Source organism: Rana temporaria, chromosome 12 (genome assembly GCF_905171775.1).
Source record: "Rana temporaria chromosome 12, aRanTem1.1, whole genome shotgun sequence".
Lineage (NCBI taxonomy): Eukaryota > Metazoa > Chordata > Amphibia > Anura > Ranidae > Rana > Rana temporaria.
This window is the reverse complement of record NC_053500.1, coordinates 24279880-24401081: the sequence shown is the minus strand read 5'-3', so window position 1 is coordinate 24401081 and position 121202 is coordinate 24279880. Positions and strand designations below refer to the sequence as shown.

The 121202-nt window shown below is 45.3% G+C and overlaps 1 protein-coding gene across 2 annotated transcripts; it reads right to left on the bottom strand.

Annotated features, from left to right (window-relative positions):
* Positions 1-2554: 2554 nt before the first annotated feature.
* On the bottom strand, positions 2555-100190 carry ADA (adenosine deaminase). Of its 2 annotated transcripts, none has more exons than XM_040331454.1 (11): positions 100102-100190; positions 39331-39392; positions 37201-37323; positions 35094-35237; positions 33984-34099; positions 17709-17833; positions 9649-9720; positions 8114-8215; positions 6722-6789; positions 4904-5033; positions 2555-3130 (listed from the first exon to the last, which is right to left on the bottom strand). In XM_040331454.1, exons 1-11 carry the CDS (start codon positions 100135-100137, stop codon positions 3026-3028), a joined length of 1083 nt encoding a protein of 360 aa, XP_040187388.1. In that variant the 5' UTR covers positions 100138-100190; the 3' UTR covers positions 2555-3025. The 2 variants fall into 2 exon arrangements, with proteins under 2 accessions (XP_040187388.1, XP_040187387.1); XM_040331453.1 differs by lacking the exon at positions 100102-100190 and adding an exon at positions 78818-78901.
* Positions 100191-121202: the final 21012 nt, after the last annotated feature.

The following is a 121202-nucleotide window of genomic DNA, read 5'->3' as shown; positions in this document are numbered from 1 at the left end:
AGGATGGTATAACGTGGCTTAACAACCACTTTAAGCTACGGCAATTGGTATTTGCCATGTTGATTGATCGGTTCTGATCAGTGTTAAAACTCACAATCATTGTATCAAATAATCCATGCCTTAAGCCTTGTACACACAATAAGATTGTTGGCAGGGGATCATCTGTTGTCCTGAAATCAGACCGTTGGTACGCTCCTTTGTTGTCCAACAAATGTTGGATGACAGGCTAGTAAAATTTTCGGTGGACAGCGGTTTGTTGTCCGATTTTTGTATGGTCAGTACTAAGGATGAGCTCCGGCGTGTTCGCATTGAACATGTGAGGAGCCCGGCAGGAAGTCGGCACCCGCGCTGCACTAATCACAGCCAGGCAGACATTTCCCGATCTCTACAGCCGAGCATCGGGAAATGTCTGCCTGGCTGTGATTAGCGCAGCGCGGGTGCCGTCTACCTGGCGGGCTCCTCACGTGTTCAATGCGAACACGCCGGAGCTCATCCTTAAGTCAGTACACAAATCTGTTACACAAAAGTACAAACACGCATTCTCGGAATCAATGTTTACCAAACACGAAATTAGCAGAAGGGACCCGAAGGGTGGAGCTCAAGAGCTGAAATTCCTCGTAGTACGTCGCTAGGTTCGCGTTTGTGGCACGACAATTGTGTACAGTTGGTATGCAAGATAAGATCCTGGCACACGCCCTTTTGACAAAAATCAGACGCTCGGTTGGCCAACAGTCGTATCATGTGTACGAGGCTTTGCATTGACTTTTTGTAGCGTTATATCCTCATTGCGGAAGCAGGTCTAAACAAATAGATCTCTTAAAGGGCACCCACACTATGGCTATCAACGCTGCACCGTCCCCTTCTTCACAAAGCAATCAGGTGGCTCTAATGCCAGTTAGTACAGTAGGAACCCCATATTGTGCCATCATCCCTGACGAAGCGGTAAAAGAACAAATGCAGAAATTTTTATTACTGCTTTAAATGGAAAGCTACAGAAATGCTTTTATTTGGACCAATATTCAACAATTTCCAGGCCAAAGCTTTGTGCGTTTCTCTTTTCATCAGGTCAAGCGCCATTAGAAAAGTTCATGCATATTCAGTATAAAACGGAGCAAGCAATAAGGGTTCACCTTGTGCATCGTGCAGTAAATCACCCATACGTTAGCCAATGTTTGTTTATAATTTGGCCAGGCTGAGTCCATTGGTGACATGTCGGCGGTGGCAGGAGGGCCCATGTCATACTGGTAAGCGATCAGAGAAAACACTCAATTGTTCCTATGGCATCTCTGGCAAGGTGTATGTTCCTTTACTGCTGCTCCCTTGCTGGAAGGTGAGATTCACAATGCATGCAGGTGAGTGTTCTGCGTCTCTGTATAGCAATCTTGCTTTGGGGGGGGACTCACCACCAGCAACAGGATTACCAGTGTTATTTGAAAAAGATATGCCTGGAGAATTTTGTTTTGGGGGGGGGAATTAAGCAGATCGCATTTATAACGTGAATGTACATTACTGGTGTGCACGAGTCGCGGTGTCATTGGCTGCATGAGTAACATCTGCAGAGTTATCACCAGTGGCAGGATCACTGGTGTGCCATGGCCCTTTACTCCACACCAGATTGTTTGTAAACTATTTACTTGTCTTGATGAAGAGTAATGGTTCTTTTAGAGCTGGAATTGAAATAGACGAAGATAGCCAAATCAGATGACAACAGACCACCCGTATATTCAGCAATGACAGCGTCCAAGTTTCTAAATTTCTACAGATATATACAAAGATCTGTTCTTATAATGATAAGAGTCTATCATTTATGAAGAGCTTGTCTTTATTGTAAACACTGAATTTAATACTGTATTTAAAGACAAACCTCTCCCATTAGAGGTGATGTGACAAATTAGCACCTTTTTTATGTGAACCAGGATTTGAACTATAAACCTATTATTTCGTTTTGATAGAATGTGGAAGGACTGAACCTCTTATCAATTTTTTTTTTTTTTTGTCTTCATCTGGAAGATTTTACTGTCTACACCAAGGGTCTTCAAACTTTCTAAACAAAGGGCCAGTTTACTGTCCTACAAACTTTAGGGAGGCCAACTGTGACCAACAGAAGTAGAAAATGTCCTGGTGCCAATGGGAGTAAACGGCATCCACTCTTTGGTGTCAGTGGGGATAAATGGTGCTCGTAGGTTGAGGCTGGTGTCAGTGGGGGTGGGGGGGGGTGTCAAGGGCGGGAAATGGTGCCCCCGTAGGTTGAGGTTGGTGTCAGTGGGGGGGGGGGTGCCCCCGTAGGTTGAGGTTGGTGTCGGGGGGGGTGCTGCCCCCGTAGGTTGAGGTTGGTGTCAGTGGGGGGGGGGGGGGAATGGTGCCCCTGTATGTTGAGGATGGTGTCAATGGGGGGGGGGGGGGGGGGGGATGGTCCAAGGGCCACCACACAAGTACGAAAAAGCCCACCGTTGTCAAACTGACCCCTTAGTCAAGAGCCTGGTCAACGGTCTATGGAAAGAGGTAGCTCTTAAATAGGCAGATTTGGCAAAGATAGTATAGAAGACATACCCAGTGAATTATAAATGATCACCTTTAAGAATATCCTGACCTTGTCTGACCCATCTACGAGAAAGCATCAGGTGTGTCTGACAATTGAGTTATGCATATTGATGGTTACGATAAGGCTGTAGTGAAATAGCAAAAAACCTGATTGAAATACATTTGGAGTATATTTAGGAAGACCCGTCTTTCTGAGAGCTCCTCTTCAGTTTAACGTATTCCCACTCGGCGGCCATGTTTTAAGGATATCTGCCATGGCTTGCATTACAGATATCCTTAAGGTTGGATTCACACCTATTCATTTTTAGTGCTTTTTTTGCACTACAGTCCATTTAACATGGTTTACTATGGAACACGTTCTGTAGTGCAAAAAAGCACGAAAAATGAATAGGTGTGAATCCAGCCTAAAAGGGGTCTCTGTGGATAAGAAGATGGCCACGGCTGGGCTAGCCCATTCAGTCTGTGGTGTGATGCGGCATCACCTTCAGAGAGCCGTGGAGAGCACCATGCCATAGGCCTCATGCAGCATGTCCAGGAGCTCCTCCTTCTCTTTCTTCGGTAGGAAGCTGGATCGGGCTGCATTAATATTCTGTGAAATACAAAAATCGGCATGCTTTAGAATTAAAAGTAAATACTACATTTAGTCTATGGGATTTCTTCATTTTTAATAGTCCTTCTGTAAAAGGGATACATTATATATATATATATATATATATATATACATACATACATACATACATACACACACACAGTGGAACCTTGGATTAGGAGCATAATCCTTTCAGGAGAATGCTCGTAATCCAAAGTACTTGCATATCAAAGAGTTTCCCCATTGAAGTCAATGGAAACAAAAATAATTTCTTCTGCATTGACTTCAATGGCATGCAATACCGCATGTGGCCAAGGTGGGGGGGGGGGGCACTGGAGAGCCTCGTAAACGCTGGGAAAGAGCTTGAGAACACCTTGGCTGAACTCAGGAACAGAGTATTTTCCAAATAGCGATGGGGCGCCCCAACCACCTTAGGCCAAACGTGGTATTGCACACCGCTTTGGCTTGAATCCTGCTCGTTTTACGAGACAATACTCGCAAACCGAGTCAGGATTTTTTTTTAAATAAAGCGCTTGTATTGCGAAACATTCGTTAGCTGCTTTACTCGCAACCCAAGGTTCCACTGTATATATATATTTGTGTTCAACACCTCTCATATATTATTCAAAAGGTAATATACACTATGGGTGTTATTTACTAAAGGCAATTCCACTTTTCACGACAAGTGCAAAGTGCAGTCGCTGTAGATCCGAGGGGGACATGCAAGGAAAATAAACAACAGCATTTTAGCGTGCACATGAATGGATGATAAAATCAGCAGAGCTTCCCCTCATTTGAGATCTACCCCGACTGCACTTACAAGTGTACTTGTAGTGCAAAGTGGATTTGCCTTTCATAAATAACACCCTATATGACCAAAATTATTAGGATGTCTGCCTTTACACACACACATAAAGGCATGGGGTAGTAGCGCAGCCTGTGATATATCTAAATGTAAGTCCATAGGAAGTCTTTTGAGCGTCTGACGCCGTCCCGCCCTGTGCTGTGTTCCAGCCCTCTCCTTTGGTCCCCACCTGCGCTTCAACCCTCGGTGTGGATCACGTCCGAGCGCCAAAGATTCCTGCTGGTCAGGACGCAGGCTCCACCTGGACTACTGAGACACTGTTGCTACAGACAGCATGGACGGTGATCGGGTGTTTGTTTGTTTTTTTACGAAATGCTCTTTTCCTGAATGCACAAGTGATCGGCCTTTTCTGCCTCCTCACTTGGAGAGGTGTTTAGAGGCAGGGAAAAAAAGAAAACCGTCACGTGCCCTTAAAAGCTGCATTTTTGAAGCCCAGTTTTGGGCCCTTTCACACGAGGCGGACTCAATCAAGCAGATCCACCTGCTCAGAGGGGCATCTCTCTGCTGAGCAGGCGGATAACAAGTCTGTGTCCGTTCCGCTGATGCAGAGCGGACACGGACACAGCCCTCTGTTCTCTATGGGGCTGTCGGATGGAAATGGACCACCTGTCCGTTTCCATTCAATCCGATCTGCTGGAACGGATCCCCGTCCGTCAATTTTTGCAGACAGGATCGGATCAGATCAGATCAGATCAGATGTCGGCGGGTGTCATTCCTAGAGAGCAGTGATTGGTCCAGTTCGGGTCCGCCTGAAAAACTGTCAGTGTGAAAGGGCTCAAGTATGCTTGTACTTACACTGCTATCAATCTGGAACCAATGCAGCGCCTAGAGCTGACAACACATCCATCACACACCTTATTGGTACACAGAAAAACGTACTTCCCTGGTATCATCCCGTGTACACTTACCACTCGCTTAAACTCTTCCTGTGTGAAGCTCATATGTTTTGTTGCAAGGTTATAATCCACGTCCAGCGTAGATCTAAAGATCAGAGGGTCGTCCGTGTTCAGAGAGTAGTTGGCTTTGTCTTTCTTAAATCTGGGGAAGAGCCAAACCTTGGTTAGCGGACCTGTACAATGTACTTACAAGGGTGGCAAAAATGGCATGCAGTCATTTAGAAATTGGTATAAAGCTATGTAGGCAGGTACCCCAGTATAAACTATGATGCCAGGGCTTGGCACTCTAGTTGTTGTGGAACAGCAAGTCCCATTAGGCATTGTAAGACTGACTCTCTCCCTCCTCCCTCTCCCCCCTGGCACGACCAACCATATCCCTTGTTATCACACGACGGAGAAGAGAGAAGACATAGGAAATGATCACTGTGCTGCTCCTCCCCCCCCCCCCCCCCCCACCTGCAGACCCCGACAACCAACGGCCAGGGTTGTCGGGAAGGGGCCCTTGTCCTCGTCAACATGCCCCCCCCCCCCCTGCCCCAAAGCACCCACCCCCCCCCCCATGTTGAGGGCATGCAGCCTGGTACGGCTCAGGAGGGGGGGGGGGTGCTTGCTCGTCCCCACCCCCTTTCTTGACTGGCCGGGCTGGTGCTCGGATAAGGGTCTGGTATTGATTTGGGGGGGGGGGGGACCCCACGTCGTTCTTTCGGCATAGGTCTTGTATGGATTTTAAGGGGAACCCCTATGTGCCCGGTACGCTCATGAAGGGGAAACCCATGCCGTTTTTTTTTTTTCCTTTAAAAAAAATTGGCGTGGAGTTCCCTTTCATGCACAAGTCTCATACCAAAGTCGGATCTGTTAATACGGAATCCGACTTCAGAAAAAAATAGTGCAGGAACTACTTTACCATTCATATTCACACGACTTTAGTCATTGAAAATCATGGAGAATGACTTATACCACGATTTTGGACGGCAAAATCGTATGACAAGTGTGAGAGAGGACTAAGACTTTCCGATGCGCACACACAGACTGCAATAAAATCTAACAAAGGTTGTAACCCAACCCATTTATTAATAGGAACTTGTACAGATCAGCAGCTTCTTATCAGAACACTCCTGGTCTCATTTATCAAAGTATCTGAAATAAACTTCCAGGGTTGTGGAAGGTTCACAGCAGTGAGCCTGAAAAGCATTGGAGTAGCTGCAAGACAGCCATCTAGACCAGGGGTCTTCAAACTACGGCCCCCCAGTTGTTCAGGAACTACAATTCCCATCATGTCTGTGAATGTCAGAGTTTTACAATGCCTCATGGGATGTGTAGTTCCGCAACAACTGGAGGGCTGTAGTTTGAGGATCCCTGATCTAGACAGTCCTCAAAGTGATTGTAAACCCCCTACATGAAATATGAACAAAGCATATTCTTGTATAGTGTGTGCTTGTCTTAATCCAGAGCACTAATTTCTGTCCACTGCCTCCTTCCTCTGCTATCAGTGTCACTTCTGACCAACTGGTAACTGGAGGGTACAACCTGTGATTGATAGCTTCAGCTTTGTTGCTGTGTAAAGGGAGGAGCTTCCCTCACTGATGCAACCTCAGCTCTCCTCTTTTCAGAGATCTTGTATCAATTCTGCACTGTAAACTGATGTTAGAGAATAATACACCACAGATAAAGGGGTACAACTTATATAGGAGGATAGGTTTCATCTCTACCTATATTGCCAGTGAAGTGACTGGCCTCGGGTGATACATAAAGGGTTTACAGCCACTTTAATTCAGGGCCTTTTAAAATAAGCACACAGGGGGTAATGATATCCTTGAGTATACGACTTACTGTATTACAGGATGTTTGGTAAAATCGGGATCACAAGCACCTGTGAGGTAACTGGACCATGGGCATGTCTGTAACAGAATGACACAATCAGCACACACGTTCTTTATAGATTAGGAAAGACGCAATAAGAAGAAATATTTCTTTGTAAAAAAGGGGTTCCTTGTCTTACATCCATCATATGGAATTCAGCAAGGATAGAAAAGCAAATAGCATCTTTCTGCTCCTTCAACCCACCTTTATGTTAATGTGTATTTCCACTTTGGCAGTTACATTTGGAGAACACCTGTTATAAAATGTTCTTATTCGGCAGCCACTCTATTATCTGCACTGCTCCCCTAATCCATGCGCCCGGCCCCTAATCTACATGCAGGGCGTCGGACGCATGGGTTTCAGTGTTTTGTTTTTCTTATTTGAAGCACAGGATTGAAGCCTGAGGCTCTAATTGACTTCAAAAAGGGGTTGGCACGGGGGACAGAGCACTGCGCCCTAAGCCCACCCAGTTGTGTGACATTGGTGAATTAATATTTGCTAAGGTCTTCCTGCTTCTCCTCCTGGCCAATCTGTCTTAGGACTCCAGACCAATCGGGAGTCAGGACCCACTTCCTGTTTGGCTGGGAGGAGAAACTACTGCCCGCCCCTTCCCTTGGTAAGCTGCAGCAGGTGGAGGGGTAGCTTCCAGGATCCAGCACCAAGGTAAGGACATGAATGGTTACCTCTCTGTCCGGCGGGGGGGTTGCTAGTGAGGCGCTAGCCCACCGTCCGATCCCCACCTCCGGCGTTTATGTGAGTGCGGGGCAGGCTTGTTTGCTTGTGTTCCAGCTCAGTTACATTCTCCATAATATAAAATAAATACAAAAATCCAGTATGGGTGATGGGAAGACCTCATAATGGGCATTACATTTGTGCAGGCCTGGGAACCCCATTCAGAGATCTCACTTATAGTGCCCGAGAGATAAAATAGTGTGTCAGAGGGTGTGAAAAAAATAACACCACCCATACTTATCTATATGGCTGCAGCTGTCCCTGACGAGCTCATAGACCAAGAACCAGTCATCATATGACCATCGATCACTCAAGTTGTCGGTCTTCACTGAGCAAAGAGTAGTGACTCTACAGCCCAGCGCTCCATTGAGTGCTGGTGGAGCAGGAGCAGCTGATCCAGGCTCTCATGATGCACTGAGAGGTTGTGCCAGCCACCAGTCGGGCATCTAGGTAGATCCCAACCTTACAGTTAAAGATAAAAAAAAAATCTTTGGGCATACTTCTCTTTTCTCTACCAAACACTGAAGATTGGTTTTGGGTGGGCTGACCCTTTAAATCTCTTCTAGCTAGTCTGATCTGAAGACTGGACATGCATACAAAGCAGGCTTATATTCGTAGTACACCGCTTACCTCAAAGTGCATGTTACGGTTCAGCAGCTCCCTGTATAAGGTGGGATCTTCAACAGTGTGATATCCATGTCCAATTCTTTCTGCTTTCAGCACATCCACTGCCTGCGATGTTCAAAGACAAATCCACATTGAGAATTATATTCCAAATAAACATAATAAAGAAAGAACTGGCTCTGTCCACAGCATCTAAGCAAGCAGTTGTCTTTTTTTTTTTTTACCAGCCCAGAATACAGAGCAGAAGTCAGTTCTGGCAACAGACCATTGCCGTTCCTGACTTAGAGGCTATACCTCCTTGGCAACAGACCATTGCCGTTCCTGACCTAGAACTTGTACCTCCTTGGTAACAGACCATTGCCATTCCTGACCTAAAGGCTATACCTCCTTGGCAACAGACCATTGCCGTTCCTGACCTAGAGGCTATACTCCTCCTTGGCAACAGACCATTGCCGTTCCTGACCTAGAACTTGTACCTCCTTGGTAACAGACCATTGCCGTTCCTGACCTAGAGGCTATACCTCCTTGGCAACAGACCATTGCTGTTCCTGACCTAGAACTTGTACCTCCTTGGTAACAGACCATTGCCGTTCCTGACCTAGAGGCTATACCTCCTTGGCAACAGACCATTGCTGTTCCTGACCTAGAGGCTATACCTCCTTGCCCTATACACTGTGTCATGTTATTCATTTTTCTGGTTTTAAAAAAAGAAAGAGCTGCAGTGGGAAACAGCTGAAAACATTTCCTGCCTGAAACTCTCCCCTGCAATACCTATGTGAATAAGTCTTTGCCCAGATTTGACAAGCAGTCCACTGTTGTGATGTGGTCAAGGTTTGAAGACCATCTATGAAAACTGAAAAGCATTACATATGACAGTTTTGCTGGAAAATAAAAAAAACTGTTGTGGAGGTTAGCGCTTGAGCTTCTTACAGTATACGCCAATTGTATTTTAAAAAGTTACCGGTATTCTGAACATGTAGACTTCAACAATTTGAAACACGATGAAGACCTGGAACCCACAAGTCTGAACTGTCCCATTTGTACCCAATACCGCCTTGTCCGCTATTACCATTTCCCAGCTCTATATTCCATATTCGCCAACATCCTACATCTTTCACACTGCTCCAGGCGCCAATGTGAATGGAACAGAGCACTGAGAAAACTTTGGAAGATTTGTAGACTATTACGTTTATGAATCAAGAGCACACTTTATGGACATCTCCAGATTTGAAAAACCAAAACGGGGAGCACCAGCCTTTGCGCATTACCTTTATAAATCTTTTTATTGAAGAATTGATTTCTACAATAAAAGGTAATGCGCAAGGCTGGTGCGCCCTCGGTTTCTGTTTTTCCAGTGTTCCTTCCAGATATCCCCAGTCCTTAGAGGGCTGCAAGGCCTTGCTTAGCCGTAAGTTGAAGATCTAAGGTCCACCACTTCCAGTACATCCACCTTGGGTGCAGAAGATGGTTTTGTTTGCGCACACCCCCCAGATTTGATCTGCAACCATTGGCAATTATTTTGGCTTGTGTGATTTTCTCACCTCCTTGACGACACTTGGCGGGCCCACTTCTCCGGCGTGGACTGTTCTGTGTATCCCACATCGTACCGCTTCCTACAAGCAATTCAGTAATCTGGTTAGAAAAATCAGGGCACCAAACACCTACAAACTATCATAGGTGTGCGCAGACTATTGCATTAGGGTGTGCACCTCAAAGCTCTAACACATATGCCTTTGTGACATATTAACCGGCCTCTTCCCCGCTCGTCATCCTGAAACAAGGGGGAGCACACAGAGGGAGCTGGGCAGCAGAAAGAAAAGGAACTGGGACAAGAGGGGTGGCATACATTGGTACCAATTCCTGTATTTTCCTCCCATGGCAGCTGAATATCAGCGAGAGAAGGAGAAGCCTACTTTCAGCTGCTGCAGAAGAAAATGCAGATCAGTTCACTAATTTCCACCCCCGTCGCTTCTCCTGTCCAGGTTCTGGGGGTCGGCAAGTAAGGATCGCAGCTTACCTGCCCATGATTGACGGGTTGCCAACTCCAGGGTTAGGGTGTGCCCAGGCACACGCCTATGCAAACTATACATGTCATTGTAAAGAGGATCTATGCACATGAAATCACGTAATGGGTCATTTAAAGTACATCCGTCATACACATCATGAAGGCAGTCATTTTGGATTACTGGACTGTCAATCCTGACGATTCATTGAGTCAATCGGTGGTCACCCATAAATCATACAACGCTGTGAGAGACTATCAAGCTAGAGAAAGGAGAACCATCTATACACTTTGTGCTCTTACAGTTTAAGTAGCTTCACAGAGGTGGCCGAGTTATAACCTTCCCTTACTCCAAAAAAAAATAAAAGTTTGCTTTTAGTTTTACTAAAAAGCGTTCGTTACCCCCCAACACTTCATATTCCCGATATGTGCCCGTACCTGTCTGAAAAAGTCTCCTGTGCTCTTTGTCCTGCTTCCTTTCTGTGAAATCCCTGGTGTTCCTGCCAGTCCCTCCGCTTTCCTATTAAACGCTGACCACACCAAGCAGGAGAACACACTGTGGTCAGTTCTCTAGCTGTGCTGGGAGCTCAGCCTGCTCTCTTCCAATGATCAGACTTGTTCTGACATGCCCTCCCCTGCACAGCCATTCACTGGGAAGCTCAGTATGCTGTTGCTTTTCCTCCCCACAGTTCTTATGCAGCTGAGAACAGAGGGAATGAGATCATTTAACCACTTCAGCCCCCGAAACAGGGGACACAGAAAAAGATTGACAAAAATCCTAGCTCTTTCCTATGCTATCCATAAGACAATCTGTATGTCAGACTGAAAACAAGGCCAGCTACATAGGAAAGAGGAAGAAAGATTTGGGTGGGGGAGGGGCAGATTGGCATGCTGAGTTATGTAATAAGCAATATGCCTCTGATCTCCATCTGACCTTTGGAACAGCAGTAGTTCCATAAAACCCGCACACTGAATTACTATTTATCTGCGCTGTAAAACTAACTTGTCACCTTTACTATACAGAGGAATTTATTGCCATCAAATAAAACACAAACATAAAAAAAACAGGTTGGAATGTAATCGAGCCACCCTGCATTCTAATAACTATCACTTTTATTTTACTGATGTTTTGGTATAGAAAACGGGTCTGTTGTCTACGAGCAGCCATATTCCCGCTGCTATAGGCTAAAAAAAGAAAAATGACAGCAGGGATTTGATTGGTTGCTGCAGACACTATACCCCAATATAGGTGAGCACATGGTGAACTTCAAAAGACATGTTGTTCCCATTTAAGGTCACTAGGTGGCACTGTTTAATAGGATCAGTATAGCGCCTTACTGACTGCATTTACACCTCTACCAATTAGAGTGTCGCCCCTGAGTCTTTGCCACTGTCCAGCAAAAGAGATCTTACATGATGATTTAAAGCCCAACTCGGTGGAAACCAGGGCACCCGGAGGATAGCCATGCAAGCACGAGGATAACATGCAAACTCCATGCAGATAGGGGATTCAAACCAAAGAACCCAGTGCTGCAAGACAGAAGGGCCAACTACTAAGCCGCAGTGCTGCCCATAATAATAAAGTTAGCTAAAACCCCTCCCAATATACATGTACTAGGCCTGTTTTCTATTCAAATAGTGAATAACTACTAACAGGACCCACACTATATTGTCAAAAGTATTGGGACACCTCTCTTTACACGCACATGAACTTTAACCACTTAAGGACCGGAAGGATTTGCCCCCTTAAAGTGGTTGTAAACCCTTTACAAACCCCTTTAACCTACAGGTAAGCCCTAGATTAAGACTTACCTGTTTTTGCTTAAAATATCTTCTAAACCTCCACGGTTTAGGAGATATTTACTAAAATCAAAGGCGCATGCGCCGTAGACAGCGAGCGGCGCAGGCGCACTGTAGCGTGCCGTTCCTGATTGAGGCCGTGCCGCACGCATGGGAGTGACGTCATCGCGACTCTGACCAATCAGAGCGCCAGAGCCACGATATCCGCAAGATGCCGGCTGCCCGAGTGTTGGAAGAGGATGGCTGCGGGGGTTTCGATCGTAGGTGAGTATTACATAATGAGCTAGTATGCTATGCATACTAGCTCATTATGCCTTTGTCATGCAGGTGGTGTTTTTTTTTTTGTATACCTGGGTTTACTTCCCCTTTAATGACCAGGCCATTTTTTGCGATACGGCACTGCGTTGCTTTAACTGACAATTGCGCGGTCGTGTGACGCTGTTCCCAAACAAAATGTATGTTCTTCTTTACCCCACAATAGAGCTTTTTTTGGTGGCAATTTATCACCTCTGCGGTTATTTTCTGCACCATAAACAAAAAAAAGACAGACAATTTTGGAAATATATATATATATATATATTATATATATATATATACACACACACACACACACACACATATAATCCATTATATATATATATATATATATATATATATATATATATATATATATATACACACACACACATATATATATATATATATATATATATATATATATATATATATATATATATTTGTTTGCTATAATAAAAATCTCCCCAAAAAAATAAAAAAAATATTTCTTCCTCAGTTTAGGCAGATTAATATTCTTTTACATATTTTTGGTAAAAAATTAATAAATAATAATCCCAATAATACATTGATGCTTTGCGTAAAAGTTATAGCGTCTACAAAATAGCGGATAGATTTTTGACATTTTTATAAAAAAAGATTTTTGTTTGCTAGTAATGGTGATGATCAGCAATTTTTGGCGGGATTGCGGCAGACAGATCGGACACTTTTTTTTGGGGACCACTGACAGTTATACAGCGATCAGAGCTAAAAATAGCCACTGATTACTGTATAAATGTCACTGGCAGGAAGGGGTTAGCACTAGGGGGGCGATCAAGTGGTTAAATGCGTGTCCTAGGGAGTGTTTCCAACTGTGGGGGGATGGGACTGCCTGGAGAAGGACACCGATCGTTGTGCATAATTAGTATGAGCAGCAGATCCGTTTCCTCTCTCCTGACAAAATGGAGGAGATCTGACCATTTACATGGACAGATCTCCGTTCTGTCTCTCTCGGCAGCGATCGCTGGTGCCCAGCAGACATCGCGGCCGCAGAGCGCACACACACACACACACACACACACATCGGCTCCATCGTCACACCCCATAGAACTCTTAAAGCGGCTGACATACAGGTACGACAATTCGCCCAGTGGAGTCAACCTGCCACATGTTGTACATGTAAAGACAGGTGTCCCAATACTTTTGACAATATAAGTGTAAGTGCTGGAAAACTTCTGTGCTTGTCCACCTAACTTTACTAGCCTAACCCCTCAGGGTTGGCATAGTGACAAGCAAACAATAGCATTAAATGCACAAACAACCATAAAAATATCCTAGAAAACACCAAAACGGTCATCATTAGAAGAATGCTATTTACTGTATCTCACCTTCCCAGCATGTTTCTATCTCTGCACCAGACAGCTGTTCAAACAAGTAGAGGCAGCGCCAAGCTGCACCAAACATGCCGTCTTGGTTCACATCAAACCTGATCTGCTGCTTTGAAAAAACTGACTATTGTTCTTGGCGTAGGATTAAAAAAAACACACACCACATTAATAGCAAAGGGTTTAAATGTGTGTAGTAAAAGAGTGCTTTAGGAACAGAGCCTAGGACCCAAACATGCTTTTCTTTTCCACCACGGGTAATCATCACAGGACGCCAGCCAGGTCTTGTACATATGGATGAAAGTATCAGGACTTACAAAGCTGCGAAAATTCCTGGAAGTGCGCTTTGGTGGTGCGCCGGCCCCTGCCTGCCAGGACATTAGATATGGGGGGGACAGGACAATTTACAAAATTGGAGGGGAAGGCTGTCTTACACAAAGGGGGGCACCTGACTGCAATTGCTTTTTATCTCCAATTCCTATCAGTGTGGGCAGTATTAAATCCTAAGAAGTGCTAAAATGAATGCCGGCACCTAGGACAAATATTTTAAGTAATACAGTGTCACCCCGGATTGTAAGTAATGCGGTTTACGAGCGTTTCACAATATGAGCATTGTATTTTTTTAAATCCTAGCTCGGTTTGCGAGTGTTGTCTCGCAAAATGAGCAGGATTCAAGCCAAAACGGTGTGCAGTACCGCGTTTGGCCTGAGATGGGGGGGGCGCTGGAGCCGATCGACACCATTCGGAAATACGTCGTTCCCGAGCCTTTCCGAGGTTAGCCGAGCTGTCCTCGGACCTTTCCGTGTGTTCCTGAGGCTCTCCGGCGCCCCCCCACCTCTGGCCACATGCGGTATTACATGCCATTGAAGTGTATGCGGAAACAAATTATTTTAGTTTCCATTGACTTCAATGGGGAAACTCGCTTTGATATGCAAGTATTTCGGATTACGAGCATACTCCTGGAATGGATTATGCTTGTAATCCGAGGTTCCACTGTATAATCATCTGGGAACATTTTAACATCAGGAACTCTGTAAAACTAACTGGATCCCCACCAGCACCATCTGGGTAGGACTGCACCTGTACTTAAAGCGGGAGTTCACCAGCAAAAAAAAATTTAAGATTAGATTGATGCTCATTTTGTCAAGGGGAATCGGCTAGTTTTTTTAAAATCGAAGCAGTACTTATCGTTTTAGAGAGCGATCTTCTCCGCCGCTTCCGGGTATGGTCTTCGGGACTGGGCGTTCCTTCTTGATTGACAGGCTTCCGACGGTCGCATCTATCGCGTCACGAGTAGCCGAAAGAAGCCGAACGTCGGTGCGGCTCTATACGGCGCCTGCGCACCGACGTTTGGCTACTTTCGGAAAATTGTGACGCGATAGATGCGACCATCGGAAGCCTGTCGGAAGCCTGTCAATCAAGAAGGAACACCCAGACCCGAAGACCATACCCGGAAGCGGCGGAGAAGATCGCTCTCTAAAACGGTAAGTACTGCTTCATTTTTAAAAAAACTAGCCGATTCCCCTAGACAAAATGAGCATCAATCTAATCTTAAAAAATTTTTTGCGGGTGAACCTCCACTTTAAGTGGGACAATGGACATCTGCTCACATCACCGCTTCCCTCCCTATACAAGTCCATGGGAATGCAAAAGCAGTTTGAGGCAAACCTGAGGTCCGAAAGAGGTCAACGGCACTAGTCAATGAATTCTGAACCATCTCAGGAGATTCCCAAACTGAAAGACCAGCTAGAGTTACCCATCAAGACACGCCCATTGACACAGACCCTAAAGCAGTTTCATCAGCTTCATATAATCTATTGCAACCACCGTCACCAGCTTTTTTTTAGGGTTTTTGCATGGTATTGAAGCCTCTCAACCTGGCAATCCATGCTGGGTACACATCTTCTCATGGTCCACCAATTGTGGTTTAGTGGGCTGTGCAAGAATATGGGAACACGCTGCTTATTTTTAAAAGATCCAGCCATGACCCAGAGTAAACTGTACAGGTATTGAAATCTTTGGAATACTATATTTTGCGCACCGTTGCCACACCTTGCACTGCCTTAAAGCAAACCACTCACCCATTTTAGACTTGTCAATTAAAGATCATCCCCTAACCCACCTATGACCACCTTCTTCCTGTTCTCCTCTTGCTCCTTCCTCCAGTGCAGCCCTCACAAAACACCTGAGGTTTCAGTTATTGGAGAACACCTGACCTTTTTGCACAGCGGCCAATTGGCAGGCCCAAACGCCGTCACATGACAGAAGGGGCGAGTACGCTCTGTCACCATCCAATACTCAATATATACAAGGTCCCCATCCTTCTCTTGTGTCACCCTCCAATCCGGATTTCCCAAAGCTTAAGCCTCAAGTCACAGAAGTGAAACCAAGATCAGCGGGCCCCGTAGATTAGGATTTTCCTGGACCCGTGTTGAAACTGGGAAATTTACAGTTAAAAATGTAAAATGTCTTGACAGGTTCACTTTAATAAATGATTGAGCCATAGATCAATTTTCTGCCTCCACTACGTGGACCAGCTCCTGTATAATGCCGAAGATCTTCCTGGCTATGGGACGGCGTGCGGTCCACCCGGCGCACCTGGCGAGGCTGGGTCCCCACATTAGGCATATTGGACGGTACCCATCGTCCAACAAGATCGCACCTCCTATTCATTTACGGAGAGAGGGCTATGGAGGCAAGATTTGGCTCATTTGTTTGGGGTGACTCATATATACATTAATCCCAGTATAACATTTGGCTCACCATTGGGGAGACTTACACCCACACCAATCCCAGTGCAATATATACCCATAAGGGGAGTTATTTATTTATTGATCAATTTTGATTCACTGGGCGGAGCTGGCTCACGCAGATGGGCGTGACCCATCTGGAAAGTGTCACCTGGGGCGTGAATACATATAAAGGGGGCAACTAGGAGGGAAGAGCTATTGACCATCTAGGTTCGGAGGAAAAGGGTACGCCCTTGAAACGCGTCAGCCATTTTTGGGGTACCATCTGATCCCCTCAACATCAGGTTCTGTTTGCAGGTGTCAAGGGACACAGTCTGACTAACTGACCAGCCTTTTTACATGCTTGTGAGTAGGGTTGTCCGATTCCGAGTATTTGCGGGAGTACTCGTACTCCCGCAAATACCCCCGATACCGAAATAGAATACTCCCCCCGCCGCTACGCCGCATCCCCGCTTGGTTAATACGGGCGGGGAACATACAGCATTCATTTGAATAGCTGTAGTCTTTCCCGCCGCGCTGCGTATAGACACTCCCCCTTGCTCGGGTGAACTGTCCAATCCCGAGCAAGGGGGAGTGTCTATACGCATCGCGGCGCAAAAGACTACAGCTATTCAAATGAAAGCTGTAATGTTCCCCGCCTGTATTAACCAAGCGGGGATGCGGCGCGGCAGCATGTACGGTAAGGGGGACATGGCTGCATATATGGGGGGGACATGGCTGCATATGGGGGGACATGGCTGCATATGGGGGAGGACATGGCTGCATATGGGGGGAGGACATGGCTGCATATGGGGGGGGAGTACATGGCTGCATATGGGGGGGGGGGGAGTACATGGCTGCATATGGGGGGAGGACATGGCTGCATATGGGGGGAGGACATGGCTGCATATGGGGGGAGGACATGGCTGCATATGGGGGGAGGACATGGCTGCATATGGGGGGAGGACATGGCTGCATATGGGGGGGGGACATGGCTGCATATGGGGGGGACATGGCTGCATATGGGGGGGGGACATGGCTGCATATGGGGACACATTTAAAAAAAAGTATCGATATTCGGTATCGGCGAGTACTTGAAAAAAAAAGTATCGGTACTTGTACTCGGTCCTAAAAAAGTGGTATCGGGACAACCCTACTTGTGAGTATAAATATTGCTTTTAATGAAATATTTTACCATTGGTAATGCACAAGGTCGGTGCGCCCTCCTTTCTTTTCTTTCCAGTTTCAAGAACACCCAGCAGGGCTACAAGACTATAGGCTTTGCCTAAATCTAAAGAGCGGATCACACCACCCGTGTATAGCTAAACACCCAAGCGCAGGAGATTATTATTGTTTTAATGCCAAAGATCACCATTATAATATATGTCAGGCCGTCTGATAGGAGCTCTCACCTCATAGGCCTGCCGATGTCCGGGAGCCGCCTCGCAATTCAGGGATTCATCGCCAGCCAGGTCAATGGCCACAACCGTGTTGTTGTGATATTTCTTACAGAGCTCCACCACTTCCAACGACCAGTCTGTTCATCAGAAAGCAAAAGACGACATTTAGATTATGTATATGCGTTGTCTACACAGTGCCAGATGCGGCACATAAACAGCCTAAACACTGCAAGAAGGAAAAATATCACAGAGGTGCCAACAAAAATGTCTGCCCTAAAGTGTCCATCCATTCAGAACTGGTTATGCTTTTTGAGTTGGATCATTTTACACTTTATCATTTAAAGACTCTGGGCCAGATTCACATAGAATTACGCCGGCGTATCAGCAGATACTCCGACGTAAGTCCGAATCTAAGGCCGTCGTATGTTTAAGTGTATTCTCAAACTGAGATACACTTAAACATGCCCAAGATACGACGGCCAGCGCTGTTGTATCTTGGGGTGCAATATCTACGCTGACCGCTAGGTGGCGCTTCCATTGCGGTCGGCGTAGAATATGCAAATGACTAGTTACGCCGATTCACGAACGTACGATTGCCCATCGTAGTGATTTTACGTCGTTTCCGTAAGAGTTACGCGGCGTAAAGATAAACATGGCCCCTAGGTGGCGTACTCAATGTTAAGTATGGCCGTCGTTCCCGCGTCGCAATTTGAAAATTTTACGCCGTTTGCGTAAGTCGTCCGTGAATGGCGATGGACGCCATTTACGTTAACGACGAAACCAATGACATACTTGCAACGTAATTTCGCACAATGCACGGCGGGAAAATTCGAGACGGAGCATGCGCAGTACGATCGGCGCGGGAACGCACCTAATTTAAATGATCCACGCCCCCTACATGGATCATTTGAATTAGGCGGGCTTGCGCCGGTGGACTTTACGCTACGCCGCCGCAAGTTTACAGGGTGATTTTGGTTCCAATAGTCATACACATTTAAAAAATAAATAAAATAATACATTTATATATGATCAGTTGATATCACAGCTGAGCAGAACTGAACTAGTCCCTTGAAGCGGCAGGAGCTTGGCTAATCAGTTTCCCATAAACTGTGGTCACTGAAGCTGTGCCTACCTCAGCGACCATTTCAGCCATAAAGAACCATTACCAGCACCATGAAGTCCAATTAGCAAAGTTACATGATAAAAAAAAGCAAAATATATAACAAAAAGAAAGAGCCCACAGAGAATGTAGAGCAGGGGTGTTAAACTCAATTTCATTGTGGTCCACATCAGCAGTATGGTTGCCTTTAAAGGGGCGGTTGTATCCGGGGTGCACTACATCCATAGTTTCAGAGTGCGCTATATACAGAGTGCAGAGTTCCGGAGTGCGTTAACATACAGAGCGCAGAGTTCCGGAGTGCGTTACATACAGAGCAGGGAGTGCGTTACATACAAAGTGCAGAGTTCAGGAGTGTGCTACATACAGAGTGCAGAGTTCCAGAGTGCATTACATGCAGAGTGTGTTACATACAGAGTGCAGGGGTGTGCCTTGTACAGAGTGCAGTTCCAGGGGTGCCCTTTGCACAGAGTTCAGGGGTGTGCTACATACAGGGTTCAGGAGTGAATTACGTCCAGAGTGCAGAGTCTGGGGGTGCCCTTTGCACAGAATGCAGAGTTCAGAAGCACACGACATACAGAGTGCAGAGTTTAGGGGTGCGCTATGTACACACTGAACTTCCAGGGGTGCACTATACACAGAGTATGGGGTTTAGGGGTGCCCCACGTGTTTTAGTCCCTAAAACATTTCCATCATCCCCACAGTATGCAGCCAGGAATCCTAAAATCAAAATGTGATTTGCAGTGACTCGTATTAGCATGTTTTAGGTATTTTCAATAAAATCAAAACCCGTCACATGTGTTCCATTATCAACTAGATGATTTGTTTCCAGGATCATCTTGAAGTAATAAACCCAAATATTGTATACAGCTCAGCTTGCCAATCCTAAAATGGCTGGATTAGTTTTCTTTTTTTTAAGTAGTGTACTCCTGAACTGTGCATCCTGTATGTAGTGTACTCCTGAACTGTGCATCCTGTATGTAGTGTACTCCTGAACTGTGCATCCTGTATGTAGTGTACTCCTGAACTGTGCATCCTGTATGTAGTGTACTCCTGAACTGTGCACCCTGTATGTGGTGTACTCCTGAACTGTGCACCCTGTATGTAGTGTACTCCTGAACTGTGCACCCTGTATGTAGTGTACTCCTGAACTGTGCATCCTGTATGTAGTGTACTCCTGAACTGTGCATCCTGTATGTAGTGTACTCCTGAACTGTGCATCCTGTATGTAGTGTACTCCTGAACTGTGCATCCTGTATGTAGTGTACTCCTGAACTGTGCATCCTGTATGTAGTGTACTCCTGAACTGTGCATCCTGTATGTAGTGTACTCCTGAACTGTGCATCCTGTATGTAGTGTACTCCTGAACTGTGCATCCTGTATGTAGTGTACTCCTGAACTGTGCACCCTGTATGTAGTGTACTCCTGAACTGTGCATCCTGTATGTAGTGTACTCCTGAACTGTGCATCCTGTATGTAGTGTACTCCTGAACTGTGCATCCTGTATGTAGTATACTCCTGAGCTGTGCATCCTGTATGCAGTGTACTCCTGAACTGTGCATCCTGTATATAGTGTACTCCTGAACTGTGCATCCTGTATGTAGTGTACTCCTGAACTGTGCATCCTGTATGTAGTATACTCCTGAGCTGTGCATCCTGTATGTAGTGTACTCCTGAACTGTGCATCCTGTATGTAGTGTACTCCTGAACCACGCATCCTGTATATAGTGTACTCCTGAACCACGCATCCTGTATATAGTGTACTCCTGAACCACGCATCCTGTATGTAGTGTACTCCTGAACCGTGCATCCTGTATGTAGTGTACTCCTGAACCACGCATCCTGTATGTAGTGTACTCCTGAACCGTGCATCCTGTATGTAGTGTACTCCTGAACTGTGCATCCTGTATGTAGTGTACTCCTGAACTGTGCATCCTGTATGTAGTGTACTCCTGAACTGTGCATCCTGTATGTAGTGTACTCCTGAACTGTGCATCCTGTATGTAGTGTACTCCTGAACTGTGCATCCTGTATGTAGTGTACTCCTGAACTGTGCATCCTGTATGTAGTGTACTCCTGAACTGTGCATCCTGTATGTAGTGTACTCCTGAACTGTGCATCCTGTATGTAGTGTACTCCTGAACTGTGCATCCTGTATGTAGTGTACTCCTGAACTGTGCATCCTGTATGTAGTGTACTCCTGAACTGTGCATACTGTATGTAGTGTACTCCTGAACTGTGCATCCTGTATGTAGTGTACTCCTGAACTGTGCATCCTGTATGTAGTGTACTCCTGAACTGTGCATCCTGTATGTAGTGTACTCCTGAACTGTGCATCCTGTATGTAGTGTACTCCTGAGCTGTGCATCCTGTATGTAGTGTACTCCTGAGCTGTGCATCCTGTATGTAGTGTACTCTTGAACTGTGCATCCTGTATGTAGTGTACTCCTGAGAAAGAGAGAGAATGGGAGGTTTATCACCTGGCAAGTTTTCTTGATTCAAGGTAAAGCAGTAATAAAACTCAAACATAAAAACGTAATATACTGCAGCTTACCAGGATCACCAGATGAAAATAAAAAGGAAAAAGTCTAAATAAAGAAAATGAATGCTGGCCATTTTAGGATTGGCAAGCTGAGATGTACACAATATTTGGGTTTGTTATCACTTCAAGATGATCCTGGAAACAGTTCATTGACAAATCATCTAGTTGATAATGGAACACATGTGACAAGTTTTGATTTTAATGAAAAGACCTGAAACATGCCAAGACGAGTCACTGCAAATCACGTTTTGGCAATGGGATTCCTGCCTGCATACTGTAGGGATGATGGAAATGTTTTAGGGGCTAAAACAACATCTGTTTTTGACAGCAGTGTGGATGGAAATCCCTCCTGAGGCATAGATGGAATTTTAGGGCCCCCCGTCCTGCAAAATAATTAACTATATAAAGCTATCACAGATGTGTCTGGTGAAGAAAGGATGTTACAATCTACATTTCATGGTGATTTAGAATATATAAAGAACTATAAAAATGAACAATATTGTTACTGTGTGACCGCTGCCGAGTCTGCAAGTGATTTCCCCTCACTTCCTTAGAATGTGACTAGAGGAGCATTGCTGTAAGCTGGACATCCTGGTCCCCTGCTCTTGGATGTATCCTCCAATTATTTCTACAGAGCACGGACTATGGCATGGGGACATCATCAGGGTTAAAAGCAGTCACAAATGACTTTTGAAAGCGTCAACTGTAAACCCAGAACCTGCAAGTGGAATTTTACTGCACAATTGGTACTTGAAAGTCCCTAAAGTCAATTGCGCAGAGCTACCAGAAAAAGGGTGCACCAACACCTGCCAAGACAAGGGTGTATCGATAGTAGACCTTCCCTGGTGTGCCGACAGTTGGCCTGTCAAGACAAGGGCTTACAGACTATGGGCCTGCAAGAAAAAGGTGCACCAACAGTGGGCCTTCCAGGACAAGGGTGTGCCAAGAATGGGCCTGCCAGGAAAAGGGTGTGCCAACAGTGGGCCTGCCAGGACAAGGGTGTGCCAAGAGTGGGTCTGTCAGGGCAAGGGTGGGCCTGCCAGGACAACGGTATGCCAAGAGTGGGTCTGCCAGGACAAGGGTGGGCCTGCCAGGACAAGGATGGGTGTGCCAAGAGTGGGCCTGCCAGGACAAGGGTGTGCCAAGAGTGGGCCTGCCAGGACAAGGGTGGGTCTGTCAGGGCAAGGTTGTGCCAAGAGTCTGCAAGGACAACGGTATGCCAAGAGTGTGTTTGGTCTGCCAGGACAAGGGTGGGTGTGCCAAGAGTGGGCCTGCCAGCACAAGGGTGTGCAAAGAGTTGGCCTGCCAGGACAAGGAGGTGCCGAAAGTGGGCTTGCCAGTAAAGGGATAGGCTGATAGTAAACATGTAAGAACAAGGACATGCAGACAGTGGGCTTGTGAGAAAGAGGGCACTCCAACAAGATAAGCCTGAAAAATAAAGGAGTGCTTCAACAGTGGGCCTGCCTGAAGAAGGGCATGCTGACGATGGGCTTGTGAGAAAATGGGTGCACTGATAGTGGGCGTGCCAAAACAACAAGGGTGCACCGACACTGGCCTTCCACAGCAACGATGCATTGACAGGTTCTGAGAAGAAAGGCATACCGACAGTTGGGCTCCCAGAACATGGATTCATTAACCGAGCATCCTTAATGTAGGAATCTAACTTGTGATTACATTGTCATTTTGAATGGCCAACTGTCAGTGCATACTTGTTTCGGGAGCCCAGCTGGGTCTGTATGCTCTTTCTTTGGAGAACCCAAATTCAAATTCATTCTTGTTGTGACAGCCAAATAGTCAATACATTGTTATTCTGGGGGACCAACAGTGGGGCTCCCAGAGTAAGCATGCATTGACACATGGCCCCTGAAACATGGACACACTAGGTAAACAGACAAGAACATGTCATTACATTTGCGACAGAAAATACATTAAAAAAAAAAAAAAATTGAGAAAAAATAAGAAAAAAGGGACTTTAGAGCACGCAATTATGAGCTCAACAAATATATTAAAAAATGACAAAGCTTTTACTGACATCATAAATATTAAAACTTGTGGGTTATACGAACACAACCAACCACCCAACAATTTCCGTGACTCTTCTCATCAGAATTTGTCTTGGCTCCTTGGGACTCTTTTTGGACCTCTAGTTGGTACCTTTGATGTAAAGCGTATATGTATTTCATCCTTGGCTGTGAGAGTCCATGCACTTTTCTGGCAGCCAGTCCTTATCCCTTGTGAAGCATGGGCCTATATTCAGGGATCATCTGCTAGGAAGGCACACTGCCCATTATATTACTTGCTTTACTTTGTAGAATTATCGCTTAGGAGAGTTTGATATTGATAACAACGCCGTTAAGAAGACAATATCTACAAGTTGAAACGTGTTGGAGTTTACACATGTACTTCTGACACTCCCTTTGGGAGTACCAAAGATGCTTACTCTGCTTTTTATTCTGTATATACACATTTATTGTGTTCATGTAACCTACAAGGTGTTTAATATTTATGATGTCAATAAAAGTTTTGCAATTTTTTTAATAAAACTTTTGTGCTCATAATTGGGTGTTTTAAGGTCCTTTTTATCAAAAAAAGACGGGATTTCAGATTGGAATTTTTTCCGTCTGAAAATTTTGAGAACCAGCTCTCAGATTTTGTTGGCGGAAATTCCGACAGGAAAAGCTCCGATGGAGCATACACACAGTCGGAATTTCCGATGAAAAGGTCACATCGGACTTTTGCTGGTGGAAATTCCGCTTGTGTGTATGGGGCATTACAAATCTCAGGAGAAGAAACCATCAGATCAGTTGGATTCCTTGTGCAAATCACGATTGTCTCTTCTGATAACCCGACTCTATCTTTTTCTCATCCATGGGCATGTACATGAATTTGTTCATATTGGGGAAGTGATTATATGTCTGTGGGCACTCCAGACATCCTCTGACGGATCTCGGGAGTAGAAACAATTGGAAAAGTTGGATTTAGCAGGTAAATTGCTAGGCCCCCGATATCCAACTTTGCCTTTTTCTTCATCCATAGGCACTATCCTGAGTGTGCAAGATTTAATAATTAGAATTGTGGAGTCTTCCCTATGAATACTTTGCATGTCCCAGTTATTAAAACGTCTGTTGCAAGAATCCTGCTCCTCTGATGCCAGCGTGAGTCAGTTGGGTAAGATGTGACTTTTGGCCTCTATACAGATGATAACTGATGGGCAGGTCTTTTGTTTATATACAAGAGTGGGGGGGAGTTGGGAAATTCCTTACTTCTGTAGTTGTCAGGAATAGTTCACTAAGATTAAGGAACAGCCTGGAACCATTTATGAAATGTTTTTTGTGAATTCCTACTCTCACTTAGGATTGATTCTACACCCCCCCCCCTCCTCTTGCGTATGAGATACATATCTAAGCTGCATCTTGTGTTGGGAGTCTCTTAAGTCAGTGGTTCTCATCCTCAGTCCTTAAGTACCCCCAACAGGCCATGTTTTGGGAATGTAAAAATATCAAGCTATGGACTCTAATTTAAGGCACCTGTGCAAGATAAAGAAAAACCTGCAAACATGGCCTGTTGGGGGTACTTAAGAACCAAGGTTGAGAACCACTGTCTTAAAGCGGGAGTTCACCCAATTCCTTTTTTTTTTCTATTTTCCCCTTAGATTCCTGCTCGTTGTGTCTAGGGGAATCGGCTATTTGTTTTAAAATATGATCCGTACTTACCCGTTTTCGAGATGCATCTTCTCCGTCGCTTCCGGGTATCTTCGGGAGCGGGCGTTCCTTCTTGATTGACAGTCTTCCGAGAGGCTTCCGACGGTCGCATCTATCGCGTCACTCGTAGCCGAAAGAAGCCGAACGTCGGTGCGGCTCTATACTGCGCCTGTGCACCGACGTTCGGCTTCTTTCGGAAAATCGTGACGGAAGACTGTCAATCAAGAAGGAACGCCCAGTCCCGCAGCCAATACCCGGAAGCGGCGGAGAAGATGCATCTCGTAAACGGGTAAGTACGGATCATATTTTGAACCAAATAGCCGATTCCCCTAGACAAAACGAGCAGGAATCTAAGGGGGAAATGTGTAAGCTATGGGTGAACCTCCGCTTTAAGTCATCCCAAAAGGCTTGTATGCAGTCAGGAGTTTCATAAATGGTTCCAGGCTGTTCCTTAATCTTGGTGAACTATTCCTGACAACTACAGAAGTAAGGAATTTCCCAACTCCCCCCACTCTTGCATATAAACAAAAGACCTGCCCATCAGTTATCATCTGTACAGAGGCCAAAAGTCACATCTCACCCAACTGACTCACGCTGGCATCAGAGGAGCAGGATAAGCCAGAGAGATTTACACCGAGTAGTGAGTCATCTCTATACATCCTCATGGGATCAGCTGGAACCATCACATACCCACTCCCAAATCTCCAACAGTTTCTGCAGCCAACGCAGTTTCTTGCAACAGACGTTTTAATAACTGGGACATGCACATTATTCATAAGGAAGACTCCACAATTCTAATTAATAAATCTTGCACACTCAGGATAGTGCCTATGGAAGAAGAAAAAGGCAAAGTTGGATATCGGGGGCCACAGCAATTTACCTGCTAAATCCAACTTTTCCAATTGTTTCTACTCCCGAGATCCGTCAGAGGATGTCTGGAGTGCCCACAGACATATAATCACTTCCCCAATATGAACAAAGTCATGTACATGCCCATGGATGAGAAAAAGATAGAGTCAGGTTATCAGAAGAGACAATCGTGATTTGCACAGGGAATCCAACTGATCTGATGGTTTCTTCTCCTGAGATATGTAATGCCCCATACACACAAGCGGAATTTCCACCAGCAAAAGTCTGATGTGAGCTTTTCATCGGAAATTCCGACTGTGTGTATGCTCCATCGGAGCTTTTCCTGTCGGAATTTCCGCCAACAAAAATCTGAGAGCTGGTTCTCAAAATTTTCAGACGGAAAAAATTCCAATCTGAAATTCCGATCGTCTGTAGCAATTCCGACGCGCAAAATTCCGACGCATGCTCAGAAACAATGTGACGCATGCTTGGAAGCTTGAACTTCATTTTCTCGGCTCGTCTTAGTGTTGTACCTCACCGCGTTCTTGACGGTCGAAAGTTCCGAGATTTTGTGTGACCGTGTGTATGCAAGCCAAGCTTGAGCGGAATTCCGTCGGAAAAACCATCCAAGGTTTTTTCGACGGAAAATCCGATCGTGTGTACGCGGCATTAGTTAGACGAGGTCACCTTCAACAATAAATACCCCAGATTCACATGAGTAATAGTGATTTCTAAAACTGCCTCCAAACCTACAAATGACGGGATAACTTTTGCAGTTGTGAAGGCCAATACTGGTCTTCTTCCTCCACATACACAGCTCTATATAGGTTCAGATATGTGAACAATCTCACGGTTATTCCTCAGGTGGTCGTCACAAATATTATGACACAGCATATTGCAACAAAAGACTTGACACTGCCAATTCGACACAGTGAGATAACTTCCACCGGCCTGCCAAGATGCCGTCAGCTCTGTGACAATTTAATACACTGGGATGGCAAATATCCATATTAAACATCTGTCCGGGATTTTACATTTCATTACACAAATCTTAATAATGGAAAATAAATAGAACCTAGTACATTCATACACAAGGCTTAACAAGGCCATATTGCCAATAAGCAAATCGGATTAATACAGCTTATCCTTATAGACAAATACATAAATGCCTAGATTAGTACGTAACTCAATCAATCAACTTATACCAATACGAGTTACAGTATATACAATGAAGTCATTTTTATACGCTTTTAAAGCTAAACCTTGGGATTGTTAAAAACAAAAAAACAACTCTCTCCTTTTAGACCCGGGTCACACAGGGGCGGCACGACTATGGGGGCGACTCGGCAAGGCGATCTCAAGACGACTTGCAAAATGACTTCTGTATTGAAGTCAATGCAAGTCGCCCGAGTCGCAGTCGTACAAGAACCTTTTTTTAAGTCGAAGCGACTTGAGAATGGTTCCATTGAATAGAGCGGAGCGTCACTTGTCAGGCGGCTGAGTCGCCCGACGAGTTGCCCCTGTGTAAACCGGCTCTTAGTGGGACCGATCCCTCCCAACACACACACAGACACAAGGGTCTAGGGGCAGAGGGATAGGCTGTGATATTTACCCGATCACACCTTCCAGCCTTCTCTTCTCTCAGATGCTCAAGGTTGTGGGGAACCCTCTCGGTCTCATGTACATTGCAGGACTAGTGGTCCATCCAAACATAAGGGTCCCCCCTTACATCATCATCCCCATTAGAATCCCCCCTTACATCAAGGTCCCTAGCAGAATCCCCCTTACATCAAGGTCCCCGTCAGAATCCCCCCCTTTACATCAAGGTCCCCATTAGAATCCCCCTTACATCAGGGTCCCCGTCAGAATACCCCCTTACATCAAGGTCCCCGTCAGAATACCCCCTTACATCAGGGTCCCCGTCAGAATACCCCCTTACATCAAGGTCCCCGTCAGAATACCCCCTTACATCAGGGTCCCCGTCATAAGTACACAGAGATACACAACTGATCTTAGTTGCAGGCCAGATAATATCTTGAAGCGGGCCAGATGTGACCTGTGGGCCGTAGTTTGGAGACACCCAACAAATACTTTCTGTGCCAACCATTCAATCTTTTTTTTTTTGACCGACCAAGTCCAGAAAAGGAACTGGATGATACTTTGCGAGTACACCCCTCACATTTTTGTAAATATTTTATTCTATCTTTTCACGTGACAACACTGAAGAAATTACACTTTGCTACAATGTAAAGTAGTGAGTGTACAGCGTGTATAACAGTGTACATTTAGTGTCCCCTCAAAATTACTCAACACACAGCCATTAATGTCTAAACCACTGGCAACAAAAGCGAGTACACCCCTAAGTGAAAATGTCCAAATTGGGCCCAAAGTATCAATATTTTGTGTGGCCACCATTAATTTCCAGCACTGCCTTAACCCTCATGGGCATGGAGGTCACCGGAGCTTCACAGGTTGCCACTGGAGTCCTCTTCCCCTCCTCCATGATGACATCACAGAGCTGGTGGATGTTAGAGACCTTGCGCTCCTCCACCTTCCGTTTGAGGATGCCCCACAGATGATCAATAGGGTTTAGGTCTGGAGACATGATTGGCCAGTCCATCACCTTTACCCTCAGATTCTTTAGCAAGGCAGTGGTCATCTTGGAGGTGTGTTTGGGGTCGTTTTGTTGGAATACTGCCCTGCAGCCCAGTCTCTGAAGGGAGGGGCTCATGCTCTGATTCAGTATGTCACAGTACATGTTGCCATTCATGGTTCCCTCAATGATCTGTAGCTCCCCAGTGCCGGCAGCACTTGTGTAGCACCAGACCATGACACTCCCACCACCATGTTTGACTGTAGGCAAGACACACTTGTCTTTGTATTCCTCACCTGGTTGCTGCCACACACACTTGTCACCATCTGAACCAAACATATTTATCTTGGTCTCATCAGACCACAGGACATGGTTCCAGTAATCCATGTCCTTAGTCTGCTTGTCTTCAGCAAACCGTTTGCGGGCTTTTGCCGCGTACACGCGGTCAGACTTTTGACTGGGCAAAACGCGGTCAGAATTTGACGGAAAAATAGAGAACCTGCTCTCTAAGTCAGTCGGAATTCCGACGGAAAAAGTCTGATGGGGCATACACATGGTCAGAATATCCGTGGAAAAGCTCTCATCTGACGTTTTCCATTGGAAATTCCGACCGTGTGTACGCGCCATTTCTTGTGAATCATCTTTAGAAGAAGAGGCTTCCTTCTGGGACGACAGCCAAGCAGACCAATTTGATGCAGTGTGCATCGTATGGTCTGAGCACTGACAGGCTGACCCCCCACCCCTTCAACCTCTGCAGCAATGCTGGCAGCACTCATACATTTATTTTGCAAAGACAACCTCTGGATAGGACGCTGAGCATGTGACCTCAACTTCTTTGGTCAGCCATGGCGAGGCCTGTTCTGAGTGGAGCATGGTCTTGGCCACCGTGCTGCAGCTCAGTTTCAGGGTCTTGGCAATCTTCCTATAGCCTAGTCCATCTTCATGTAGAGCAACAATTATTATTTTTTTTTGATCCTCAGAGAGTTCTTTGCCATGGAGGTGCCATGCTGAACTTTCCAGTGACCAGTATGAGAGAGTGAGAGCGATAACACAAACTTAACACACCTGCTCCCCATTCACACCTGAGACCTTGTAAAACGAATGAGCCACATGACACCGTAAAGGGAAAATGGTTAATTAGGCCCAATTTGGACATTTTCACTTGTGTTGCCAGCGGTTTAGACATTAATGGCTGTGTGTTGAGTTATTTTGAGGGGACAGCAAATTTACACTGTTATATACAAGCTGTACACTCACTACTTTACATTGTAACAAAGTGTCATTTCTTCAGTGTTGTCACATGAAAAGATAGAATAAAATATAAAAAAAAAAAAAAATGTGAGGGTGTACTTACTTTTGTGAGATACTGTATATTGCGCGGGCAACGACCAACGTGGTCACTTGACTGCATCTATCATCCTAGAAGGAATATCTGCCAGCCTTAAAAGTCAATAAATGGACCGATTTTCAGCATATCAGCTCTAGAATGACCTTCCTGTAACAACGGCCACCAGAACGGTCACGTGGAATCTACCATGACAAAGCACAGCGCTGTTTACATTAGATAAGGGCTCGGAGACCTGCTTCGGTTACCTTGCTCTGGAAGGAAAGTTTTTTTAGGTTAAAGACCGTGTTTACCAACAGCAGAGCACAGTTATGTGAGAAATGTGGAACCATAACCTGCCAAAGTCAACACATAAAATAGAAGGCCTGTGTTTGTATGGCATTCAGGAACCTCACGGATCTACAACCACAACATAAGGTCACAGGTCCCCGCAAACTATGCCAACACACAGTCCCTGTGAATTCCTGTTATTAAACAAAGTCACGACTCTTTACCTTCACGCTGGATAAGGCTACTATTTCAGGAAGCATTTATTTTAAAAAATTCAGAAAAATCTACCTGCAAGCCAATTTTTTTTTACATCATGGCCATATTTTTACAGTTTTCAATACCTTAAAATCGTATCTTCAGGTGCTCCCTCTAGTGGCTATGGTATGTCAGGCAGTGCAATTACATCTCTGCTGAATAAAGCTAAAAACATACTTCTGCGCTTTGGTGTGTTAAAAGAATAAATAATCTTTGGTGCAGTATTTCAGTAAAATGCATCCTTTATATGGATAAATGGTGACACCCATCCAATGTAGAGGGGTAAATGTAGCCGTATTACCATTAAGGTTATATGTCACATTAAATATTTATGTCATTTGGACAGCAAGCAGTAAATGGATAAGGTTATGCGGCCTCCGTGACCCTCTACTGACAGAGCTGTCCAGAGGCATTCATTGAAAGTGGAAAGGTCAGGATGGAACACTCTTCTAAATTAGTAATAGGGCTTGTACACTATTAGCCAGATTCACAAAGAGTTACGCCGGCGTATCAGTAGATACGCCGACGTAACTCGGAATCTAAGCCCGTCGTAATTTTAAGTGTATTCTCAAACTGAGATACACTTAAACCTAGCCTGCGCCGTCGTATCTTAGCTGTCTAGTTCCGCTGGCCGCTAGGGGCGTGAACGCTGATTTACGCCTAGCATGTGTAAATCAGCGAGATACGCCGATTCACAAACGTACGTGCGCCCATCGCAGTAAAGGTACGTCGTTTACGTAAGTTTCAGGCGTAAAGTTAGTCGAACAAAAATAAATAGGTGGCCTAGTCAATGTTAAGTATGGCCATCGTTCCCGCGTCGAAAATTTAAAAATTTACGTCGTTTGCGGATGTCGTCCGTGAATGGGGCTGGACGGAATTTACGTTCACGTCGAAACCAATACGGCCTTGCGGCGTACTTTGGAGCAATGCACACTGGGATATTTTAGGGAGGGCGCATGCGCAGTTCGTTCGGCGCGGGGACGCGCTTCATTTAAATGAAACATGCCCCCTAGCCGCCGAATTTGAATTTCTGCCGGGTGATTTACGCTACGCCGCCGCAACTTTACAGGCAAGTGCTTTGTGAATAAAGCACTTGCCTGAAAAACTTGCGGCAGCGTAACGTAAATGAGATACGTTACGCCCGCACAATTTTGCGCCCATCTACTTGAATCTGGGCCACTATACCTGGGCCTGGCCCCGAATCAATTGCTCTAAACATCAACTTTTAAAAACCATTAACATGCATCAAAGTTTAATCAAATATTTTCTTTGAAAACTTGTAAAAAAAAACTGTAAAATAGTTTTCATTCTGTTAGTTGGGCTAAAGGGCTCAAAGCAAACACACGTTTCCAACCAGGATTACAAGACATATGTAGCATACACCTTACTATCCAAACATACCACAGCAGGAAGAATAATGCTAACCATACACATTAAAGATCCAATTGTACAATCTACTACCAGCTATGCAAGGGGTTGTGTGACTGGATACGATTTAAAAGGCTTCTTCCAGATGTTGCTAGGGGTTCCATGAGCTGTTGTCGATTGACCTTCCATCTAATGGTGCCGGTGTTCTATCAGAATACTGCTACCCATCAGAAAATGCAACCGAAGGGACATTCCGTCACGGCCATCTTGGTAAACCTTCAGTAAATCTACAGCCAGAAGGCGGCAAGCGGACATCTTTTTACACTCACGAAGTCTTGCATTTCATGCTTATTTTTACCATAAACTTTGCTTATATAGTGAAATCCACAGTATTTGGAAGTCTGTGACACCGTTTTGATGTTGAATCTTGTACTGCGGACATGTGCGGATGCACCAAGATGGCCTAGACGGAATGTCACTTTGGTTGCATTTTCTGATGAGTAGCGGTATTCTCATAGAATACCGGCATGGTTCCAAGGCCAATGCCACTTGGCAAAACCAACAGTATGATACCAATGATCTTTTTTTAGCGGTCTTTAAAGGGTGGTATTCTTCCTACCAGGGCCGATCCTAGGGTCACAGGCGCCTGGGTGCAGAAAGATTTCTGGCGCCCAACATGGGCGTCGTCATTTTTCCAACTCCTCCCCTTTACAAATGTTTCTATGGCAATGACTCAACTACAGAGATGCTCCCCCACAAAGTCTTCATTAACCTGGAATCCTTACATGATCTCTTAACAATAAACAAAATACAGGAAGAGAAGCAGAGTACTTTATTGGGACCTGGAAGGGGAGCCTATGTGATGGACACAGAGAGGGCTTCTGGTAAAGAGTCTGTTAGATGTTCGGCGCCCCCACCTCTGCAGGCGCCTGGGTGTAATGCACCCTGCCTAGGATCGGCCCTGCTTCCTACTGACCACCAATGTAAGGGGTATTTTCCCTAATGAACTGGAATTGGGGGGGGGGGGATCCCCCGGAAAATAATTTAAGGTTGCTCTAGTGTAAAAATATTGAGAAAGGCTGGCTTAGATCCTCACAGTACATTGTTTTATAAAATCTAGAGAACATTTTAGAGAGATTGTACACTCGGATTGTATGTTTTCTTTACTAGTCACAATGCAAGACACTTATTAAAAAGCTAAACTGAGTAAAATAATGTCCATTCCAAGCACCAGGAAAAAAAAAATATCCCAGCACTGATGGGTTAAATGCTCGTTAAGTCTAGGGGTAGAGGAATAAGGTTCGATACCTTAAGCTAGGGTTGTCCCGATACTGATACCAGTATCGGTATCGGGACCGATATTGGGCATTTGCAGGAGGACATGGCTGCATATATGGGGGACACGGCTGCATATGTGGGGGGACATGGCTGCATATGTGGGGGACATGGCTGCATTTGGGGACACATTTAAAAAAAAGTATCGGTATTCGGTATCGGCGAGTACTTGAAAAAAAGTATCGGTACTTGTACTCGGTCCTAAAAAAGTGGTATCGGGACAACCCTACCTTAAGCCTCTCTCCAGCAGGCTTCTTCCATCCGTGCGACCAGTCCCCCCAAAGCCTCCTCTGAGATACACAGGCTGGTGGACACATCAAGTACAATACAGGACCAATAGTCCTGCGTTGTATGTGGAGACACGAATGGACATGGACAGTTAAGTGAATGTAAACCCTTACAGACCACTTTTACCTACAGGTAAGCCTAGATTAAGGCTTACCTGTAGGTGCAACAAAAATCTCCTAAACCTACACAGTTTAGGAGATATTTGCAAAATAAACAGCACCGGTGTCTACAGCGCATTTGCGTCGTAGACAACGGAGTAGGCGCACTGAGCGTGCCGTTAGTGAATGGGATCATGCCATTGTTATTCTCGCTTTTGTCAATATTCTCCAAGTCCCTGACCCACAACCAGCATGCAAATAAAGAGATCTGCCTTTACTTGCCACATGCTAGTCCCAGGTCTGAGGCTCAGAAGTCAGAGACAGCCAGATGGAGATCAGCAATGGCGTAGTCTCAGTAAAGGGTCCCTCGACACATTCTATCCCACAATAGGGAGACCAACTCTGATTGGTTGCTTTGGGTTACACAAACTCTTTTTTATATAACACACAAGCTTGTTAATTTGTTATCAGTAACACAAGGTGAGCAAGTCAAAGAGAGCGGCAAGCGGAGGCTGGAATACATTACTTGGCATATGCCGCATGCAGCATAGGATAGACCTGGCTTTGATGTTGAATTTCTTCTCCCCTTCCCGCAGCCCTTGGTTCACGAGGTTCACCACATCGTCAGGTGTGACGTCACCCCTGCGGAGACAAAGCCCATTACATACAAGACATGGGACACATCCTATCATCCAAAATCGAATGATGGTAACGTAAGACGGACAGAAACACAACTGTGTAATGACTACATTGATCCTTCCTGTCGGTACAGGCTTCTGTGGCAAAAATGACCAGATCTACGCAACTGGCTGGGCAATAAATTGTAACTAAAGCCACATTTGGTTTTAGATGCAGTGGGGTAGCCATTGACAACCCCAACGCACATGCCTGCTTCGGTCTTATTTTGCAATGCTATTTTAGCTGTAATTAACAGCTCATTAAGCTGTCAATTACAAAGCCTATCCCACCCACCTTCCTGATATCACGGAAAGCCTGCTGAGGATGGTGGCATGCGGTGTAGAAGAATCCCACCCATACTCCTTGCTTTCCTGAAGGCACAGTGTTTGGACTTGATCTGCAATCTGAAATCATGCAAATATCTAACAGATTCCTCCATCCATATTATACAGTCCAAATAAAGATCTTGGGAACAATCAGGGGTCCAAATCTGCCCCCCCTCCTTCATCAAGGCTTGAGAGTGAAAACAATATAAATGGACAGGACGTGAACTAGATCTTTAATAGTATTTCTTCCAGTGAAAGTACAAGCACAAGTCTTGCCTGCAGCTGGTGATAAGATGGCAACTAGGGTTGCCACCTCATCCCTTTGAAACCGAACACATATTAATTACACAGGTTCTGTGGCTGATTAAGGTGGTAATTAAACTCACTTGGTGCCTTATCTGCATTAAATTGACGGCGGACCCGAACGGTCCGTCGTGTGAATGAGGCCTTATATTTAAAAATCATGAAGCAGTTGCAATCATGTATTATATAAAATGTTTAATATTTTTTTCTATGAAGAAATCATTTCATTTAAATTTGTCAAATAAATCCAATGGACAGATTTATTTGTGCCTGCCCCTCTGTTTAGGTCCCGGAGATCAAAATCCCCCCCCCCCATGGATGTTACTTACTCTTCCTGTCCCCACGGGATGGGGTCCACCTTGGAATTGGCAAGGAAGTGGGGGCTGTATCTGACCTCCACGTACACCACCCCTTCTTTGGCTTTCATCTCTACAAATTCATAGGCCACTCGCTTGATCGCCTCTCTGTCCCCCCTAAAGAGGGAAACAAATATGTATGTCAATTCAGTTTATTTTACCAAGCAGTATACAAGGCAGAAAAACAAACAGCCTTTTTTTTTCATTTGCTTCCATAAATATCCCACATTGTGTACAACCAGTTCTTCATGCAGGACACACCTAGGACACATACATAAGGATTGTGTATCTCAGCTCTCTGCTTCTGGTAAAGGCTTCCCAAATGTCAATGGAAACCACCTTGGCTGTCTCTTCCATCTCTTGAGAACTCTTTTTTTTTTTTTTTTGAAAGCCTATGGCGTGTGAACACACCCAAAAACTCCACCCGGTGCAGAAAAAATGTGCACACACATAAAGAGTGTTCACAAAAACATGCAGATGGGTGCAACGTCAAGTGGTCCTCCTGTGAAGAGGGACCCAAACCCTGATCCCCCGGGGCGTTAGGCTCCAGGCGGGGACTGAGGTACTGTGGTCCGAGCAACCGAAGCCGACACGGACCCAACTTCCTCGGAGGGACTGCCGAAACAGAACCCTCCCAGTACTAGGTGGGGCTCCCCCGAAGGGAGACCCCATGAGAGCAAGTGAACTAAGCCAGAAGGCCATGTCCACCCACTCCCAAGACATTCAGGGCTGGCCCGAGGACCGGCACCCTAATAATCTCACAGTGAACAAAACGTGCACAAACAAAAATAAGACAAAAACGTGACAAACATAGGCTTAAATAAAAGAAAGTGGGGGAAAGGGATAGTGAAGAGGAGAGTGAAAGAAGTGGTCATTGTGATAAACAATGACCAGGCCCTCCGGCCAGGAATAAAAAATTCCTCCGGTCCTAGCCAAAAGGCCCGGCCCAGGAGGCAGGTGCTAAAAAAAGCGTGTATCTGGTGCAGTGACCGTGGTATCTTAAATCAATGTGTCCCTCACACACAGTGATCTTCAGATACCCCTGGACTGCCACTCCAGGGGCACATGCACCATAGGCTTTTCGTTCCATATCCGACCCCCCGACTGGCCAGTGCAGCCCTCCACCCCTGCCAGCAACCCGGCGGATTTGCATGGTACTACCCCGTCCACCACAGGGCATTACCAGCTCCTCCTACCGGATCGCTGACAGAGATAGCACTTACACCAGCCAGCCAGAAGGCCAGACTAGAACTCGGCAAAAAGACCAAGACCAAGCGCAGCACCCATCCTCACCAGGAGCACCCTTCCAGATGGCTCAGACTCAACCATGGGCCGGCCCCCAGTAACTGTCGGGCAGCACAGCGTAGTCCCTGCTGAAACCATCCTTCCAGGTGCAATGACGTCATTGGATTGCATCCACCCTCCCCATGTAGGAGGTGCTTCAGCGCTCCGCTGACAACTGATACTACACTTGATCCTAGCCAAAAGGCTGAGCAGCGACAGGGAAGACACCACGATCAGCTCGGCCGGAATGCAATGGCCGAGCTTCGCCCAGGGCGAACCACCTTCATGATCATGGTGTCTCCCCCCGATTGGTTTACTTTTCTATATTATGGAGAATTTAACATGAGGAGCTGGACACATAAAAGCAAGGCATGAACACCCAAAATCTCAGGAGGTGGACAGGAACCGGATCAGGAATTCCATAAAGGGAGATCTCTCTCTGTTGGAGGATGCATTAAGGTGAAAAAACACAAAGCTTTACAACCCCTTTAACAGCAACGCAAATAGCATTATAAAAAGGAGAGTTTACTAATGTCAGTCTATGTATTTTCTCAGTTCAGGCAGTTTAATAAATGTTATCCTTTGTACTCAGACCCCTATGCTTCCAGGCCTATAGCACCCCATTACGAGAGGATAAATAATACACTGGAGTCCTCCCAGCCAAATGTTTACTATGGGAACTTCTTCCCTGCCTGCAGCCCCAGCTTAGCACCCCACAGCCAAGTCCTGGAATCTGTAAACATCTGCTTGGCGTCTGGCAAAAAAATGGATCTGGCAGATCCGGCGGGTGACTCACGCAATGGCAGGCATGTAATGGTTGAATTTGGCCAGGAATTCTGTAAGACTGAGAGGTTCTTCATATGATATGATTTTCAGGAGGTCTTCTACCGTGTCTGCTGGAAGTTGGATCTGTCTTTTTCTAGACAAAAAGAGAGAAGAGCTGGATTTAGGAGAAAAGCAAGACACCGATACACAGCATCATCTTGTTATCTGTACATTCTACCCCCCCCCCCCAGCATTGGTCAGAAAGGCCAACAAGTTTGAGTTCCTTCCTAAAAAAAATATTGGACACACTGAGGCTTTTTGTTTCATACCAAAATATAAAAAGAGACCCCAACTAACTGAAACTTAGGGTGGACTGACTCTTGAAGAGAATCTGTCATCTTGACTGTAACGGAATGACCCGGGACACCCAGAGACTTTGTGAGGAGGGGGGATACTCCTGTGTCAGCGTCACTGATAACTCTTGGGTCTGAGTCCACCCATGGGGTGGCAAGTGAATCATAATTCATGTATTACATGAGATGGGACATTAATAATAAATCATGTTTGCAGGATGTCTTGAGATATCACAAGTTGTTGGCTATTCAATGTGGTGACTCATTCTATGATTAGCCCTGACTAGTGACATGCTAATTGAGTCAGGGCCTGGAAGACATTTCATTGTCCTTGTGAAAGGTGTTAATCGCATAGACTCCTAAGATATTCCATTAACCATTGTGTAAGGCTGTAGAGGTGTTAATCCAGGTCTGCTCCCAGACCTCTAATTATGTATGCTAAATACTGTTTATGTGTGATAACACTGTCTAAAACCTATTGATGCTCAGAGGTGTGAATAGGTGTCAAGCTGTATGTGGAGACGGAACGTCTGCCTAGGGAACTCAGTGTGTGATGGGGTTTTGTTTGTTATGCGGTTAATGAAGGAATGTGCAGTGATTAGACATGATAATTATAGGCCGGCGCCGACCTGTCTAGAATGGTTAGTAATTAGCCTTAGTGTGTGGGTGGGGAGTTGATTGTTCCTTTAATGCCTTGTACTGTATATAAGACTGGAAGAAACCATTAAAGTTGGTCAATACATTTGAAACCAGAAGCACAGAGCTGTGTGTCTCGTGTCTGGGGGGAATTCTTATGGATCGGATCCTGTTGGTTGGAGTGTCGATAAGCTGTCTTGGATGGGATGGAAGGTCGTAAACGGTGGTGACTGTTACATTGACCATTTATGATTCTCTTGCTAGACTACCCCTCCCACCCCCACACTGATATTCACCTTTTTAGACACTCTCTGTATGACCGTTAGGCCCTGTACACACGATCAGTCCAAACTGATGAAAAACGGACTGAAGTTCAGTTTCATCGGTCCAAACCGACCGTGTGTGGGCTCCATCAGTCCGTTATCCTTCAGTCCAGAAATTTAGAACTTGCTTTAAAATTGACCTGATGGACTGGTAACCGATAGGTCAAAACTGATGGTTAGTACGCAAAAGCATCGGTTCCAAACCCGGGCATGCTCAGAATCAAGTCAACGCATGCTTGGAAGCATTGAACTTCGTTTTTTTCAGCACGTTGTTGTGTTTTACGTCACCGCGTTGGACTCGATCGGTTTTTGAACCGATGGTGTGTAGGCACATCAGACCATCAGCCTTCGGACCGTTCTCATCGGCTTGGAATGATCGTGTGTACAGGGCCTAAGAGTCCTAAAAAATACCCAGTACTTCCAGGTATACGGAAGCATGTGACCTTTGCCTCTTCCTCCCAGTAAACAGTCCTTCGGCTTGGGCGGCCAAATGCCACAGCTGAATGGTGTCAGATTTGGGAGGAAGAAGGTCACTAACCCTGTGTAAGTTCTAACAACAGCCATCTCCATCTCTCTCTCTCAGCACTCTCTCACTTCAGCTATTCTTTTCCAACCGCCCTCTGCTCTCTCTCGCTTATGTCCCCACCCCCACACAAACGCATGCTCCCCCTTTCCCTCACTTCCCTTTACCCCTCCCCCACCTTTCTTTTTCTCCATCTCTTCCGGACTCTCTCCCTATCTATCAATGCAATTCCAGATTTTCCACAACTTAATCACATTATATTGTATACATTATTTTTATATATTTTAATTTTACTATAATTTATATAGACACCATCATATAATTACTTTGCAAAATGGAGGATCGTCTCTGGCTTGAAGCTGCCATCCAAGTGGACGTGGAGTTCGACCTGCAGGAAATACAAAGAACAATATTAGAGAGATTCAAAAACAAATATGAAGCTTACAATAAGTCTCTGCCTTCCTAAGGAACTAATGCCCCGTACACACGATCGGAAATTCCGACAGCAAAAGTCCTATGTGAGCTTTTGAAAGGAAATTCCGACCGGGTGTATGCTTCATCGGACTTTTGCTGTCGGAATTTCCACCAAGAAAAGATTGAGAGCTGGTTCGGAAAATCCGATCGCCTGTAGCAATTCCGACGCATGCTTGGACCCAATTCGATGCATGCTCAGAAGCACTGAACTTAATTTTCTCGGCTCTTCGTAGTGTTGTACTTCACAGCATTCTTGACCGGCGAAAGTTCAGAGAACTTGTGTGACCGTGTGTATGCAAGCCAAGCTTGAGTGGAATTCCGTCGGGGAAAACCATCCAAAGTTTTTCCGACGGAAAATCTGATCGTGTGTATGCGGCATAATTCTTGAAATCCAGCTGTTCCTTCCGAATGGAATAAAACAATTAGATAAAGTTGTTTGGAAAGTGAATGTGAATTATTGAGTGTTTTTCATGCATTCTCTAGCACATATGTCAATATCAAACAGCCCATCTCTACCTAAAATGAGGATTTTTTTTTCTTGATGGCCACCAGTTTGTAGAGCCACCTACCGGCTTCCTAGACCTCTAGAGATGCCGGTAGTCAGATTTCCTTCCAGTATCTTCTGACAGCTGATTTATTTTTCTCAAAAAAGGATGTTTATTGAATAATATGGTAAACATACATGGTTACATACATTTTGTCCATTTTGTCTTTATCCATCCTCATATAACAGCACGCAAAGAAAAAATCTTACCAAACATTTAGCATGCTACACTCTCCCCATACTAAACCAACATATTCCGCAATAGTACAGGTAAAGAATAACAGCGAACTCTCACACCCCGTAACCCGCTCCAGTGTAAACAATGAACCAATCCCCTGGCCCACCCTTCCTCCCCCCTGCATGGGGCACCATTGCTCTGGTTGAGTACCCTTAAAGCAATCTTTTTATATGAGCAGCCTGTCCAGTACCAGCTCAAGTGGGGCCAACCCCGGGGTATTTAACCAGGGGGCCCATAACGACTCAAACCTTCCCCGCCTTTTCCTATGCTGATAGATATATTTCTCTGCCCGGAGAGTGAATTGCATCTGAGCTATCCATTCCCCTAACCTAGGGGGTTCCACATCTTTCCAATGGGTAAGAATAAGTTTGCGGGCCTAGAAGAGGGCCCTACCAACGGCTGTTTTCGGATTGTCCTCAAGTGGCAGATCATCTATAATACCCAAAATACACACTTTAGGGGTTTGTGGTACCTGGATCATAAACACCTCATTCAGAGTTTTGAGAACCCCCGCCCAGTATAGGTGCAGCTTGGGGCCCCGCCACATCAGGTGGAGGAGGTTTCCACGATCCCTGGCACATCTAGGGCATTTATCATCATCTACCAGACCCATCCTGTGCAGTCTGGCTGGCGTAAAATGAACCCGCAGAACAATATACAGTTGTGACAATCGTTGTGCTACATTAAGCGAGGAACCCTTAATAGCTAGCAATGCCTCTTCCCACTGTTCCTCCTCGAAAATGCCCACATCACTTTCCCATGAGGTCACCACCCTAGAGGGGATGCCTGGCAGAAATGCCGACAGCAGCATATCGTAGGTGCTTGAGATAAAGCCCTTGAAACCAGTTATCCCAGTCATAAAGTGGAAAATCGGAGCAGGGGACAAAATCCAAGGGTTGCTCCCAGCCTGGGCCCTGATGGCGTGACTCAACTGCAAATAGTAAAAGTGCATTGCCCGAGGCAACTCAAACTTCTCCCGGAGCTCTGCAAAAGAAAGCAGACGGCCCCCGGAAAGTATATGAACCAAGTGTGTGACCCCATATCTCCTCCAGCGCTCGCCACATGTTAAAGACATGAGCTTCTCATAGTAGAGATTGTTCTAAATTGGGCGACAGCTGGATTTCTAATGATATGTTTACTCTACATCATCATAAAGAAACTGCTGAAAGAGGGCGAAAGCAAGACTGCATGTGAGGGACTGGCATTGGGGTTCTGGTAGGTAAATATTACGAATGGAGTCCCCAAGCCATATAATAAACTAGTATGCATTTCAACTGCCTACAAAAAGACAGACAACTGAAATATCAATTTTGGGTGCTGCCGACTTCCAAATAATTTCATATCACAAAAGCAGCTGTGCCTTCCAGTGACCACACATTCGGTTGTTTTAAGCCCATTCAAATTCACTGAGCTCTGGTACTGCAGTGTGACACTTAAAAGGAACACCCAAGTCCCCAAGAACAATTTGTATAAAATACAGCTGAGGTAAGGTTCCATAGTCCTGACCACAGAAGCTCTACCATATGGCCTTAAGTAATAATACAATAAAATTTGCCAAAATCAATGCTCCACCATTGAGATACTGTGGCCAACACCATCACACAGTGTGCAATCAGTGATAAATATACTACATACAAGATTCCAGACCAAAAACAAAGGCCCACTTTCCTGCTAAAAAAAAATGTCCACAGCATTGAAAACCACTCTTTGCAATCTACAAGTGTAGACCTCTACCTGGGCTCTGTCTACATGTCTAGTGTACAGGGTGTGTCTGCTATAAAATAAGAGATATGACTATAATACATTTTCCCAGTGACAGGTTCAGTGTAACAATATTAAACTTTTTTTTTTTTTTTTTTTTGCAAAGTCAGCACTTCTAACACAAGACCATTCAATAGTTGAATGCAGGTTTGGTTGTGTGCCGGGAATTGCCAATATTTGCCAGCAATTACCCCCTATATTCTCTTACCATGAGACTCTGCGGTGGGCAAGCTACAAGTATTTTACTCTAAAATGTCCATTTACAGTGCACTGAATGAGTACTAGCAAGCAGAATGGAGCACAAAGGATCACCGTAGGATTTAAGGCTGAGTCGTCACATTTTAATGGTTGACCATCCCATCTGCATTTGGGCAAAGTGATCAGGGCTGCAAAATTAAACACTAAAAATCAACTTTAGCCATTTTATAAAAATTCCCTGTCCAGTCGCAAATCTATTGAACGCAACAAGTGAACTGCAGCTTGTCCATGCAGTCATTTGTTTGTGACAGGTACTCTTTAGCCTCACATTCAGAACAGAACTAGTTATACAATGTACAAGTGATGGTACATAACCCTGACATGGCCTTATCTCTGGCCACACATACACACCAGTCCAAGATGGGATGGGCAGAACAACCAGACACAGCCTGATAAAGTAGTGATGATGACTGAAATATGATCGCCACATGGTTAACTATGACCAACATTGACGCACAGGACCAAACTGGTGAAATATGCAAACGATATGAGACAATCCATCCCCCTACAGTAGTATACACCTGTACAGGTTACAGCAGAAGTAAACTCATCGATTTAATAGTTTCAAAAAACGGTTAAATGCTGGGAATGTAACCGTCGCATTGGTTGTGCTCTCAACCATACTGTCAAACCGTCCAATGGCTGGCGTTCTAACGGATCACATGTTCTGCATCATGGCAGTTGAAGATTAAACAGAGACCAAGATGGCAACTTCCTTGGCTGAAAATGGTAGGAGGGTTTACTTTTTTAACAATGATTAGATATAAGTAAAGGCTTTTAAATTGGGCAAATCAGCACGAGGGAGCCCGATACAGCATTTTCTCTAGGAAAAGCATTTTATCCCCTCTATTACCCTTTTTCTATCTCTATAGCTATGCATAACTCACCGTTAGGATAACAAACAAGTATACATCCACCCTATGAACTATTTCACAAATCGGAAACCCCGGGAGAATTATCGTTTTTTCTCTGGAGTTGATCCCCCTTTTAATGCATGCCAATATTCTGTTTGCTTTGTTAGCAGTAGCTTGGCATTGCATGCCATTGCTGAGCCTATCATCTACTAGGACCCCCAGGTCCTTTTCCCTCCTAGATTTCCCCAGAGGTTCTCCCCCCAGTGTATAGATTGCATTCATATTTTTGCCACACAAATGCATTATTTTAAAAAAAATTCTAATTTCCCATGTAGTTGTCCACCCCATTAGTATGTTCAGATCTTTTTGCAAGGCTTCCACATCCTGCAGAGAAGTTATTGCCCTGCTTAGCTTAGTATTATCTGCAAATACAGAGATTGAACCGTTTACCCCATCCTCCAGGTCGTTTATGAACAAATTAAATTGGATTGGTCCCAGCACAGAACCCGGGCCAGTCTGAGTACTCCCCATTTATCACCACCCTCTGAACTCGCCCTTGTAGCCAGTTTTCAATCCATGTACTCACTCTATAGTCCATGCCAACGAACCTTATTTTGTACAGTAAACGTTTATGGGGGAACGGTGTCAAATCCTTTTGCAAAAACCACGTCTACGAGCCTTCCTTTATCTAGATGGCAACTCACCTCCTCATAGAAGGTTAATAGATTGGTTTGGCAAGAACGATTCTTCATGAAACCATGCCGATTACTGCTAATGACACCGTTCTCATTACTAAAATCTTGTATATAGTCCCTTATCATCCCCTCCAAGAGCTTGCATACTATTGATGTTAGGTTAACTGGTTTGTAATTCCCAGGGATGTATTTTGGGCCCTTATTAAATATTGGTGCTGCATTGGCTTTTCTCAAATCAGCTGGTACCATTCCAGTCAGTATACTGTCATTAAAAATTAGGAACAATGGTCTGGCAATTATTTGACCGAGTTCCCCAAGTACCTTTGGGTTCCCCAAGTACCCTCGGGTGCAAGCCATCTGGTCCCGGTGATTTATTAATGTTAAGTTTTCCAAGTCTAATTTGAATTCTGTCCTCTGTTAACTATAGAGGTGCTTCCTTTGATGTGTCATTAAGGTTAAACACTGCAGTTTTGGTTACTGAAGCCCCCCCCCCGATTCCCTCGTGAAGACTGAGGAGAAGAATAAATTCAATACCTTTGCCATCTCCCCATGGGGCCAACATCGTCTGTCCTCCCTTTTTTACTGTTTACATACTTAAAGAATTTATTGGGATTCTTTGGGATTTCCTCCACCACGTGTCTTTTTTGTTCTATCTTAGCCGCCCTAATTGCACCCTTACATTTCTTGTTGCATTCCTTATAAAGTCTGAATGCTGATGATGATCCTTCAACCTTGTATTTTTTGAAGGCCTTCTCCTTTGCTTTTATATGCATTTATACATTGGAGTCAAGCCATCCATACATACAGCATAAGTAACCAACACTATATCCCCCTTGCCATACCGAGAGATATCAAAGCACCCATCATGAAGCAAACAGACCCAGCATCTTGCCACAAAAAGAAGAAAAAAATCTTTAAACTTTAGCCAACACTTTTGCCCATGATAATCTGAAACTGGAGCTTACATCACCCCTCTCCGGCCACTCTGGACAGGGTAAACACAACAGATCATCCAGAAGGCAATCTTGGCAGGAGACTGTGTCCTTGTGGATGTTCAGGTGGCCCAGCTACAACCTTCATGGTCCTGCAGTAAACCAGAAAGATAGTACAATTGGCTAAAGCTGTGTACTTACCTGTCACATCACATGGGAGAATGTTGCGTTGGGTGTCCGATGAGACTTCTCTGTGAACAATATGGATGGTGAGGGCAAAGCTGCTACCTTGGATAGAGCCCCATTCTGCTTTCACCCATCTCTGCCCCTGCTTCATATTTTCATACCTAGTTACAAGTGCCTAAAGGAGGTTGAAGGTTGCCAGCACCTCTCATTGCCCTCTAGTATCTGTAGGCAGCATGTCTCCCACATACAAAAAATGTTTGAAACAGGTGAGGGCAAAATGAAACTGAGCACTATTCTATAAAACAGACTAAAGATCTTTCTTTGTCTCTCCCAACCACATTGCAACAGACCTTCCTAAATGGCACACAAGCTGCCCAGCTTCTTAAAAGACCTTTGGAGATGTGCCCTGGGCCATAAAGAGCCTTCATTTCCGCCAGTCTGTTGGCCTTTATATAACTCGCTGAGGTGCCTGGCAGCAACACAACCAAAGCTTCACAACGCCAAGCATAAAGAAAGTCAGTCCTGGGCTATCTGCCGTTTATTTGTAAAAGGACTACGATCCCAGATCGGTGTACATGCCGAGACGCTTAATCCTGCAGGATATTGAGGTTTAGGAGTCTTCAGATACATTATCTCATGATTGATGGACAGTCCATTTGTTGTTTTTTTTTACTGCAAGAAGACTATATACCCAGAATAAGTGTTTATCTGTGCCTCTCTTGCTTCAAAATCATTGGGATTCATGCTGTGTCTAAGCCTAAGCTCATAATAATGGACACACAAAAGGAGAGCTCCTATTGGGTTACACCAGGGGTGCCCAACCAGTGGCCCGCGGAGCCCTCTGATGTGGCGCACGACCTCCTGCTCTGGGATGGAATAGATTAGAGTAGAATACGGTTATTAAAGGCAAGTTTATTACTAAAATCACAGGGGCAGATTCACAAAGAATTGCATGGGCGCAGCGTATTCGAGATACGCTACGCCGCTGTAACTTACTGTTCCCAGCTTCGAATCCACAAAGAATTTGCGACGTAAGTTACGGCGGCGTAGTGTATCTCTCGCGGCGTAATGGCGCGCAATTCAAATGCGGTGAGTAGGGGGCGTGTTTCATTTAAATGAAGCGCGTCCCCATGCCGAACGAACTGCGCAATGCGCCGTTCCTAAATTTCCCGCCGTGCATTGCGCTAAATGACGTTGCAAGGACGGCGTTGTTTTGACGTGGACGTAAAATTATGTACAGCCCGATTCACGGACGACTTAAAATTTTAAAATTTATACGCGGGAACGACGGCCATACTTAACATTGAGTACGCCACCATATAGCAGCTTTAACTATACGCCGTAAAAAGCGGACTAGAGACGACGTAAAAGAATGCGACGGCCGCTCGTACGTTCGTGGTCCGTCGGAAATAGCCAATTTGCATAAACCACAACCACTTTTACCTACAGGGAAGCCTAGATTAAGGCTGACCTGTAGGTGCCGGAAATATCGATCTCCTAAACCTACAATAGAGACGAGCGCTGATGTCTACTGCGCATGCATACTAGCTCATTATGCCTTTGTCTTGCAGGTGCAATTTTTTTTATTTTTTTCAAAAGTGGGTTTACAACCACTTTAACCATTTGAGGACCGCCGCACGCAGATATACGTCTGCAGAATAGCATGGCTGGGCACAAGGGCGTACATCCCCTTTAAGAGCCCAGCCATGGCTCGCGACCCAGTCCTCAGCTTCGTGACCGTCCCCGCGGGAACCGCGGACCCGATCGCTGCCGGTGTCCCGCGATCGGGTCACAGAGAGGAAGAACGGGGAAAGGTAAGTGTAAACAAACCTCTCCCCGTGCTCCATAGTGAGACTGACACTGATCATCTGTTCCCTGTCATAGGGAACGACGATCAGTGACGTCACACGCCCAGCCACACCCCCCACAGTAAGAAACACAAATCAGGGCACACTCAACCCCTACAGCGCCCCCTCCTGGTTAACCCCTTCACTGCCAGTGTCATTTTTACAGTAACCAGTGCATTTTTATAGCACTGTTCGCTGTAAAAATTAAAATGGTCCCAAAATAGTGTCCAATGTGTCCGCCATAATGTCGCAGTCACGATAAAAATCACTGATCGCCGCCATTACTAGAAAAAAAAAATTAATAAAAATGCAATAAAAACGATCCCCTACTTGGTAGACGCTATAAATTTTGCGCAAACCACTAATTTAACGCTTATTGAGATTTTTTTTTTACCAAAAATATGTAGAAGAAGAATACGTATCGGCCTAAACGGAGGAAAAAAAGTTTTTTTTTTTTTTTTTGGGGGGGGGGGGGGGGGGGGATATTTATTAAAAGCAAAAAGTAAAAAATATTGCATCCCTTTCAAAATTGTCACTCGATTTTTGTTTATAGCGCAAAAACTAAAAACCAAAAGAAAGCTCTATTTGTGGGAAAAAAAAGGACGCCAATTTTGTTTGGGAGCCACGGCGCAATTGTCAGTTAAAGCAACGCAGTGCCAAATCGCAAAAAGTGGCCGGGTCTTTAAGCTGCAAAATGGTCCGGGGCTAAAGTGGTTAAGAAAAATAAAATAAAAAAATTAAATATTTTCCAACTTAATCTTTGAAAGTACACTTTCCACCTTTATCAGCTGTGTTGCCAAGGATAATAATTATAGGTTTGTCACTCCAAACAGAAAATATAATCTGATTTCAAAACAACACAAAGCTTTAGATAAATTGTCCCCATATGAGAACAGAGATAAAACCAGCTAATAAAAGAAGCAACATCGTCATAATGGGAAAGACCTTTTATGAACAAGATTTTAGCCAGAAAAGACGGTTATAAAAATAGAATCAGAGACGTGTATTAATCATCAGTTGTTTGACGTGATTAACGTTGCATATACACAGGTGACCATTTCAAAATAGACAAGGTGGCTTTTTAAAACTGTGACATTTAGTCTCCCTCTCCCCTTTTGAAAGTACATAAGTCAACTATGAACCCTCTGGGTGAGCCTACAATCTCAAGGTGTAAATGTGGATCTTTAACCGCTTCAGTCCCGGATCATTTCGCTGGCCAGGCCACTTTTTGCGATTCTGCACTGCGCCACTTTAACCGACAATTCCGCGGTCGTGCGACGTGGCTCACAAACAAAATTGGCGTCCTTTTTTCCCCCCCCACAAATAGAGCTTTCTTTTGGTGGTATTTGATCACCTCTGCGATTTATATTTTTTTGCGCTATAAACAAAAATAGAGCGACAATTAAAAATTTATTTTTAACTTTTTGCTATAATTAAGATCCCCAAAAATTATATTAAAACACATTTTTTTCCCTTCAGTTTAGGCCGCTATGTATTCTTCTACATATTTTTGGTAAAAAAAAAAAAAACAAACAAACACAATAAACGTTTATTTATTGGTTTGCGCAAAAGTTATAGCGTCTACAAAATAGAGGGTAGTTTTATGGCATTTTTATTAAGAATTTTATTTTACGAGTAATGGCGGCGATCAGCGATTATTGTTACTGTCAGGTCACCTGTGGCCAGGTGACAAGTGCACCCTGTTGGGGTCAGGGGTGCACCACAGGGTAGTGAACCTTATAGCCGACTGCTGCGGACGGATCACAGAGCGGATATAGAGGAGAGGTTCGCTGGGGCACAAACAGGGATCCTACAGGCAGCTTGAGCCCAAGATTCCCCAGGGCGCGGAGTCCAAGACCCAGCTTGGGGTTCACCAGAGCCTCTAGTGGTGAGGATGGCCTTCGCTGCAGCTGGATCCAGGTCACGGCCCCTGGAGACCCCTAGGTCACGCTCCGTAGGGAGAGAGGGAAAGCAGCACACAGGACACAAGCGATAGTGGAGGGTAAGCCGAGGTCAGGGCAACAGGCAGACGAGGATAACCAAAGGACAGGCCAAGGGTCAGGGTTACAGGCAAACAGGAGTATTCGGGGACAAGCCAAAATCGGTACACAGAAAGATTAACGTAGCATACGGCAAGCAGGAACACAAAGCTAACAAACAACGTTGAACAGCAAAGCGGACCTGCAGTGCACTAGTTAATATAGAGTTCCTGGGATGGCCTGGGGTGGAGCCATACAGGGAGGAGAGATGATAAAAGGCAGCCAGATAAGAGAGTCAGGCCTCTAATGAACACATGAAGGAGAAGGTAAGCTGCCAGACATTATTGCATATCCATGACAGCGACATTATGGCGGGACACATCAGAAACTTTTGACACCATTTTGGGACCATTGTCATTTTTACAGCGATCAGTGCTATAAAAATGCACCGATTACTGTAAAACTGACAATGGCAGTGAAGGGGTTAACCACTAGGTGGCGCTAAAGGGGTTAAGTGTGACCTAGGGAGTGATTCTTACTGTTAGGGGGCGTGGCTACCAGTGACATCACTGATCACCGTTCACGATCACGGAAACGGTGAGATCAGTGACATGTCACTAGGCAGAAGAGGGGAATGCCTTGTTTACAAAAGGTATCTCCCTGTTCTACCTTTGCCGACCGCAATCGCGGGCCGCCCGGGAACATAGAGTTCCCGGAACCCGTGCACACCCGCTGGGCGGCAAATTTAAAGGGACGTACAGGAATGACCATTTGCCTGCCTGTGCCATGTTATCGACGTACATCTGCATGCGGCGGTCGGCAAGTGGTTAAAAAAAACATTGTCATTATTTACCCTACCGGGCACCCTCATAAAACCCTACATGGGTAGAACAGCCGAGTGTAAATTTCAAGGATATGTTCGTGGTTACAATGGAAAGCCAGACCTTACTGAATCTTGGGATCATTTTATTCAAACAGTTAAATATTCCATTTTATAAAGAATTTGATTATATAAATCCGAGATGGAGGCAATGATTGTCTCCATTTCACAGCAGACACCCGGCTGCAATTAGAACATGGCTGATCAACTTGACGGTAGTTTTAGGCATATTTGGTAAGGGTATCCCCAGTAAAAAAAAAAAAAAAACTTCCCTGATATGGTGTTTAGCGCTGCCAACCTTAAACTTTCACAAGTTTTAAAGCGGGGGTTCACCCGTACATAAAACTTTTTCCCCCTAGATGGATGCTCGTTTTGTCTAGGGGAATCGGCTAGTTGTTTTAAAATATGAGCAGTACTTACCGTTTACGAGATGCATCTTCTCCGCCGCTTCCGGGTATGGGCTGCGGGACTGGGCGTTCCTATTTTGATTGACAGTCTTCCGAGAGGCTTCCGACGGTCGCATTCAGCGCGTCACGATTTTCCGAAAGAAGCCGAACGTCGGTGCGCAGGCGCAGTATAGAGCCACACTGACGTTCGGCTTCTTTCGGCTACTAGTGACGCGATGGATGCGACCGTCGGAAGCCTCTCGGAAGACTGTCAATCAAGAAGGAACGCCCGCTCCCGAAGACCCATACCCGGAAGCCGACGGAGAAGATGCATCTCGAAAACGGTAAGTACAGCTCATATTTTAAAACAACTAGCCGATTCCCCTAGACAAAACGAGCATCCATCTAAGGGGATTTTTTGAAAAAAAATTCTTATGGGTGAACTCCCGCTTTAAGTTGTTGGATCTATGATACTTGCCGTCACTGAGGGAAGAGCTAGAACTTCTAGGACATAGCGGACCACAAGGTGGTAAGCCACTTTTAGGAAGAGTTTGATGGGGTAACGTAGATGTCTGGAAAGCAGGAAAAGAGACCGGTAACTAATCTTGACACAGGTAAGCGCGATCTCAAAAATTGGGAACCACTGGTGGGCCCTAAAAATTGGTCCTCACCATTTATTTGCACAGGGGCCCTTGGTCACCAACATCTACCACCTCTTTCAACATGTTTTTGTTGTTTCCTGAACTATATATGAAAAAACTTTACAAAATAAGCAACGTTGACACTTGGAAAAAACGACTGGAATTCATAAAACCAGATGGGTAATATTATTTGTGCCAATAAACAAGATACTGGAGAGATCCAGCTGGCCTGTGTCACATAGGAAAAATTTAATTACAGCTTGCCTTCGCTGAGAACAGCTGGGACATAAGATCGTTTGGGGCTGGAGGACAACTGGGAATTTAGCTGTTCGGGTTTTGTGCAGTTAATTAAATCACATGAGAAAGGTTGCATGGAACAGGTCCTCAACACGCAACACTTACCCTGGGTTCACGCGTATGGGTTTTTTAGTGCGTTTTGCAGTTTGTAGAAACGCGCTACGGTCAATTTAACATGGTTTCCTATGGTACACATTCACATCTATGCGTTTTGAGGCCGGTGCATTTTTGGGGGTCAGGGACCTTTTTTTTCCCGTGTTTTGCTTGTAGTAGACTTTAATGGAATCCGACCACAAATTCCTAAGTTGTGATGTGATTTTTTTAAGTAGTTTGCAGTTTTAAATTTTTCTGTTTAAACACTGTTTAATACTGGCTGCCAAGGAGCAGGTTGGAAAGCGGGCCACTGTGTCCTTAACAACCGATGAATCATCAGCTGTCAGCGGGGTTCCCCCACTGGCAGCTGAATGTAAAAAAATAAATAGATTGCCACCTAAAAAAAATCCCCTCCAAAAAGCAAACAAAAAACACGGGCAACTGACAGCGAGGAAGAAGACAGCACTGGAGGAAGAAAACATTGGTACCGGAGAAAGGAGACACGTTGGAGCTACGACGGGGGGGACAGTTTTCTTTTTTGATAAAGGACTTGTCAAAAATCGGCTCTTGTTTTTATTTATTTTTTTCATTTCACTGCTTTTTGGGGAAAAGGGGAAGGGGTACACTGTACCCCATACTCATTCACATAGGAGGGGGGCAGGATTCGGGGGCCCCAGTCTTAAAGACAGCTTCCAGATTTTATTAAGCCCCCTGCCAGCAGACACCACAACCACCGGCCAGGGTTGTGGGGAAGAGGCCCTTGTCCCCATCAACAATGGCGGTAAGGCACAGCCCCCCACCCAAAGCACCCATCCCCTAATGATTTAACGTGGGGAAGGGGGTCCCCTCCAAATCCAAACTAGGCCCAAAGGGACTGGTATGAACCCCTGGGGGGGGGGGACCCCATGTTGTTTTTATTTTTATTTGCCGGCTTCCCGGTCCCATTCTTAGCAACCAAAAATGTACAGTGTGTTTAAAAGAGAAAAAAAAATCGTAAAAAAAAAAAAAAAGCGCAAAGGTGGTGGAGAAATGGCTGTGATCATGCTTCCTGGATCTGTGCCCAGACTTTTCCTTCTCTGATGTAGCCCGGCTTTTTTTTTTTTTTATGGTCAACGCTCCCAGCTGTTTGAAAGTATTTTCAGGCTTCCCATTTTTGGTCTGCAGCCCCCTCTGTCCACAGCCCTCACGGAAGCTGGGCAGCCATTTCTCCACCACCTTAGGTTCCATTGCTGGCACCATCACAGTGAATTTTGCCATTCTGACGATTTTTCCCCATTTGTAAAAAATGGCGACAAGGCTTTTATAGGATTGTTGGGGCTTTATGCCACCACAACACATTAATGAATTGTCACCTGACATTTTGCATTGGCACCAACTTGGTGAGTCAAGTTACGAGGCCTCCATTGATGCATCTAAGGAAGCCAGCTTGGAATACCTTGGCATTTTTTTTTACACAAGGGTTGTGAGCATGACAGCCTCTACACATTACATACACATGATTACACATCTTGCATTGATAGAGATAACGGGGAATCAGAGTCAAAGCCAGAACCGCCCTTCCACCACGCACAGCCAAGTCTTCTGGCACCAATTACTAACCCTACTAGCATTTGCTTGAAAAACTGCTAGTTCTACCATGACCTCGTAATTACATGCTCTGGGTCCTTTCCTACTCCATCCTAATCAGATTGAGCATTCCCAGCACAAACAATGATAACTAGCCCACTGGGATTTGCTAACTTTCCATTAGAGGAATGAAAAAAAATAAAGTGTGGACTTGACTTTGCGGTCAAACTCTTCTTTTAAAGAAAATATCCCAAAAGTAATATGGGTTCCCCAGTGTATCCCTATATGACATAACTTCATAATTCCTCAAATCCTTCTCTACTGGCAATAAGAACCGACAATAAAAAACACTGAGTTAGAAATGGTAAGGGTATACAAAATCTTTACAAGCAAACCTCATGGAAGAAATCTTCCTATTTCTTCTTGACATTAGTGAAAGGATATCACCAGTGTTCCAGGACCTTTTTTAAAGCAACGTGTTAGCCCGAAATGTTGGTTGGGATATCCTTCTGCTGATGTCCAAATTAAGATGAATATTTCTTTCAAGGGGTGCGAGTAATGAAGTTATATCCCATATATCTTGATAATGGATGGGGTAATCCCTCTGGTTCACCACAAAATCTTGGTACTATGGGGAATTCGCAATATGTCAGCTGTACAGTTTGAAGCCAATATATTTCAAATGGAACTTTTTCATGTTACTCCCAGGTTTCTCCCTCATTTGTGGTAAAACTGCTGGAAAACTCGGCTAGAGTTTTAAAGGGGTATTTTGTGCACTACTAGTTGTGTGCCCATGAATTGTTCATTGGCACAGGACTGTCACAAGGGCAAGGATGAGGGTGAGACTTTCCTTACAAAGGCCAGCCCAGACCTTGGATTTAACTTGATTAGTTGGGCTGCAGATGCGATTGTCCTGATAACTGACTTCACAGGGAGTCCCACAATCTCATGGGTAGAACCAGACACCTTGACCTACAGAGAGAGAACGTGTGACAGCAGCCTAGTAGTCAGTGCCGATCCTGACCTCCCTGGGGCCCTAAGCAAAATTACATGTTACATTAAAGTTGACAAGCAGGGGGGGGGGGGCGGTACGGGGGGGCGCTGCCGACAGTGACATGTCACATTAAAGATTAAAGTTGAGAAGCGGGGGGAGGGGGTGGTCTGCCGTCGGAAATTACATCTTACATTAACGTGAGAAGCGGGGGGTGATGACTTCTTACCTCTTCTCCCATGCAGCCAGCGAGTTGAGGGGCCGAAAATGACTTCTCACCAGGTGGGGCCTCTCGTAATTTGGAGGCCCCTCCGCAGCTTTGCGGGGCCCTAAGTGGCTTGCATAGTGAGCCTATAGAGCGGATTGGCCCTGCTAGTAGTTACTAAGCTATTGTGGAGCTGGATCAGGGCTCTGCAAACTTTCTAAACAAGGGGCCAATTTACTGCCTTTAAGCCTTTAGTGGGGCCAGACTGGCCAGTGGGGGTAGAAAATGTCCTGGTGTCAGTGGGAGAAAATAATGCCACAGCTTTAGTGAAAATAATAGCACCCCATCATTAGTGTAGTTGGAATTAGTACCCCGGGGTCAATGGAAGAAATTAGTGCCCTGTCTATGGCATCAGTGGGAGGAATAGTACGCCATTGTTGGCGTCAGTGGGAAAATAGTACCTCATCGTTGTGGTCAATGGGAGACATAGTAACTCATCGTTGGGGTCAGTGGGAGAGATAGTACCTCATCGTTGGGGTCAGTGGGAGAGATAGTACCTCATCGTTGGGGTCAGTGGGAGAGATAGTACCTCATCGTTGGGGTCAGTGGGAGAGATAGTACCTTATCGTTGGGGTCAGTGGGAGAGATAGTACCTCATCGTTGGGGTCAGTGGGAGAGATAGTACCTTATCGTTGGGGTCAGTGGGAGAGATAGTACCTTATCGTTGGGGTCAGTGGGAGAGATAGTACCTCATCGTTGGGGTCAGTGGGAGAGATAGTACCTTATCGTTGGGGTCAGTGGGAGAGATAGTACCTTATCGTTGGGGTCAGTGGGAGAGATAGTACCTTATCGTTGGGGTCAGTGGGAGAGATAGTGCCCAATCATGGGTGTCATTGGGAGGAATTAGTGCCCCATCTAACTTGTTCGTGGTAGGAATGGTACCCCATTGTCATCAGTGGGAGGAAAGGTGCCCATCATTGGCATCAGTGGGAGGAATAGTGCTCCATTGTTGGGTTCAGTGGCAAGAATTATGCCCCTATGGTGCCCCAAGTGCCAGATAAAGGGCCGCATCTGGCCCCTGGGCAGCAGTTTGGAAACCACTGAGCTAGACAGAAGATTGATTTTGCTCTCAGGTACGAACTTGAACTAAATAGCAAGTAAGAGAGAATAGGATTTATTTGTGTGTTTTGTTTGGAAACACTGACTAGGTTTCTTTGATGCTGCAAATGTAATAAAGTTGGCTGTGGCCACTTTGTACCCCAAACTGCTATGTGGACTCTCCTACTGATACATAACCCCTTTAGGCCATTATAATTTGTAGCACAACGCTACTACTTTTACCTACATAATATTCAGCAAGTAGTATCTAAAGAATAGTACCGACAGGCTAAATGTCACCCGTTTCACATGCTCATTAGTTCTGTAGGGGTGTTGGCGGCTTTCGAAATCAGATTTTCGCTTATATAGGCTTTTTCTTCCGATGGACTATGATCCATTTTTTGTTTTTTATTCAAACACCCATTAAGGAATGCTGAATTGTAAGAAAAGAGAACACACTGGAAGATTTCTTATCAAGCAAGACCTTGAGAAGCCAAAGGGTAATTGATTGCTGTGCACACAATAGAGTTTTATTGATTGAACACGCCACTATTTTATCTGGATTTAAATGCTTTTCTCTTTTTCCCCATACAGTATTTCTAAGGGTTACTAAACAAAGTATGAAAAGTGCAACCTTGCTCCTTAACTTCATCATAAAAAATATGTACGGATGAAAAAGGGACATACATTGGTCCCTATGAGATCGCGGATGTCAGCGGATGAACATCCGCTGACCCCTGATCTCGCCCGGTTCCGATTCTGCAGACGGAGGAAAACCCTATTTTTCCATCCGTCTGCGGATCGGGTGAACACGGACAGACAGTCCGCGTTCATCCGATCCCCCCATAGAGGAGAGCGGAGAAAAAACAGGGCGGTCCTTGCACAGTGTGCGGGGACCGCCCTGTCATCCGCCAGCTCAGCGGGGATCAACTGAGCGATCCCCGCTGAGCAAGCGGAGGTTCACAGGGCGGATCATTACTGATCCTCGCAACTTAAAGTGGAGGTTCACCCTAAAACAATTATCTAACATTACATCCAGCATACTAACGACATGTACAGTATGCAGGCATTTTTTTTTTTCGCCGTACATACCGTTATATTGTTATTTTCCCCCCGGCTTCCGTGTTCTGATTCCCGCGGGACTGGACGTTCCTATTGAACACCCAGTCCCGCAGGAATCAGAACCCGGAAGCCGGGGGGAAAAACAACAATATAACGGTATGTACGGCGGAAAAAAATAAATATCTGCATACTGTACATGTCGTTAGTATGCTGGATGTAATGTTAGATAATTGTTTTGGGGTGAACCTCCACTTTAAGTCCTGTAAGTTGCGAGGAGTGGTTTCCTTGGATTGGACTCGTTTTCCTAGCACATTCCACAGATGCATGATCGGATTGAGATCTGGGAGTATTTGGAGGCCAAGTCAATACCTCAAACCAATCTTAAATTCATCAGACCAGGCCACCATTTTACACTGCTCTGGAGGTCCAGTTCTGATACTCATGTGCCCATTGTATGCATTTTAGGCTGTGGACACAGGTCTGCATTGCTTTGCCACCCTGACCAGTCTGCGGCTACGCAACCCCGTACACAACAAACTGTGATGCCCATTTTTTGCCATTCAACATATCAACTTAAGGGACAACATTGTTCACTTGCTGCCCAATATATCCCACTCACTTTCAGGAGTCATGTGGAGATAATCAATGTTAATCACTTAACCTGTCAGTGGTCATACATTTACGGTTGATCGTGTATGATAACTGGAAAGACACCAGAGTACGAGCTTGTTGAAGGTGAGGGACTTGTACGATACGACTGCTTCTACGTTCTCTGAAAATTGTGATGTAAACTTGTCAGCGTGACAAATGCGGGAGATAAAAATAAGTCTAGAGGTGAGCGCGGTCAGTCAAGTGGTTAGGAAGCTGTTCTATGGAAGGCAAGGATTGCACATTTCTACAGAGAATTCCAGAGAATGGAAAAAGGTCCAAAGAAGTTAGGTGCCAGCATTTAACATTTTGTTCCTCAGTATTGGCCACGTTTTCCGATCCTCCTCCAATCCTCCACTTGGAGATCTTCCATCCATTTGCAAGGCAATACTAGTAAGGGATCCGCTTGACCTTTTGGCTGATTTGAAAAAGCCTCCCGGCCCACCGCAGAGATTCGACAGTACGTTACACCGTGTTAACCCTTCTTCCTATTCACCGGCAGAATATTAAACTTAAAGCCGGCTATAGAGAATTCATTCATTTTGCAGCCAGCCAGTGTGTCTCCAGCTGTATCAGAGCCTCATGGCTTACACAATTATCACAATAACACACTCTACCTAGTCAACACCTATAGGGTTGTGCAAGAGTCATTTCTCAACTTCAAACAGCACCTTCTAATTTTGTTTTCTCAAGTGATCGTTCCCTTCCGTCTACACTACAGGAAAGGAATTGAGACTTACCACGTATGCTACAAAAGGGTACAAGCCAAATTGGAGATAGAAGGTCATGGTGGGCAGATCTCAGTGTCTACTATCATTGATGTCCATCATTCTCTGCCACAGATGTCCCCATGAAAGTGGTTGTAAACCCATATGGGTAGATTCAGGTAGGGGCGCGCAAAACTAGGTCGGCGTAGCCTAGCGTGTTTACACTACGCCGCCTTAAGTAAGAGAGGCAAGTACATGATTCTCAAGCCACTTACCTCCTTACTTAGGGCGGCGTAGTGTAAACGCGGCGGGCGTAAGGGCGCCTAATTCAAATGGGTTGGAGGGTGGCGTGTTGTATGGTAATGAGGCTTGACCTCACGTTTTTTGACGTTTTTTGTTACTGCGCATGCGCCGGGCGCCTACATTTCCCAGTGCGCATTGCGGCTAAGTACGCCGTACGGGCCTATTGATTTAGACGTGGACGTAAACAACGTAAATCCCGATTCGCGGACGACTTACGCAAACGACGTAAAAAATTTGAACCTCGCGGCGGGAACGGCGGCCATACTTTAACATTGTTATTCCACCTCATAGGTGGAATAACTTTAGGCCGCCTAAGGCCTTACGGAAACAACGTAATTCGACCGGGCATACGTTCGTGAATCGGCGTACAAGCTCATTTACATAATCTACGCCGGCCGCAATGGAAGCGCCACCTAGTGGCCATCCGAAAAATTGCAATTTAAGATAGGACGGCGCAAGCCGGCCTATCTTAGATATGTTTAAGCGTATCTCTGTTTGAGCATACGCTTAAACATACGGCGGCGTAGATTCTGAATCTAACTCTTTCTGAATCTACCTAATACAGACCACTTTTACCTACAGGTAAGCCTAGATTAAGGCTTACCTGTAGGTTCAAGAAATATCTCCTAAACCTACACGGTTTAGGAGACATTTGCAAAAAAAAAACAGGCACCGATGTCTGCGGCGCATGCGCCGTAAACAACGGCGCAGGCGCACTGAGCGTGCCGTTTCCAACGGCGATCGTGCCGTGACTGGCGGCTCCCATGTGGGAGTGACGTCATCGTGGCTTCGGCCAGTTATAGGGCTGGAGCCGCGATACCTGGAAGTCACTCCGGGAGAGATGGTGGCGACGGAGGAGGAGAACAAAGACCGCTGCAGGGGCTTCGATCTCAGGTAAGCTATGCATACTAGCTCATTATGCCTTTGTCTTGCAGGGTGTATTTTTTATTAAAAAAAAATTAGAGGCTTTACTTTCTCTTGAACGGTCATAAACAGGCATGACTGTACCAGACTATACGGTTGCTATGAGGCTCAGCGGGCCTCTGTAGAGAGACCACAGCTTCTGCACAGAGCCATGGTCCTTCTTTGCGGTATGCTTGCAGAGGACAGACTGTGGCTGTGTTCTACAGAAAATGAACTGTATGCACTGGGAATTCCTGGTAAAGGGCTAAATGAACAGAAGAAATACATACTGTAGAAAGATTATTTTGCCTGCCAAAAGGCATTACATTTCTGTTCATCCAACGGATTTAAACTGAAATTTCAGTTGGGTAAATTACATGGACTCTATACTATACATTGGTTTTCATTTTCTCTCGTTTGCCACTACCCAGTAAAACCGACAGCAGACTTTGATGTATAGATCTCGGGGAGCCTCCATAACCATGATCAATCAATTAATTCAACAACCACACATGTAGATCTGCAGGTTTGTAGTGGTAATTGTCGATCACAGAAGGATCTCTGCTGAAGAACTGGCCACCCGCATTACCATTTTGTTCTACAACCGACACTCAACTGCACAGTTGCTGGTACTTTTATAAGCAATTATGCAAGGACTGAAAGCTGTTTGGCCACTAAACAGTTTATCACACGTTACAATCCAAGTATACAATCTACCAACTATTATGTAGTTCAAGGACCTGCCTAACTGGATACAATTGATTATAGTTTAGATAGTAAGAAAAGGGAGGAAGAAACAAAGCTTTTTAGGTGTCAATTTTAGGTGCCAGAGCTACAATGGAATGGTTTAGATCAAAGTATATTCATGTGTTAGAATGGCCCAGTCACAGTCCATATTCAAATCCAAGTCAGAATCTGTGGCAAAACAGCAAAATTGCTGTTCAGAGACACTCTCCATCCAATCTGACAGAGCTTGAGATATTTTCCAAAGAAGAAGAATGGGCAAAAATGTCCCTCTCTAGATGTGCAAATCTGGTAGAGATATCCCCAAAAAGACTTGCAGCTGTAATTGCAGTGAAAGGAGGTTCTACAAAATATTGACTCAGGGGGGCGCCATACAAATGTACCCCACACATTTCACATATATTATTAAAGCGGTAGTTCACTGATAAATGATGTTTTTTGCTCTTTTAACCTTAGATGGATGCTCATTTAGTCTAGGGGAATCGGCTAGTTGTTTTAAAATCCGAGCAGTACTTACCGTTGTAGAGGGCGATCTTCTCCGCCACTTCCGGGTATGGGTCTTCGGGACTGGGCGTTCCTTCTTGATTGACAGTCTTCTGAGAGGCTTCCGACGGTCGCATTCATCGCGTCACGAGTAGCCGAAAGAAGCCGAACGTCGGTGCGGCTCTATACTGCGCCTGCGCACCGTCGTTCGGCTACTTTCGGAAAATCGTGACGAGATGGATGCGACCGTCGGAAGCCTGTCGGAAGACTGTCAATCAAGAAGGAACGCCCAGTCCCGAAGACCCATACCCGGAAGTGGCGGAGAAGATCGCCCTCTACAACGGTAAGTAATGCTCGGATTTTAAAACAACTAGCCGATTCCCCTAGACTAAATGAGCATCAATCTAAGGGTAAAAACAAGATTTTACCGGTGAACCTCCGCTTTAAGAACAAAGGGGATGGAGACTTTTGAACAGGGGGCATTTTATTTACCTGTTGCCATGTTTTGTTTTAGGATTGTGCCATTCTGTTATGGCCTACAGTTACCGAATAGAAAGCCCATAAGGGATAAAAGAAATGCGTTTTGCCTGCTCACTCATGTTTTCTTTAAAAAAATAGTACATACTGTAGATTACCAATTGTCCAGGGTATGAAAACCTGGCACAATTGTATGTTTATATTGGAAGACAATTTGGCCGCTTTAGAGCTGCAGTATAAGAAGATCCAACCTGCATTCAGATGAAGAAATCGAAGTCAGCTTGTTTGGAGACCTACCAGCTATGCAAACATTGCCCATGTCCTTTGTTTTCCTTTGCAAAGAATGTCTAAATAAATCATATGGCCGTGTGGAGTGGGACCCCCTCAAGTACCATACACAAAACACACAGCCGTATCCGTCAATATGACCTTCTAAAGGCCAACAAGACATATCCTTCCTAGGGGCTCCCACTGGGCTCTTGCTGTTAGGAGTAGCCAAGCGGAGAAAGATAAAATATGTGAAGGACAGGCTAATGACCGCCATTCACTGACCCGTATTGATTTCATTTTAAAGCGGGAGTTCACCCGAAAAAAAAAAATTTAACATTAGATTGAGGCTCATTTTGGAAAGCAGAATCGGGTGTTTTTTTTTTAAATCGAAGCAGTACTTACCGTTTTAGAGATAGATGTTCTCCGCCGCTTCCGGGTATGGTCTTCCGGACTGGGCGTTCCTATTTGATTGACAGGCTTCCGACGGTCGCATACATCGCGTCACGAGTAGCCGAACGTCGGTGCGGCTCTATACGGCGCCTGCGCACCGACGTTCGACTACTTTCGGAAAATCGTGACGCGCTGTATGCGACCGTCGGAAGCCTGTCAATCAAATAGGAACGCCCAGTCCCGCCGCACATACCCGGAAGCGGCGGAGAAGATCGCTCTCTAAAACGGTAAGTACTGCTTCGATTTAAAAAAAAAACACCCGATTCTGCTTCCCAAAATGAGCCTCAATCTAATGTTAAAAATGTAGTTTTTGGGTGAACCTCCACTTTAAGAGCCCCCCTTACAATTCGCAAGGAGATCTCTACTGTTCAGATACCCTCCATGCTTTACACCCCATGCCCACAGGTACAATCATGACTTCCTTCTTTCAACCCCGCCACTATAGACGACATTGCTAAACTACTTGCAACAACAAAACCTTGCCAACGTTCATCTTACCACCTGCCCTCGGGATCCCGTTCCCTCGCAAATGTTACGTTCACCCTCTGGTTGTATTTTACACTCTCTAACCCACATCTTCAATCTCTCTCTCTCTTCTGGCATCTTCCCTAACTCCCTAAAATATGTACTTGTCTGCCCCATACTTGGAAACCCTCAGGAGGACCCATCCATTCTTAACAACCTACGACCCATCTCCTTGCTCCCCTTTTTATCCAAACTCCTTAAAAGTCTGGTCTACAACCGACTGAGCGGCCACCTTGCTTATAATAGTCTACTTGATCCCCTTCAGTCTGGATTTCATCCCCAACACTCCACAGATCCTGTTCTCCTAAAACAAATGATCTACTAACGGACAAAACCAATGGGCACTACTTTGCACTCCTACTCTTGGACCTCTCTGTTGCCTTTGATACGATTGCCCACCCCCTCCCCTTCAAAAAACTCCATGGATTTGGCCTCCGTGACTGTACTCTGGTTCTCCTCCTACTTATCCAACCGCACTGTGATGGATCTCGTATAACCCAGGTGGGCACATCCGCCAGACCTGCGTCTCCTGTCCTCCAAACGCATAGCCATAACCTACCAGCACTGTTTGGAAAGACTCAGAAATACTCCGTTCCCGAGCCTGAGGTTTGCCGAGATGTCTTCGGGCCTTTCCAAGCGATTCCGAGGCTCTCCGGTGCCCTCCCACCTCTGGCCACATGCGGTATTACATGCTATTGAAGTCAATGCAGAACAAATTATTTTAGTTTCCATTGACTTCAATGGGGAAACTCACTTTCATTTGCGAGTACTTTGGATTACGAGCATTCTCCTAGAACGGATTATGCTTGCAATCCAAGATTCCACTGTATTGTTATACACCAGATATATATACCCTCCTCCTTGGATATTTATGTTTACTTCTACCTTATAGGTCTGGATTGTATGCCATGGGCCGGTAGGCAAAACACCTGAGACATATCCTGTATTCTTCTCAGTTGTTTTGATGATTTATGATATTTAGTAAGAAACTCTGTATGTAACACACTTGGAATATACGTATAGTCCTGAAGAAGCAGGGGACAACGCGTAATACATAGAGCAGTTACAAGTACATGTATCCACCATATTTACATATTTTTGTATTTATCACAAAGTTTTTCTATGTAGATCAGTGTATTTTAACCTCGACTTTATCGCCTGACGAAGAGGTCCTGTGTGACCTCAAAATGTTGCACTATTGTGATGCTCTGGAGCCCACACACACGATCGTTTTAAATGACATTAAAAAATTAAATAAAAATTCACATCATGAAAAATGATCGTGTGTACGCGGCATCAGAACAGAAAAACGCCCAAAAACACCTAGATGTAAACGGAGCCTAAATCCTTGTTGTGGACTTTCTATATAACAAATCAGAAAATAGGGGGGGGGTGGGGGGGTTACATGTTTTATATTAATTTTTTTTTATTATTTGTCTTTTCTTTTTTACTGTAATGTTTTTTTTCCCCCTTATCTTTTCAAAAACTCAAAAAAAAAAAAAAAAAAAAAACACAGAAAGCAGACTCAGGCCTTGGCATACTTTGCAGAGACGGCAGGTTTGTGTATAATATACACACAGCATATGATGCCAAGGAGGATGTAGGTCACTAAGCTTTGTGATGGAAGGTACAGTACATTGCTCAACCATGAATTAATAGGTGTATGGGAGCATCAGCCAACCATTATGGAGCATCCCTGTACCCAACTGTAAAAATATTCAGAGGGAAGAACGGAGGAGTATATATGGATAGAGATATAGATGGCCACAGGAAAACAGGGAATTTAAATGTATCAAGTACACTACTGAACCCTGGAGAGAGAAAGAGAAAAAGACAGAAAGCAGAAAGCGAAAAACAGAGAAAGGGAAAGAGAAAGAAAAAGGAAAGTGAAAAAAAAGAGAGAAAAAAAGAAAGAGGAAAAAAAAAAAAAAAAGGAGCTGGGGGGAAGAGAGAGAGCGTGCAAGAGCGAGAGAGCGCAAGAGTGAGAGAGCGAGACTGGGGGAAGAATCAGAGAGCTGGGGGAAGAAAAAGAGAGCTGGGGGGGGGGGGAGAAAAGGAGGAGAGCCAAGGGGGAAGAAAAAAGGAGAGCCAAGGGGGAAGAAAAAAGGAGAGCCAAGGGGGAAGAAAAAAGGAGAGCCAAGGGGGAAGAAAAAAGGAGAGCCAAGGGGGAAGAAAAAAGGAGAGCCAAGGGGGAAGAAAAAAGGAGAGCCAAGGGGGAAGAAAAAAGGAGAGCCAAGGGGGAAGAAAAAGGAGAGCCAAGGGGGAAGAAAAAGGAGAGCCAAGGGGGAAGAAAAAGGAGAGCCAAGGGGGAAGAAAAAGGAGAGCCAGGGGGAAGAAAAAAGAGAGCCAAGGGGAAGAAAAAGGAGAGCCAAGGGGAAGAAAAAGGAGAGCCAAGGGGGAAGAAAAAGGAGAGTCAGGGGGGAAGAAAAAGGAGGAGAGTCAGGGGGGAAGAAAAAGGAGGAGAGCCAAGGGGAAGAAAAAGGAGGAGAGCCAAGGGGAAGAAAAAGGAGGAGAGCCAAGGGGAAGAAAAAGGAGGAGAGCCAAGGGGAAGAAAAAGGAGGAGAGCCAAGGGGAAGAAAAAGGAGGAGAGCCAAGGGGAAGAAAAAGGAGGAGAGCCAAGGGGAAGAAAAAGGAGGAGAGCCAAGGGAAGAAAAAGGAGAGCCAAGGGGGAAGAAAAAGGAGAGCCAAGGGGGAAGAAAAAGGAGAGCCAAGGGGGAAGAAAAAGGAGAGCCAAGGGGGAAGAAAAAGGAGAGCCAAGGGGGAAGAAAAAGGAGAGCCAAGGGGGAAGAAAAAGGAGAGCCAAGGGAAGAAAAAGGAGAGCCAAGGGAAGAAAAAGGAGAGCCAAGAGAAGAAAAATAGGGCTAGGGGAAGATAAAGAGGGCTGGGAAAAAAAAAAAAAAAAAAAAGATAGCTTGGGGGGGGGGGGGGGGGGAGCTGGGGGGAAAGAGAAAAAGAGCTGGGGGGAAGAAAAGGAGCTCAGGGAAGAGAAAGAAAAAAAAAAAGAGAGCTGGGGAAAAAGAGAGAGATGGGGGGGGGGGAGATGGGAGGGGAGAAAACAAATAAAAATAAAAAGAGAGAGACAGCTAATCCATAATGGTCTCCTCCTCCCCTCACAAGCCCCCTCTGTCCCTGGTAGAACATACTGTATATATAGTGCACAGTGGGGTCCGTGGAGTCCTGGGATATATAAATACAGGACTATGTACACAGCTGCAGTAGAGTACAGGAAAAAGAAGACATTTGTATCATAGGTCATACAGGGAGAGGAGGGAGGTCCCCATACACAGTGTGATCTATACACCAAGCTGACCAATAGTGTGCGAGGAGGACAGGGAGCCCCTGTGGCCCCACAGTACATGTGCTGTCAGCAGATCACAGGGACATTGCAGGGTGGGTGCAGAAAAACTGCTCAGCTCACCACATGCTACAATATGATTGTACAATCTCCTTTACATCTACCATGTACTGTATGCAGTAGAAAGTCCCGCCTGACTGCCATGGGGGTTGGAAAGACACAAGCAGGCATTTTTCTCACCCGAGCTGTATGGACACAGGGCACGATCGGAAAATACGAGAACGTAAGCATTTTCACTTCCTCCAGGATAGAGGAAGTTGGGGTGTAATGATGTCATAATTGAACAGTTCTGGGGTCTACAGGAGAGCAATGCCCTCGAGTCACATCACAAAACAAATCTGCCAAGTCAGCCACCCACAGTCCTCACTTCTGCCACTTCCACAGATAGGTGACCACGGAGTTCAGGAATGGAGATGGTTTCACCTCTGTGTGATAAAAGGTACCGGGACATCTTTTCAACCCAACACACAAGGCTTGTGGAAGAACTTTATATCACTAAACAAATTACATTTTTAAATAAAATCCTTATTTTCACCCATTTTTTATCTTGTGTAACATCTCTGTGCTGATCTCCTGCAGCCCCTTTGTAGCCACCTCATGTCTACATACACTTCGGTGATAGAAGCATGCCACATTTCAGGGTGGTTTCTGGATGGTGACAACAGCGGACCGTGTAATGTGTTTAAACAGCCACTTGTAGTCTCCATTAGCACAATCAGAAGAGGAGGCCGGAGCGTTGTCACCTTATAAAGGGGCCTGGACACAAACCTTCATGGCAGGATCGCCAGGTATATTAACACAAGCTGAGGATTTAAATATATTGAAAAAGGACTCTGAACATTACGTTACACATGAAAGCTCATTTTGGATTTTACCAATTAGCCACATTCATTGTACAATGTAACATGCATCAAAAAAATGTGTGAAAAGAACTCCTAACATCAGTTTTATCTTATAGGGTCACAAACCTGGCCATACAGTAGTACCCTTATTCTGCTTCTGGTCAGTCAAGTTTGATTCCTAGGTCAAAGCAGTTTTTCCACCATCAACTAACAATGATCACCAAATGGTAGCAGTCATTATTGTCACCATGGCAGCTAATAACAGCCTGGTCACAGCACAAGTGCACAGGGTCATGCGCATACCTCTGTAGGTAAGGTACATACTACATCATCCCGCCAAAAACATAGTCCTCATCCACAAAACACCACTATGTCTATGGAACAGCGAGCCCACTAGGGGGGGGGGGGGGGAGAGAGAACGAGAGAGAGAACGAACGAACGAGAGCGAGAGAAAACGAACGAGAGGGAGAGAGAACGAGAGGGAGAGAGAACGAGAGGGAGAGAGAACGAGAGGGAGAGAGAACGAGAGGGAGAGAGAACGAGAGGGAGAGAGAACGAGAGGGAGAGAGAACGAGAGGGAGAGAGAACGAGAGGGAGAGAGAACGAGAGGGAGAGAGAACGAGAGAGAACGAACGAGGGAGAGAACACGAGAGAGAGAGCACGAGAGAACACGAGAGAGAGAGAGAGAGAGAGAGAGAACGAACGAGAGAACGAACGAGAACGAGAGAGAGCGAACGAACGAGAGAGAGAGCGAACGAACGAGAGAGAGAGCGAACGAACGAGAGAGAGAGCGAACGAACGAGAGAGAGAGCGAACGAACGAGAGAGAGAGCGAACGAACGAGAGAGAGAGCGAACGAACGAGAGAACACGAGAGAGAGAGAACGCGAGAGAGAGAGAGAGAGAACGCGAGAGAGAGAGAGAGAACGAGAGTGAGAGAGAACGAGAGAGAGAGAGAACGAGAGAGAGAGAGAACGAGAGTGAGAGAGAACGAGAGTGAGAGAGAACGAGAGAGAACGAGAGAGAGAGAGAACGAGAGAGAGAGAGAGAACGAGAGAGAGAGAGAGAACGAGAGAGAGAGAGAGAACGAGAGAGAGAGAGAGAGAGAACGAGAGAGAGAACGAGAGAGAGAGAGAGAGAGAGAGAGAACAAGAGAGAGAGAACAAGAGAGAGAGAACGAGAGAGAGACACACACACACATACAATGGTTCGAGTATCCCCCTCTGAATAATGTGTCCGGGTTTCAGTCCGCCTAAAAGCCGGATAAACAATTCAAAACCCGGACCCGGACAGATGGCAACCCTAATTACTGGGTATGCCAGCAACCGTTTTTCAGGCCCAGTGTATCTATATATAAAAGTACAAGGTTGATGGGAAAAGACTATGGTCTGACTTCACCAAGCAGAATGGGACAGCTCTGTGTTTGCTCTGAGGATCAGGCAGGCAGTGGAGCATAGCCAACCTCACCACTCCAGTTCCTAAACTCACTGCACACACAATAGTGTTGACTAAGAAACCAAATGACTGTCTTGTTGTCCATAGCAGGTTCCAGTTTCTGTTTTTACACTGCGTGTTTATATATGAAAACAAACGCATGTAACATGCATTTTGGCAACAAGTATCAACAGGCCTTGGGCAATGGCCGTTGGCTCTACCCACTACTAATTGTAAAGTGAAAAAACACATTATTAAAGCATGTCAGTAACACATCAACGCAAAAAGGTCTTGCATGTTGAATCACAACACACCTGCCTAATGCTACAAAAAACACACACACACCTGTACACACATGCAATGATCTAAATCAGGGATAAGCAATAAGCGGACCTCCAGCTGTTGCAAAACTACAAGTCCCATCATGCCTCTGCCTCTGGGTGTCATGATCATGGCTGTCAGAGTCTTGCTATGCCTCATGGGACTTGTAGTTCTGCAACAGCTGGAGGTCTGCTAATTGCATATCCCTGATGTAAATGATCACTCTATGGGACCACCTCGTCTGCGTCTTCTAAACACCTGATGTGCCCATTAGGGCACAGAGGTGGGCAGGGACATCAAAATCTCCCAGGTGGACGAGAGCAGAGTCAGGAATTATAGCCAGGGCCGTCTTTAATATTGATTGGACCCTGGGCAAAAAAATTCTTGGGCCCCCCACCCCCAATGCAATTTTGCTCTCCGCCTGCTCTGAGACATACAATAAATATCAGCTAGACTTAAAATCAGTTTACTGTATCAGATCAGGCAGTGATGGCGATTGTTGCCAGAGGTTACAGCATATCATTACCACATACTGACTGGTTGCTAGAGGTTACAGCACACATTACAGCTCACTGATTAGTTGCTAGAGGTTACAGTACATGATTTATTTTAGTTGATTGGTTGCTAGAGATCACTGTTCAGTAATACTGCTCACTGATTGGTTGCTAGAGGCTACAGCGCATCATCGCTTCACTGCAGAGGGCCATGATATACATACGAATGCTGCCTTTATTTACGTACGAATGCCGTCGGCCTCAGCTATTTACATATGAATGCTCCCGTTATTTACATATGAATGACAGTTATTTACTAAAACACAGGGGGGCAGATCCTCGTACCTTTGCGCCGGGCGCAGCGTATCTAAGATACGCTACGCCACCGTAACTTATCTTTTTTTTTTTTTTTAATCCACAAAGAATTCACGCCGTAAGTTACGGCGGCGTAGTGCATCTCTTGCGGCGTAATGGCGCGGAATTCAAATGGATGTGATGGGGGTGTGTTTGTTTGTTTGTTTGTATGTAAATACGTCGTGACACGACGTAAACAACGTTTTTTTTTTAACTGCGCATGCGCCGTCCGTTGGGGTATCCCAGTGCGCATGCTCGAAATTAAACCGGAACCAGCCAATGCTTACGACGGTGCCGTCATTCTATGCAAATTCCTATTCGCGAACGACTTACGCAAACGACGTAAAAAATTCAAAATTGTACGCGGGGACGACGGCCATACTTAACATTGAGTACGCCTCAGAACAGCAGCTTTAACTATACGGCGGAAAAAGCAGAACGCAAACGGCATAATAAAATGCGACGGCCGGACGCATGTTCGTGGATCGCCGTAACTAGCTAATTTGCATACTCGATGCGGAATTCGACAGTAACGCCACCTAGCGGCCGCCGAAAAATTGCAGCTTAGATCCGACGGCGTACTAAGACGTACGCCTGTCGGATCTAGCCGAGATGCCGTTGTATCTTTTTTTGTGGATACCAAAACAAAGATACGACGCGCAAAATTTGAAATTAAGGGGCGTATCAAGAGATACGCTGGCTTAATTTCTTTGAGGATCTGCCCCAGGGTCTGCAGGTGAGTCACCTGTACACAACAATAGGGCAGAGCTGGAAAGCATTATTGGCAGCACTTCACACTGAGATATCAGGACACAGCAAAGGACTAAAACTAGTTGGCAAGTATGAGGCAGCTGCTTTGGGCCCCACAACAATGACAGGGCCCAGGGCAGATTCCCCTTTTGCCCTGCCTTAAAGATGGCCCTGATTATAGCAGAAAGAACTCATTGCTGGAGGATCCCAGACCTATAGGAAGCCTCGATCCACCAGGCTCCATTTATAAGCAGAAGATCACTTTTGGGTGGACTGATCCTTTATATACAGAAAATTAGAAAGGAACATAATAAAAAGAAAAAAGGGATGGGAGATGCAGGATATCTACACAAGGGGCCGTGTACAGCGCAGACGGCTGCACTTCCCTAATGGTGAAAACATCACGGCACTTCTGGGAATAAACACAAGAAAAACAAGATTTCAATATTTCATGTTGAAATCGGATGACCACAACCTTGAAAAAGCTACAAAAGCACTTTTCTGACTTACTCAGCTTTAAAAATATGCAAAGAATCTAGGGGTGTATTCAGGAAGCAGTGCGTGTCACATTCACTGCAGGTGTATCGATTCACAGTGAATGTTTAATAAAATGTCCCTTCGGCCTTAAAGAGGACCAGTCTGCAATGCATGATTGTATAGCGCACATCCTCGACCTCATCTTGGGAACTATGCCTAGCAAGGACGGTGCGTACCCCCCGGGGGGGTCTATGCCTGGAAGTGGGTGCAAATACCTGTATTACAGGTATTTGCCCCCCCTGAAAGCGGAGGGGGTGGGGGAGGGTTCTGAAAAGCGGACGTCACTCTTAGAACGTGTCAAGGCTGTTATGTATAAGATCTGCATGAATTATTGATAGTAGGCTATACCAAGTCATCCTGCTCAAATTTCATGACCCGTGCCTTACTTTGTAACATGGCAACTTTATGTTCAAAGACAATTCCAGCTAAACGTATGGCATATATTTGATCTGGAAGACTGTTTAAAAATAGGGGGGTACCAATTGTGTGTGTGTTGGAAAGATTTTATTTAAAGGAAGGATTCTCTATGGTAAGTGTAGTTATGCTGTAATATGCACCAATAAATAAAATAAAAGAGGGAAGGAAAGAAGGAAAGGAAGAAAGCATCATTTTCTTATCAGTGCTCAGCCCCAGGTTTGCCCACGAAACTGATCTGCATGCCATGCTGGGTTAAGGAGGACTTGTGCCCCCCCAGTAAGGCAAGACTCAAAACCAAAAGTTCAGCTTGGTCTTTTTCATCCTGGTTAAAGTATATCTGAACCCAAACTTTTTTTAGTTTTGAAAAAAAGTAGAGAAGGTTAAAGTGATATTAAAAAGCTATTTTTTTTATTTTAGTGTTCCATTGAGGAGATTTCCCTTCCTATCCTGTACACAACAAAAAGTGAGAGGAAATCCCCTCTTCATTATCACAGGGATAAGAATCCCTAATGAAAAAATATCCCTTCTATTCCAAACGTTTCTTTTTTTACACGATCAAAAACAAATAGAGCGTGAAAAAGAGAGAATTGGATAGTGGTCACTAGAACAAACAGAAAATAAAAAATAGAAAATATATAAGATAGTGGTTATCAGAACAAACAAGCGAGAAGATAGTTGTCACTGGAAAATAAAGTGAAAAGGATAGTGGTCACCAGAACAGACAGACAAATAGAGAGTGAAAAATAGAGAATATGTAAGATAGTGGTCACTGGGAAATGGAGTGAAAAAGAGAGAATAAGATAGTGGTCACTGGAAACAGAGTGAAAGAGAGAGAGAGAGAGAGAGAGAGAGAGAGAGAGAGAGAGAGAGAATATAAGATAGTGGTCACTGGAAAATAGAGTGAAAAAGAGAATAAGATAGTGGTCACCAGAACAAACAAACAAATAGAGAGTGAAAAATAGAGAATAAGTAAGATAGCGGTCACTGGAAAATAGAGTGAAAAAGAGAATAAGATAGTGGTCACTGGAAATAGAGTGAAAGAGAGAGAATAATAAGATAGTGGTCACTGGAAAATAAAGTGAAAAGGAGAGAATAAGATAGTGGTCACCAGAACAGACAGACAGTGAAAAATAGAGAATATGTAAGATAGTGGTCACTGGAAAATAGAGTGAAAAAGAGAATACGATAGTGGTCACTGGAAATAGAGTGAAAGAGAGAGAATAATAAGATAGTGGTCACTGGAAAATAGAGTGAAAAAGAGAATAAGATAGTGGTCACCAGAACAAACAGACAAATAGAGAGTGAAAAATAGAGAATATGTAAGATAGTGGTCACCAGAAAATAAAACTGAGCAAAAAAGCAAGAATAAGACAGTGGTCATCAGAATAGAGAGCAAAAAAGAGAATAAGACAAAAACATTGATTTCAATGGGGCTTTCCTACACACGAAAAATGCAGCAAAGTAGCTCCTGCACCCGAACTTCCTGCAAAGAAAGCATGTCCGTTCTGCCATGTTTGGGGTGCCATTAGCGATGAATGGCACCCCAAGAGTGCCAGGTGTTTATCCCACATTTCCTATTTAGCGCAGGCTCACAAAACTCTATAGTGTGCAGGCAGCCTCAATGATCGTGTAATAAAAGTCAGAATATGTGTGAAAGAAGCTCATTAAAAAATGTCAAATATTTACATCCTCCTCGTATAACGAGCAGCAGACTTTAGGAAATGTTTTCCCTTTCTTCTTTCATGGGAAGTGTACACAGACTGCAATGTGCCCGGCTCTGCACATGGCGGGATATTGGCACACTGCCTCCAATTAGAACATTAATTCTATTACAGAGCGGAGAGAGGACTCGGGAAATGTCACAGATAATAATATTAGAGGAATTCCTGCTGCTCGCCATCGCTGGGCTTTGAGGAGGTGCGAGTGTCCCCCCAAGTCTCTAAATTTTATTGGGGTCACAGCAAGGCTGGTAGGGTCACATGACACAGCGCCTGCATTTCTGGGGTACTGGAAGATGTCCCATAAAGTATTCATTTTCTGTCTTATACACAGAAAAAGGGGCCTGGAGGAAGATTACCCTGAGACGTTTAGGAACCACACAATGCGGCAGAATTCTAAACAGAATTCTGGACAAAAATCATAAAATGAAAATGCAGAGCCCGTTAAAAGATAACAAAACCATCTTTTGATCCAATATTCACCTTCATTCTATAAAATTTCCCCCGCAGTACTTTTTTCTGCCACCAGATGTCCTCAGTTTGATGGTCAGCATCATTCAACCCAATTTCTCAGATCCCAGGTCAATTAGGGTTGCCACCTCATCCTTTATGCCCTGTACACACAAGCGGTTTTCCCCGTCGAAAAAAAAAATGGTTTTCCCAACGGAATTTCTCTCAAGCCCGCCTTGCATACACACGGTCACACAAAAAAAAAAAAGGTGAACTTTTGACTGCCAAGAACGCGGTGACGTACAACACTACGACAAGCAGAGAAAATGAAGTTCAATGCTTCTGAGCATGCGTCAAATTGAATCTGAGCATGCACAGTTTTTTTCCCATCGGAAAAGCATACAAACGAACGGTTTTCTCGCTAGGATTTTTTTCTGACGGAAAAAAAAGAGATCTTGCTATTTTTTTTGGGGGGGGGCAGTTTTCTTGTGGGAAAAAGTCAGATGAAGTATACACACGGTCGGGATTCCAGACGGAAAGCTCTCATCGCAGTTTTCCCGCCAGGAAAACCGCTCGTGTGTACAGGGCATTATACGTTTTCAGCACCTATAAAGTCCCACCTTGCCAGATATTTGCTGCCTGGTTAGTGAGTTGAACTTGGAAATTTCTCTGGTTTTGCCCTTCCATGTGCTCCTTACTGTGAAGGGGCAGGTGGGTGGGGGCAGGGGCCATCTCTTTGTTACTTCTATCTTACTTGTGCCCAAATGCTTTAATGGAAGTCCATATTAATTTAGATCTGACATTACAGGAAGACTACCCAGGCATTCCCTGCAGAGTTCCCTTTAAAGTTGCATCAAAGTAGTACTCAATTCGCATCAAGTCGCCTGGCAAAGTTGCACCATAAGACAGGCGACTTTGAGGTCGCAGTAGTGTGCGCCAGGCCTAAATCAGACACGGCGTGTGGATATGGACAAGATGAATCTCTTGTGGATGCTGGAGGCGAGATCTGCCCTCCAGACTTCTAATTCTCCAACCTATGTGGACAGGAGCAGGATCAGTGTGGGAGGGTTCCCTGGTAAAGTATCGAAACATACAAGATGCCAGGGGCTGAATGAGCCCACCATACTCCACCTTTTACAAAAAGATCACTTTTGGGTGGACTGGCTCCAACAAGAGCTGGGTAATGTTGTTAGGAGGTCATTGTACATATAAAGAATGCTTAGTGTAGACCTTTAATGGCAAGCTATAATGGGGTCAGGATTATTATTGTTTCCGTTTTCTGGTATGTATTTATTGTCTACACACACACACACACACTTAGGGCATGCACACTGTTTTTCTGGTAAACATCTAATGAATGACAAAGGATTCCCTGATCACTATGGCTTAGCTAGTGTGACAACAAAAGCAGCCCCTTTGTCTCCTTGAACCCACCTAACAAAGCAGCCTGATAAAGTCATCACAGCATTTGTCATGCCTTGTTTTCTAACCAAGGGGCTTTTTCTTTTAAGACGTTACGCCCCATTCACATATGCATGTATTTGCTGTTGTTTTTTTTTGGCAGCGAGCCTCGCGCATCTCATAGGCACATTTGGGGTTTCCTTAAGAAATATTGGCCCCCGCAAGCCTAATGCACGTTTTTGGGAATGAGCTCAGAAATGTGCGCAGCTGTGAATGGGGCCTGAAAGTGGTTGTAAACCTCAGACATGAAATAAGAACAAAGCATATCCCTCTATAGTGTGCACTTGTCTCCATCCAGTACTAAGCTCTCATTTACATTAAATGCAGATTTTGAAATTATGCGACTTCATCTGAAATCGCACGATTTCAAAAGGCAAATGTCAGTGCGACTTTGGAAGACATTTGTGCGGCTTCATGAACAGATCTCTTTTCAAGTCACACCCCAAATCAGCAAAAGTAGTGCAGTAAGTGGAGATCACTGGAGTAGTGGTGGCTACTACAGTGATTTCCAGCTTCCAGGGGTATCGGTCAGGTATGATATATACATGGCTACATAGGTCCAAGCTGGATCAATGCAATAATGTACAAAATATTTATATCTGGAATTCTTTTTTATATCATAAAAAGAAGAATAAAAAAAGGGAGAGTCTGAAACCCGGATAGGGAGACTAGAGCTCCCACTGCTGGTTTAAAAGGAGAATGCAGAATATTAAAAAAGTGGAGTTCCACCCAAAAGTGGAACTTCTGCTCATTGGATTCCCCCTCCAGGTGTCACAATTGGCACCTTCCTGGGAGGGGGGGGGGGGGGGTGCGACGACAGGATACCCATCTTTGACAGGTATCCTTTCCCACTACCGGGAGTCAGCCTTGTGATGTATTCGCGGGGCTTCCTCCTCCTCCGGGCACAGGGCCAATAGGAGAGAGGAGTGGGCCTTGCCGGGTACCCCTTACTGTTGGGTTCCCTTACCCGCAATGGCAGCACCCGACAGCTGATGGAAACATCAGCTGTGGGTGCCGACATCGCTGGACTCCAGGACAGGTAAGTGTCCATTTGTTAAAAGCCAACAGCTGCAGTATTTGTAGATTTTTTATTTTTTTTGGGGGGTGGAACACCACTTTAATATGCAATATTTCAGAATTAAAAATTACTATACACATTTTTTCTTTAGCCCTGAACTAACAAAAAATAAAAGTTTCCTTGGATGAGGATTCCAGCAACATAAAAACCTGCCACTGTTATGTCTCCAAAGTACTGAGGTGGCCCTGATCCCTGGGTGCTGGGTAAGGATACGCCATCCTCCTGCCCACCACCGGAGATCTCACATACCTTTGTTATAAAATTCCTCCATCAAACTGACAGGTTCATTTTACAGAGATGCCGCTGGCTGGTACTCCGGATTCTGCCTACATTTCTAGAACTAGAGTGAGGATACCCCCTGTAGGCACTGCAATGATGCAATGTTTCCTGTCTACAGCAAAGTGCCAAGATTATACTAGAAAATTACACAAAACAGACATTCTCCCTACACATTCCACACCTCCTGACATGGAAGATCTGCTGCCAATACAATATGAGAACATTTGGCAGCAGATCGAGGCAAAGAAACACGTTTCCCATCTCTTCATCAGCAATAATTTTATGACAATCAGGAATGTTGTGCCAAGGAAGAACACGGATCGGTTTTAGACAATTGGAAGTGTTCTTTGGTGCCTATTCGGTCACAAGATATTGCACATATTTGGGGCATAAAAATAGTTAACACCTTGAAGGGTTCCTTCAACCAGTGTGCCATGCCATGGGGCATTCCAGGCACTACAACACCCAGTGTGCCATACAATGGGGCATTCAATGTGTCCAATACTACTACACCCAGTGTGCCATGCCATGGGGCATTCCAGATATTAAGGTACTACTACACCCAGTGTGCCAGGTCATGGGGCATTCCAGATATTGAGGTACTACTACACCCAGTGTGCCATTTCACGGGGCATTCTAGATATTGAGGTACTACTACACCCAGTGTGCTATGTCATGTGGCATTCCATATATCCAGGTACTACTACACCCAGTGTGCCATGTCATGTGGCATTCCAGATACTACTCCACACCATGGCTTGCTGGGTGCAGTTGTACCTGGACATCTGGAATGCCCCATGACATGGCATGTCAGGGGAAGCAGTACCTGCACAGCTGGAATGTTTTGTGGCATGGCATGCTGAGTGTAGTACATGGGCATCTGGAATGCCCCATGACATGGCACACTGGGTGTAGTAGTACCTGAACAGTGGGAATTCCCTGTGACATGGCACACTGGGTGAAGTAGTACCTGCATATCTGGAATCCCCCATGACATGGCAGGTGAAGATATATTCCATATATCCAGGTACTACTACACCCAGTGTGCCATGTCATGAGGCATTCTAGATATCCAGGTACTACTACACCCAGTGTGCCATCTCATGGGGCATTCCAGATATGCAGGTACTACTGCACCCAGTGTGCCATCTCATGGGGCATTCCATATATCCAGGTACTACTACACCCAGTGTGCCATGTCATGAGGCATTCTAGATATCCAGGTACTACTACACCCAGTGTGCCATCTCATGGGGCATTCCAGATATGCAGGTACTACTGCACCCAGTGTGCCATGTCATGAGGCATTCCATATATCCAGGTACTACTACACCCAGAATGCCGTCTCATGGGGCATTCCAGATATCCAGGTACTACTACACCCAGTGTGCCATGTCATGTGGCATTCCAGATATCCAGGTACTACTACACCCAGTGTGCCATGTCATGTGGCATTCCAGATATCCAGGTACTACTACACCCAGTGTGCCATGTCATGTGGCATTCCAGATATCCAGGTACTACTACACCTAGTGTGCCATCTCATGGGGCATTCCAGATATCCAGGTATTTCTACACAAATTAACCCTGGATCCATTGAGGAAAAAGATAAATGGGGCTTTTAAGGCAAGTCATCTCTCAAAGAAAATCTAACACAAATCACAAATACAAAATATCAGAACTTTATTTACATATAGGTTAAAAATCATCAGGACACACCATCCCCAATATGTCTAAAATCAATCATACACTACACACCCTTTGTGCTGGTTCACATGCGTTTTGTACATTCATCCTATTTCTTTTACACTTATGATATTTAGATCTGTTGAATTGCATGTTTATTTTTGTGTTTTTCACCAACAGAACGTGACCTCTTTGCCCCCCTGAAGAAGCCCTTAGGGCGAAAACGTGTTGGAACTCCCATCCATCCACAGCATAACAAAAGCTCACTTTCTGTCAACATCTCCTGAATTCAACCAATCGGGAAGGATATATTGTATTCATGATTCCCTATAGGAGTGTAGGGATGTCTTTGTAATAATAACAGTGATGCGAGGATAAAGGGGGGGAGGGGGTTTATGTGTGCCAAGACTGCATACAAACCATTATATAGTGTATGACTGATATCAGACATATTGGGGATGGTGTGACTTGTAACCTTTATGTAAATAAAGTTCTGATATTTTAATTAATTTGCAACTGTGCGAGATTTTCTTTGAGAGATCACTCCCCTCAAGAATGCCATTTCCTCGATGTATCCGGGGTACTACTACACCCAGTGTGCCATGTCATGGGGCATTCCAGATATTGAGGTACTACTACACCCAGTGTGCCATGTCATGGGGCATTACAGATATTGAGGTACTACTACATCCAGTGTGCCATGTCATGGAGCATTCCCAGTGTCCAGGTACTACTATACCCAGTGTGCAAAGTCATGGGGCATTCCCAGTGTCCAGGTACTACTACACCCAGTATGCCATTTCATAGGGCATTTCAGATGCCCATATACTGCACTCAGCATGCCACGACACAGAGCATTCCAGCTGTGAATGTACTGCTTCATCCGGCATGCCATGTCATGGGGCATTACAAAGATCCAGGTACTACTACACCCAGCGTGCCATAACATGAGGCATTTCAGATGTCCAGGTACTACTACACCCAGTGTGCCATGTCATGGCACATTCTGGGGACCAGGTACTATTACACCCAGTGTACCATGTCATGGCACATTCTGGGGACCAGGTACTATTACACCCAGTGTGCTATGTCATGGGACATTCTGGGGACCAGGTACTACTACACACAGTGTACCATGTCATGGGACATTCTGGGGACCAGGTACTACTACACACAGTGTACCATGTCATGGGGCATTCTGGGGACCAGGTACTACTACACCTAGTGTGCTATGTCATGGGGCATTCTGGGGACCAGGTACTACTACACCCAGTGTGCTATGTCATGGGACATTCTGGGGACCAGGTACTACTACACACAGTGTACCATGTCATGGGGCATTCTGGGGACCAGGTACTACTACACCCAGTGTGCTATGTCATGGGACATTCTGGGGACCAGGTACTACTACACACAGTGTACCATGTCATGGGGCATTCTGGGGACCACGTACTACTACACCCAGTGTGCCATGTCATGGGCATTCCAGAGTCCAGGTACTACACTCTACATGCCATGCCACAGAGCATTCCAAATATCCAGGCGCTGCTTCACCTGCCATGTCATGGGGGATTCCAGATATCCAGGTACTACTACACCCAGTGTGCCATGTCACAGGGAATTCCCACTGTTCAGGTACTACTACACCCAGTGTGCCATGTCATGGGGCATTCCAGATGCCCATGTACTACACTCAGTATGCCACAAAGCATTCCAGCTGTGCAGGTACTGCTTCCCCCGACATGCCATGTCATGGGGCATTCCAGATGTCCAGGTACAACTGCACCCAGCAAGCCATGGTGTGGAGTATTCTGGGACTTGTGGTGCAGTTAATAGATTTTCCAAGTAAGAAGGGGCATGAGCCAAGATCTGTGCCAGGGTATGGACTAAGTACTGACTGTGCAAGAAAGAAGTAATCCAGATGCAATAGCCTGTGCTGTCCATGCATACCCCCAGTACCCCCAGGGCAGAGCAGAGTAGTACACACATCTCCCATTCATCCTCCAGGCTCCATAGATTCCAATGCACACAGTGTGCCCTGCGCCCCCTCCATCCCAGTGCCATGCACACTGTACCCCCCCTCCCTCCCTGCCACCCCAGTGCCATGCACACAAGCAGACCCCCATGCACACAGGGCTTTACCTTGGGCTTATTAAAGGAGGGAGCCTTGCTCTCCATTCTGCAACTTCAGTTTCCCCTTTGTGCTGCCTGCTGCATGACAGATCATATTGTCAGGTTACCCCACCCCTCCCCTCTGCCCGCCCCCCTCCCGGGGCAGACACGCCCCCTCCATGTACTATCAATAAGGGGGACAGCTGCGATCATCTGCAGTGCTGACTGCATGGCAATGTGCGAGCATCAGCATCAAGTGGTTCCCCGAGAGACACATCCAGGAGGGGATCACAGCACTCCCTGGATACAAACACATATTAGAAGAGAAAACAATAATTATATAAAAAAACAAAACAAACAAAAAAAATATATATACAAATATATATACACACACACACATACATATATATATATTTGTTATTTTTATTTAGTTGATGACCATAGAAGAGTTGTGACATATGGATATATATAATTAGATGACAGTTGAGTAGCTGGGTAGAAACACCTTAGGAGTGACAGTTTGTATTGATGTGTTCCCATGCCTTTCTTTGTTGTGCTCAGACAAAACCAGTCCTCATGACTCGTGGGTGTCACTTGTTTGCGCTCCATCACCGGGACACAAGAACAATCTGGGAGGTGAATGGTGTGTGCCGGGGGCTTCTCATTGTCACACCACCATGACCTGTCTGACCCCCCCCCCCCCCCCCCATTTACAGCTAAAGTGGATGTATAGACAAAACTTCTTTGGGATAGAGAAGAAAAAGGGTTTAATGTCCAGCTGTCTTTTTTGCAGTGTCCCCGTTGGAGATATTCCCTTCACTTCCTGTTCCTCAATTGCAGGAAGTGAGAGGAAATATCTTCAAGTAAGGTGAAATTCCCTCTAACTCCTTAGGATTCCCTGCACCATACCTGGTGGTAACAACTTGGATTTCCCATCGCAGCCCCCTTACATCAGGATCCCCATCACAGCCCCTTTACATCAGGGTCCCCATCACAGCCCCCTTACATCAGGGTCCCCATCACAGCCCCCTTACATCAGGGTCCCCATCACAGCCCCCTTACATCAGGGTCCCCATCACAGCCCCCTTACATCAGGGTCCCCATCACAGCCCCCTTACATCAGGGTCCCCATCACAGCCCCCTTACATCAGGGTCCCCATCACAGCCCCCTTACATCAGGGTCCCCATCATATCAGGGTCCCCATCACAGCCCCCTTACATCAGGGTCCCCATCACATCAGGGTCCCCATCATAGCCCCCTTACATCAGGGTCCCCATCACAGCCCCCTTACATCAGGGTCCCCATCACAGCCCCCTTACATCAGGGTCCCCATCACATCAGGGTCCCCATCACAGCTCCCTTACATCAGGGTCCCCATCACATCAGGGTCCCCATCATAGCCCCCTTACATCAGGGTCCCCATCACAGCCCCCTTACATCAGGGTCCCCATCACAGCCCCCTTACATCAGGGTCCCCATCATATCAGGGTCCCCATCACAGCCCCCTTACATCAGGGTCCCCATCACATCAGGGTCCCCATCACAGCCCCCTTACATCAGGGTCCCCATCACATCAGGGTCCCCATCACAGCCCCCTTACATCAGGGTCCCCATCACATCAGGGTCCCCATCACAGCCCCCTTACATCAGGGTCCCCATCACATCAGGGTCCCCATCACAGCCCCCTTACATCAGGGTCCCCATCACATCAGGGTCCCCATCACATCAGGGTACCCTTACATCAGGGTCCCCATCACATCAGGGTCCCCATCACATCAGGGTACCCTTACATCAGGGTCCCCATCACATCAGGGTCCCCATCACATCAGGGTCCCCATCACAGCCCCCTTACATCAGGGTCCCCATCACAGCCCCCTTACATCAGGGTCCCCATCACAGCCCCCTTACATCAGGGTCCCCATCACAGCCCCCTTACATCAGGGTCCCCATCACAGCCCCCTTACATCAGGGTCCCCATCACAGCCCCCTTACATCAGGGTCCCCATCACAGCCCCCTTACATCAGGGTCCCCATCATATCAGGGTCCCCATCACAGCCCCCTTACATCAGGGTCCCCATCACATCAGGGTCCCCATCATAGCCCCCTTACATCAGGGTCCCCATCACAGCCCCCTTACATCAGGGTCCCCATCATATCAGGGTCCCCATCACAGCCCCCTTACATCAGGGTCCCCATCACATCAGGGTCCCCATCACAGCTCCCTTACATCAGGGTCCCCATCACATCAGGGTCCCCATCATAGCCCCCTTACATCAGGGTCCCCATCACATCAGGGTCCCCATCACAGCCCCCTTACATCAGGGTCCCCATCACATCAGGGTCCCCATCACAGCCCCCTTACATCAGGGTCCCCATCACATCAGGGTCCCCATCACAGCCCCCTTACATCAGGGTCCCCATCACATCAGGGTCCCCATCACATCAGGGTCCCCATCACATCAGGGTCCCCTTACATCAGGGTCCCCATCACATCAGGGTCCCCATCACATCAGGGTCCCCATCACAGCCCCCTTACATCAGGGTCCCCATCACAGCCCCCTTACATCAGGGTCCCCATCACAGCCCCCTTACATCAGGGTCCCCATCACAGCCCCCTTACATCAGGGTCCCCATCACAGCCCCCTTACATCAGGGTCCCCATCACAGCCCCCTTACATCAGGGTCCCCATCACAGCCCCCCTTAAATCAGGGATCACAGGCCCCCTTAAATCAGGGATCACAGGCCCCCTTAAATCAGGGATCACAGGCCCCCTTAAATCAGGGATCACAGGACCCCTTAAATCAGGGATCACAGGCCCCCTTAAATCAGGGATCACAGGCCCCCTTAAATCAGGGATCACAGGACCCTTACATCAGAGTCCCCATCACAGCCCCCCTCCTTATACAAGAGTCTCCATCAGAGTTCCCCCTTACACCACAGTTCCTACCTGAGTCCATCTTACATTAGAGGGCTGTGTAAAATCTTGCAGTGGTCCCGATTTGTCCCACAGGCCATAGTTGGAGACCCCTGATCTAGAGGAACAGGAAAAGTCGTTTTAGCTACTTGATTCTTCTCCTCGTTGGTGTTCCCCCACACTTTGCTAGTGGACTGTCCCTCGGCATCCTAAAATCCAGTGTAGGGCTATGCGACTGCTGGAGCTTAGGGGCATAAGAAGCTGCCAGACCAGTCCTACAGCCTGGAGGATCAGGTAAGTACTTGTCCTGGTCCCCTAGATATAAGGGGATGTAGTATGTGGGCAGCTCCACTGCAGTAGAGACTTTTTACTTCAGCTTTAAAGTAGAACTTTAGGCAAAACTTTTTTTTTTCTCCATTTGAATAGAGGAATAAGTGAGAGTTATAACCCCTGTAAGATTCCCCCCCCCCCCCATCTGTGGCCCATTGGGGAGATTTCCCTTCACTTCCTGTCCTATAGCCAAACCAGAAGTAAGAGGAAATACCCGGAAATTAAAGAAATCCTTTTGGGATCTCCAGAACTAGTGTTCCCATTGGACGATTTCTCCTCTGTAGGATTTTCATTTACCTTCACGTTGAGTAATAGATAATGATAATAGGCAAATAGAGATCTTCAGCTGTGCCTTCACTAGTGATAGAACCAGTGGGAGTCAAGCCACCAGCAATCGGGTGTCTTATGTAGAACTCCGGGAACAGACTCCCGTATAAGAATAAAAAGCTGTTTGTCTGCCTTCCACTCCTCTTGGCCATTCACAGAACGCTGTGTATTCCATGAATAGTTCATTGACATCAAAGAGTTGAGAGCAACAAAAGAAAAGGGCCACAAAAGGAAATCATTCCGATTAGTTCTGGATGTCTCATTTTTTCCTTGGAAATGGTAAAAGGCTTATTCCCCCCCCCCGAGTTATTAGTATTGTAGGATTGTGTATGGGTGCCGGAGATACTTCTCCTCTGTACCTCAAATATAATTTTCTTCACAGACTCCTGTACTATACCTGGGCCATCCATTCCCTGTAGTCCTATACACAATGCAGTCAGCAGTTTAATGAGAAGGAAATCTTGGAGGGGTCAAGGCCATGCAGTCCCTTTGTTGTGTGAAGGATTCCATCCCATAAGCCTTTTGGACTGGCTTTGTAATTGGGCATTCTTGCAAGAAATTAGAGACTGGTGACACGCACCTCTCCAGGAATTCCAGCACACTGGCAAACAAAGTAGAACTGGTGGCAAAAACTTGTTTCCCCTTGGATAGTATAAGGCAGGGGGGTAGGCAACCTCGGCCCCCCAGCTGTTTTGAAACTACAAGTCCCATGAGACACTGCAAGACCCGAAAATCACACGCACGATTCCTAAAAGCAGAGGCATGATGAGATTTGTAGTTTCACCTCGGCTGGAGGGCTGAGGTTGCCCACCCCTGGTGTAAGGGATGGTTATAGTCTATGGGCCAGAAAGTCTATAGGCGGGCGTAACGTATCCGATTTACGTTACGCCTCTGCAACTTAGACGGGCAAGTGCAGTATTCTCAAAGCACTTGCTCCGTTAGTTGCGGCGACGTAGCATAAATCGGCCGGCGTAAGCCCGCCTAATTCAAATGTGGAACAGGGGGACGTGTTTTATGTAAAATAACCATGACCCAACGTGATTGACGTTTTTCACGAACGCTGCATGCGCCATCCGTGGACATATCCCAGTGTGCATTGCTCCAAATACGCCGCAAGGACGTATTGGTTTTGACGTGAATGTAAATTACGTCCAGCCCCATTCACGGACGACTAGACATGTGCATTCGCTTTCGTCCGAATGCATTTTCGTCCGAATTTCGCACAGAAAACGAAAACCGAAAGATCCAACATAAAAATTATTTATTTTCGTTTTCGTTGCGGTCGAATATGCCTAAAATTAACTCTATTAGTCCAATATTATTCTACATAAAGAGAAAAGATTCGACATAGAGAGACATGAAGATTCGACATAGAGAGACATGAAGATTCGACATAGAGAGACATGAAGATTCGACATAGAGAGACATGAAGATTCGACATAGAGAGACATGAAGATTCGACATAGAGAGACATGAAGATTCGACATAGAGAGCCATGAAGATTCGACATAGAGAGACATGAAGATTCGACATAGAGAGACATGAAGATTCGACATAGAGAGCCATGAAGATTCGACATAGAGAGCCATGAAGATTCGACATAGAGAGACATGAAGATTCGACATAGAGAGCCATGAAGATTCGACATAGAGAGACATGAAGATTCGACATAGAGAGACATGAACATTCGACATAGAGAGACATGAAGATTCGACATAGAGAGACATGAAGATTCGACATAGAGAGACATGAAGATTCGACATAGAGAGACATGAAGATTCGACATAGAGAGACATGAAGATTCGACATAGAGAGCCATGAAGATTCGACATAGAGAGACATGAAGATTCGACATAGAGAGACATGAAGATTCGACATAGAGAGCCATGAAGATTCGACATAGAGAGCCATGAAGATTCGACATAGAGAGACATGAAGTCAATTTTTTTTTTTAAAAGGATTCTGTCGAATGTTCTTTTTTATTTTTTTTTCTTCTTAGAACATACGACAGACACCTCAATGGACAGATTCGACCTTAATTTGGATTTTCGGACGAATGCATTTTTTTAACGAAAAACAAAATTTATAAAAACGAATTTCGGGAGTAACTAAATAAATTTATTTTTTTCGGACGACATGTGCACATGTCTACAGCCGACTTACGCAAACGACGTAAAATATTCAAAATTCGACGCGGGAACGACGTCCATACTTAACATTGGTACGCCGCATGTACACCACCATATAGCAGGGGTAACTTTACGCCGGGAAAAGCCTAACGTTAACAGCGTATCTGTACTGCGTCGGCTGGGCGTACGTTCGTGAATTTGCGTATCTAGCTGATTTACATATTTCTAGGCCTAAATCAGCGTACACGCCCCTAGCGGCCAGCGTAAATATGCAGTTACGATCCGATGGCGTGAGAGACTTACGCCGGTCAGATCTAATAGAAATCTATGCGTAACTGATTCTAAGATACGACGGCTCAGACTCAGAGAAACAACGGCGTATCTCCTTTGTGAATCTGGGCCTATGTTTTTTGCCATCTGTGTCCCATTGGGGAGATTTCCCTTCACTTCCTGTCCCGCAGTCATATCAGGAAGTGAAGGGGGAAACACCTCCAAAGTAAGGGACTCCCCAGTTGTCACCCAATTGGAAGATTTCACCTCTGTTCCTGGTCTGATAATGATGCCCAATTTGGGATTTTCGTTCACTTTCAATGTTAAGGGCAGACAGGACAGATGGAGAGGGTGAAACTCCCTAACCGGGGACACAAACAGCAATAAAAACCTCAGGAGTTCCAATCCCTGTCCACAGTATATAAAAAAAAAAAAAAAGAGTTTTTTTATAAGTGTTACTAAACCCTGCATTCACTAGATCTGGTCTTCCACAGTACACAGAACATGGAAAGGCAATTATTTTAAACTGTTAAATACCTTTTCTCATCAGCAGTATACAGCAGTCTTGTCACTTCTACCCTGGTTAAAGCTTGTAGGAGGAGTTTTCATTCTCCTCTGAATGTCCTATGAGGCTGCATGACCCCTGACCTTCTGTCTGGGCAGTGCTGATTGGCCCTGCGCTGATCACATGCACTCTCCCAAGAAAACTAAATAAAAAAACTCTCTAGCAATACACACCAAACTGAGCATGTGCAGAGTGCCCCCAAGGTTCTGTACCAATATGTGATGGATTGGGGACTGTGGAAGAAGGGGAGGATTTGAGAAGAGAACCTTTTTACACAGTCCAGAGGATTAACCCCTTAGGTTCCACAGTGAGTATAACAAGCATACTGTTGTGGGTTTAGTATCACTTTAATGGGTCATGATAATCCACCCACCTTGCCACATCTCAGAGACTCCAGTGTGAAGGTTTCTATGCCACCTTACGTTATGCAGCAGGAGGAGCAAGACCCTATAAATTTATAACTTAATAAATAATTATGTTTTTAATTTATAACAATATTAAAAAAAAAAATCCTGTGCAATACAAGAATTCAAAAAGGAAGATTTGGCCCATAGTTGGTAACAGGGCTTCCCCCCCCACCTCAGAGAATAGGTGCAAGAACTCCCCCTTTCCAAGTCACCCCTTTTCTCCGCCTCTACCCACTTCCCAGTACCGCCCCTTTTAGACAATATAGAACCAAGTATCATTTTGTGGTGCCAAGCAATTTGTATGGAATTTGGTAATGATATCAAGAAAAACAGTAAAAATAGATCCCCTGCAGCCAGCAACAATAGATCCCCCTAACAATGTACCACCCACAACAAAATGTCCCCACCAGCAACAATAGACCCCTGGCAGCATCAACAGATCTCCGCACAGCCAGCATTAATAGACTCCCTGGCTGCCATCAACAATATAGACCCCTCTCCCAACAGTAGATCTCTTTTAGCAAAAACAATTGACCCCCCAGCAAAAATAGATCCCAGCAGTGAGCATCAACACCCTGCAGCACACCCCAGCACCCCTTGCTATTACATACAGTCAGTCCAGGAGGTGCCGGAACTGCGTTCTACCACGTTCCCGCAAAATAAAAATAAAAAAAGCCCTGGGGCTAGATTCACGTAGGGGGACGTAGGTTTATGCGGGCGTAGCGTATCCTGTTTACGCTACGCCTCCGCAACTTAGACGAGCAAGTGCAGTATTCACAAAGCACTTGCTCCATAAGTTGCGGCGGCGTAGCGTAAATCTGCCGGCGTAAGCGCGCCGAATTCAAATTGTCAAGAGGTGGGCGTGTTTTATGTGAATAAAACATGTCCCCACGTAAATGACGTTTCTCACGAACGGCGCATGCGCCGGCCGTGAACGTATCCCAGTGCGCATGCTCCTAATCACGTCGCAAATAGTCACTGCTTTCGACGTGAACGTAATTTACGCAAAGCCCTATTCGTGGACTTACGCAAACGACGTAAAATTTTTACAATTCGACGCGGGAACGACGTCCATACTTAAAGCGGTGGTTCACCCTAAAAAACAAGTTTCTACCATGAAATCCAGCATACTAGCGTGAGCTACAGTATGCCTTTATTTTATTTTTTTGCGCCGTACTCACAGTTTAATCCCGTTTAAGTAGGACTCGGCTCTTCACGGCGCCTGCGCACAGACTAGGAGCTGACTGCGCAGGCGTCGTGAAGAGCCAAGTCCTATTTCGGCTGTTTTCGGGAAGCGTGACGCGCCATAGCCGGCCGTCAATCATGTTCCCCTTTGCATAGGAACGCCTACTCCCCGCGGGGAGTCTGAAACTTAACTATTTTTAGGGCGAACCCCCACTTTAACATTGGCTATGCCTCATAAAGCAGGAGTAATGTTACGCCGGAAAAAGCCTTACGCAAACGATGTAAAAAAATCCGCCAGGCGCGCGTACGTTTCTGAATCGGCGTATCCAGCTCATTTGCAGATTCTACACTGAATTTGACGGCAGCGCCACCTAGCGGCCAGCGTAAATATGCATCCTAAGAGACTTACGCCAGTCGGATCTTAGCCTAATTTCGGCGTATCTTGCTTTCTGAATACAGAAAGAAGATACGCCGGCGCAGATTTGAATTTACGCGGCGTATCAATAGATACGCCGGCGTAAATTCTTTCTGAATCTAGCCCCTGGTTGGTAATCAATGTGCAGCAGACTTCTTTTTTCTAAAGCTGAAAGACAAGCCATTTTTGTTAGAATTATTAATTAAAACTGAATGATACATTTATTTAAAAAATATTATTTGGGCTCCCAGCCTAAGCAAAAAATAAATAAAAAAGTCCCCTAAAATAAAAACTTAACATGTTTTCTAATCCCTCTCCACTCTATCCAAAACTAAATAATAATTATAATAAAAAAAAAAATAAAAAAAAAAATACAAAATAAGTTTTGCATTTTTTGAATTACAGCCCCCCCCCCCCCTGTAATTCAAAAAATGCAAAACTTATTTTGTATTTTTTTTTTTATTTTTTTTTTATTATAGGGGTATTATAGGGGTTCCTGGTCAGCTCTTCCTGGTCGGGGGACAAAAAAAAAAAAGCTATAAAGAGGATATTTGCAAACTTGCTTAATATATCTAAATATTTTGGAGGCTGTCAAGGTTATAAGTAGAACAATGACATGCTGTATCTGCTACATTTGTTCTTTTTTGTCAAAAACGTTCAATAAAAAAACAGTATTAAAAATAAAAAAAATTAAAAAAGGGGGAGAAGGAAGAAGTGTAGCACTTTTTCCCCCCTTTAGTGTGATTGGACAGTGGCACAACCCCAGCTTCCCAAGCGTTTCTGCCCACTGACCGCTCCTTGTTGTCCTCTTTCGGGATGTAATCCCCAGGATCTGATCCCTACTGCTTGCACACCTCACATAGGTATTATAAATCAAGGTTATACAATAATACCTCCAATCCTTTCACAGAAAGTCTACAGGAATGAGATTAGCTGTAAATTGCTAAAGAGTGAACTCTGGAACTCCTGGAAAATATTTGCACAGATTCGTGTTGGTGGAGATAAGAGGCGAGAAAACTCTCATAAGACAATTCGAGGAAAGCAGCGCTCGTTGAGCTGAAAATATTTATCACTATGGGGAAGCCCGATACAGTTGTTCCAAGTACTTACCTTTGTTTGTACTGCAGCAGAAAAGAAATCCCATTGTGTGCGTTTGCCATTTGGCTGTGCGGACAACAAGAAGACGTTTTTAGCGGAGCATCTGGGACAAGCAAATATTTTATCTAAAATCCAAGATCCGTGTATATTCACTCATTCCACACCTACATGTGCATCTCATAAAATTAGAATATCATAAAAAAAAAATTCAATACAAAAAGTGAAAACTGATATATTATATAGATTCATTACACACAGAGTGATATATTTCATGCATTTCTTTTAGTTTTGATGATTTTGGCTTACAACTGAAAACCTAAAATTCAGTATCTCAGAAAAATGTGAAGATTACATAAGACCAAAAAAATAAAAAATAAAGAAAAAGATTTTTAATACAGAAGCGTCTTACTGAAAAGAATGTCCATGTACAGTATAGTATGCACTGCACTCAATACTTGGTCGGGGCTCCTTTTACATGAATTACTGCATCAATAAGGCGTGGCATGGGAGGTGATCAGCCTGGGGCACTGCTGAGGTGATCAGCCTGGGGCACTGCTGAGGTGATCAGCCTGTGGCACTGCTGAGGTGATCAGCCTGTGGCAATGCTGAGGTGATCAGCCTGTGGCAATGCTGAGGTGATCAGCCTGTGGCACTGCTGAGGTGATCAGCCTGGGGCACTGCTGAGGTGATCAGCCTGGGGCAATGCTGAGGTGATCAGCCTGGGGCAATGCTGAGGTGATCAGCCTGTGGCACTGCTGAGGTGATCAGCCTGTGGCAATGCTGAGGTGATCAGCCTGTGGCAATGCTGAGGTGATCAGCCTGTGGCAATGCTAAGGTGATCAGCCTGTGGCAATGCTGAGGTGAATTTTATGGTTACACAACCGATCACATGGTTATAACCTTTTTATATGGACTATAAATCAAAGGACTTATGAATAAATGGTTGTGGAACGAATCATTTAAATTTCCATTATTTATTATGGGGAAATTCGCTTTGATATACAAGTGCTTTGGCTTACAAGCATACTTCCGGAACCAATTATGCTCACAATCCAAGGTTTTACTGTATTTTGTAATCAAACAAACCCTTTGTAGGGGATTCCTATACAGTTTCATATTTTTCTACAACCTGGGAATGACGAGGGTGACCATCCTCACAGATTCCTTAGAGAGATTTATTTATTGCCATCTGTATCCATTAAAGATTTTTCCTCACTTACAATTCCACTGGGACAATAAGGACTTCCATTTATGGGGGAAATTTAAAGCGGGAGTTCACCCATAAGAATTTTTTTTCAAAAAATCCCCTTAGATGGATGCTCGTTTTGTCTAGGGGAATCGGCTAGTTGTTTTAAAATATGATCCGTACTTACCGTTTTCGAGATGCATCTTCTCCGTCGCTTCCGGGTATGGGTCTTCGGGAGCGGGCGTTCCTTCTTGATTGACAGTCTTCCGAGAGGCTTCCGACGGTCGCATTCATCGCGTCACTAGTAGCCGAAAGAATCCGAACGTCGGTGCGGCTCTATACTGCGCCTGCGCGCCGACGTTCGGCTTCTTTCGGAAAATCGTGACGCGATGGATGCGACCGTCGGAAGCCTCTCGGAAGACTGTCAATCAAGAAGGAACGCCCAGTCCCGCAGCCCATACCCGGAAGCGGCGGAGAAGATGCATCTCGTAAACGGTAAGTACAGCTCATATTTTACAACAACTAGCCGATTCCCCTAGACAAAACGAGCATGAAGCTAAGGGGAAAAAAGTGTTCTCTATGGGTGAACCCCCGCTTTAAGATAAAAAAAATTCCTTTACAAACCCTTTAAGCTAAAATCAACTGAGATTTGAACCGTGGATACCCACATCAGCACCACCCAGTTTGACAAAAGTCAATTGAACAATTTTCTTTTGTTGAAGGAGCCGGATGGAAAACGGTTGACTAAACAGCGCCTGCAGCCAATCTGATGCAGCCACGGTTTGAATGTTCTAACAGCTAGTTGCGCTTGCTGTCAGAATACGATGAATTATGCATTTGTGGTGTTGCCCTCTGTCAGGAGTGTATGGGGAGATTTAGCATGGATGGAAAGTTCCTTAGGTGTATGACCAGATGAACTGGAGAAAACTTCTTCTGGGATGTGTCCTGTGCACAGAACGTCTTGCAGTCCCTTTTGTTCCAACGGGGGAAACGACAAAAAAGGAGAATAGAGAACGCGGAGCCAAGCCATTCAGCAGATGCAGAACAATGGTGAGGTAGAGGACTTTTGCAGCCAGCTACCAAATCCTCCCTTGTGGCCCCATACAGGGACATCTGAATGAGTTCACAGACTCCTTTGGGAAAAAGGAAGGAATCTGTAACTTGGAGAGCCCCCAAAAAACAAGTAAAGCAGCTACACTCTGGATTATTCACCCCAGATAGAACTATACTCGCCTCCCCCGGGAACATGGTTTTGCTTACAGCAGACCCATAGGTGCGCGCAGCCTATTGCATTAGGGTGTGCACCCCAAAGCTCAAACACACACTACCGACCACTCACTGTGTTTATTCAAAACAGGAAGAGGCTGATAAATTCATATTTACCAGCCCCTTTCCTTACTCAACCCAAAACATCCCGCAGCAACAGTCGAGAGGAGGGATGCCGGTAGTGCTGCAGAGGGAAGGAGCGGTAGGGGGAATCTGTGCTGCACAGGGTGATTAGGGTGTGCCTGGGCACAACCGGCACACCTTGTGCGCACACCTATGAGTAGACCAAATTTTACCTAACTGAATTACTGATGGTGGCTAAAAGGATTATTAGTAAACCATGAGTATACTGTGAAGAACACTGATGGGTAGGGATGGACTGGCCAAGCAAGATAAACTTATTTGGTTCAGATGGTGTCAAGCATGTGTGGTGGCAACCAGGTGAGGAATACAAAGACAGATGTGTCTTGCCTACAGTCAAGCATGGTGGTGGGAATGTCATGGTCTGGGGCTGCATGAGTGCTGCCGGCACTGGGGAGCTACAGATCATTGAGGGAACCATGAATGCCAACACGTACTGTGACATACTGAAACAGAGCATGATCCCCCCCTTCAGAGACTGGGCCTGCAGGGAAGTATTCCAACATGATAACGACCCCAAACACACCTCCAAGACGACCACCGTCTTGCCAAAGAAGCTGAGGGTAAAGGTGATGAGAAAGGAAAAAAGGGGGAAAGAGGAAGACAAGGGAGGAAAGGGGGGGGGGGGAGTGTAACAGAATGACTCATGACACCCAGAGACTTTTGAAGGATGAGGGGTACTCCTGTGCCAGCGTCACTAATGACTCTTGGGTCATCCTGTGCCCCTTTTGGGCATAGGGTGACTGGGAAATAATTATAAATTACATGAGATGAGACATTACTGATAATTCATGTTGCAGGATATCTTGAGATATTACAAGTGGTTATTCTGACCCCACCAGGTCAGTGGAGTGTTTTCATTCAATGTGAGGACACATGCTTTTGAGGTGTTAATTGGGGCTGCTCCTAGACATTCCATTGTGAGATGCTAATTCAGTCCATAAAGGTCAGATGTCTAGCTTTTCGGTGTTAAGTCAGCCTGGCTCCTACACCCTCTCATTATGTATGCCAATACTGTTTTATATGTGGAATGTGACTTGTCAAGCTGTAGTAATTACCTCCTCTAATTGCGGAGACGGGACGTCTGGGGGATGACTAATGATTAGCTCAACTCGATGTCATTGTCTAAGAGAAGGTGTATTGAAGCCCCCCCATTGTGTGCTGTGTGGGTGGAGAGTTCTTAGTCCCTGTGATTAACTTTAACATGCTGTACTGTATATAAGAAAGCTAAGATACCATTAAAAGCATTCATACATTTTGACTCAGAACACAGAGCGTATGTCTCGTCTCTCTGAGGGAATTCTTATGGATCGTGTCTGCTAGATTGTGGAGTGTCAGATAAGCTGTCGTGGTTGATGGAATGGGAATATCCTAAACGGTGGTGACGGTTACAGGGAGGAAAGAGGAAGACAAGGGAGGAAGAAGACAAGGGAGTTAAAAAAAAGGGGGGGTGAAGAAACAAGGGAGGAAAGAGGAAAAAAAGAGAGAGACACAAGGGAGGAAAGTGAAAGAAAGGCGGGGAAGAAATAAGGAGTGGGGCAGTAGGGGGGAAATGACAAGGAGACTAGTAAAAAAAAAAAATAAATGTGTATGGCTAACCCAAGTGAGAAGTAGCAGTTAATTAGCGTTGGATCCAGAGGTTCTGCATATTTTGGAAAATAGACGTAGCACCACTTCCAAATTTAGGAAATTCTTCAAATAGCATTACACAGAATATTTGGGTTTTGATCTCAGTGAAATGGAAAGATGGGAACTTCCAGGCTGGAGCCATGACACACTGCCGTGAGAATGGGAGCGATTACATTGAATTGAAAAGCTGTGCATGCTAATGGTTCTTGTGTACAGGAGGGCCCCATAGGGGTTCTTAGTAAAGAAAACTCCAGAGACTGTATCCAACAGTTGGTACTCCCGGGATCAGAATCTTCTGGTTGGCCATTCCCACCAGATGTGAAGGAATGTTCCTTCTGCTGAACACCGCTGAAGATACGTGGATGGACAGCTGGGAAGAAGTTTAGAGATCTTCGTGGGAACCAAGTACCTGTGTAAAAATAATTTGTAGTTCACTTCCACTGCTAGGACATTGACTGAACTTTTGGATGCAAGTCAAATTTAAATCCAGCCATCTTTCATGATAGAAGACTTTAATTCCTGTGTGCGTGTACGTGTACGTGTACGTGTGCACACTGGGTCACAACAAGTAAAAACATGTACATGAAAGAGATGAGGCCAGGCTTGTATAAGGGAGTCCTTTTTGAAAGGTTTAGGTAAAGTTGGCTCGGAATAGTTGCAGATACCTGAATTAATAAAATGCTTCATTTGAAGACACAGTAAAACCTTGGTTTGAGAGTAACTTGGTTTGAGAGCGCTTTGCAAAACAACCAAAATTTTTTAATACATTTTGACTTGATTTACAAGCAATGTCTTGATATACAAGTAGCGTCACAACTGAGTATAAAAGAGAAGAGAGGAGCCTCTAAGTGTAGCAATATGGTTACATTTAATGAAGGTACAACATTTAGCAACTTATTGTTACACTTAAGCCCCATACACACGGTCGGACTTTTTGACAACAAACTTCAAAATGAGCAGGTTTTCAAAAAAATCCAACCGTGTGTACGCTCCATCGGACAAACTTTTTCAGTTTTCATCGGACAAATGTTCGCTCTGCAAAACGGACAAACAAAAGTCCTACAGTGCAAAATCCTATTGTGTGTACAGAAGTCCATCGGACTTTAGTCCAAAGTACAATGACGCATTCTCAGAACCAATGTTAAAATCAACCAACAATAGCAGAAGTTGACGCCCCCCTGAAGACGTTCAATACAACGAAACGTACGTCGGAGGCGGTTACCCGGTCACGTGACGTGCCCCCCGACTCGTGGAGCTGACAGCTGGGAACGCGAGGCTGTGCTACGGCGGTAGCAGAGATCCCGGACGACCCAAACATTCGTACCGCAATTAGGCGGTGAAACGTCTGCAGCCCCAGTGCCGGGTAAGCACCAATACAATCCTTGTTTGGAACTCCTGGTGATGAGGTTAACATCAATCTTTCCTGTCGGCATGTGTGCAGGCACAATCCTGCATAAGCTCTTTTGACTAACTTTTTAATTAAAGTAGTCCATTCAATCTGGTAAGCGCATCCATTTTTCATCAGCACATCTTTGGGTGTTAAAGAAGATTTAAGTGTGGTGGTGGCATTTTACTTTCACATAAGCAAGATACAGCAAAATAAGAAGATTTATTATCATCTATTTGTTACACTTCACTTATTATACTATTGGGACTTGATGTCATTGAGTTGCTCATGACATAGAGACACTATACAATTGGAATATGTTTGTATTATTTATTTTAGAAGTCCTAGTTTATATTATGATCACGTTTATTAATGATTCACACTGGAGACAATGGAGCAGCTTTTTAAGGGCGGATTGCAGGCGCTATTTTTAACGCTATAGCGCCTGCAATACGCCCTCAGTGTGAAAGGGGTCTAATCTTTTTATATGGACTATAAACTGAAGGACCTATAAATAAAATGGTTGTGAAACGAATCACTTGAGTTTTCATTCATTCTTATGGGGAAATTCGCTTTGATATACAAGTTCTTTGGATTCCAAGCATGTTTCTGGAACAAATTATGCTCGCAATCCAAGGTTTTACAGTATCTGAAAAATGTCTTGTGTTGGGTAAACGGAGGCAATCTTCGAGGAAAGAAAAAAGGATTTAAAGTTTTGATGCATGGGCCGTTCCGAAAAAACGCCAATCACGTCGGGTCACAGTAGTTTTGCATAAAACACGCCCCCCTGATCCAAATTTGAATTAGGAGGGCTTAAGCCGGCCGAATTACGCTACGCCGTCGCAACTTACGGAGCAAGTGCTTTGAGAATACAGCACTTGCCCGTCTAAGTTGCGGAGGCGTAACGTAAATCGGATACGTTACGTCCCGTTTGGAATGTCTAGGTGATCCGAGCGCAAGTGGGAGAAGGTACTTATCTAAAGGTGTTCGAGGTGGGGCAGAAAAATCGGAATTTCCCCTTTTGGGCAAAGTTCTGATTTAAGTTAAATACTATATACATATTGTGTATATTCTTGACCGGTCCTCTTTCGGGAGAGCTGAACTTTTACTAAGAGCACCAGGGAACCCACACTGACACATGACAACGAACCAGGGGCGGACTGACCATTCGGGCACTGCCCGAGGGCCCCATGCCACTGGGGGGGGGGCTAATCAGGGTTGCCAGCCTCAGTAAAACCAGGGACAGTATGTAAAAATCTGTGGGCCAGATTCACAGAAAAAGTACGCCGGAGTGAGTATCTACTGATACGCCGGCGTACTTTCAAATTTGCCACGTCGTATCTTTAGTTTGAATTCTCAAACCAAGATACGACGGCTTACGGCTTCGTACGCCTTCAGATCGCAGGTGTAATACTTCGGCGCCCGTTGGGTGGTGTTTGCGTCGTTTTCCGCGTCGGGTATGCTAATTAGCTGTTTACGGCGATCCACGAAGGTACGCACGGTCGTCGCATTCTCTTACGTCGACGCTAGTCGGCTTTTCCCGGCGTAAAGTTACAGCTGCTATTTCATGGCTTATATTTAGACTTGCCATGTTAAAGTATGGCCGTCGTTCCCGCGTCGAATTCAATTTTTTTTTTGTTTTTGCGCAAGTCGTCCGGGAATAGAAAAGGACGTAACGCACGTCGCCGTTCAAAAAATGACGGCGGTGCGACGTCATTTCGCGCAAAGCACGGCAGGAAATTACAAAAACAGAGCATGCGCAGTACGTTCGGCGCGGGAACGCGCCTAATTTAAATGATACACGCCCCATTTGAATTAGGCGGGCTTGCGCCGGACGGATTTACGCTACGCCGCCGCAAGTTTACAGGCAAGTGCTTTGTGAATCAAGCACTTGCCCGTAAAACTTGGGGCGGTGTAACGTAAATGCGATACGTTACGCCGCCGCAATTCTATGTGAATCTGGCCCTGTGTTTTTTTACATCTGTCCCTGAAATGTCCCTTACCGACTACTAAAAACCCCAAGATTATAACTGCCCCGCCTCTCCAGTACCTTTTCAGTGTGTATACTGTGTATGTATACTGTATGCGTGTGTGGTCCCATAATCTCCTATTGCCTGGGGGCCCCATAATCTCCTATTGCCCGGGGGCCCCATAATCTCCTATTGCCCGGGGGCCCCATAATCTCCTATTGCCCGGGGGCCCCATAAGTTGTCAGTCCGCCCCTGCAACGAACGTCTACCATCTGCAGACAGGAAGGGTTGAGTAACATCTACTACCTACACGGTGGAGGCAGCTGCGAGCTGCACTCTGCACACACTTTACAATTTCCATACTGCCAGCTCAGCAATAAATACAAAAATGTTCCCACTTCCCAGAACAATCCCAACTATCTCCAGTCTCAGAATCATAAATGAACAGCGAATGTGGCCTTGAAGTATGGATTTATTACCCAGGCTGCATTCAGCTCTAGTCACACAGATTTCTGGGGACAAGTAAGGGTAGCCAGTCGGCATTGCTGAGAATGCTAGTTTACTGGCTGCCATGCAGGCCTTCAGTTCTTGGAATGTGACCCAGAACACCACCTGATCCTACGATATGGGCCATGGTCTACCCAGGTCAGAGAACACGCCAAGCGTGTATTTACCTGGCAGTGACACATATATGGGCAATACATATAGAGGAGTCATAAAACAGCACTATACTCTGTGCATGCGTCACGAGAAAACGTCCCCCTCCCCCATCCAGCTTATCTCCAGTCTATGATGATAACAGCAATACTGGGAGAAAGGTAAAGAACATAATGTCCATACTGGGGCCCTAAAAATGCTGAGATGTACACAAGAACTCTCCTTGTACCACCGGTTAGGATTTGGGGCCCATAGACAGCAAATGCCTTGTTGTTGGCCAATGCAAGCAAAAAAATAAATAAATTTGCACTTTTTTTTTTTGGCATGCAAGTGTGTGTGTAATATATATATATATATATATATATATATATATATATATATATATTGCATGCTGGGATTCAGGAAACCAGAAAGCGCACCAAAAACGCATCAAGACCCGATTCACACCTATGCAGGTTGCAGGTGCATTTTCATATTTCGATACATGCTTTTCATCCATTGAAGTCTATGGAACCAACAACCAGAAAAAAAAATTCCCTGGCCCTTTCCATAAAATGCACAGCTGTGAACTACATCCATAGGAAACGTGTTAAACAGACAGTAGTGTCGTTTCTGAAAAACTGAAAACGCAGAAAAAAAAAAAAAGTGTGAACTAAAACTATGTTAAAAATGCAACATACGTTATTAAAAAAAGCATGCCATATTTTTAAACACACCAGTGTGAATGGGCCCCAACGTAAGCCAACTGAAAAAAAAATTGCAATTCTAAAAGTCCCTCTTTCTTGCTGCATAAAAATAAAGATTTTAAGCAGAGTTCCACCCAAAAGTGGAAGCTCTGCTTATCTGCCTCCTCCCTGCCCGTACCCACATTTGGCACCTTTCGGGGGAGGGAGCGGGTAACTGTTTTTTGACAGGTATCCGTCCCCCACTTCCGAGAGATCTCACCGGGGCAAGATCACTCAGAAGTTTAGTCCCCCTCCTCCATCCCCAGGCCATTCAGAAAGCTCAGCAGGGAAGTGGCTGGGGTGCCGACATTTCTGGATTCCAGGACAGGTAAGTGTCCTAATGATAAAAGTCAGTATGTGCGCGGAACTCAGATTTTAAATACAAATGTGTATAAATGTAGTAACCGACCTCTAGGACGCACATTGCTGCAGAAGGGCCCATTAGGGAGGAAGTCCTATGTGACTGTTCAGGTGATGACAGCTAAGAATTGTTGAACACACTTGAGGGTTTCCCCAGTCATCATCATTAAGGATGAGCTCCGGCGTGTTCGCATAGAACACGTGCAGAGCCCGCCAGGAAGTCGGCACCTGCGCTGCGCTAATCGCTAAGGCAGACCTTATCCGATGCTCGGCTGCAGAGATTGGGAAATGTCTGCCTGGCTGTGATTAGCGCAGTGCGGGTGCCGACTTCCTGGCGGGCTCTACACGTGTTCTATGCGAACACGACGGAGCTCATCGTTAATTATCATCAGTACAGATCTACTGCACAATGCATAGGTGCTTCCAGTTCTGAATACGCCAGTCTATAGATGTCACCAGGTCATCTACAATCACAGCATTATTATAAGTTATTTTCACGTTCGTTATAATGAACATCTCGCCACTGTCAAAGCCCTATTCGCGAACGTTTTACGCAAACGACGGAAAATTCGATGCTGGCCCGACGTCCATACTTAACATTGCGTACGCCTCATAGACCCAAAGGTTTCTATACGCCGGAAAAAGCCCTACGCAAACGACGTAAAAAAATGCGCCGGGCAGACGTACGTTCTGAGAATCGGCGTATCTAGCTAATTTGCATACTCTACGCGGAAATCAACGGAAAGCGCCACCTAGCGGCCAGCGTAAATATGCGCCTAAGATCCGACGGCGTACTAAGACGTACGTCAGTCGGATCTAGCCCACATTCAGGCGTATCTTGTTTTGTGAGTACAAAACAAAGATACGCCGGCGCATCGTAGAACTTACGCGGCGTATCAATAGATACGCCGCCATAAGTTCTTCGTGGATCTGGGCCTTTTTGTGTCTACATTCACTCCAGCAATGACGGCATGGGGGTTTCCCGGGGCAGGTTTCCTGATGGTGACAACAGCGGGCCACGTCTGTCATTTATATTGAATTGCCTGTAGTCTCCGTCAGACAACAAAGGAACACAAATAGGTGACAGGGACAGAGCATTGTCACCCTATAACAGGAAGTGGATGAACAAGGTACTTCAAGGGCAGGATCAACAGGTATTATGTGAAATGTGCAGATTTAAGATAATGGAAAAAAAACATTTAAACGATTATGGCACAGTGGCTGCGTTTGATGGCATGGCACAGTGGCTGCATGTGATGGCACAGTGCCTGCGTTTGATGGCATGAAACAGCGGTGACAATTTATGGCACAGTGGCTGCGTTTGATGGCATGGCACAGTGACTGGGTTTGATGGCATGGCACAGTGGTGCGAATTGATGGCACAGTGGCTGCGTTTGATGGCATGGCACAGTGACTGTGTTTGATGGCATGGCACAGTGGTGCGAATTGATGGCACAGTGGCTGCGTTTGATGGCATGGCACAGTGGCACAAATTGATGGCATAGTGGCTGCGTTTGATGGCATGGCACAGTGGCTGCGTTTGATGGCATGGAGCAGTGGTGACAATTGATGGCACAGTGCCTGCGTTTGATGGCATAGTGACTGCATTTGATGGCATGGCACAGTGGTGCGAATTGATGCCACAGTGGCTGCGTTTGATGGCATGAAACAGTGGTGACAATTGATGGCACAGTGGCTGCGTTTGATGGCATGGCACAGTGACTGCGTTTGATGGCATGGCACAGTGGTGCGAATTGATGGCACAGTGGCTGCGTTTGATGGCATGGCACAGTGGTGCGAATTGATGGCACAGTGACTGCGTTTGATGGCATGGCACAGTGGTGCGAATTGATGGCACAGTGGCTGTGTTTGATGGCATGGCACAGTGGCTGTGTTTGATGACATGGCACAGTGGCTGTGTTTGATGGCATGGCATAGTGACTGCATTTGATGGCATGGCACAGTGGTGACAATTGATGGCACAGTGGCTGCGTTTGATGGCATGGAACAGTGGTGACAATTGATGGCACAGTGACTGCGTTTGATGGCATGGCACAGTGGTGCGAATTGATGGCACAGTGGTGCGAATTGATGGCACAGTGGCTGCGTTTGATGGCATGGCATAGTGACTGCATTTGATGGCATGGCACAGTGGCTGCATTTGATGGGCACATATACATAACGCACAGTTGTGTACTATACTATACTATTTTATAAAGTAAATGATTAGCCGGCTGTGAGTTTCTCTCCTAGAAATGTCTACACTACAGACCCCAAATCCAGTACAACATACAGCGAGCCAAGGACACGTCTCCCCCCATACAGCGAGCCAAGGACCCTCCCCCCTTACCTGTGGAAAGGTGGAAGTCTTCATATTATATAACATGTTCTCAGCTCTGACCCCACAAGACTTCCCATCTGCAATCCACAGGCAGGTCAGGTTTTCCAGCTTTCTCCCCACAGCTGATCTAATTAATTAGTCTACCTTCCTAATGGGACACCTGTGCTGCCACCTGGAAACCCTTTTACATCATATAATGCACTGCACTGTGCATGCTTTCCTGTATTCAGGTGCATTGTGTAACATATGAGAAAACTTATCCTGTGCCTTTTTAACCCCTTCCATACCGGGCATTTTCACCCCCTTCCTGCCCAGACCAATTTTTAGTTTTCAGCGCTGTTTGCACTTTGAATGACAATTGCGCGGTCATGCAACACTGTACCCAAACTAAATCTTTATGTTTTTTTCCCCACAAATAGAGCTTTCGTTTGGTGGTATTTGATCATCTCTGCAGTTTTTATTTTTTGCGCTATAAACAAAAGAAGAGCGACAATTTTTTTTAAAAACACAATATTTTTTACTTTTTTATTTAATAAATATCACATTTTTAAAAAAAAAAACATTTTTTTTCCTCCGTTTAGGCCGATACGTATTCTTCTACATATTTTTGGTAAAAAAAAAAATCGCAATAATCGTATATTGATTGGTTTGCGCAAAAGTTATAGCGTCTACAAAATAGGTGATAGATTTATGGCATTTTTATTTTATAATTTTTTTTACTAGTAATGGCGGCGATCTGCAATTTTTTATTGTGACCGTGACATTGCGGCGCACACATCGGAAACTTTTGACACGTTTTTGGGACCATTCACATTTATATACCGATTAGTGCTATAAATATGCACTGATTACTGTGCAAATGTGACTGTCAGGGAAAGGGTTAACCACTAGGGGGCGCTGAAGGGGTTAAAATGTTCCCTAAAGTGTGTTCTAACTGTAGGGGGGAGGGGACTCACAAGGGGAGGAGATCGATGTGTGTTCCTCTGTACTGGGAACACAGCATTGGTCTCCTCACCTCTGACAGGAGGTGGATCTGTGTGTTTACAAACACAGATCCACACTCTTGCCGTGATCACCGGCAATCGCGGGTGCCCGGCGGCAATCGCAGTCGCCGGGCACATGCGCTGGGTCACGAGCGGTGCCGCGGGCGCGCCCTAGATCGCTGGGAACAAAGGACGTCATATGACGTCCACCCGGATCGAGGGAGGGTTCCTGCCGGTGTCATTTTACAATGCGCCGGTAAGGAAGGGGTTAAGAAGTTTTTTGTTTTTTTTGCATATGCATCTGAAATGCTGAAAAAAGGGGGATGCCATCAGGGCCCCTGGGGACCACCGGGCCCCTTAGAGGTCAGGGGGGGCTTTGGGTGCTGACGAAAAAAAGAAAATGGGGATGCCTTCTGGGCCCGTGGGGACCACCGTGCCCCTTACAGGTGTACTGCCTGTACCCCCCTGATGGCGACCCTGTGTGCGTCCAATCAGAAATGTTTTTTATATTCACTATACAGTGCTATTTGCTGTTAGACCCCTTTCACACTGGGGCGTTTTTCAGGTGCTTTAGCGGTAAAAAAAAGCGCCTGTAAAGCGCCTGAAACAAGCTGCATCTGCAATCCCAATGTGAAAGCCCGGGTGCTTTCATACTGAGGCGCTGCGCTGGCAGGGCATCAAAAAAAGTCCTGCAAGCAGCTTCTTTGCAGCGCTTTTAGACCTCCTTTCACACTGAAGCGTTTTTACAGCGTTTCATCGTTAAAAATAGCGCTATTAAAACGCTCATAAAACGCTCTCCATGCATCTCAATGGACCCTTTCACACTGAGTCCTGCAAGCAGCATCTTTGGAGCAGATTTTGGGCGCTGAAAAAAACTCTCCAAAAACGCCCCTCTCCATGGAAATGAATTGAAAGCGCTGTAAATACAAAAACGCCCTAAAACGTTAGGGTCTTAGCGGTGCTTTACCAGCGTTTTTCCGGCAATGGTAGTGTGAAAGGGCATTGAAAGCACTCGGCCTTTCACATTGGGATTGCAGATGAGGCTTCTTTCAGGCACTTTATAGGCTTTTTTTTTAACGTCAAAGCGCCTGAAAAACGCTCGAATAACGCCCCAGTGTGAAAGGGGCCTAAGAGTGTTGAATACACCGCTCCTAAAGCCCCCTTCCCATTGAGCGAGCTTTTTTTTTAACGCCAAAGCGCCTGAACAATGCCCCAGTGTGAAAGGGGTCTTAGCGACGCTTTACCAGTGTTTTTCGGGCGCTGGCAGTGTGAAAGGGCTCTGAAAGCACCCGGGCTTTCACATTGGGATTGCAGATGAGGCTTCTTTCAGGCGCTTTACAGGATTTTTTTTAACGCCAAAATGCCTGAAAAATGCTCGAAAAACACCCCAGTGTGAAAGGGGCCTGTAACGGAATGACCCGTGACACCCAGACTTTTGAAGGATGGGGGGTACTCCTGTGCCAGTGTCACTAATGACTCTTGGGTCTAGGGTCACCCGGTGCCCCTTTTGGGCATAGGGTGACTGAGAAATATTAATTATAAATTACATGATATGGGACATTACTGATAATTCATGTATTGCAGGAGATCTGGACATATTACAGGTGATTTCATTCTGACCCCCAACCGGTCAATAAGGGTGTCTCCTTCAATGCTAATTCTGTTTTGTGTGAAAAGTCTATTGATGATAGAGGTGTTGTGAGTTAGCAGTCTAAAGGTCAGATGTCTCCTTTCAGGGGTAGGGAATTAGCATGTCAATTATGTTTAGTAAAGGAATGTGTATTATGCAGGTGAATCACTTATTGTCAGAGACGGAACGTCTGGGGGATAATTGGCTCCTCTGAATGTCATTATCTAAAAGAATGTGATCAAAGCCCCATTGTGTGATGTTTTGGGTGGAGAGTTTCTTTGCATGCTTGTACTGTGTATAAGAAAGCTAAGATACCATTAAAGGTTCGTTCATACATTTTGAAACCAGTAACAGAGCTTGTCGGTCTCGTTATTCTGGGGAATGGAATGGATCGGGTCGTGTCTGATGTCTGTCGGACTGTCGGATAAGCTGTCGTGGTTGTTAATGTAATATTTTACATTAACCACTTAAGGACCCATTCACGCCGATATACGTCGGCAGAATGGCACGGCTGGGCACATCCACGTACAGGTACGTGGCTCTTTAAGCCCAGCTATGGGGTCGCGGGCGCGTGCACGCGACCCGGTCCGAAGCTCCGTGGCCGCGGGACTATTATTCTCCGGTGTCAGATGCTTCCTAGTGGCCTCCTCTGAGGCTTAGTTTGTGGGATTACACAATGATAAATCTTCCACTATTATGAGCTGTGAATGTTATTGCTAAACTTTCCTCTGCAGCCGAATGTTCATTTCAAATGTAAGTGAACTTTAATATTGAGAGATCAGCCGGGTCTAGACAGCATTTATATAAAAGTCCTAGAAAAGTAAATGTAAACCTCTATGGGCACAGTAATTTCCGGTGGACACTCTACTGTATCCGGAACTGGAAGCTTCAGCAAAGCAGAGGATTAGAATAGTAATTGGCTGACATACCAGTGCCACATACCACATACCAGTGCCAGGTGCATACAGAAAAATTGCCCATTTGTGAAGTGAAGACCTTCTTCTGAATCCTCAATATTAAGGATTCTTCCCGGCATCTGCGTTCAGGAGGCGATACTGAGACAGGCTGCTACAATGAATACCGTATTTATCTTGCTATAACGCGCCCCGGCGTATAGTGCGCACCCCCGAACTTGAAGAAAAATTCCTGGAAAAAAAAAATACTTACAGTTTGGATGCCCCTCGTCGGTGTCTTGCACGTCGTCCACCGTGTCCTGCCCGTCGTCCATCGCGTCCATCGGCGGCCTCGTCCGGTCCGGCGTCCTTCTACGGCCATCGTGGTGTCCTCCCCGCTCGATTCCCGCTTCCCGCGCTGTGTTCGAACCACTGCGCCGACATATACCGAGCGCAGTACACTCGGGTATAGTCGGGCAGGCTCGGCTCCTCTCGCGTAAAGGACGTACAGGACGCGACCGCGAGAGGAGCTGAGCCTGCCCGACTATACCCGAGTGTACTGCGCTAGATATATGTCGGCGCAGTGGTTGAAACACAGCGCGGGAAGCGGGTATCGGCGTATATCACGCACCCACTATTTTGCCCTGATTTTCAGGGCAAAAAAGTGCGCGGTATACGCCGATAAATACGGTAATTAGGAGGTCTGCTTACTGTAATCATGTGATCAGTCCTTATGATGAAAGGCTCAGTGCAGCATATTGGGATTGGATAGGGCAGGGCCGTCTTAATAGCATCATGGGCCCCTGGGCAAAGTAATGCTCTGGGGGCCCCTACAATGATGACAGTGCAGGTAAACAGACATCAAGTAGTTATGAGGCAGATTGCCTCCCCTGTGTATCCATCACTCTCAGTGCCATTATGGGCCCCTCAAATTCGGGGCAACGTGGGCTCAAAGACCAGCTGCTTTGGGGAAAGTGTAGGGGCCCCTCATGCAGCTGGGGCCCCTGGGCAGTGCCCAGGTGTGCCCTCTCAGCCCTGGGATAGGGGATACCTTGTCTGCACCAGGCAATGCAAGGCATCAAGCAGGGAATGTTCATTTTGAGGGCAAATTAAGTGGTTGAAAGAAAGCAAAATACTGTGTGATATATAGTGTGACGTCTACCATAAGAGTTGGTCCGGGAGGCGGGACTTTGACAGCGGAATTCTCCTCTCTGTGTGATCTGGCTGGCTTTCCTCTTCCTCCCCCTTCCCAAAAAGTTTCCTGGCCAATCGCTGGGAGGAGAATCGGCTCCAAAAAGGCTGCATTGATGGGCACTGATAGGCTGCATTGATGGGCACTGATAGGCTGCATTGATGGGTACTGATGAGGCGGCATTGATGGGCAACGATAAAGTTGTTAATCTTTATTTTTGTAACTTAATTCTACATAAACATTTAACAGTATCTTTTTATGAGATAATTGACGAGGGCGTATTTTGGGACGAGGCAGAATAGGTGTTGGGTGGGGCAACTGGTGGGGAGTAACTCTTAAAGCGGAAGTAAACCCATCCATAAAACAATTTATTTTACGGCACATGGCGGAAATTTAACATTTTTTTCCCATTGGTTGTGCTCTCAACCAAACTGTCAAACCATCCAATGGCTGGTGTCATAACTGATCACATGTGCATCATCATGGCAGTTGTAGATTAAACATAGGCCAAGATGGCAGCTTCCTTGGCTGAAAATGATAGGGGGGTTTACTTCCACCTTAAGGCCTGGCTAGTAACTTAAAACTTGAAATTTTGAGCCCTGGTCTAAATAATCAAGCAGATAACTGTCCAGCATCTCTGATGGCTCAGCAAGAAACACTGCCAGACATAGTGGAGGTTGCAGGTTCAGACCCGCCGGACCCCGACAGCATTGCCAGTCTATAGTGATGTGTGTTTCTATTGATGCACAGTGTAAAGAGATACAAGTCCAATCCTTACACGGGTGACTCCATAGAATGCTGCAAGAGAAAGGGGCCACCCTGAAAACAGGAAACCCGGGACAGCAGTCATGGCATCAGCTTCAACTGGAACAAGCAAAGGTTAAAAGATAAAGAAGCTGCTGTGCAAACATAGATGTTTTGTAACTAGAAATGTAATGAGTGGCCAAAGATTCATTGAGCACTAGGGATACAGTAAGAGACAGAACAGCAAAGCAGCCATCCTTGTTCATTCTAACTAAAACGTCAGACTCAGCTGTCCAATAAGGTACTAATCATTCTAGTCTGTATGCTGCAGCTTGAGCTACAAGGCCTGTAGACAAAATGCTTTGTTTCAACAGGTTGTAAGTATAATAAATCTCCATATCCTGGTTTGAAATGAGGAATTCATATACTAATATGCAATATTTCAAATCTACCTTTAAAGGGAGAAAAAATTCAATTCGTTTTTTTAGTAACTATGGCACTTGACATTTTCAGAGGGGGTCTGTAGTGGCAGCTTCCACATTCTGTCCCGGCTGTTGCTTCAACTTGTCTGCAAGTTGGTTTTTCAGCTGTTTTGAGCCAATTCTTTTTATTTGCATTGACAAGAAAATCAGTTTGAAGCCCTTAGGCCTCATTCATGTGTTAACCTCCTTAGCGGTATCCCCGAGTGTGACTCGGGGTGGTTTTTCCATACTAGGATCGGTATCCCTGAGTAACGCTCGGGGTAGATGTGCAGAGCATGCAGCGGCGCGGCTTACCTTCTCGCTGAATCCACAGACAAAGTTACTTACCTTGTCCCTGGATCCTGCGATGCATCCCCGCTGTGTGAGCGAGCGGCGTCCTCGCTCGATTCACACAGTGCCCATGTGCCGCCGATCTCCGTTCCCTGTGACGTTACGACGCACGGGGGCGGAGAAAGGCGCCAAATTCAAAAAAGTAAACAAACACATTACATACAGTATACTGTAATCTTATAGATTACAGTACTGTATGTAAAAAATACACACACCCCTTGTCCCTAGTGGTCTGTCCAGTGCCCTGCATGTCATTTTATATAATAAAAACTGTTCTTTCTGACTGCAAACTGTAGATTGTCCATAGCAACCAAAAGTGTCCCCTTATGTCAAAAGTGATTTTAGAGCAGCTAGTAAAAAGCGATAATAAATTATAATCACTTGCAGAATTGAGCGATAGCGATTTGTGGGGAAATTCGTCATAAAAAAATAAAAGTAATGACAGCGACAATTCTGCAACTGAGCAAATTTCTGTGATTTTGAGTTGATTACATTATTGAATAATTTTTATTATAATTATATTATTATTTGTTATAATTATTTATTATATTATAATGTATAATTTTTTTTTTTTTTTAAATTAATACCCGGGATGCCTACTAGACCCTTGTTTGGTCAGATTTAAGTGAGTTATTCCTAAGGATTGCAGGCCTACAGTATATATAAAACGCCAAATTTCCTTGCAAATAATGGTACCGCTTTTGGTACGTAATTTCAGACAGAATCATACCGCCAGGGAGGTTAAATATATAAGTTGGCTCATGCTGTATGTACTCACTATTGTTTGCAAGGCACTCGCCAGGAGTCAGATTCAACATCTGGGTGCCTGAAAACAATCGGAGCTGAAGTAGGACTTAGCTCTTGATTTGTGTGACTTCATCACCTAAGAGGGGTACTTGCTGGTTCTGCATCATCACCTATGATGAAGACTCTACTACACCTAAAGGAACCACTGATTATAACCCTACAGATCTCAACATGTGTTATACAGCATGTGCAGTTTTTACAAGTGGGTTACTTTACTATAACCATAGGAATACTTGCAGCTGCAGCCACTGCAAAAAGCACAAGTGACATCTAGTGGTCATTTTAGTTATGACACGGACAATTCAAAGAAACTCTTGAAAGTTTGGAAAACTTGTCAGCTCTGAAATTCCTTCTCTCAACACAGCTCTCTAAATATACAATATCTCACAAAAGTGAGTACACCCCTCACATTTTTTAAATATTTTATTCTATCTTTTCATGTAAGAACACTGAAGAAATGACACTTTGCTACAATGTAAAGTAGTGAGTGTACAGCTTGTATAACAGTGTAGATTTTCTGTCCCCTCAAAATAACACACAGTCATTAATGTCTTAACCGCTGGCAACAAAAATGAGTACACTGGGAATGAAGCTGTGCGAGTTCAGCTGAACTTGCACGATTTCACTCCCGCCTGTCAGTCCCAATTTCAGCTGCGATTAGAGACATCTGTGCGGGTTTCTGCACAGATGTCAATGTAAATCGCAGGATGAAATTGCAAAAAGTAGTACAGAAACTACTTTTTGAAATCGGTGCAGCGCCGCAGATGTGGTGTTGCACCGATTAGGACGGTGCCATTGCCGGCAAATGCCGCCGATTTGACACGTCAAATTGCACCAATGTGAACCATGGCTTAGTGAAAATGTCCAAATTTGGCCCTATTAGCCATTTTCCCTCCCCTGTATCACGTGACTCGTTAGTGTTACAAGGTCTCAGGTGTGAATGGGGAGCATGTGTGTTAAGTTTGGTGTTATCGCTCTCACTCTCTCATTCTGGTCACTGGAAGTTCAACATGGCACCTCATGGCAATAAACTCTATGAGGGTCTGAAAAAATTAATAAAAAATTGTTGCTCTATATAAAGATGGCCCAGGCTATAAGATTGCCAAGACCCTGAAACTGAGCTGCAGCATGGTGGCCAAGACCATACAGCGGTTAAACAGGACAGGCCTGTTCCACTGAGTGCACCTTCTCGTTCTCAGTGTCATATGCAGAGGTTGTCTTTGGGAAATAGACGTATGAGTGCTGACAGCATTTCTGCAGAGGTTAAAGGGGTGGAGGGATCAGCCTGTCAGTGCTCAGACCATACACCTCACACTGCATCAAATTGGTATGCATGGCGATCGTCCCAGAAGGAAGCTTCTTCCAAAGATGATGCACAAGAAAGCCTGCAAACAATTTGCTGAAGACAAGCAGACTAAGGACAGGGATTACTGGAACCTTGTCCTGTGGTCTGATGAGACCAAGATAAACTTATTTGGTTCAGATGGTGTCAAGCGTTTGTGGCGGCAAACAGGTGAGGAGTACAAAGACAAGTGTGTCTTGCCTACAGTCAAGCATGGTGGTGGGAGTGTCATGGTCTGGGGCTGCATGAGTGCTGCCGGCACTGGGGAGAAACAGATCATTGAGGGAACCATGAATGCCAACATGTACTGTGACATACTGAAGCAGAGCATGATCCCCTCCCTTTGTAGACTGGGCCGCAGGGCAGTATTCCAACATGATAACGACCCCAAACACAACTCCAAGATAAACACTGCCTTGCTAAAGAAGCTGAGGGTAAAGGTGATGGACTGGCCAAGCATGTCTCCAGACCTAAACCCTATTGAGCATCTGTGGGGCATCCTTAAATGGAAAGTGGAGGAGTGCAAGGTCTCTAACATCCACCAGCTCTGTGATGTCATCATGGAGGAGTGGAAGAGGACTCCAGGGGCAACCTGTGAAGCACTGGTGAACTCCATGCCCAAGAGGCAGTGCTAGAAAATAATGGTGGCCACACAAAAGTGAGGGGTGTACTCACTTTTGTTGCCAGCAGTTTGGACATTAATGGCTGTGTGTTGAGTTATTTTGAGGGGACAGCAAATGTACACTGTTATACAAGCTGTACACTCACTACTTTACATTGTAGCAAAGTGTCATTTCTTCAGTGTTGTCACATGAAAAGATAGAATAAAATAATTACAAAACCGTGAGGGGTGTACTCACTTTTGTGAGATACTGTATCTTAGCTTCTCTGTTGGTTTTAAAAAGTCCAAAAACACCTAGGTATATTTAAAGCCAAAAGATCCCCCTCACTTCTGGTTCCATCCATATAAACATGTTGTCACTAGAACAGGAAGTAAGGGCAAATCTAAGGTGGGAATCTTTACCTGTAAGTAAATGACATTGGGGTTGATTTACTAAAGGCAAATAGTCTGTTCACTGCAAGTACAGTTGCTGTAGGTCCAAGAGGAAGATGCAAGGGAGGGGGGGGGTCTGGGGGGACACAGCATTTTTGCTTGCATATGATTGGATGATAGAAACCAGCAGACCTTTCCCTCATTTCAGAGCTTGCCCTTAGATGTTGAGCTATTGAACTTGCAATGCACAGGATATTTGCCTTTAGCAAGTCAACCTCATTATCTGTGGGTATGGCATTTAGTATTTTTCAGTTCAAAATGGCCGTTTATGAGGAATCCTCCTTTTTATTCCTATACAAAAAAATAATAAAAATGGCACAATTCTATTGTACATTTAAATATAATAATAATAATAATCTTCATGTATGAACTCACCAGGTGCCGCGGCCTAGAAATTCCACTCCACAGGACAGTTACATCCTTAGATGAATGTGCTGTAGAAAATATTACTCATGTATGTTCTTATTTTTCATGCCAAGTATTAGGGTCCTATCTGTCTATTTCCAATTGTTTCCTTTTCACTGCACATACATATGGGCATGTGCATTGCATTAAAGCAGATGTGCGCTGAAAAAAAATGTATTAAAAGCCAGCAGCTACAAATACTGCAGCTGCTGACTTTTAAAATTAGGACACTTACCTGTCCTGGAGTCCAGCGCCATCCGCAGCAGATGACGAGCCGATCGCTCGTCACTCTGCTGCTCCCCCCGCCATTCACGGTGAGGGAACCAGGAAGTGAAGCGCTCTGGCTTCACTGCCCGGTTCCGTACGGTGCATGCGCGAGTCACGCTGCGCCTGACGATTGGCTCCCGCTGTGTACTGGAAGCCGAGTGTTCCCAGCATACAACGGGGTGGGGGTGGGGGGGTGGCGGGAGGTGACGTCATGCCCGCAGTCTGCCCGAGACTGTTGTGGCCGGAAGTGGGTGCAAATACCTGTCTTTAGACAGGTATCTGCACGCCCCTCCCCCCTGAAAGGTGTCACTGGAGGGGGGGAGGGTTCCGATCAGCGGGAGTTCCACTTTACGGTGGAGCTCCGCTTTAAATCATTAAGCCCTGGTTCACACTATAACCGCATTGCATTCCTGTGCAATTTCACATGCAAATTAATGTGGTGCGAATTGAGCCCATTCATTTTAAATGGACTCAAATCCCACAGAATTGCATCAAAGATGTGCAGGCACATTTTTTTTTGAAACGCACTGCAACAAAAACGACCATGCGATACGGTGCAAGCAAACCAAACTGCATTTGCGATCCATCTGGGGTGTCTTTAACTTTGTATTGACACCCACATCAGATTGCAAAGACAATGCGGCGCAGGAAACGCAGCGTTTCCCAAAAATGCACATGTGTGAATCGGGGCTAAAGGAGTTTCATGGTCACAGCGTACACTTTCATGTTAGAACATCAGCACAGTAATAACAATACAAGCACAAGTCAATATTGATAATTTAGTATAAGCTTACTTAAAAAATCTCTTTGTGTTGCGAGATCTGCCTGTCGTCTGGCCATCTCTTCCCTGAACGATTTGCAGCTTCTGCTGTTTAATTTAATAAGGACTATATATCCCATGGTACCTTGTTGTCTGCAAGCTCTGATTACTGCACTGGCTCGGCCTCCTCTCAGCACCTCTGTAGTTCAGAAAGCAGGCTCTGTGAAATGTGTGACACAGCATTGCCTACTCACAGAGCATAGTGACTGCATGCCACAGAATTTAAGGCAGTAACTGTGTAGGGATCTTCACAAAAGTATGTTTACAGACTCAAAGATCACTTAGATTAATAGACGTAGGCTGGAAATAATTAAAATACAACGTGGAAATTAATAAATGTTTTTTACATTTGACCATAGATACAATAATGTCATTTTGGTTTGGATAGAGTAGGGAATGAAATAGGGCAAGGGTGTCCAAACTTTTTTGATGGAGTGAACATGCGTGAGGGCCGACCGCTTGACATTCTTTGAACCATTAAAATTCGGTCTGTGTGTTCCTCCGAGCTCTAATACACTGCACAAGAAGAATTCTCTTGCCTTTGTGGCTGTGTGTGGTGAAGAGATGAGCTTGGGCATGTTATATATATCTCTTTTGTGGCCCCCCAACGAATCCCCAAGTGCCACTCAGGATGAGTGCGGGCATGATATTTGGCTATACCGTATTTATCTGCGTAAAACATGCACCTTCACTTTAAGAGGGATGTTTCAGGAAAACACTTAAATTTGAAATAAAGAACTGTGAAGCAAAATAAGGGTCAGTGCCCATCAATGCAGCCTAATCCGTACCCATATGCATCTCCACCGTTTCCATGAATGGCAGACCCACCATTGCCAGGAATGCAGCACCCCCATTGCCAAGAATGCAGACTCACCATTTCCATCAGTGCAGCCTGATTGATGCCCATCTGCAACCTCGGATGGGACAGGGAGGGGGTGGGACGAGTGCCAACAGATTACATACAGCAGAATGTTTTCTCAGCAGCCTCTTTAATACAAAGTCTCGCCTCCTGTGATGGACAGAACAGTTGTCCAATGGCAGCGCGGGACTTCCTATTACAGAGGGCGCCGTGCAAACAGGAAATGTACCTGTATGTATGGCACTCGTCCTGCCTCCTCCCAGGCAGCCAGCATATATATATTTTGTGGCCCCCAGTACTCAGGGATTTGTTGGGGCCCATAAAAGATATACATGTCCAAATTACCAGGCGGGCTGCTCATAACCAAAAAGCGATTGGCCCGCGTGCCAGACTTTGGACATGTCTGGAATAGGGGTATATAATACACTAGAGCAGGAGTGTCAAACTTAAATTTTCTAGTGGGCCACATCAGCATTATGGTTGCCCTCAAAGGGCTGGTTGCATCAGCACCACACACCCCTTACATCAGATGTCAGGAGCCCCCCACCATCAGTAGTCGAGCATCCCCCCCACTATCCCTTACATCAGTGTACCCCCTTGCCTTGTGCTGCTGCCAGGAGGGCTGGACAGAGAAGGATCTGGATGATCTGGTGGAGGAGTCCTGTCCTCTCTGCTGATACCAGGTGGGGGCAGAGATAAGGGGGGGGGGGTAAGGGCCACATGAAATGACCTGGAGGGCCAGATTCGGCCCGCAGGCCTTGTGTTTGACGCCTGTGCACTAGAGAATAGAATAGGGTTATTGCTTTGTGTGTGCTCCATTAGGGAGATTTCCCTTCACTTCCTGTCCCAGAGACACAACAGAAAGCAAGAGGAAATCTCTACAAAGTGGCGGGCATTCACTTCTTGGTTATTTACAGAAACAGGTGTCCCCATTGGTGAATTTACCTATCTGGGAAACAGACAATAAAAACACGACTTTACCAACTCTATCCAAAAATAAAGTGCATGCCTAGTTTTTTTAATAACAATCCATTTCTGTGGATCAAATAAATCAAGACAACGAAGGATATTTTATTATGTGTAGGGATATGCAAACCCAACAAAAACGACCACATCCATTTCTTAAATAGAAATCTAGTTTTATTGAGATTAATACAAACTGGTTTCCACAACACTGTGTATGATACACGGGTGCCAGAGAGGGGGTGCGGGTCACCTAAAGTGTCAATCACAAAGGGGCAGCCTAAAATCACTGCTGCAACAGTCCATCGCCAAAAGGGGAAGGGGTAGGAAAGTGCAGATTGTATACAATATATGGGGCACATCTCGGAGCCGTCATCTGCTTGGGGGGGGGGGGGGGTACAAGCCTCAGTGGGGTGTGATGAGTCTTTTCAGATCCTCGGCAGGTGGGAGGCCCCAGGTAGCCAATAATATAAGGAGATATACATATAAAAAAATACGACAAAGGCCCTCATTCGTCAAAGTGTGAGTGATGATTCGCTCAGACTGCCTAAAGCAGTGATGGTGAACCTTGGCACCTCAGATGTTTTGGAACTACATTTCCCATGATGCTCAACTACCGTGTTTCCCCGAAAATAAGCCCGGGGTCTTATATTAATTTTGGCAACAAAAGACACAGTAGGGCTTATTTTCAGGGTAGGTCTTATCATGTAATGTGCTGTCTTCCCTACCCCTGCCCGATAGGAATCCCCAGTGTGAAGTTAAAATGCTTGTAAAATCCTATAATCCACTCTATTACAGTAATATATAATGTACAATGTGTGTGTTTCTGTAATATAATTGGACCAAACTACGTTCGTTATGGCACCGCTCTGCGCTTTTGTGACCCGCCGGAGCTCTCTTCCTCGCAATTATATTACAGAAACACATACATTGTACATTATATAGTACTGTAATAGAGTGGATTATAGGATTTTACAAGCATTTTTAACTAGGGCTTATTTTCAGGGTAGGGCTTATATTGCAGCCCTCTTGGAAAATAACGCTAGGTCTTATTTTCGGGGTAGGACTTATTTTCGGGGAAACGCGGTACACTGCAGAGTGAATGAGCATCATGGGAAATATAGTTCCAAAACTTCTGGGGTGCCAAGGTTCGCCATCACTGGCCTAAAGCAACAAATCAGCCTCCCTTAAAGGGAGATTGAAAGGCAGAATTCGAGCAACGTAGACCGTCTGAGATCATTTTGGAGGCCTTGATCATCTCGGCCCGGTTCCTGTTGAGTGACAGCCATACTTTTACCAATAAGGGAGGAGATACTGTACAATAACAAAGTGCATAGAGCAGTACTGAGTAGAAACTGAACCGTTACCACAATTTGTCACACAGTGCTTGTAGCTGCCGGTCACGTATATACAAGAGATGAAGGATATTCCACGTAAAAGTACAGCCAAATTCTAGAGTCAAAATGTTAAATTAAAATCAAAAAAATTTAAAAATCTAAGCTACTCAACTCACAGCAAACAATTCACACAAAACCAAAATATACAGGAAAATAATTTGGAATCCACAGATAACCATTTTCAGTGCTCTCACCTATAATCCCTAAACTGTGTTGTACATTTTGGTTTGTGTGGGAATGTTCTGAAAAATGTTCTATTAAAAAGATGAAGTTATAGAATGAGAAACCACAGACTTCATTGATCAAGGTGTGAGAGAGAAGTATCTGTGCTGTCCTCAGAAAAATGGCGGGCGGGATGGGATTGGCTGGTAGAGGCAGCACAGACAGTTCTCATGACTTGGTAAATGAGGCCTTCTGTCAGTCTGAAGATCATTTGATGAGATTATGGCAGCAATAAGCTGCAGGCACTGAGGCAACCAAGCAAGGACCAGCTGTGTTCCTATCCTGAGTGAAGCCACAGTTTTCTAGAAGCTGCTTTATAGGTGACATCACAAGACCCCAGAGAGCCGATAGGCTGCACGAGGAGGTCACTATAGTATGGTTATCACTCTAGCTCACCATGTCTGGCTGCAAAAGGAGCTCACTATAGTGTGGTTACCACTCTGGGTCACCATATCTGGCTGCAGAAGGTGGTCACCATAGTGTGGTTACCACTCTGGGTCACCATATCTGGCTGCAGAAGGTGGTCACTATAGTGTGGTTACCACTCTGGGTCACCATATCTGGCTGCAGAAGGTGGTCACTATAGTGTGGTTACCACTCTGGGTCACCATATCTGGCTGCAGAAGGTGGTCACTATAGTGTGGTTATCACTCTAGCTCACCATGTCTGGCTGCAGAAGGTGGTCACTATAGTGTGGTTACCACTCCAGGTCACCATATATGGCTGCAGAAGGTGGTCACTATAGTGTGGTTATCACTCTAGCTCACCATATCTGGCTGCAGAAGGTGGTCACTATAGTGTTATCACTCTAGCTCACCATGTCTGGCTGCAAGAGGAGGTCACTATAGTGTGGTTATCACTCTAGCTCACCATGTCTGGCTGCAGAAGGAGGTCACTATAGTGTTGTTATCACTCCAGGTCACCATGTCTGGCTGCAAGAGGAGGTCACTATAGTGAGGTTACCACTCCGGGTCACCATGTCTGGCTGCAGAAGGAAGTCACTATAGTGTGGTTATCACTCCAGGTCACCATGTCTGGCTGCAGAAGGAGGTCACTATAGTGTGGTTATCACTCCAGGTCACCATGTCTGGCTGCAGAAGGAGGTCACTATAGTGTTGTTATCACTCCAGGTCACCATGTGTGGCTGCACAAGGTCACTATAGTGTTATCACTCCAGGTGACCATGTCTGGCTGCAGAAGAAGGTCACTATAGTGTTATCACCCCAGCTCACCATGTTTGCTGGTACCAGTAAACCTAAAGGTGTAAACGCCTAAAATGTAACTTGCTGTAAGAGTTAAAATGAGGCCAATCAGAACCAAGCTAGCTTGCTACCGTTCTGTACACCTACACTGTGTACTCGCAACTCAGTGTCTGTATCAGTGGTCTGCAAACTGCGGCTGAGGGCCGAATGTGGCCCTTTGCCTTTATCTGAACCCCTGGCTCTATTCCTTCCACTGCCACCAACAGTGGGGCAAAACTCCTGCCAATTACACCAACGCTTGGGTAGGATTTCTGATTGGGTACTATTCCTCCCAGTAATGCCAATGATCGGGCACTATTCCTCCTCCTACTGACCACAGGCTCTATGTACCTGACTACCAACCCTGAGGCAATGTTTTATCTCACTGATGCTGGGCCCGGGACATTTTCTACCCTCACTGGCCACCCTAAAGTGTGAAGGCAGTAAACAGGCTCCTTGTTTGAAAAGTTGAGACCCCTGGTGTATATGTATAAAATGTTGTACAAATACCAGAGGTGAGTTTAGATAAAGGGAAGTCAGTTCCAAGAAAGGGATATACACACAGTGCTTCAGTAGTACAGTATATACCCCTGTAGTATGGGTATGACTATGCAGAAGTCTGGCAATTTCCATAAATGACCTGTATTTCTAAAGTGTCTAGACTGTGAATATGCTATCAGGTCATCTTTCAGGGCCTTCAGTGGTGGTCCCAGATCCACCTTCAGTTGGAGAAGCAATCCTCCACTATATACGGGGTAGTACATTTAAATCAAAGTTTATATTGGGCGGTTAGACCAACCACAACCCACCTACAACTGAACGGAAACTCATTTTTTTCCAGTGAATTTTTTTTTTTAATATGAAAGTTTTCAGTGTATAAATGAATGTGTAATACTGTATTAACAGTGCCATACCACTAACAGAACCAGAGTCTCCTTCTCTCTATCACATTAACATGCAAGGACGTGTGCCAACATAACACATTTCTGTGCACACTTGGCTCTGACACATACCCACACACTGGTGAACAGAGAAGCAGATAACAGAAATAATGTGACATAAGCTTTCAGTTGTGCTGTCCCACAATGCAAACTTGTACCGAATCCCCATTTACCACCTTTGCCATTTACCGCACCTAGGATGGGTCTCTCCAGGACCTCTCCTTGCTGAAGGTTACAGAAAAACACCGTCAGCCTGTAAAATGCACTGAACCCGTTGTCTTATGTGCTTTGCAAATGCAGACAGCGGTAAAGCTTCTTTACTCGGCTAAATCCTATTAAATTGCACACAAAAAATGTAATAGATGCTAAAAAAAATGCATACATTTAAACATGCTGCTTACAAGATAGAAGGTGCTCCTTTTGCTCAGTGAACCTGTCTACAATACCATTATGAAGCAGGCACCACAGACTGAACAGGCACCTCCTGCTATCCAATGTAGCCACCCACCAGTATTTTTACTGGCAGCCAGTAAAAAACAGGCACTTTTCTTCTGCCAGTAACAGAAAAAGGTTGCCAATAAAAACTATGGCTGTGATGCTCGGCTTGGAACTGCACATGCGCAGGTCTGTGCTGCAGACAGTATCAGGAAAAAAAGGGCAATATTTGGGACTTTAAATGAGACGCAAGGGAGGGTTTGCGCCTCCGTCCCTAAATTGCTATGTAAAAAAAGAAGGGGGAGGGTGTGACTTTGAATGAGGTGCGTGGGGTAGAGCTCATGCAACGTTCCACCCTCCCCCCTTCTTTTTTTGTGCTGCAGACAGTGCCACCCATGACGCTAATGCCATAATGTATGTGCTGCCTGCAGAGACAGTGCCACCCATGCTACTAATGGAATTTTGCCATTGGGGCATGGGTGGCACTGTCTGCAGCACAATATGGCATTAGCAGCATGGGTGGCACTGTCCGCAGGCAGCACATGCGTTATGGCATTAGTGTCATGGGTGGCACTGTCTGCAGCACATGACATTGGCGGCATTGTCTGCAGGTAGCACATGCGTTATGGCCTGCAGAGACAGTGCCACCTATGCTACCAATGGCATTATGCCATTGGCGGCATTGGGTGGCAGTGTCTGCAGCACAATATGGCATTAGCAGCATGGGTGGCACTGTCCGCATGCAGCACATGCGTTATGGCATTAGTGTCATGGGTGGCACTCTCTGCAGCACATTACGGCATTGGCGGCACTGTCTGCAGGTAGCACATGCGTTATGGTCTGCAGAGACAGTGCCACCCATGCTGCCAATGCCGGGAGCTGCAGACAGTGCCACCCATGCCGTAATGTGCTGCAGACAGTGCCCAACATGCTGGCAATGGCATTATGATATGATTGTGGCATGGGTGGCACTGTCTGCAGCACAATATGGCATCTGGGGAGGGGCCAGGGGTAGGACCAGGGGTGGAGCTGAAGGGGGCCCCGTCAGGTAGGCTGTACGGGGCCAGCGGCCTTGGCTATAAAGCCTGCTTCAAGCTCCTGGTGCCAGTTTCATAACCCAACAGGTTATATACAGATACAGGTCACCTGTTGAGTACATTTTTTTAAAAGGCCACACGTGTGTGTTTCTTAATTGTCTGATTATACCATCTCCCCCAACCCACCCACTAGTATGCAGGCGCTCATTTGTGAATAATTACAAGTTAAATGCACAGAAAATGAGCTACACATAATAATATTAATAAATAGAAAACATACAAAGAAAATCTGGTTTTCCTGGTGCCTTGCAGAGATTTTTCTAACATGTGAAAATGCTCTGACTCTAAAGAAACACTCAAACGTAGCTCGCTGTTCACAAAGGGATTCCAGGTAAATGGAGGACACCAACCAAACTAAGCAGTTAAGCTCGCCATACACAATTAGGATTTTGATCGATCATTGAATGGTATTTCTAAAAATTCATTTGTCAGAGCGCTCGATGATGCCATCATTGACAAATGTTGTTTAAAAACAGAAAAAAAAAAAAACGTCATTAGACTGCCATGTCAATGTTTCATATTTTAATGTTTGATTTTGGGAAGTGCAGAGGTGATGAAATGGTTGCATATAATGCATGTGATCTTATTAGCCAGCGCCTTGTACTTATGCATTTAGGGGATCAATGGTTTGCAAAAGATTTGTTGGATTTTCAAACATTGTATGCGCCCAAAACGAAAAAAAAATAAAAAAAGATTGTGTAAGTGCCTATGTGTTGATTTGGCCCACCATCTAATCACTGTATATTTTGCATACAGTATTTCTAATAATATTTATAATTATTTGTACATGAGCCCATAGGGTTATAGAGGATATATGGCAATGTACTACAGTATCATTTTAAATCTACTTATGCATTATACTTATTATAACAAACCTTTGTTTGCATACCATTAAATACTTAATCATTTAAACCAACGGTCTCCAAACTGTGGCCTGGGGCTTGCAGCGGCCCTTTGTTTGCCTTTACCCGGCTCCTTGGGATGCATTTCCCCCAACTGACACCATCGATGGGGCACTATTCCTCCCATTCATATCAGCAATGAGGCACTATTCCCTTCCACTAAAACCAATGATGGGTCAGTTTTCCTTCCGCTAAAACCAATGATGAGCACCATTTCTCCCACTGACACCAATGATGGGGGCACTATTCCTCCCACTGACACCAATGATGGGGCACTTTTCCTCCCACTGACACCAATAATAGCGCACCATTCCTCCCACTGGCACCAATGATGGGGCACTATTCCTCCCACTGACACCAATAATGGCGCACCATGCCTCCCCACTGACACCAATGATGGCGCACCATTCCTCCCACTGACACAATAATGGCGCACTTATCCTCCCACTGACACCAATGACGGGGGCACTATTCCTCCCACTAAAGCCAATGGATGGGGCAATATTCCTCCCACTAAAACCAATGGATGGGGCAATATTCCTCCCACTAAAACCAATGGATGGGGCAATATTCCTCCCACTAAAACCAATGGATGGGACACTATTCCTCCCACTAAAACCAATGATGGGGCACTATTCCTCCCACTAAAACCACTGTTGGGCACTATAGCTCCCACTAAAACCAATGAATGGGGCACTATTCCTCCCACTAAAACCAATGGATGGGGCAATATTCCTCCCACTAAAACCAATGGCTGGGGCACTATTCCACCCAATCAAACCAATGGATGGGGGCACTATTCCTCCCACTAAAACCAATGGATGGGGGCACTATTCCTCCCACTAAAACCAATGGATGGGGGCACTATTCCTCCCACTAAAACCAATGATGGGGGCACTATTCCTCCCACTAAAACCAATGATGGGGGCACTATAGCTCCCACTAAAACCAATGATGGGGCACTATTCCTCCCACTAAAACCAATGATGGGGCACTATTCCTCCCACTAAAACCAATGATGGGGGCACTATTCCTCCCACTAAAACCAATGATGAAGCACTATTCCTCCCACTAAAACCAATGATGGGGCACTATTCCTCCCACTAAAACCAATGATGGGGGCACTATTCCATCCAATCAAACCAATGATGAGACACTATTCCTCCCACTAAAACCAATGATGAAGCACTATTCCTCCCACTAAAACCAATGATGGGGCACTATTCCTCCTACTAAAACCAGTGATGGGACACTATTCCTCCTACTAAAACCAGTGATGGGACACTATTCCTCCTACTAAAACCAGTGATGGGACATGGTTTATTGCCACTGAGGCATTTTCTACTTCCACTGGCCACAGTCCGGCCTTCCTAAAGCTTGAAGGACCGTAAACTGGCCCTTTGTTTAGAAAGTCTGGAGACCCCTGGTTCAAACGAACGAACGTTCATTACAACAAAAGTTGGACTTCTAAATGGACATGCGCATTACAATAATTAAAAAAAAATCCTGACTGATGACTGCATACTCTTTCAAAATTTTACGCTCAATACAGTCGAAAATCAGTTAAAAAAAACAAACAGAACAAAGGTTTAGAAAACGATCGCTTTCGATCACAATTCTAATGGTGTAGGGCTCACTGCAGAGTATCTGAAATAATAACGTATGCCAACCTTTGCAGTCTGATTGACAAGAGGCACTAGTATGTCAGTGTGTTAACCAAAGGCCATCAATATTATTACCGATCGGCAAAATCCATGTATATGTCCTTCATGGACTTTCCTCTCACAGTTTAGTAAGTAAAATTACATTTAAGACTTTTGCGTTTATAGAACACCGGCATAGTGAAGAAGCTACTAACCTGGCTTCTATTTAAGAGCGGGCATACTCTGGTGCCATTCAGTCCATACTGTATGTAGCACTAAAGCCATTTCACCATAGCTATGTGCTATCATTTATAGTCCTCTAAGACGGCGGTTCTCAACCCTGTCCTCAAGTACCCCCAACAGGCCATGTTTTGGGAATTCCTCTAAAGCCTCGTACACACGATCGGATTTCGATCGGACAAATCCGTGGATTTTTGTCCGAAGGGCGTTGGCCGTGAACT

Coding starts and splice junctions, on each gene's coding strand:
- ADA (XM_040331454.1), bottom strand. CDS start 100,137: ATGTTATATAATATGAAGACTTCCACCTTTCCACAG. Junction 6,790..8,113: donor ACCGTAACATGCACTTTGAG/GTAAGCGGTGTA, acceptor ATTCTGTTACAG/ACATGCCCATGGTCCAGTTA. Junction 3,131..4,903: donor AGGAAGAGTTTAAGCGAGTG/GTAAGTGTACAC, acceptor TGTATTTCACAG/AATATTAATGCAGCCCGATC.